The sequence below is a fragment of the Schistocerca gregaria genome, chromosome X (genome assembly GCF_023897955.1).
Source record: "Schistocerca gregaria isolate iqSchGreg1 chromosome X, iqSchGreg1.2, whole genome shotgun sequence".
NCBI lineage: Eukaryota > Metazoa > Arthropoda > Insecta > Orthoptera > Acrididae > Schistocerca > Schistocerca gregaria.
In genome coordinates this window covers 273095962-273240140 of record NC_064931.1, presented here as the reverse complement: position 1 = coordinate 273240140, position 144179 = coordinate 273095962, and the positions used below count along the sequence as shown (strand labels likewise).

Here is a 144179-nt window from a genome sequence, read left to right as displayed (position 1 = left end):
TCGCGAGTCTCCAAGGACGAATAAAGCGCGGCAGGTGCGAAGCAAAAACAAGGTGATGCTGACTCTTTTTTGATGTCTGTGGAACTGTGCATCACGAATACACACCGGAAGGACAAACAGTGACAAAGGAGTACTATCAAGATGTTCTCCGGCGACTGCGTGACGCAGTTCGGCGCAAAACACCAGACATGTGGATAGCGAAAAACTGGCAACTGCATCACGACAATGCGTCCCCCCCCCCCCCCCCCCCCACACACACACACATTCATCCCACTTGATCCAAAATTTCTTGGCCAAACATGGAATCACTGCCGTTCGCCAACCTCCCTACTCTCCAGACATAGCTCCTTGCAATCTCTGGTTGATTCCAAAATTGAAGACGCCACTGAAAGGATCCCATTTTGAGAGTAGAGAAGAGAGAATGCAGAACACGGCGACAGAACTGAATACAATTACAAAAGAAGACTTTCAGAGATGTTTCCAGCAGTGGAAGGATCGGTGGGCTAAGTGTGTGGAAGCACAACGAGCCTACTTTAAAGGGGATTAGGGTTTCAACCCTGCCAGGTATTCGAAATATTTTTTTCTGGCAAAAGGTCGTATACTTTTTAGACAGGCCTCGTACATTCAGTGCTGTACATTAACTGTAATACACAGCAATATGGATAAGTTTCCAAAATTCAATTTGTGTAGCTGCTCCCGCAGCGCCAACAACCAAATGGCAGTACTTTTTTATCAGCATATAGGATCCTATGAGAAGCTAGGTCTAGTACAATTGTGAGTTGCTGTGTTACGTGGGCTTACAACAACACACAGAATTTTGTGCTGTTTCGCAAGCAACAGACCATGAAAATTAAATGGGTCATTGTTATCTGAGATTTCCAGTCACATGATAGTACATTACAACAACAATTTATATCTGTGTTGTTTTGGTGAAACTGAAAGGCATTCCATGGAAGAAATTCAAAGAAGTTCTCGTGAAACTCTGGACTGTGTGATAAGTCTACCTCCAACATCGTATATCTTATTAGAGATCACAGGATTAAGATTAGAGCATGTGTATTCAAAACAAAAAACAGATATTACTAAGCGTCTAATACATGTATATTTGAACTGCAGAGCACACTACATAGCAGTTAACTAACCAACAGGTGCGCAGTCCACTGCAGTCTGTTTAAGCATAGTAAGATCTATAGCAATTGACGCACAAGCTTAGGTGTTGCAGCTAGCGCTCCCTTTGTGCACCTCATCGAATTTCTTCTCAGTATTCTCCTAACTCTGTAACTATCCACCTTGAGCTGCTCTGAAACGTCACCATTCAAAAGATATAGGCTGAAAATTATTGAACTATATGAAAAAAAGTAAATTAGTTACAAACGACGACGTGCACACACTTTTCAACATGTAAATGTCATTGTAGATATTCGAATTTAGGTTATGACATGTTCTATATGCCCGCCACCATTGGCGAAGATGTGGCGCAGGCAAATAGTGAAATTCTGCATGACCCGCTGAAGTGTCAGGACATCGAGGCTGTCGATGACCTCCTGAATGGCTGTTTTCACCTCAGCAATGGTTTTGGGGTTATTGCTGTGCACCTTGTCTTTACTACAGCTCCACAAAAAGTAGACGAGTGTGTTCAGATCTGGAGAATATGGCGGCCAATCTAAGCCCCTGTTAGTGACTCCAGAGCCAGAATGCGGTCGCCCAAAGTGCTCCTCTAGGACATCAAACACTCTCCTGCTTCGATGGGGTCTAGCTTCGTCTTGCATGAACCACATGTTGTCGAAATCAGGGTCACTTTGGATAACGGGGACGAAATCATCTTCCAAAACCTTCATGTACCGTTCAGTAGTCACGTGATATCAAGGAATATCGCACCGATTATTCCGTGACTAGATATGGCACATCACACAATCACCACTGATGGTGAAGAGACTTCTCGATCGCGGAATGCGGATTCTCAGCCCCACAAATGCGCCAATTTTGCTTATTGACAAACTCATCCAAATGAAAGAGGGCTTCCACATGCGCATGTGCATACTAATTCCCAACATGTCCGGCTGCCAACTGTGCATTTTAAACATCCTAACGCAAACCGTTCAAAAGTTATGACGATTTTATTTTATATAGTTCAATACTTGACATGAATCCTTTTCTGATTAATTTGAAGTGGCTTTCTATATTTTATTGACAGCTGAAATAGATCTGGTTCAACAGGTCTTCCTTTCCTCTTGCTACATAGACCCACTGACATGAAGGTTCCTATATCTGGGTAGCAGTGCTTCTCACTTAGCGTGAAGGGATCTTTATACTCAAACTTAAATTGAGTCACTTCACTAAAACGGATGGGATCTCCAGATCTCCAGATTGATGACTTCACATCGCCCAAGCTTCTGAAGTCTAGTCTGTGCATTTTCGCCACAATGAAATTTTTTGGACTAGTAGATTTGACTACTTCTGCCCATTCTTCTGGCATGTATACTATTGGTTGTCTGTTTCTCGCATAACTTTCAATGTAACCAAAATCACGGTCGCAAGGACGTCTAGTATGACCTACCATGGGGAAATGATGCTGCACAGATTAAAATCTTTTAGTAGCTACGATAGTCCTTTCCAAAGCAATAAGAGGCCAATTCTTTGCCTGGCCCTTACAGTTATCTGTGAATATGTGGAAATTTTTGGTTTGAGTGTTAGTTATCTACATGCATTGCAATAAACAGCTCCCAGCTTCATCTGAACCCCTTCCTCCATCCTTCTCACTCCACAGAAACATATATCACTCATTTGACCCACAAACGTCGATACCATAGTTATACGGCCACATTTTTCTCTTGTAGAATTCTGGGCCAACTGTTAATTTTGGCGTGGGAAACGTTTGTTGCATATCCATTGCTATTACGTGGTGCTCTTTCACATTCTCTTTATCCAGAGAAGTTAAGGATACGATCATATTTTGCACGCTATCAGTCTTTCGTAGATGCAACTCATATTGTTTTTTCCTTTCTGTAATTTCTTCTGCACATAATTCTAGATTATTCGTTGCTGGTAGAAAGGCATCACATGTTGAACAGGTGTCGCTTTTTGGCAGTTTGAAGCCTATGTTACATTCGGACACAAAAAATGCCCAGAATTTACTTTGTGATACAGTAGGGACACCCTCTTTCTTGCAGTATTCAGAGTTATTTGTCCCGAAATAAGGACTCAGTTGTGAGATCACATCCAAAATATACTTTGTCGGAGTTCTGCTGCCTGCTATAGTGACTTTTATATTTTGGTATAGCATTGAGGAAGTCTCTGACACCTTGCACAGCTTCGTCTTGAAATTTACGTGGATGATTGCCATGTTTGCCCGAAAGAAAAGAGAACATGAGTTGATACATCACTTCGTGTTATTGTTATAATTAAACATTATTTTATTTGGTTAAAATTGATACCTCTTCCATCTTCTTTTGGAACTGCGCAACCCAACTTCATTTGCTGTTGGAAATTCCTCACTCTTCTTGTGCGGTTCTGTAAACCATGAACCCTGAGGAAAGCTTGCTTGCAAATCATGACTTCCATTCCATTTACTTTCACATTGTATGAAAAACGTCACAGCTCTAGATGAAATTTGCTTTGTAGTCTTTTTTGGATAGCTGCAAAAGTAAGAAATGTGAAGCAGAACAAGGTAAAGTAAATTTGTGACAACTAGTCCATTCATGTTTTTTAAAAAAGTGAAAGAAACCTTCGCTTTTTTTGGTACCATTTTCATACGACACATTAGATGAGTATTCTGGGCATTAATGTTTCCTGTGTACCAAAACGAGTGGAAAATATTTTCTTCTTCTCCAAGTGCTTCGTATATCACTTATTTGAACAACTGCAGGAACTTTCTAAAGATACTGCCGAACAGTCTTGTTGGTTTTAGAAGACACATACTGTTGACCCGCGTTAAGTCGACGTTTGGCATTAATTATTTCCACTGATTCATACTACGCTTTCTTTTTCTTGAAGAGCTTGGTTTCTGGGGTGATACTTCATTTTCTCTACTTATTTCAAGCTGTAATATGAATAGAAAAATAGTCACACAACTTTCGTGAGATATAGTCACAAGCCACACAAATCATTATATGGCTCTGAAATGGCATTGATAATAAAAATACTCTTACAAGTTTGTAGCCATGAAAACTATATTATTACCGCAGTCAGTGGTCATTAAAATTAGGCTCTAAAGATTTCTCATTGACACAAAAGACGACGATCAGCTGTGAGAGCAATGTTACGAGAAACGAAGTCAGAAGCCACTGAACAATGGTCAACAGTGAAAAATATTTTTGTATACTTACGAAAACATCTTCTGAGCTAATACTCTTACTTGATGGACACCAACACTCATCACCATCACTGTGGAAAGGAACAGAATTCTCATTTACACTACTGTCACTGCCATATTGTGACTACGTATCTTCTGCAAAAGACACCAGGTCTCAGAGTATGGAACTACACTACGTCATCACCTGCTACCTCTTGGAGAAAGACGGAATTTCTTCGATCCAAGATGAGGAGGGCATCGTTAAGAATGTCATAGCGTGAATACCTCAGTGTGACTTACGACTATATCTCATCGACCCCTTCAAATGTTGAACATGTGACGCCACCAGATGACGTACCTCGCCTCACGTGCAGCGGTGGAGACTATCAGTCCGTCGCACCTGATAATCCCAACCCATGTCCAATATTCACGTCTGTGTGGTTCCAGACCTACGTGCGTGACTTACGCGCGTGCGGCTCAAGTTTCTAGTCTTGCGTCTGGCAAGCAATATTTTTTTCATTGCGTCAGACAATTATGTGTTTACTTTGGCCGGCTGCGGTTGTCTCGCGGTTTTAGGCGCGCAGTCCTGAACCGTGCGACTGCTACGGTCGCAGGTTCGAATCCTGCCTCGGGCATGGATGTGTGTAATGTCCTTAGGTTAGTTAGGTTTAAGTAGTTCTAAGTTCTAGGGGACTAATGACCACAGCAGTTGAGTCCCATAGTGCTCAGAGCCATTTGAACCATTTTTTTTGTTTACTTTGAGGTAATATTCATTATTTTGAAACGTCCTCTTAGAAAAATTGTACAAGACTGTGCTTAAACTGACACACAATATTTTTGGCGCAACGCAATCTGACTTTCAGTAACCCCTACAAAAGAATGGCCCTGACTAACATTAACCTATACGTTTCACAAATCACTTACCTCACAAAAATCGTCGTTACTCGAACTACTGAAATACAGCGAGCGCCACTAGTGCCAGCTAAATAAAAGATTCAAACTACTGAAGGCACTAACTACTGATAGGCATAGTTAGTAAATGAAAGATTTTGATAGAGAACAAACAATGTATTTACCTTAATAATGTTCAAAAATGATAATATATATATAGCACGTCATTAGATCCATTCTTACAAATGTACTGTTTCTGATGGACACATGTCCAGATCACCCGCTCTCAAAAATGCGCCATCTCACTTCCCCACATCCACCACTGCTGGCGGCTCACCTCCAACTGCGCAACGCTACGCGCTGTTAACAGCCAACAGCCCAGCACTGCAATAGCCAACAACAATGCAAACCAACCACAGACTGCACACAGCACAGCCAGTGATTTTCATACAGAGCGCTACGTGGCGTTACTGTACACAGCAGAGCCAGTGATTTTCATACAGAGCGCTACGTGGCGTTACCAATATAAAAACCTAAACAGCCTACTTACAATTTCATTTACCTGTCTCGCAGTCTCATCTGGTTCACTGTAAAGTACCGGTACATTAAAACGAAAACCTACCATTTTGGGAACAAGTAAATAAGTACAAGCTTCAGAATTGCATCGCTGCCAGTAAATGGCCAACTAAATGAAGTCCATAAACAAGACAAGAGGAGAAGGAAGGAAAGAAACACAAAACAAGAACAGCTTTACCTTGATTGTGAGGATGACAGTTTTGTAACTTCTACGTTTACAACAGATCTAATTTACAAATGCTGTTCGACAGCAGGGTAGCCTAGCGAAGCGACGTGTAGCACTGCCCCGTACCGGTGAGGATAGCATCGACAAGCCCAGTCGCTGCACGTGCGGCGAACTGCGTCATCTGATGACGTCACATGTTCAACATTATTTGTTGTCCACTTCTGGGGTATCTCCCGATATGCGGCCCCGTGTGCCTTATGTTAAATTACTAAATTGCTTCCTTTCCAAGGCGATGGACACAGAAAAAAATTTGGGGCCGTGCACCAATAGTTCGTCTTGTACTTAGAGCGGATAATTGTGGAGTGCTTACAGAAAAATACCCAACACTTCGTTGCTAATTGCGCTAATTATGATACGAAACTTATATGCGACCGTTTTTGCAGGCATGAGAGTGCGGCAAGTACCTGTGATCTACGTGGCTGGTTGTTTCGGTACTGCAAAATGCCACTTCCAAAAAATGAACGTGCAGAAATCGATTGCGCGAATGCTGATGCGTGCACATTCGCAACTGTCTGTGTCACTTCGGAAATAATGCGCTTAGGGTCCCACTTTGTGAACGGTGCACTTGCAGCTGCGTTGTCTCAAGAACTTGCCGTTATTATATAAAAAAACTTTAAAAAAACTGGAGCAGTGTGACTGCTTAACATCAAACTATGACTTCTGTGTGTGAGAAGTAGACTACCAGGCTAAAGTTCATGGTATTAGCATACTACAAGCTAAGACTTCTGACTACATTTTCTTTTTCTGTCTCTCAGTCTAGAACGGTGTATACCACAGTACCATCAAATACGATGATAATACTCATTTACAGAATGGATATGTGTGACTACCTAGCACTGAACCATGGAACCTTTGTGTAGGCAGATGGTTATATTATTGTATATAATGGAAGACTGTGTAACATGGACAAGCTTCCAATGTAGAAAGACCTACAAATTACTTTAAACATCGTGTATGGTAAAATTTGGATACAGTAGGGGGAATAGAATTGGAGTTTCCTCCCTAAGTAGGTGTTTTAGTGTGTAGAGTAACACTAAGCCGGAATATTGCAATTGCCATTTATATGGGACGTGTGAGGTAAAGTTATCAGGATGGGAAAATATCGCATTCTACTCCGTTTTTGAGGATTTTAAATTAATAGCACACAGTCGAAAACGAGAAAATACTAGGCTTGGTGCTTTAGAATATATATACAATCTTTGACATCTGTAGTTGGTGTATGCTCTGTGTTATTAACATGAGACGAAAGTTCAAATGAATTCCACCGTTGTCCAACGTAATGGGGTTGGATACTTGCTACTTTAACAATTTAACAAAGACTGTATAACATGAGATTTTCACTCTGCAGCGGAGTGTGTTCTGGTATGAAACTTCCTGGCCGATTAAAACTGTGTGCCCCACCGAGACTCGAACTCGGGACCTTTGGAAGGTAGGAGACAAGATACTGGCAGAAGTAAAGCTGTGAGTACCGGGCGTCAGTCATGCTTCGGTAGCTCGGGTTGTAGAGCACTTGCCCGCGAAAGGCAAAGGTCCCGAGTAACGAGTCTCGGTCGGGCACACAGTTTTAATCTGCCAGGAAGTTTCACTGTATAAGATGTTCACATGAGGTGATAATCTAGCAACACCCGTACGTCAGAATTATTTTCTTCTTTGGTAACATGGTACTGCAGCTCGTAGTTCATTATACATTTTAGTTGAGAACGCGCTTAACATTCCAATCCTGGAATGCTTTACGCTTTTGAAAGACATACTGAAAAGTTATCTATGGTTCTTTGCTTTCATGTGGGAGTCATAGGGAACTACCATAAAACTCTCTGGTCAGTCGTCGAGACACAGTTAAAGACAACAAAGATAATATTCGTATGATTGTTATACCACCATTCGATAGTCGTTTAACAGGGCGGACGGTACTTGGTATACATTTTTACTGTGATAATATTACGAAACACTTATTTCAAGTAATATATAGAATAGACTTAGCCAGCTCCCCGTGCTTCAAATAGTAACCAATTGTACTCGTCTTAAATGCCACATCGTCAGATCACTTACTGCTTTAAAGAAGCCTGGGAAGCAGGAAAGGAGGATTCCTGGTAATTCTTGAGGTCATATCACGTGGATCGTATTTACACTATGTCATCAAAAATATCCGGACACCCCCAAAAACATAGATTTATCGTATTAGGTTCATTGTGCGGCCACCTACTGCCAGGTACTCCATATGAGCAACCTCAGTATTCATTAGACATAGCAAGAGAGCACAATGGGGCGCTCCGCGGAACTCACGGACTTCGAACGAGGTCAGGGGATTAGGAGTGAGCCTGCCCTTGTGGCTGAGCAGTTCTAGGCGCTTCAGTCTGGAACCGCGCGACCGCTACTGTCGCAGGTTCGAATCCTGCCTCGGGCATGGATGTGTGTGATGTCCTTAGGTTAATGAGGTTTAAGTAGTTCTAAGTTCTAGGGGACTGATGACCTCAGATGTTAAGTCCCATAGAGCTCAGACCCATTTGAACCATTTGATTGGGTGTCACTTGTGTCATACGTCTGTACGCGAGATTTCCATACTCCCAAACATCCATAGGTCCATTGTTTCCGATGTGATAGTGAAGTGGAGACGTGAAGGGACACGTACAGCACAAAAGCGTCTGTTGACTGACAGAGACCACCGACAATTGAAGAGGGTCGTAATATGTAACAGGTAGACATCTATCCAGACCATTACACATGAATTCCAAACTGCATCTGGATCCAATGCAAGTACTATGCCAGTTAGGCGGGAGGTGAGAAAACTTGGATTTCATGGTCGAGCGGCTGCTTGTAAGCCACAAATCACGCCGGTAAATGCCAAACGACGCCTCGCTTGGTGTAAGGAGAGTAAACATTGGACGATTGAACAGTGGAAAAACATTGTGTGGAGTGACGAATCACGGTACACAATGTGGCGATCCGATGGTAGGGTATGGGTATGGCGAATGCGCAGTGAAAGTGGTCTGCCAGCGTGTGTATTGTCAACAGTAAAATACGGAGGGAATGGTGTTATGGTGTGGTCGTGTTTTTCATGGAGGAGGTTTGCACCCCTTGTTGTTTTGCGTGGCACTATCACAGCACAGGCCTACAATGATGTTTTAAGCACCTTCTTGCTTCCCACTGTTGAAGAGCAATTCGGGGATGCCGATTGCCTGTTTCAATACGATCGAGCACCTGTTCATAATGCACGGCCTGTGGCAGAATGGCAACACGACACCATCCCTGTAAGGACTAGCCTGCACAGAGACCTGGCCTGAATCCTAGAGAACACCTTTGGGATGTTTTGGAACGCTGACTTCGTGCCAGTCCTCACTGCCCGAAATCGATACCTCTCCTCAGTGCAGCACTCCGTGAAGAATGGGCTGCCATTCTCCAAGAAACCTTCCAGCACTGATTAAACGTATGCCTGTGAAAGTGGAAGCTGTCATCTAGGCTAAGGGTGGGCCAATACCATATTGAATTCCAGCATTTCCGATGGAGTACGCCACGAACTTATAAGTCATTTTCAGACAGGTGTCTAGATACTTTCGATTACATAGTGTATATGGCGTATTCGAGGGGAGCTTTCAGATAGTTAGACACTTAATGTTAGCAAGGACGCTCGTCGTAATGTATACCGTAATCTTCGAGTGCCAGGACTTTAAGACCGTAAGCAATGTCTTTGTGGTCAGAGATATTGCTTATAGTGTGTTAAGTGATAGAAGTGTAGTCGCCTCTAAGTAATATACGATTACCTGCACAACACCATATCGTCTACTGGACATGGCATCAGCTGCATGGTTGACAAGGAACCACCATCAGCACGACGTTTTCTCCGGTGGCATGCCGTTAGAGAGTGCTCTTCAGGCAGTTAGATGCGTCATACCAGTGCAGTCAATGGCACCCGTTAAAAGTGCCGAAAACATACTATGGGTGAGAAATCTGTTGCCGACGTGTGATATTCTCAATATAGAAGGGACAGGTTACCCAACGCTTCACGCTCTCTGTATGATAATGGGCGTCAGCAAGAATCAACCGACGTCGGCACAACTTAATGTAGACTTACTGCGGGTATGGTAGGCTGACCGATTTGCTACGGGAAGGGTGGGCTGACCGCTACGTGTATGGGGTCTGTGAAAGAAGATTGTCTGAGGACATTACCATGTCTTCATCGACGTCTGCTGCTCTTCAGTGATTTTGCTGCCAACCTCATCTATCGATTTCTGCCGCTGTACGCATTCACTAGTGAGTCAAAGTGGTGTTTATGAGTGCAGAGGTCTTACAGTTCCTAAACAGTGCATGTGTGAAAATATTTTTAGCGGTATTGCTTATTTCTAATATATACACTCCTGGAAATTGAAATAAGAACACCGTGAATTCATTGTCCCAGGAAGGGGAAACTTTATTGACACATTCCTGGGGTCAGATACATCACATGATCACACTGACAGAACCACAGGCACATAGACACAGGCAACAGATCATGCACAATGTCGGCACTAGAACAGTGTATATCCACCTTTCGCAGCAATGCAGGCTGCTATTCTCCCATGGAGACGATCGTAGAGATGCTGGATGTAGTCCTGTGGAACGGCTTGCCATGCCATTTCCACCTGGCGCCTCAGTTGGACCAGCGTTCGTGCTGGACGTGCAGACCGCGTGAGACGACGCTTCATCCAGTCCCAAACATGCTCAATGGGGGACAGATCCGGAGATCTTGCTGGCCAGGGTAGTTGACTTACACCTTCTAGAGCACGTTGGGTGGCACGGGATACATGCGGACGTGCATTGTCCTGTTCGAACAGCAAGTTCCCTTGCCGGTCTAGGAATGGTAGAACGATGGGTTCGATGACGGTTTGGATGTACCGTGCACTATTCAGAGTCCCCTCGACGATCACCAGAGGTGTACGGTCAGTGTAGGAGATCGCTCCCCACACCATGATGCCGGGTGTTGGGCCTGTGTGCCTCGGTCGTATGCAGTCCTGATTGTGGCGCTCACCTGCACGGCGCCAAACACGCATACGACCATCATTGGCACCAAGGCAGAAGCGACTCTCATCGCTGAAGACGACACGTCTCCATTCGTCCCTCCATTCACGCCTGTCGCGACACCACTGGGCCGGCCGCGGTGGTCTCGCGGTTCTAGGCGCTCAGTCCGGAACCGCGTTACTACTACGGTCGCAGGTTCGAGTCCTGCCTCGGGCATGGATGTGTGTGATGTCCTTAGGTTAGTTAGGTTTAATTAGTTCTAAGTTCTAGGCGACTGATGACCACAGATGTTAAGTCGCATAGTGCTCAGAGCCATTTGAACCATTTTGACACCACTGGAGGCAGGCTGCACGATGTTGGGGCGTGAGCGGAAGACGGCCTAACGGTGTGCGGGACCGTAGCCCAGCTTCATGGAGATGGTTGCGAATGGTCCTCGCCGATACCCCAGGAGCAACAGTGTCCCTAATTTGCTGGGAAGTGCAGTGCGTAGGATCCTACGGTCTTGGCGTGCATCTGTGCGTCACTGCGGTCCGGTCCCAGGTCGACGGGCACGTGCACCTTCCGCCGACCACTGGCAACAACATCGATGTACTATGGAGACCTCACGCCCCACGTCTAGAGCAATTCGACGGTACGTCCACCCGGCCTCCTGCATGCCCACTATACGCCCTCGCTCAAAGTCCGTCAACTGCACATGCGGTTCACGTCCACGCTGTCGCGGCATGCTACCAGTGTTAAAGACTGCGATGGAGCTCCGTATGCCACGGCAAACTGGCTGACACTGACGGCGGCGGTGCACAAATGCTGCGCAGCTAGCGCCATTCGACGGCCAACACCGCGGTTCCTGGTGTGTCCGCTGTGCCGTGCGTGTGATCATTGCTTGTACAGCCCTCTCGCAGTGTCCGGAGCAAGTATGGTGGGTCTGACACACCGGTGTCAATGTGTTCTTTTTCCATTTCCAGGAGTGTACATACAAAATTGTCTGCTGACTCCATCAACGTCTGCAATACACCACAAACAGAGCTCTCCGAGTTAGTCTACTCGCCACTTCTAGCAAGTTCATGGTACCAATCTCTGATACAGGTTTCCGCTTACTGATCACGTGCACACAAGACTTGCCTGAGTAACGATAAAATGACGGCATTCCCCCCCCCCCCTCCCCCCCAGCTGTCAATATTGGGAGGCTAACTTCAGAACTCACTAGGAATCAGTTCATAAATATATGACAAATATGAATTCTTCTCCACAGGGTCCATAACCTATGTGCTACGTCTAGCTCGTTTCTCGATCCAATTTATTCGGGTCTGCTTTTAGCCTCAGGATCAGACATCAGGCGTTCCCCTTGCAGATTACCGAAATGTGGTGCTGATGGTACTTGCCCGTAAGTTCTGATCGTGACATGACTGCTGCGACACATGCCACGTTCCCGACACGGTGTTTAAAATATTGGTGGTAAGAGAGGCTTTTCATACCTATGGGGTCCCTAGGAGTTTGACGCACCAGTAATGCATTCTTGTCAGGAAATTTTCGTTTTGAGTTCCTAACAACCGCTTTTCGTGCAAGACAAATTTCCATCCCTAACTGGCAGTATGATTTCATAACAAATAATTGAGCCCAACTTAGCAAAGTGGGCGCCAGTTTTAAATGTCCATAGCCAAGATTCATGAGGCAAATCAAAGCTTTAGTTGGTTTATTTCGTTGTTAGTAACGGTTACTAAACCACTTCAGAAACATTTGAGTCTCAAACTAAGGCCATGTAAGAAGGGTGAAGCTTGTATGTGGTTAGAATGGCTATAACAGTATCAAAATGATCGTGAAGAAACTGATGACAATACTTTTACTACACAGTCGACCATTAAAATTGCAGCACCACGAAGGATAACAAAAAGCGAAATTTTTAGTTGTTGTGTATATACAACTGCATCACCTAACACTTTTACCCCAAATATTTCGGACATGGAAGGCACTGTCGATAAGCGGTTTTCGTAGAATTGAATTATAGGCAAGGGCGTGTATTTACAGCCAATAGACAGATAATGAGACGATGACGGAAGTGAATTTCTTTAGAACAGTTACAGATCTTTAAATGGGAAAATGCCAATTAACAGCACAAACCTAAGAGTAGCGTAAATGAGAATGTCAATGGGGTTTGTTGAAGGAAGCTAGTGCAAGAGGTTTACGAGTTATTCTATTGTGAACATAGTAAACACCGACAGCTGTTTGTTCCATCCTATTGCTTAGATGCAAGGTGACAATGTTATGCTCGTTTACAAAAAAATGGTTCAAGTGGCTCGGAGCACTATGGGACTTAACATCTGAGATCATCAGTCCCCTAGAACTTAGAACTACTTAAACCTAACTAACCTAACGACATCACACACATCCATGCCCGAGGCAGGATTCGAACATGCGATCGTAGCAGTCGCGCGGTTCCAGACTGAAGCGCCTAGAACCGCTCGGCCACAGCGGCCGGCTGCTCGTTTACATTATGTTGTATTCAACGCAGTAGCGTGTGCTTGGAAGATCGTGTTCCTCACTGCGAAAAAAGCGGACATGTTCATGGTTTATGGTGAATGTAGCAAATATGCTGTTTGTTTATGGTGAATGTAGCAAGTATGCTGCTTTTTCGTGTACCGTATTCGCCGATATATATCCTAATCGATGTCAACCTATTCAAACAATTACAGATGATGAAAAACGGTTTATTAATGTTGCCTACGCTGCAGTTTCCGCTGAAACGCTGAAACATGTGCAAAAATCGTTGCATGGCAAACTGCAAGCTTGTGCTGACGCTGACGGTGGTCATTTTGACCACAGACTTTGAGGCTACATTCGTTCTTTACGTATCAGACCCCACAAAATTACTGCATTCACCTTATCTGTCTTTGGTTTGTCCTAGGTATCGTCCAGTTTAACAACACGACACCCCCGGAGACGTATTAACATCAGTGTAGGACTGTACATACGTACGCAAGTTGTGCTACAACATGGAACAAACAACTGCCGTTGTTTACAGTATTCAAACTACGCAGTCTTGTAAACTAGTGATCCCTGCAAAAAATACCACTGACTTTATAATTTAGTATACTTTAATTGTGGTACTGTCAATAGGCATTGCTCCATTGAAATATTTGTACCCTTTTTTAAATAAATTCGCGTACGAAACTCGTAACACTCTGTGTACGCGCTGCAAGGCCCATGTTACCATTTCCACCTGCGAAATCCGCATATCAATGGTGCCTTCCATTATCGAAATATTTGTTGGTGAAGCAGTATAGTAGAGTAGGAAAAGTACGTGATTACATTTGTAGGTGTTTTAGGGCTATACAGCGCGCGAAACTTACTACACATCGCTATGATCTCTGACAACAACAATGGCTCTAATTCTTCTGGGTATTAAGTCGAACTGAGCTGGGATGAGAGATACATGCAGGCCATTCCACGTTGCTTCAACTCTATGCCTTATTTGATCAATCGTAGCGGCTGCCACAGACATCAGCCTTAACACGTCAGAAATGAAACGTATACCGTCCAGGCTACCAGCTATGGGAAGCAGTGGTGAGCCTTTATTTTTCCCAGTGGGACTCTACACTGCCACTTCATGTGATGGACCCGTATGACGATGACGATTGCGATCTGACAATGTTCGTTCTCCTCGGAGACTTCACACAAGGATATGCCCATCGTGACACCGTGTGCAGAACCAAAACTCGTCTGGAAGGACAACGTGGTGTCTGTCACTGCTGTGACCAGTGTTGCCGCCTCTCTCTGCTGCCGCCGCAAATGAAGCTGCAGCAATGGTCACCGTGCCGACAGTCGGAGAAGCTCCAGACGTCATTGCACTGCCGATGTCGATACTTGCCATGGTATAAACGAGACCATTTCCTTACTAAAAGTACTTGACATGGCTATACTATCCTCCACGTTCTCTTGGCCGCCAGCCGTGACGACGAAAGGCTGTGGTGGGAGGGAGAGGCGTTGATGTCCTGTTTGACATTAAGAAAGGCCTTTCCGAAGCCATTAATTCCATATTCCATGACAGTTGTGAGATCTCGATCAACACGAGGAGCAATATCGCGATACGATAAACCGCGGTTTCTACACGTTACGATTTTGCAGTTGTCGGATTACGGCGTGTAGGCATATACAGGGTGTTTCAAAAATGACCGGTATATTTGAAACGGCAATAAAAACTAAACGAGCAGCGATAGAAATACACCGTTTGTTACAATATGCTTGGGACAACAGTACATTTTCAGGCGGACAAACTTTCGAAATTACAGTAGTTACAATTTTCAACAACAGATGGCGCTGCAAGTGATGTGAAAGATATAGAAGACAACGCAGTCTGTGGGTGCGCCATTCTGTACGTCGTCTTTCTGCTGTAAGCGTGTGCTGTTCACAACGTGCAAGTGTGCTGTGGACAACATGGTTTATTCCTTAGAACAGAGGATTTTTCTGGTGTTGGAATTCCACCGCCTAGAACACAGTGTTGTTGCAACAAGACGAAGTTTTCAACGGAGGTTTAATGTAACCAAAGGACCGAAAAGCGATACAATAAAGGATCTGTTTGAAAAATTTCAACTGACTGGGAACGTGACGGATGAACGTGCTGGAAAGGTAGGGCGACCGCGTACAGCAACCGCAGAGGGCAACGCGCAGCTAGTGCAGCAGGTGATCCAACAGCGGCCTCAGGTTTCCGTTCGCCGTGTTGCAGCTGCGGTCCAAATGACGCCAACTTCCACGTATCGTCCCATGCGCCAGAGTTTACACCTCTATCCATACAAAATTCAAACGCGGCAACCCCTTAGCGCCGCTACCATTGCTCCACGAGAGACATTCGCTAACAATATAGTGCACAGGATTGATGACGGCGATATGCATGTGGGCAGCATTTGGTTTACTGACGAAGCTTATTTTTACCTGGACGACTTCGTGAATAAACAGAACTGGCGCATATGGGGAACCGAAAAGCCCCATGTTGCAGTCCCATCGTCCCTGCATCCTCAAAAAGTACTGGTCTGGGCCGTCATTTCTTCCAAAGGAATCATTGGCCCATTTTTCAGATCCGAAACGATTACTGCATCACGCTATCTGGCCATTCATCGTGAAATTGTGGCGGTACAAACAGCCTTAGACGACACTGCAGACACCTCGTGGTTTATGCAAGATGGTGCCCGGCCACATCGCACGGCCGACGTCTTTAATTTCCTGAATGAATATTTCGATGATCGTGTGATTGCTTTGGGCTATCCGAAACATACAGGAGGGGGGTGAATTGGCCTCCCTATTCGCCAGACATGAACCCCTGTGACTTCTTTCTGTGGGGACACTTGAAAGACCAGGTGTATCGCCAGAATCCAGAAACAATTGAACAGCTGAAGCAGTACATCTCATCTGCATGTGAAGCCATTCCGCCAGACACGTTGTCAAAGGTTTCGGGTAATTTCATTCAGAGACTACGCCATATTATTGCTACGCATGGTGGATATGTGGAAAATATCGTACTATAGAGTTTGCCAGACCGCAGCGCCATGTGTTGTTGAGAATTGTAACTACTGTAATTTCGAAAGTTTGTCTGCCTGAAAATGTACTGTTGTCCCAAGCATATTGCAACAAACGGTGTATTTCTATCGCTGCTCTTTTAGTTTGTATTGCCGTTTCAAATATACCGGTCATTTTTGAAGCACCCTGTATATACCCTTTTTACAAGAGGCATTTATTTTCTCAAGAACTGCTAAGGTTCCAATGCGAGTTATGAGTGGGAAAGCCCCTGTTTTGTCTTCACTTGTTCACAGAAATCAGATGACGTTAATCCGCGCGGGGTAGCCGCGCGGTCAAGGACGTCCTGTCACTGTTCGCACGTCGCGTAGTTCCCCCCGTCGGACGTTCGAAGTGTGTGTGTTGTCCTTTGCGTTAAGTTAGATTAATTAGTGTATAAGCTTAGGGATCGATGACCTCAGCAGTTTGGTCCCATAAGATCTTTCCACAAATTTCCAACTTTCAGATAACGTTACTCCTACGTAACTTGTGCAGTTGCGCTGAAACTCTGATCATTTGCATATCCAGAATCCCAATCTCACATTAGTTGCGCGACACCTTCATGGTGTACCAGTTTTAATGGCAAGCAATAAGGTTTACACGGATGTCAACCAAAAAAATGGTTCAAATGGCTCTGAGCACTATGGGACTCAACTGCTGTGGTCATCAGTCCCCTAGAACTTAGAACTACTTAAACCTAACTAACCTAAGGACATCACACACATCCATGCCCGAGGCAGGATTCGAACCTGCGACCGTAGCAGTCTCACGGTTCCGGACTGCGCGCCTAGAACCGCGAGACCACCGCGGCCGGCGGATGTCAACCAACTTTTACTTTTTCTATGGATGACAGTGAGAAACTAATTGGGGGAAGGGGGGGAATGTATTGAGTCATGGCGATCTACAGCAATTACTTGTAAAACACAATAAATAAGGAACGCAACTATCACACCACGACATGGGATTTTTTGACATTTGCTGGTTTATTAAGTGCATTTTAACCTACATATTTAGAAGGTGAAACTTCCTGGCAGATTAAAACTGTGTGCCCGACCGAGACTCGAACTCGGGACCTTTGCCTTTCGCGGGCAAGTGCTCTACCATCTGAGCTACCCAAGCACGACTCACGCCCGGTACTCACAGCTTTACTTCTGCCAGTATATCAGCGCACACTCCGCTGCAGAGTGAAAATCTCATTCTGGATATTTAGAAGGTGTTACACTATGTGCACTGACACCATGCCCTTCCAACTGCTCAGAGGTGTCAGAGATTGTACAGCCAGGTTTACGAAAATGTGACATAAGAGCTCGAACATGAAATCGTTTACTGAAGTGGAAGGAATTGTCAAGTCGCGAATTTCTGATCAGGTATTTGGGAGGTCCAACAAGCTGACACCGGTGAAAACTCTACTAGACTGACATTTTCAGAGTTCAGCTGTACTTGGTCGCTACCGACGAACTGTCCACTCAACAATGACCAGAAGGTAGAACCTTTTATATATGGTAGATTTTATCTTTCCAATGACACTAGTACTGTTATTCATTAGTCATATTCTTTTTTTGATGTTGTTCTAATCTGCAACACAAATGTTCTTGAAACTTCCTGGCAGATTAAAACTGTGTGCTACATAGGGATTCGAACCTGGTACCCTTGCTTTCTGCAAAGCAAATGCTCGACCCGCAAACCGCTCCCACAGCTCCACTTCCACAAATACCGTATATTCTGCTTTCCGAGCTTCACAGAACTTCTCCTGCCCGTCTTGCAACGACTAGGACTCCTGGAAGAAAGGATATTGTGCAGACATGTCTTACCCTACCCACAGCCTCAGGGATAGTTTACAGACCAAGTTTTCACTCTGCAGCGCAAAATCAGAAGTCTCAGTTTCGAGTTTCGGCCTGGTACTCAGTTTCAATTTGCCAAAAAGCTTTAAATCAGCACACATTCCACTACAGAGTGAAAATCGACTCTGTAAACGACTATTCCTCTCTCTATTTAAAGCTGGTGATGGGCTCACCACTCCCAGTATTCGACGCAACTGAGACTCGTGACTGAAGTTTTTTTTTCTCACAGAGAATACTACACATAATCTACTGCCCGAGTATGAGAATGCTCCGAGTGGTACATGCCTCACCTGTTGGGTCTGCCAAGGGAGTGTCTACATGTGGTAGTCTACATAGGTTCCCTAGAGGAACAACTGTGACCAACCTGAGGGAGGTGAGACCAAAGAGATGTGGCTCACGGTGTGGTTCACAAGCAGATAGAATGCATGTTGCTGTCTTCTTTCTGAAAGTAGTGGAATTACATGAGCTGGATATTATTCACTGGAACAGGGGTGACTGTATCTGACAGGAGAAGACGAGTGTCCGTGAAGTGCCTGTGATTTTGGAAGGCAAAATGAATTACACAAAACCTTATGACAGTCGCTATCCAGCTGAGGAATTGCGTTGTATCGACCAAACAGATGTGGATCAGGGTGTGATCCACAATCCGATAGGCTGCATGTTGCTTTCTTCTTTCTGAAAGTAGTGGAATCACATGAGATCGATATTATTAATTGAAACAGGGGTGACTGCATCTAATAGGAGACAACGAGTGTCCCTGAAGCGCCTGCGATTTCGGAAGGCAAAATGAATTACACAAAACACTATGATGGTCAATACTAAAATCTACACATGTCCCTGGTGCAGAAGCCTAGTCTCAGCAATGTCTGGTGACTGTACTGGCGGCTCCACACTGCGGTGGTTGGTGGCTGGAATATGGTGTCGAAGATCCGGATGGTTCCCTAGCTAGTCTCTGATTGATGAACCACAACTGCGGTCAGCAACTGACCCAGAGAGCTCGCTTGGTTTACACGGGGAGTTGTCAGCAGAAGCCACATCTGGAGCCTGCACAGGGATGTCCGTAGAAGGGCTAGCTACCCAGATGTCATTTTGGAGACATAATATCCTTGGGCCCCTCTGGTGGGTGGCAAGTGACAGGGCAAGAGAAAGTAAATTACCCTGCACTTGTGTGCCCCAGTGGGAGGGCTGGGTGCCACACTCAAAGAATCTGCCATCCTAGTGGCAGACTTACAGAGTGCAGGTACTAGTACTAGAACTGGAGAATCACTATGTGAGTGTGTAGCAGCGACACTACATAACACAGAAATTAACGTGCTGTCAGGGGCGTCGACAGTGGAGAAATACCACCATTGACTGGAGTGGATGCAGACACAGTATATGTGCGTTCGCCAAGAACAGGAAACAGGACAGGAAAGGACTCAATTTAGATGAAAGCATCTGGCCAGTAAAGGACTGAGTGCCGTAAGTGGTGTAACAAAGGAGTTCCATTATTTGAAAGAAGTATTGCGAGAACACCTTTAACAAGAAGTTTGAAAATTTTTTGTTCCCAGAGGATGTCTGATACTGCGAAAGCACCTTGAAATGAATGGTGCCTGACATGTGGCACACAGAGGGTGTATGTTGACCCTGTGAAGGCTTAAGCGCTGTGGGTCTCCTGTAGGTTTATAATGGATAAGGAGCAACACGACTGACGTCATAGAAAATGGAGCATCTGGCTGAGCACTAAGAATTTGGGAAGAAGTCAGGAACTGCAAGTAATCCTGTTGTGTCGTGGAAGACGTCGTGGAATGTTTATTGTGGGTATGAGGATCGAGGTTGACAGGGAGTCCTTCTGGATCGTGGAAGGTGACGTATGAGCATTGAGAACTGGGAGGGAATCCTGTTGCATCATAGAAGACGACTTTGAATGTTAAGTGCTCGTATAAGCACTGAGGACTATCAATGAGTCCAACTGCGTCTTGGAAGAAGCCTCATAAAGTGTAATGTCAGAATGGGCACAAAATTTGCAGCGTGAAGCGTAATAGGCGTTAAATTGGGATCTTAACCGAACATGAGGTATGGTATGAGGATCTACAACAGGATTGAGACGTTGAGGAACTTGATAGCCGTGAGTAACAGAGTGAGCTTGGAGGAAAGCTCTCTGTCTTGTGTCACCTTCAACTGTGGAGGCCACGAAGTGATGAAGGCATGCCATGGCTCCATCCTCTCATTCAGGTCATGGAACGGTAGATGCAGAGTCTCCATTGCCTGGGCCAACGTCTGTGCTGAAGTTGCAAGAAATCCTGGGGTAGGGCAGCATCCAGGCAGCAGGCCATGATTTTCAGGAGAATCTTACGTTCCTTCCGAAGCCGCTGTAAGTTATGAAGTAGCTGCGTCAATTCGTTTTGTTTCTACGTTGCCATACTTGAACGAGAAAAGTCGTTTATTACACAGAAACTTGAGCGGCGGTTCGCCTGTGAAGTTGGAAGAAATGACGATGGATGCACTGACGACGCTAGCAGGGTAAACGATAGGTCGACGAATGTCGTCGTTACTGAGAAAAGTGACGAAATGAGGAAACCAGTTATACTCGTCATCGACAGTCGGAACGAAACTTGAGAGCTTGTACTTTCATCTTCCACGTTGATGAGATGAAAGACTTGAAACCGTCAACATTTGACATGTACTGCACCGCAGGAGGCACAAGAAAAACACAGTCCTCATAAAACAATGTAGAACACGTTTATGACAAAACACCCAAAATAAAATCTCCTCCTCAGAGAAAGGTTTTGTCCGTGGACCAACGGCACACAATCTTCAACGAAAATTAAAAGTCAGTAAACTCAAAATTTGAAAGATACATGGAAAGAAAACACCACCAACCTGGGACGTAACACCGCCACGACAAAATGAGTTCAACAAAAACAAACGCCTCATCGCCAGAACTGATGTGTCTTACGGGGTAGAACACTCCCAGGTCGCAGTCATTTAACTTTTATTTTGTGATTCTTGAGTTTCTCCCGGCGTATTTGATAATCAAAATATCCACGGGTGTACTGCCGGTCTACAGTGTCCAACGGGCACAATATTTAGGCGATCATACATGTCGCCATCATCAGGTGAACTGACGGACTGAGCTCCTGTGAACGTGCCGGCACGGAGATCGTACGCTATGGCTGCTCAGAGGGAACTGGGTTCGGTCGCGGCGGCGGACGATTTAAATACCCTCCGCCCGCGGCGCGTTCCTTCCGCCGTCCGCGCCCCGCGCCACGATAGCGCGGTGGAACAGATTGCGACGGCGTCTGAGATGACGTCGGTGTGATGGCTGTGTCCGCCGTGGTCGTCACAACTATACGTTTGCTCGATTTGCTCTTGATTAATCCAATCGCTGGTTCCCAAGCCTTGCTAAGATTTTAGCCACAGTCACGGTTTATGAGGTCGTCATTGGTGTGAATTTCGATGGCCTCTCTGTCCCAGTATCTCGACGTCTGTACCGGAATCCTCGTGCGTTCATACTCCATAGCGTGATTTTCCGACAAACAATGTTCAGCGACCGCCGACTTGCTCGGATACATCAGTCGAGTGTGCCCCTGGTGTTCACGGCATCGATCCTCGACGGTATGCATCGTCTGACCAATATACGACTTGCCACATTGACACGTAATCTGGTACACGACGGCCCTCCTCAAACCGAGGTCATCTTTGGCGCTCCCCACCAGTGCACGAGTTTTATTCGGAGGACAAAACACAGTTCCGACCCGGTGTTTCTTTAAAATGCGGGCGATTTTCCCCGAGAATGCGCCTGTATATGGAATAAACGCAGTGCCTACCTCCTCCCTCGTGATTTCATCCATCTCCACAGGTTGTGCTGTAGTGGTTGGGCGGAGAGCACGTTGAATGTGCCACTATGAGTACCCATTTTTTCGAAATACATTTCTCAGATGTTCCAATTCCTGTGGTAGACTCTCTGCGTCAGAGATAGTGCGCGCCCTATGTACTAGAGTTTTAAGTACCCCATTCCTCTGCGAAGAGTGGTGGCAGCTGTCTGCGTGCAAATACAGATCAGTGTGCGTTGTCTTCCGATACACCCCATGACCTAGGGTGCCGTCAGCCCTTCTCTTGACCAAGACGTCAAGAAAGGTAATTTACCCTCCGTTTCAGTCTCCATAGTGAATTTGATGTTGGGGTGTATGGAGTTTAGATGTGTAAGGATGTCAAGGAGTTTATTCATACCATGTGGCCAGATGATGAACGTGTCGTCCACGTAACGGAAAAAAAAAACAAGTAGGTTTCCATTCCGATGACGACAGGGCTTCCTCCTCGAAGTTCTCCATGTACAAATTCGCTACCACTTTTGAGAGTGGGCTACCCATGTCGACTCCCTCCGACTTTTATTTTCATTCCATGTTATGTGCAGACTGGAATTAACCAAAAATTAATAACTGATAAAAAATAAAGATCATTTAGTCTCTCCCCATGAAAGTGCTTGAAATGTTATAAGTTCCACAAAAGGAATCACTGTGATAGGAGTCAGTGAATTAGTTTATGACACGAAAAATAAGTCATGCATTCAATTAGCACTGGCTTCTATTCAGGTAGCATAGTGACTGCACTGAGCACAACTGACAGTGTAAATTCCCCACAAGACTACCAATGTTGGAGCACCGAGTCCATGGGAGCTAAGTGAGAGGAGGCAAGTTATCTGGGCAATGGCTGGGTGCTCGTAGTGGCTGCAGCGCGCTATCCTCCAAATTGGGCTGCTACTGGAGTCGTATGGTGTAGATCTTGGTGGTCTCTCTGCTTCAGAATTGCTTGCAGTGGCTCAGCGGACTCAGTTAGTGGAGAGTGGTCTGGCACCGTACAAAATACACGTCTAGCGCAATGATATCGATGTTTGGATGGCACTTGATTTGCGGAGGCAAAGAAGTGCTTCCAATTGTGGCGCTGTTGTCTGGAATTCGTACGCCACTTTTCTTGAGGATGGCGTCTCTTGTGGCGATGCTAGCGCGACATGTTTCCATGACGCCTTGTGGAGTACTACTTCGAAACAGGCCGGCGTGTTTTGGACACAATCCTGCTTGTTATGGTTGATACATCATGCCTGCCGTACTGTTGCTGTCTGACTATGCCAAGAGTGTTTCTCCTGTAGAGTTGGAGCACCTACAACTGGCAGATCACGCCTGTAGTGGATGGCCGTGGTCACAGGCGAAGGCCTTGGATACTTCAATAACAGCAGTCATCATACAGGTAGTGGCCCAAAAAAGGTTATATAATGTTAAGTGATTAGGAAGCTGATTGTGAACTATATATTACAAGGCCTTCGTAATGTTGGTAGAATGCCAAAGGGCTGTGGTGGAGGGTACTTTGGCAGACTCCTTTTTGGGTAATGGTTTTATGAGTTCCTGTTTCCAGACTATTGGGGAGATGATGGCAGTCAGAAATTTTTTGAAAATATCCTTTGTTTTGGGCAGTAGTGGATCGACGAGGAAAGTGATCATTCCCACTAAAATATTATTGTTCCTGCAATTGCCGAACGAATTCATGAAATTCACTTCTTGACCGTATTAAAGCTTACTGACAGCAGAAGAAATTTTCGTTTGTGCCACGTACGATTCGTTAAGTAAATAGATGGTTTACGCAGTAGTACGTTGGTCAAGTAAAGATCCACTTGGCCTCAAAAATTTTATTTTGGCATCATCAGTTGGACTTGTCCTTGATTATTCTATATACACTGACAAAGGAAGAATTCCTCAAAGCGATCAAAAAAGAACATGGCCTGGGAGTGGGTATACTCAAACTACTGGCTAGAACTATACCCAGTGATTACAATCATGTAATTTACAGCTACAGATTTCTCACCAGTTCGAAGTCTGTTCAGATTTTACTAGACAGGAATATATTTCAGATAGGAACTGTGATGGCCAATAGAATAAAATAAGTAGCTTCTAAGTTCAAGGGAGATCAGGAGCTACAGCGGGGTCAATGGGAAGAGTACGTACGGGAAGACCAGGAAGTTTGTGCCCTCAAACGGATGGACAATAAATCCGTCACTTTGTTATCCTCGTGCATCGGGAGCGAACCAGAGGGTACCTGCAAACGACGGTGTAATGCAGAAAAAGCAAAGTTTAGTGTGAAACAACCAGCCATCATCAAAAGTTATAATCCCAATATGGGTGGCATTGATCTTTGTGATAGATACATGGCACACTATAGGTTAAACATCAGGACAAAAAAGTGGACTGTCAGAGTATTCAGCCACTTCACTGATTTAGCCATAATTAATTTACGGATTATGTACAAAAGATGTTACCGAAAAGAAGGAATACCAAAACAAAAGTGGATGTCTCCCATTAACTTCAGGATTAACTTTGCCCACGACTTGGTGAAGACTTCAAAAATTGTAGACTCACTGGAACTATCGAAAGAAATTTCTCCGAATGTGACACAGGAGTATATCAGCAGTTATGATGAAGATGAGCAGCAACAGCCCACAAAACGAGGACGAATTGTACCAAAGCCAACTAGAGAAAGCAAATGAGACAGGGTTGACCACCTTCCTGAATATATTAAGAGTATTTTTGCCTCAAGGATCGGTTGCCAGGGTGCAAGTCAGGTTCTCACATAACGTGTAAAAAGAGCAAAGTTTGTTTGTGCGTATTAAAAAACAATTGTTTCCGTAAATTCCATAAACATAAGAAGTAATGTGTTCATGGTATATATAATTTACTAGTAATGACGAATGTATAAGATACCTGTTGTTCGTTAGTTAGTTAATTTTTTTTATCGAAATGATGTAGGACGAATCAGTGTACTGGATATGTATACATGGTTAGTGTTAACTATAGTAAACACATTACTTTTTAGTTATACTCATCCGACTACAGTTAAAAACAATTGTTAAACACACGCTATCAGTTTTTAAATAGAAATTCATCCATATAGAAGAAAAGTCGTCCAGAAGAAATTATTTTAATTTAGATTTAAAATTTGTTCTACTGCCTGTCAGACATTTTATATTATTGGCAAAAATGAAAGATTTTTATTGCTGCTTATTGAACTCCTTTCTGAGTCGTTGACAGCTTTGATAATAAGTAATAAAGGTAATTTTTCCCTCTAGTGTTGTAGGTATGGACCTCACTGTTCGTCTTAAATTATGATGGCTTTTTATGTTGAGTTTCGTTAGCGAATATATGTATTGTGACGGTGCATTTAAAATATGTAGCTCCTTCATGAGGCACCTACATCATATTCCTAGGTGAACACCACGTATTATTCTTACTCCTCGCTTTTGTGTTATCAGTACTTCCTTTCCAAGTAGTTAGTCTACCAAGAAAATTATTCCATAAATCGTTATTCAGTGTATATACACGAAATATATCAGGAGGTTAATTCATGTCTTTCTAAGCTCAGCAGTTATTCGAAGAGAAAACGTAGCTGAACTTAGCTATTTGAGAAGCTCAGTAACATGCTTCTTCCAGTTCAAGTTTTCATCAGTGTGTCCACCCAAAAATTTAAAACATTGTACCCTATTTACCCACCCCATGAACCATGGACCTTGCCGTTGGTGGGGAGGCTTGCGTGCCTCAACGATACAGATGGCCGTACCGTAGTTGCAACCACAACGGAGGGGTATCTGTTGAGAGGCCAGACAAACGTGTGGTTCCTGAAGAGGGGCAGCTGCCTTTTCAGTAGTTGCAGGGGCAACAGTCTAGATGATTGACGGATCTGGCCTTGCAACACTAACCAAAACGGCCTTGCTGTGCTGGTTTTGCGAACGGCTGAAAGCAACGGGAAACTACAGCCGTAATTTTTCCCGAGGGCATGCAGCTTTACTGTATGGTTAAATGACGGTGGCGTCCTCTTCTGCAAAATATTCCGAAGGTAAAATAGTCCCCCATTCGGATCTACGGGCGGGGGCTACTCAAGAGGACGTCGTTACCAGGAGAAGGAAAACTGGCGTTCTACCGATCGGAGCGTGGAATGTCAGATCCCATAATCGCGCAGGTAGGTTAGAAAATTTAAAAAGGGAAATGGATAGGTTGAAGTTAGATAAAGTGGGAATTAGTGAAGTTCGGTGGCAGGAGGAACAAGACTTCTGGTCAGGTGACTACAGGGTCATAAATACAAAATCAAATAGGGGTAATGCAGGAGTAGGTTTAATAATGAATAAAAACATAGGAGTGCGGGTAAGTTACTACCAACAGCATAGTGAACGCATTATTGTGGCCAAGATAGATACGAAGCCCACACCTACTACAGTAGTACAAGTTTATATGCCAACTAGCTCTGCAGATGATGAAGAAATTGATGAAATGTATGTTGAGATAAAAGAAATTATTCAGGTAGTGAAGGGAGACGAAAATTTAATAGTCATGGGTGACTGAAATTCGAGAGTAGGAAAAGGGAGAGAAGGAAACATTGTGGGTGAATATCAATTGGGTCTAAGAAATGAAAGAGGAAGCCGCCTGGTAGAATTTTGCACAGAGCATAACTTAATCATAGCTAACACTTGGTTCAAAAATCATAAAAGAAGGTTGTATACATGGAAGAATCATGGAGATACTAGAAGGTATCAGATAGATTATATAATGGTAAGACAGAGATTTAGGAACCAGATTTTAAATTGTAAGACATTTCCAGGGGCAGATGTGGACTCTGACCACAATCTATTGGTTATGACCTGTAGATTAAAACTGAAGAAACTGCAAAACGGAGGGAATTTAAGGAGATGGGACCTGGATAAACTGACTAAACCAGAGGTTGTACAGAGTTTCAGGGAGAGCATAAGCGAACAATTGACAGGAATGAGGGAAAGAAATACAGTAGAAGAAGAATGGGTAGCTCTGAGGGATGAAGTAGTGAAGGCAGCAGAGGATAAAGTAGGTAAAAAGACGAGGGCTAGTAGAAATCCTTGGGTAACAGAAGAAATATTGAACTTAACTGATGAAAGGAGAAAATATAAAAATGCAGTAAATGAAGCAGGCAAAAAGGAGTAAAACGTCTCAAAAATGAGATCGACAGGAAGTGCAAAATGGCTAAGCAGAGATAGCTAGAGGACAAATGTAAGGATGTAGAGGCTTATCTCACTAGGGGTAAGATAAATACTGCCTACAGGAAAATTAAAGAGACCTTTGGAGAAAAGAGAACCACTCGTATGAATATCAAGAGCTCAGATGGAAACCCAGTTCTAAGCAAAGAAGGGAAAGCAGAAAGGTGGGAGGAGTATGTAGAGGGTCTATACAAGGGCGATGTACTTGAGGACAATATTATGGAAATGGAAGAGGACGTAGATGAAGACGAAATGGGAGATACGATACTGCGTGAAGAGTTTGACAGAGCACTGAAAGACTTGAGTCGAAACAACACCCCGGGAGTAGACAACATTCCATTGGATCTACTGACGGCCTTGGGAGAGCCAGTCCTGGCAAAACTCTACCGTCTGGTGGGCAAGGTGTATGAGACAGGCGAAATACCCTCAGACTTCCAGAAGAATATAATAATTCCAATCCCGAAGAAAGCAGGTGTTGACAGATGTGAAAATTACCGAACTATCAGTTTGATAAGTCACAGCTGCAAAATACTAAAGCGAATTCTTTACAGACGAATGGAATAACTGGTAGAAGCCGACCTCGGCGAAGATCAGTTTGGATTCCGCAGAAATATTGGAACACGTGAGGCAATACTGACCCTACGGCTTACCTTAGAAGCTAGATTAAGGAAAGGCAAACATACGTTTCTAGCATTTGTAGACTTAGAGAAAGCTTTTGACAATGTTGACTGGAATACTCTCCTTCAAATTCTAAAGGGGGCAGGGGTAAAATACAGGGAGCGAAAGGCTATTTACAATTTGTACAGAAACCAGATGGCAGTTATAGGAGTCGAGGGGCATGAAAGGGAAGCAGCGGTTGGGAAGGGAGTGAGACAGGGTTGTAGCCTGTCCCCGATGTTATTCACTCTGTGTATTGACGCAAGCAGTAAAGGAAACAAAAGAGAAATTCGGAGTAGGTATTAAAGTCCATGGAGAAGAAATAAAAACTTTGAGGTTCGCCGATGACATTGTTATTCTGTCAGAGACAGCAAACGACTTGGAAGAGCAGTTGAACGGAATTGATAGTGTCTTGAAAGGAGGATATAAGATGAACATCAACAAAAGCAAAACGAGAATAATGGAATGTAGTTTAATTAAGTCGGGTGATGCTCAGGGAATTAGATTAGGAAATGAGACACTTAAAGTAGTAAAGGAATTTTGCTATTTGGGGAGCAAAATAAATGATGATGGTCGAAGTAGAGAGGATATAAAATGTAGACTGGCAATGGCAAGGAAAGCGTTTCTGAAGAAGAGAAATTTGTTAACATCGAGTATAGATTTAAGTGTCAGGAAGTCGTTTCTGAAAGTATTTGTATGGAGTGTAGCCACGTATGGAAGTGAAACATGGACGATAAATAGTTTGGACAAGAAGAGAATAGAAGCTTTCGAAATGTAGTGCTACAAAAGAATGCTGAAGATTAGATGGGTAGATCACATAACTAATGATGAGGTGTTGTTGTTGTTGTCTTCAGTCCTGGGACTGGTTTGATGCAGCTCTCCATGCTACTCTATCCTGTGCAAGCTGCTTCATCTCCCAGTACCTACTGCAACCTACATCCTTCTGAATCTGCTTAGTGTACTCATCTCTCGGTCTCCCTCTACGATTTTTACCCTCCACGCTGCCCTCCAATGCTAAATTTGTGATCCCTTGATGCCTCAAAACATGTCCTACCAACCGATCCCTTCTTCTAGTCAAGTTGTGCCACAAACTTCTCTTCTCCCCAATCCTATTCAATACCTCCTCATTAGTTACGTGATCTATCCACCTTATCTTCAGTATTCTTCTGCAGCACCACATTTCGAAAGCTTCTATTCTCTTCTTGTCCAAACTAGTTATCGTCCATGTTTCACTTCCATACATGGCTACACTCCAAACAAATACTTTCAGAAACGACTTCCTGATACATAAATCTATGTTCGATGTTAACAAATTTCTCTTCTTCAGAAACGCTTTCCTTGCCATTGCCAGTCTACATTTTATATCCTCTCTACTTCGACCATCATCAGTTATTTTACATCCTAAATAGCAAAACTCCTTTACTACTTTAAGTGTCTCATTTCCTAATCTAATTCCCTCAGCATCACCTGATTTAATTTGACTACATTCCATTATCCTCGTTTTGCTTTTTTTAATGTTCATCTTATATCCTACTTTCAAGACACTGTCCATTCCGTTCAACTGCTCTTCCAAGTCCTTTGCCGTCTCTGACAGAATTACAATGTCATCGGCGAACCTCAAAGTTTTTACTTCGTCTCCATGAATTTTAATACCTACTCCAAATTTTTCTTTTGTTTCCTTTACTGCTTGCTCAACATACAGATTGAATAACATCGGGGAGAGGCTACAACCCTGTCTCACTCCTTTCCCAACCACTGCTTCCCTTTCATGCCCCTCGACTTTTATGACGGCCATCTGGTTTCTGTACAAATTGTAAATAGCCTTTCGCTCCCTGTATTTTACCCCTGCCACCTTTAGAATTTGAAGGAGAGTATTCCAGTCAACATTGTCAAAAGCTTTCTCTAAGTCTACAAATGCTAGAAACGTATGTTTGCCTTTCCTTAATCTAGCTTCTAAGGTAAGCCGTAGGGTCAGTATTGCCTCACGTGTTCCAATATTTCTGCGGAATCCAAACTGATCTTCGCCGAGGTCGGCTTCTACCAGTTATTCCATTCGTCTGTAAAGAATTCGCTTTAGTATTTTGCAGCTGTGACTTATCAAACTGATAGTTCGGTAATTTTCACATCTGTCAACACCTGCTTTCTTCGGGATTGGAATTATTATATTCTTCTGGAAGTCTGAGGGTATTTCGCCTGTCTCATACATCTTGCTCACCAGCTGGTAGAGTTTTGTCATGACTGGCTCTCCCAAGGCCGTCAGTAGTTCTAATGGAATGTTGTCTACTCCGGGGGCCTTGTTTCGACTCATGTCTTTCAGTGCTCTGTCAAACTCTTCACGCAGTATCGTATCTCCCATTTCGTCTTCATCTACATCCCTTCTATTTCCATAATATTGTCCTCAAGTACATCGCCCTTGTATAAACCTTCTATATACTCCTTCCACCTTTCTGCCTTCCCTTCTTTGCTTAGAACTGGGCTGCCATATGAGCTCTTGATATTCATACACGTGGTTCTCTTCTCTCCCAAGGTCTCTTTAATTTTCCTGTAGGCAGTATCTATCTTACCCCTAGTGAGATAAGCTTCTACATCCTTACATTTGTCCTCTAGCCATCCCTGTTTAGCCATTTTGCACTTCCTGTCGATCTTATTTTTGAGACGTTTGTATTCCTTTTTGCCTGCTTCATTTACTGCATTTTTATATTTTCTCCTTTCATCAATTAAATTCAATATTTCTTCTGTTACCCAAGGATTTCTAGCAGCCCTCGTCTTTGTACCTACTTTATCCTCTGCTGCCTTCACTACTACATCCCTCAGAGCTACCCATTCTTCTTCTACTGTATTTCTTTCCCCTATTCCTGTCAATTGTTCCCTTATGCTCTCTCTGAAACTCTGTACAACCTCTGGTTCTTTCAGTTTATCCAGGTCCCATCTCCTTAATTTCCCACATTTTTGCAGTTTCTTCAGTTTTAATCTACAGGTCATAACCAATAGATTGTGGTCAGAGTCCACATCTGCCCCTGGAAATGTCTTACAACTTAAAACCTGGTTCCTAAATCTCTGTCTTACCATTAAATAATCTATCTGATACCTTTTAGTATCTCCAGGGTTCTTCCACGTATACAACCTTCATTCATGAATCTTAAACCAAGTGTTAGCTATGATTAAGTTGTGCTCTGTGCAAAATTCTACTAGGCGGCTTCCTCTTTCATTTCTTAGCCCCAATCCATATTCACCTACTATGTTTCCTTCTCTCCCTTTTCCTACACTCGAATTCCAGTCACCCATGACTATTAAATTTTCGTCTCCCTTCACTACCTGAATAATTTCTTTAATTTCATCGTACATTTCTTCAATTTCTTCATCATCTGCAGAGCTAGTTGGCATATAAACTTGTACTACTGTAGTAGGTGTGGGCTTCGTATCTATCTTGGCCACAATAATGCGTTCACTATGCTGTTTGTAGTAGCTTACCCGCATTCCTATTTTCCTATTCATTATTAAACCTACTCCTGCATTACCCCTATTTGATTTTGTGTTTATAACCCTGTAGTCACCTGACCAGAAGTCTTGTTCCTCCTGCCACCGAACTTCACTAATTCCCACTATATCTAACTTTAACCTATCCATTTCCCTTTTTAAATTTTCTAACCTACCTGCCCGATTAAGGGATCTGACATTCTGAGGTATTGAATAGAATTGGGGAGAAGTTTGTGGCACAGCTTGACAAGAAGAAGGGACCGGTTGGTATGACATGTGCTGAGGGATCAAGGGATCACCAGTTTTGCATTGCAGGGCACCGTGGAGGGTAAAAATCGTAGAGGGAGACCAAGAGATGAATACACTAAGCAGATTCAGAAGGATGTAGGTTGCAGTACGTGCTGGGAGATGAAGAAGCTTGCACAGGATAGATTAGCATGGAGAGCTGCATCAAACCAGTCTCAGGACTGAAGACAACAACAACAACAACCACCCAATTTATTGACTCCTGCTCATGTCCTACATAAGCTGTTGGTATGATTGTTTATTCGTACGGAACTGAGTATAGAGTGTTGTTTTTTTATTTAGGGAGAGTCCATTTTCTGAGAATCACTTGATAATTCTTTGAAAAACATAATTTACAAGCTCATGTTTGCTTTCTCTCTGTTGAGATTTATTATAACACTAGTACTGTCTGCAGAAAGCACCAATTCTGCTTTTTTAATGTTTAGTGGAAGGAATGTCATGTATATAAGAGATAGGATAGTGGAGATTGTGTGTCTGTGAAAAGAGCTATGCGCGAAGCGTACAACTACCAGCGCCAAGATCTAACTGAGAATCCACAAAAGTCTGGTCCTACCTATATAAAATCGCTAAGGGGTCAAAGGCTTCTACCCACTTACTCGTTGGCTAGTCTGGTGTGACAGCAGAAGATAGCAAAAGGAAAGGTTCTAAATTTCGTGTTTAAGAAATCGTTCGCACAGAAGAATCATACAAACATACTATCGTTTACCCACCGCACATACTCTCGCATAGAGAACATAGCAATAGGCATCCCTGGCATGGAGAAACAACTGGAAGAGCTGAAAACAAATAACTCACCAGGTCCGGACTGAGTCGCAGTTCGGTTTTACAAGAGATATTCTACGGTGTTGGCCCCTTATTTAGCTTGCAGTTTTCGCGAATCTCTCGCCCAGCGAAAGGTCCCAAGCGCAGGTGACTCATGTATACAAGAAGGGTAAAAAAACGGACCAGCAAAATCACAGACCAATATCTTTGACATCGGTTTGGTGCAGAGTTATTGAACATATCCTCAATTCGAATATAATAAATTTTCTTGAGGCGGAAAAGCTTCTGTCAACAAGTCAGCACTCGTGCTTATCTCAGATTTTTCTTTTCTCACGTGGTATACTGAGAACTATGGATGAAGAACAACAGGCATATTCTATATTCCTGTATTTCCAAAAAGCGCTCGACACGGTGCCCCGCTGCTGACTAGTAACGAAGGTACGAGCATGCGCAATAGTTTCCCAGATATGTGAGTGGTTCGAAGCCTTCTTAAGTTCAAATGGTTCAAATGACTCTAAGCACTTGGCACTTAGCATTTGAGGTCATCGGTCCCCTAGACTTAGAACTACTTAAACCTAACTAACCTAAGGACATCATACACATCCATGCCCGAGGCAGGATTCGAACCTGCGACCGCAGCAGCAGCGCGGTTCCGAATTGAAGCGCCTAGAACAGTTAGGTCACAGCGGCCGGCCCTTCTTAAGTACGTTGTTCTTGACGGACAGTGTCCATCAGAAACAAAAGTAGTGTCAGGAGTGCCCTAGCGAAGTGTTATAAGAGTGCTATTCTTTCTGTGTACACAAATAATCTGACGGACAGGGTGAGCAGCAATTGGCTGTTTGCTGACGATACTGTAATGAACGATACATCGAAGATGAGTGACTGTAGGAGGATACAAGATGATTTGGATAAAGCTTCTAGTTCGTGTTATGAATAGCACCTAGCTCTAAAAGTATAAAAGTATAAGTTAATTCAGATAAGAAGAGAAACAATATTATAATGTTCGAATACAGCATTAATTGTGTGCTGCTTGATACAGGACACAGTAACGTCGATTAAACATCTAGAATTAACGTTGCAATGTTATATGAAATGGAACGAACAGATAAATATTGTAATAGGGAAGGCGAATGGTCAACTTCGGTTAGTTGGGAGAATTTTAGGAAATGGTTGTTAATCTGTAAAGGAGGCCACATGTCGGAGACTAGTGAGAGCCATTCTTGAGTATTGCTCTAGTGTTTGAAATCCGCACCAGGTCGGATTGAAGGAAGATATCGAAGCTATTCAGAGGCGGGCTGCTAGAATTGTTAGCAGTAAGTTCGAACAACATCTAAATATTACGGAGATGCCTCGGAACGTAAATGAGAATCGTTGGAGGGAAGGCGACATTCTTTTTGAGGAGTACTATTGAGAAAGGTTAGAGAACCAGCATTTGAAACTGACTGCAAAATGACTCTGCTGACGCCAAAATACTTCTTCACACAGAGCGCATCGTCCAGGACTGGTTTTGTGGGCACGAGGATAAATTGTAGAATATTCCCTGGCCACCTCAGTCACTAGATCTCAATATTGGCGAATTTTTCAGATCTACTTCGGAGAGAAGTTGCGATATCGCTATCGACCTTCATTAACGTAATCTGAACTTGCCACTATTTTGCAGGAAGAATGGTTCAAGGTTCTCTTGAAAACCATATAGGATCTGTATGTATACATTCCGAAACGACTGAAAGTTGTTTTGAATATCAACGGTTTTCCTACACCGTATTAGGCGTGATAATGTGTTGTGTTTGCGGTGTTCCCTTATTTTTGCGCCGGCCGGTATGGCCGAGCGGTTCTAGGCGCTTCCGTCTGGAACCGCGCGACCGCTACGGTCGTAGGTTCGAATCCTGCCTCGGGCATGGATGTGTGTAATGTCCTTAGGTTAGTTAGGTTTAAGTAGTTCTAAGTTCTAGGGGACGGATGACCTCTGATGTTAAGTCCCATAGTGCTCAGAGCCATTTGAACCTTATTTTTGCGCCGCGCGGGATTAGCCGAGCAGTCATGGACTCTGCGGCTGGTCAGGGCGGAGGTTCGACTCCTGCCTCGGGTATGGGTGTGTGTGTTTGTCCGTAGGATAATTTAGGTTAAGTAGTGTGTAAGCTTAGGGACTGATGACCTTAGCAGTTAAGTCCCATAAGATTTCACACACTTGAACTTGAACATATTTTAACCCACCCCTTGCATAAGAAAACGAACACATACACTCATGAACAAATTAATTAGTGTGTGTTCCAGTAGCCCCCTCGTGGAACAGTTTGACGTGTCACGTGATTAGAGCGTCACACTACCTTGCACTTTTAGTTGGAGCATAAGCTCAGTGCAGGATGGGCAACACGTGCGAATCAATGGATTTCATCGTGGGTATCCAGTGCATGGGAAAACCCCTCTCCGTAGTCATGCTGCCATTGGGTAATATGATTCAAATGGCTCTGAGCACTATGGGACTTAACAACTGAGGTCATCAGTCCCCTAGAACTTGGAACTACTTAAACCTAACTAACCTAAGGACATCACACACATCCATGCCCGATGCAGGATTCGAATCTCTGGCCGTAGCAGTCGCGTGATTCCGGACTGAAGCGCTCGGCCACAGCGGATGACATTGGGTGATATGTCTGAATTCGTTTCTCACTGGCGGAACACACGTTGGGAGATGATTTTTCTTTCCTCGTGCCTCGTGCGAAACTGTTTGTCACTGCTAACATTCACACACAGCTACTATTTCGGTGCAAATGCCCGGGGATAATTGGACGTAAAGAACACTCGCGACGAAGTGTATGTGCAAAATGTTCCCTGAAATCTAAATATTCCAGGACTTATTAGCAGAACTTATTCTTCGAACACCTTTCAATGTGTCACCCACTGTATCTATCTGTACAATTGCACATAATATTAAATTTAAATTTTATCCACATTTCTCCATCTATGTGTGAATGTTAATCTCAGGAGCTACTGTTGGCGTTTTGACTCAGTTTTCACAAAACGATATATTGATTCTCGAGGAAGATTTGTGTACATAATTTATTACCGCAGGGAAGCCGTCCGGCCGTAGATAGTATGTGCTACCCGTGCGAAGCCGGAGCAGGTCGCTAGTACTACTGTATAAATGAGAACAACTATTACAATATATCGACACGATGCATGCAGGACGGCTGGGCCTTGGTTATTGCGAAATATTTAGAAATTGACGATTACAAATCCTATGGTTCTAGAGGACAACCGTTTAGGGTAGGGGAAAAGTAGACGTGGACTATTTCAAATCACATCTGTCGCATCTGTAAGAGAAACGAAGAGAAGTAACCTACCGTTTATCTCGTTAACTTGTACTTAGAGAAGAAACGAAAGCTCGTATTGGTTCAGGTTGTGGAAGAAAACCACCCATGGTCTTGTTTAACGAACGATCCCGCCATTCGCTTCAGGAAATCCACGGAAAATCTAAAATAGGATAATTGTACAGGGATATGAAACTCGCTATTCTGAGACACAGAGCCACTTTCTTGGAGCAATGACAGAATTTCGTTCCTCAGTTAATTGTAGGTAACAAATACATTTATTTATGTCGGTACGCAAATTTGCGTTCTGAACATACTTTGAAATCTTTCTCTCTTAGCGGCAGAATCACAAGGCGTGATAAACAACCTATTGGTCGACGTTCTGTACGTTTATGATCTGTCGATTCAGAATAACGTTTTGAGCAAATTTATCTAAAAAGATCTAGACAGTCATACATCTGCATTTTGTGTGAAGCGAAAAATAGGAATGTTTGCGCTGTTAGCAAGATCTTAATGCATGCGACTTTCATCAGTCCTCATTTGAAGATGTACTGTAGTGTAACGAAGCATGTGATAATGATCTTCCAGTGGGTGTACTGATGACAACATACAAATACTTGCTTAGCTTCAGCGAGCTGAGTAATGTGAGGCAGCAGCTTATTTAGATTGTGACTGAAAAAAGAGACCGCCAGAGTTGCAACTAAAGTGGATATTTATTTAGTCGATGACCGGTTTCGGTTTATGCCCGTTCTCAGACAAGCCAATGTTTGCCACGTAAAATGTCCGTCCGAAATAGCTGCAAATAAAGTGGGTTCATATGTACATGGTCTCAACCAATGTTCCTTAACGTTAGTTGGGATCATACACATCTGTACCCACTTTATTTACTGCTATTTTTGACGGACATTGTACTTGGCAAACACTAGCTGGTTTGAGAATAGACATAGCGCGAAACCGGTGACAGACTAAATAAAAATCCTTTTTAGTTGCAACTCTGGCTCTCTCATAACATCCAAATAGTAAGTACGGTATCAAACTGAAACCTAAATATTTTACCATCAGACTGAAAATGTGGAATTAATCCCACAACAGCAGAGTACCCCAAGCTATGTGCTATAGTGGTGAAGACACTGGGATTATATTCCGAGAGAACTGGATGAAAATGTCGGTCTGATCGTACTGACATAAGTTTTCGGTAGTTTTCATCACCCACAACAGGCGTATACCGTCGTGGTTCCTTAAATATGCCAAGGACGAATTTCATATCTTCCGCATGAAACTGAGCTAGTACTCCGTCTCTAATGATCTGTATGTCGACGAGACGTTTAACTTCTGAAGAGCGTCGGCGCGCGTGGCAGAAACCACGTGACCACAGGTGAGGCACTGTACTGCCCGCCTGTGCTAGGAAATGCGTGTTGACTTCCCCGTGGTATGGATCGTTAGCTTTGCCTGGTATGTTGTTTGTTGGTGTCTGTGCACTCTAGTGGAAACAGGAATAACTTTAATGGTAAACTCGTTTTGAAGACTTATTATTGTGTACATTCCTAGTTCATTAAGACAGCAAAACTTTCGACGTATTGAAGTAAATCGGTGTATTTTGGTGTATTATGCTATACATTTATCTAAAATGTGTTAATATCACACTCCTCCCTGCACACAGGAATCTGCAGAATCTGAGTCCGTGGTAGTAGAAAAATGTGATTTTTTTACTATTAAGTAATACTTTGCCCCTAACATTTCTCATCAGCAGCAATTGCGTCGAATTATCTGTATTTCTCAAACAGCCTTCAGCGTTAATCCTCATTTCTAACGGAAAAGGCAGAGGTTTCACAAAATCATAAAATTTACGGGAATTGTAGTAGGTCAATAATTAGTATGGCAATATTTCCAGTAAACAGTAGCTTACCATTAACAAGACTCAGAACAGGTTTTCTCCTACTCGTATTATCATAGCATATTGAAGATAGATAGTTGTGCCCCTACTGAAACGGTTTAACCATCGACATCGTACTTGGAGAATAAAATTGGCTTTTATGTTTATGACGCCACTATCGCTTTTATGCTGACGCAAATCCTTGTTTTTATAGCGGAGGCTGCAAGATCTAGTCCCTCCTCCAGCTGGATGTGAATTAGAGATACACTTTCACTATGTAACAGTGTTTGTACACAGAGAGACAAATTGATACCAGAAAATATTTTACGTAATTGTTCAATGACTGAGACTCAAACTTTGACTTCTTGGGAACTTAACACAGACCATCGCCTTAGTGTCATTGTATTTAGCGTTAACCAGAAAAATTTGGAGCTGGGAGAAAGTTCGTTGCATCAGAACTGGGTGTAATGCAATACTCTTACACAATAGTTGATCTAGAGTAAGGGCAACTATTTAGAAAGTGGTGGCATAATGTGCAGTTGACGCCACACAGTACGTAACTACTTTGAGTGGAAGTGGGAAAAAATTCTAAGTGCCAAATCTCACATTTGTCAGTAGGATAAAAAACTGTCTCTCTCTTTGTACATAGATTACCTGTAACCAAAAAGCTCAGTAAGTATTCCGATAGCACAGAATTATGCAGCGCACCTCATCACTGCAAAAACAGGCTAATTAGGAACAAATTACTAAGAAGTGTGTTGTTAAAGTTTTGTTCCAAATGCCATTGATCAGGGAGCACTAAGTTTTATTAGTGGTAATACAAGTATAGAAATATAGCAGCATCATTTTACCATTTGCTTTACATTTTTACAAGAGAGTAAAAAAATTAAATTCATGGAAAATCCCTCAGTATTGACTTTGGTTTTTCTTTTGACTTCTGGCAAAACGTCAAGAGATCTTTGTTTTTCATCTGATAAACATAGCTAGTATTCTAGATGAAACAAAGCATAGTATACATCTGCTACGCTCTTTTCTCTTTTGAATACATCGACATTTTTCGATTCTTCTGTTTGTTTAAGAAATTTTATTACTTGCTAGAGATGCAGGAGTATGAGACACTTTGACCAAAACTGCATTTGGATACCTTACATACCTGTATTGAAAACAATGTTCCAGCAGCGTCTTTAAAATAAAAAATCCAGCTGCGTGCATTGAAATTATATGGAATGCGTTCATTGCTTTAGCTGACTAAATAGTAGGGCGTAAATCTTGCGGAAGAAAGACTTCGGCGCATGGCACTTGGAACTTGAGTGTGAAACACTGCTTGGCACACAGTTCATGCAGATTCTCCTAATGAATGTTTGAAAAATTTTCGTCATAGATTGACGCTTTTAACAAATCTAGGGACAGGCAACGAAGTACTGCGAACGTAGTAGCCCTTGGAACAGTCATTTAAAAAATGGCATTTCCTCCTTTCCCATTTCCACTCTGTTAGCAAAATTTAGTTTTTATGTAGCATTAGGAACTGCTTACAAAACAAAGCAATTGTTTGCTACTATTTCCAACAGCAATAATAATCAGCAAACAAAAAACTTTCACAGCAGTGACGTCACGTGGACCTCTGTAACAATATTGTTGTTTCCCGATAATATGACGGTGATGATTATTTGGATCGAAACTGGTAGCAAACAAAGATGTTTTACGTGTGGCTGATGGTACCCCATAAGCTATGACCTTGTTTAGAATAGTCAGTTACAAGGCTATAGCAAAGTTCATTGTCTGTGATAAAAATACCTTGGAGAGAATACATTTGAAATTTCACTACAAACTGCAATCTTTCGATGATTTTCCGGACTCTATTCTCAAATCACGTATTGATTTCGCAAAACACAGAATGGTCATCAGCATAAAACGTATTGTTGCAGAGTGGCGGTGGGTGGCTTTCTTACCTCCTCAAACGAGGTAAACGGAACGACGTTCAACGAGAAGACGAAAAAGGTGCGGCAGCCCTTCTGAATGTTCCGCAGACGCCCAAGGTCAGTCGTCACACAAAAATGCGTATTACTTCAGTTTACTAAGCTGTACAGTCAAACTATTTTCATGATGGCCTTACACGTAGAGAGATTTAAACTTCAACATGCGTTAAGAATGTATTTTAAAGAATTAGTCAGTAAACCAAAGAGCATAAACCTCCAAATTTTGGGACTAAATATTGGTTAAAATTTACACTGTAAACGCATTAGCGGGATTCCTTGCTAGTTCAGGAAACAAGAGATGTTGGATGTTAACATAAATTGTTATAGTAGAATATTCTGAGTTAATTTATAACAAAAAAAAATTGCACAAAGTTAGCAGTATAATTTACGTAGAGTTCATTCATCTTATATCTGCCGCTTTATGTATATACGTAAACGTGTCCTAAATAATTGTGCGTGCGGCCGTGTGTGCACATAACTAATACAGTGGAGGAAAAACTTTGATTTGAAACGGCCGGATCTAAGAAGTGCGCCATGTGCACCCGCAAAAATATTTGACCACTCACCCTGGGAGGGAGGGCCCACAAATTAGTATCGTTTCTGCTGAAAAACTTTATTATATGCATGTAATTTTTAATTTTAATTTTCAATTTAAATATTTGTACACTGGTTACGTGTGTAGTGAAAAGACCAGTACGTTTTTTGTTAAACCATTTTGGTATTTTTCAATCTTCATATCCCCAGCACGTACTTGGATGTGCAAGCGATGCGTGTACACTCGGGCCGTAAACTTAACCATTCCAAATTGTTCTGATATAAATCGTGCAAGTGCTCAATGTTTAGAGGAATTAGACAATTAACCGATCAATGTTAACTACTCTCAAACCGATGAGTCTTTTCATTTGCCTTCGTAAAAGATTGCTTAGGTCCAGTAAACATGAAGAGGGAAAGATACGTTCTTTGAAGAGTGACGAGACATGTTCCATTCATGAAGTCTTCAGTATTTTTATTTCTTTGCTTCAATTTTAGATATTATTAACTTTTTACAATGTCTCTTAGTTCTTGTGGGTGGCTGCTTAGATTGTGTTGTCTAGTATACTATGGGAATAAGCTCCGGGGAATTAAACCTCTCCCAGCGGTTTGGCCTACCCCCTCTCGGCCCTCTCATCGCGAGGCCATCGGTTGCCTATTGGGCAACTGTCGTTTTAGCCATCGCCATTTGTTAAGTGGTGATCCCCCACCACTTTGTGCTTATTGTCATCAACCTTTGACAGTTCACCATTTCCTGACAGAATTCCAATCTTTTTAACCACTTACGTTCTCATGTATGTTTGCAGCTTGATTTATCGTCTGGCGGACAGTCGACCGCGTTTTACATTTTATCTGTCGTAGCAATATGGTGAAGGACATTTAATCTTTACTTCAGGATCTCCGTTGTATTTATGTTGTATTTTATGGAACTCTCTTCAAGAGAAGGTTCCTGTTTTTAGCTATCTTTCCTTCGGTCGATTGGGCTAAACATGTCCGTGCTTTTAATTTCTTTTTCATCTTCGTGTTCTCCGGTTCTGACATGGGCGCGTATTATCTTAGTTGTTTTTGCATCACAAAACAAAACAAATAAACGCCGTTGTAGATGTTTAAGAGAGAGACCGAAGTGTACTCGTGGCCACAACATAAAATTTTATAATGTAGTTAGAAAATATTACGTTACGAGAACGTTGTCGTCAGACTTTTATTTTAATCCTGCAGGTGTTTGTCTTATACCTACGAGAGTGTGCAGAAAAGCAGTTCCTCCGAATTCTTGTGAAAACTTTTAAAGCTTCTTATATAAAACAAACGTTATAAACGTTCTACATCTATATTCTTCATGTGCACATATTTGTAGCCCTCTGTCACTAGAGGACTACGTATTGCAGCGTGTAACATGTCAGTGCGTAGCGTAACTGTATCAATGCTTGAGAAGCAGTATTCTGTAATAGAGTTCAGACACACTCTTTCAGCATGACAATGCCAGACCACAGTCGAGCGCTATGACATCTGCAACAGACACCCTACGCTCAGTGTCCTCGAACATCTTCCATACTGTCCTGACTTGGCCCTATCCGACTTTCATATGTTTCCAAAACTTAAAGAACACCTTCGAGGACTTCACTTTAATAGTGATCCAGGGGTGCAGGCAGAGGTGAGGTTGTGGTTCCGTCAACAAAGTGAAACATTCTATATTGACGGTATCAGCCAACTGGGCTCTCGTTTGGGAGAAATATGTTCGTTTACAGGGTGACTATACTGAGAAATCAATAGACATGAGGAATAAAGATGTAGAATGTCAACGTTTCTTTACGTAAAAAGCTTTGAGTTTTCACATAAATTCGGAGGCACTAATTTTTAGCATGCCTCCATGCAGCTATATTCCCCAAGACAACGTGCGGTGTGGAGCCGAGGCACTTACGGTACCATTCGCGAATGGCGCATGTAAAGAACTACTGTCTATATAGCATTATCTGAGCTCTAATTCCAAATTTTTCTCGTTGTGGGCAATTTGTGAAGTGTGTGTGGGAGGAAGTATCATGTTGCCTTCATCTTCTTGGAACGCACGCGCTTGAAATATCAACAGTAAACATCTCCATAATGCGTAACGTCTCTCTTGTATCGTCCGCCAATGGAGATTGGTGAACACCCTGTCCTGAGACGAAAGGGGCTCCCCGCGTGCGTGTGCGTTGAATTTATGGTTCTTTCCAAGGTGTTCGCTTCGTAGGCGTCATAATCAGTTCTCTGTCCTCGCCAGTGGACTCTGTGTTTATATTTAAGGGCTTCATTCTTTTTGTAATCGGGAGTTTAAACTAGTATACCCGACCCTCCAAAATGAAAAGTTGCCAGCAAGCAACAAATAAGAAAATGAGAAATTCCGCCAATCACGTGCTAAAGCAGCCCCCCCCCCCCCATTTTTTTGCGAGCTTGTTTCCCTGTCCTCAGGGGCTCAGCATTCGTTTGCTTGGTACAGGCTTGGCGCGCTCAGGGTTCTTGAGAGCGGGACTGGCAAACGCCGCCAGTCATCTGACATCGTAAGCTCTGAGGATGTTTCAGCGACCACTCTGCGGCGCGGTGGTGGAACATTGTGTGTCGCAGGAATCGGGGATCTTTGCCTGAACGTCCAGATCATGAAGACTGCAGAAAAGTCTATAAAAACCCGCCAGTCTCAAGGTGTGCTACGTACTGATGAGATGCGTGGCTGTTGAGGGGGAACAGTCGTTAACAGGCAACCCCTGGGGAAGTTGTCGCACCTCGGTTTTGTAAGGCTTACTGGGGCGAGTAAGGCTCTGTCTGAGTCGACTCTTCTTTCCATAGCTGGTCGTGGGACCGAGATGGAACCGTCGAAATTTTTTCTTCCACTTCACAGCGGAATGGGTGGGCCGCTGGTAGGTATCAACACTCCATCGCTCAAGAGACCTTGTGTGATGAGTCCTTCAGATTCTGGATTTGTTCAGGGTAGCTCCGATTTCACTAACAATGTTTTTTTTGTTAGTTAAAAGGAAAGAATGAAGCTTTGAGAATTTCGTCTTTCTGCATTCAACAGCATTTAGAGGACATAGCAGGCACACTAAAATCTGTGAACAAGTTGGGCAGTTGGAGACTTGGTCGAAACCTCTAGTGCCCAACAAGCGACAGGCCTACAGAAAGAGGAAAGCCTTGGGAATATGCCACTGAAACTAAGCTACGCACTACCTTGAAATATAGCAGAGATGTTGCCTCATGCAGGGATCTGGACGTAATTCCGAAATAACAGGAAGTTGAGTAGATCAAAGAAGACATTGATGACGTGCAGAATATCATGAAATGGGTGGAAGGTGATGTGGTCAAATTAGACTTGGTCATCCTCGCTTCCAACTGCACAAAGCTCCTAGATATGTGAAGGCAGATCTTCCTCCTTTAAATGTACGGCTTTATGTCAGCAAACCAATGTACTGTTTTAAATGTAAGCGCTTTGAGCACGCTACTCTGGAGTGTAAGGGAGGAGTCACTTGTAGCAAAGGTGGCGAGGCCACCCACGAACGAATCGTTTGCTCTTTGACATGTGTGAATTGCTCTGGGGATCACACCATCTGGAGTAGGGACTGCATTGTATATCTTGAAGAACAGAAGTTGCAACAGCTTAAAACTAAGAAGCTCAACCTATATGGTGAAGCCAAAAAAAGGCTGCTGCCTACATTCACTGTCTCCCCCGTTCCCCCCTGCGGGTCCAGGCTTAGAATAGGCTTGAGGTATTCCTGCCTCTCGTAAGAGGTGACTGAAAGGAGTATCTCACGTTTTGGCCTTTGTGATGGTCCCCTGTGGGGTCTGACCTCCTTTTTTCCAAATTTTACAGAAGAGAAAACGAATTGGGGAAGGGCGCCTTACAAGGTACATCATGTCCATCGTGCACTGATACCTATCACAACGTTCGTTGATGTGGATCTACACTTCTGCTGATTCTCCAACTGTTGGCCAAGGTCACCCTCCTGGGTGCGTATTTTTCCATCAGCTGTATAGTATCGCTTTCTACGCTGACGATGACAATGGACTTGTTTGCTTGGTTGCACCTGATACCCAGTACAGTAGCCAGTCCATTGTGGTGGGGCTACCATGAACCCTGATGGTTGTAGCCCCCTGATCACACAGGGATCACTCTGCTGATGCCTGCGCCGTTAACTCCCCACGTATGCCAAGGGGAAATGCCCATCCCCCTGGGGCATTGGGACCTCTGGTAATGGCTCTACTGCCCGGTGGCCTTTTCTGCGGCTGGGTGGAGCTCATGGGGAGGGCGCCTGGTCAGAGCGGGTGGCATAAAGGTGGATGGCATGCGATGAAGTGTAGTGCATCCCCTCTTGCTGGTGGTCAAACACCAGCAGTCTCTAAGCATTCACGGGCTCAATTCAATGCACAGAAGTATGACGCCAAATTGTTCCCTTACCTGGCCACACCTTGGGAGGAACGTCAGGCTAAGGCTGGCAGCAGCTCTTAATCGCCCCAGTACCTTGTATTTGTATGTTGGAGAGCTGATGGGGAATCTTTCATGACGAAGTAGCCTCAGTTTTTTGTTGAGCATTTAGAGGACAAATTTGGGGAGGTGTAGAGCTTGTCCAAAATGAGATCTGGGTCAGTCCTGATCAAAACAGCATCCTCCACACAGTTACGGGCTTTACTCGCTTGTGACAAGCTGGGGAATATTACTATAACCATCACCCCCATAAGAGCGTAAATGTGATCCAGGCTACATTTCACAGGGGCCGCCTTTTGCAGTATAACGATTAGCTGCGCGCCAATTAAGAATTGGGAGGTATACATTTCGTCCGGCGTGTTCACCGGGATCTGAAGAATAATCAGGTTGCCACCGGTACCTTCATTTTGGCCTTCGAGGGTGATACATTACCTGATAAAGTCAAGGTGATGGTCTACCAATGAGATGTGAAACCCTATATTCCTCCCCCAATGTGGTGCTTTAAATGTTGGAAGTTCGGTCATATGTCTTCCTGCTGTACTTCCAGTGTCACATGTCAAGATTGCAGACCCCCATCACATCACAATACTCCATTTGCCCCGCCTCCCATCTATGTCAACTGTAGAGAGCACCATTCGCCCTGCTCACCAGACTGCAGGATTCTCCAGAAAGGAAGGCCGGCCCTCTTCTTCTACCCCTCCTTGGTCCCTCCTTCGCTTGCGGCTTTGCTTGGATTTGTCCTGCGACTCCAAGTCCTCTGTTCCACCTGCCAGTCTTCAACAATTCATGGCTCTTCTTGCCTCGTTTCGTGATGCACATGTAGTGTACACTGATGGTTCTGTGGTCGGTGGACGCAATGGGTTTGCTTTTATCCACGGCGTCTACGTTGAGCGGCATTCCCTGCATTGTGGGAGCAGTGTTTTCACTGCAGAGCTGGTTGCTCTTTATCGTGCACTCGCTCATCTTTCCTCCTGCCCTGGGGAATCATTTGTTATATGCAGTGACTCCCTGAGTGGATTGCAAGCACTCGACCAGTGTTTTTCTCTGGACCCTTTGGTGCGCGGTATTCAAGATGCTGTTTTTGCTACCGCCGAGTGTGGTCGTTCAGCGACGTTTGTGTGGACCCCGAGCCACACTGGCATTCCAGGAAAAGAACGTGTCGATCGGTTGGCCAAGCAGGCCACCACTTCGCCACCCCTGGAGCTTGGTCTCGTGGAAAGAGACCTCCGGTCAGCCCTACATCGCAAGGTCCGCGATGTCTGGAGGTTTGAATGGTCTGTCTTGAACACGCCAAATAAGCTCCGCATGGTAAAGTCGTCCACGGCTGTATAGAACTCATCCTTGAGGAGCATGCATAGGACTCAGTTGTTCTCTGCTGTCTCTAAATTGGACATACGCGGTTGACCCACAGCTATCTCCTTCGCGGTGAGAATCCGCCCAAGTGTCGCTGTGATGCAGGCCTGACAGTGGTCCGTCTTCTGTTGGACTGCCCCCTTTTAGCCCCCTTGCAGCAGTCCTTTAATTTACCAGCTGCACTTCCTTTAATTCTAGATGACGATGCCTCTGTAGCTGACTCAGTTTTACGTTTTATCTGTGCAGCTTGGTTTTATCACTCGCTCTAGTGTGGGCGCCCTCGCATGATTTCTCAGGCTACACCCACTCCAGCGACTTTTAATTGTGACGTGGATACCAAAATAGTGTCTTTTTATGGTAACAAGTGGTGTTGGTACCTCTGTCAACGCTTTCCAGCTGGCGGTTCTTCGTTTGTAGTTGAGTGGTTGACCTTTTACCTGATCCATCAACCACTGTAGTCTGTTTTACTCTAGTCAACTATTTGCTCTGCTCTTTTTAAGTTTCCTCTATTTTGTGTCATTGCGGTTTTCATTTTAGCTCTGTACCCCTTGGTGTTCCCTCCCTCTTGGTGCAGAGGTTACGCTTTTACTGTATAGGCCTTTTACAAGTATGTCTGTTTGGAACAGGGGACTGATGACCTCCATGTTCAGCCCCCATCAAATCCCAAAACCAACCAACCATCCAGGAGTCCATCTATGCCCTATAACGGTCCAGTCGTTTAGTGATGTTTGTCTGACCTCAGGTCACGTCGGAATCCTAGGCAACGAACTTGCCGACAGGCTGGCCAAACGGGCTACACGGAAACCGCTTATGGAGATCGGCTTCTCTGCAACTGACCTGCGTTCAGCAATACGCCACTAGGTTTTGCGGCTTTTGGAGACGAACTGGCATAATCTCAGCACGCACAACAAACTGCGTGCCATTAAGTAGACTACGAATGTGTGGCAGTCCTCCATGTGGGCCTCTCACAAGGTATCTGTGGTTCTCTGCTGGCTCTGCATTGGCCACACTTGGTTGATACATGGCTCCCTCCTGCGCCGTTTTGACCCACCTCAGTGTCTGTGCGGTGCCCGGCTGGCAGCGGCCCATATCTTGGTGAGCTGTCCTCCTTCGGCTCCCCTGCAACGGACTCTTCAGTTACTGGACTCGTTGCCATTAATTTTAGCTGACAACACTTCATTGGCTAATACAGTTTTACGTTTTATACGTGACTTTGTCCTTTTATGTTCTCCACTCTAATGCTTTTAGGGTGGAAGTTTTAATGTGTTGCAGAGTGGCTGGCTTTTCCTTTTTATTCTCGTGATCCGCTAGCCAAGGTCATCTGCTCTCTTGCTTTTACCCCTTCTACCTGTTTCTTGCTTCTCTCTGTGGATTTCTTTTCCAGTTTTGTCCATGGTAGTGTTGGTTGACCTTCTGTCGTTCTTCTGGTTCTTCCTTTCACCTGTTATTGTGCTCGACACCTTTCTTTTCTTCTTTCCCTTGTGTAATTATTTTACTGGGAACAAGGGACCGATGACCTCGCCTTTGGTCCCTTCCTGTCCCTCTTTTAAACCAACCTACCTACCAACCAACCATCGTGGTATCCGTTTAGCCACTAGTGTCTTTCACACTACTCCTGTGGAAAGTCTTCAGGTCGATGTTTGGATCCCTCTCCTTTCATGTGGGTGGTCCAGTTCCCGGTTTCCTATGCCATCACTATCTACCTTTCGCTTGCTCACCCCTCCTATTATTTCTGCAGCTTTGCGCAGTTGTCCACGTGCCACCTACCGTTGGGTGGGTTTACTGGTTGGCCTCTGCCTTGCTTCTCTCCACCATGACTACCGTCTCTCCTGTCCGCCCCCGGTAGCTGAGTGGTCAGCGTGACAGACTGTCAATCCTAAGGGCCCGGGTTCGATTCCCAGCTGGGTCGGAGATTTTCTCCGCTCAGGGACTGGGTGTTGTGTTGTCCTAATCACCATTTCATCCCCATCGACGCGCAGGTTGCCGAAGTGGCGTCAAATCGAAAGACCTGCACCAGGCGAACGGTCTACCCGACGGGAGGCCCTAGCCACACATTTCACGACACCGTCTCTCCTCCCCCACATTATCTCCCAACAAACCTTCTCCCACCAGTGGTTAGTTCCTAGGCTATAACTTTGGGAGGATCATCTTCCAGGATCCGGAAACCTCCATCGCTCCAATGGTGTCAGTGTTTGTTTCGAATGCTGTTATGCTACTTTCAAGATGCCATTGTTGTTTACACTGATGACTCTAAATGTGATGATCGTGTAGGGGTATGCTTTCACATCTTCCTATGGCATGAAACACTTTCTCTTGCCTGCCATGTGTGGGGCGTTTACTGCAGAATTGATAGCCATCTATTTGGCCCTCTGTTTTATTAATTAGTCCTACGTTACCAGAGTTTTGTTGTGTATTGACTCAATGAGTGGCTTTCATGCTACCACTTGGTGTTTTTCCTACCACCTTTTGGTCTCTGCTGTCTCTGACTTTCTCAATGACCTTGGTGATGCTGCTTGTTTGGTTGACTTCCTTTGGGTACCTAGTGATTTTATCCTGGGTACTGAACATGCTGATCATTTGCATGGTGGGTGCTGGCCACTACCACCTATTCTCCATGACCCCTCCAGGGGTGAATTTGCGGCTTTACATCAAATCCCCTTTTTACTCAGTCGTAGCCTGACGCTTGGGAGGCTACATTCTTGTCTAATAAACTTTGCACCATCAAGTAGACTCCCACTATGTGCCTTTCTTCCATCTGCCTCTCCTTCTGGGAATCTACCAGCCTTTGTCGCCATTTTCATATTGGCAACACTAGGTTGACCCATGGGTTTTTACTCCACAATGAGCCACCTTCCCGCCTCCCGCTTTGTGGCTCCACTCATTGTGATCTACATTTTGCTGGACTGCCCCTGCCTTTTGGCCCTTCACACTAAATACGCCCTCACCTTACTTGTCTTGCGTGTTAGGGGATGACACCCGCATGGCTATGTCTCTCCTCCATTTTCTTCGTGATAGTGTCCTGCACTCTTAGGTATAAGTCCTTGAGTTTTGCTCTCGAATTGGAGTCCATCAGTTAGCGTAGGTATTCGGTATGGAGGCCTTGACCTGCCTCCAATCTGGCCCAGTTCTCCACGCCTTTCCTCTATATTTTGTCTGGTGTGCTGTGCTGTTTTGTTTCCCCTTTTCTTGTGTCTTCTACCCCTGGTGTTGTCCCTGTTGTCGTATGGTATGGTATGGTATGGTACGGGTGTTGGGCCAGGTCAGTGGCACTGCTGGTGCCCCATCATGCATAGTGTTTCTATGGCATCCCTCCTCTCCCCATTTAACCCACCCCTCTCCTATTCTTTCCTCCTCCTGCTTCACTGCCATTCCTTCTCTCTCTCTGTTTGCACGTTATTCCTTCTCCTTGAATGGACCGTGATGTTTGTGTTGTTGCTCCTTCGATTTCTGCCATCCTAGATCTTGGGATGATGACCTTGCTCTTTGGTACCCTCCCCCAAATCAAACAACTAACCATTCCTCCACCCGCTCAGTTGACAATTCTTGGATGATCGTTGGTGTACATTACGAGAGTTGTGAACACGTAATACTCCCAGGAACATTGCCGAAGATGATCTTTTTGATGCTCTAGGCGTACGAGGCAGGGAGGCGTAATGTTGCATGGGCGTACTGACCTCCAAATCTACTGACGTAGTACTCTCACCAGTCAACGTTCTGGTTACACTGCACTTCTTCCCCATCTGCACATTTTCAGGGATTCCTTCAGCCCTGACTTTATTTTTATGGATTACAATGCGGGACCTCATCGAAAAACAAACGTAGAGGAGCTCCAGGAACGAGAGGATATTCTGAGAATGGACCAGCTTGCCAGTTCCTCAGACTTAAAATCTATCGGGCTTGTGTGCGATGTGTTGGGGAGACATATTGCAGCGCGTTAGATGAACCAACCACCATCCAGCAGTTGCCATCCTCTCTGGAAGAGGATTGGATCACTATACCACAAGAACCCCTTACCAACCTTGTGGCCAGCATGGGAGCACGCTGCAGAACATGCACTTCCTTCTGTGGTGATCACACACGCTGTGAGGAACTATGTACGGCCGTTTGCAGTGTCCACAGACTACAAACAATCACGATGACTTCAGTGTAATTATTGTCTTTCAATTAAGACGTAATTTCTGTTCGTATCATTATGTATTTCTTTCAGTTACTTTCAATACAATACTGTAGCAGGTCTTCCTATGTATAGTAAAAGTTTCATCGAGCTGTGTTGCTTCACAGCGAAAGTCGTGCGAAAGTACACTATTGGCCATTAAAATTGCTACACCAAGAAGAAATGCAGATTATAAACGGTTATTTGTTGGACAAATACGTTATATTAGAACTGACATGTGATTACATTTTTACGCAGTTTGGGTGCATAGATCCTGAGAAATCACTATCCAGAACAACCACCCCTGGCCGTAATAACGGCCTTGATACGCCTGGGCATTCATTCAAACAGAGCTTGGATGGAGTGTACAGAGACAGCTGCCCATGCAGCTTCAGCACGATACCACAGTTCGTCAAGAGCAGTGACTGGCGTATTGTGACGAGCCAATTGCTCGGCCACCTTTGAACAGACGTTTTCAATTGGTGAGGGATCTGGAGAATGTGCCGGCTAGTGCAGCAGTCGAACATTTTCTGTATCCAGAAAGGGGTCGAATGAAGGGTATAGCCACGGGTCGTAACACATCTGAAATGTAACGTCCACTGTTCAAAGTGCCGTCAATGCGAACAAGAGGTGACCGAAACGTGTAACCAATGACACTCCATACCATCACGCAGGGTGATACGCCAGTATGGCGATGACGAACACACGCTTCCAATGTGGGTTCACCGCGATGTCACCAAACACGGATGCGACCATCATGATGCTGTAAACAGAACCTGGATTCATCCGAAGAAATGTTTTGCCATTCGTTCACCCAGGTTCGTCGTTGAGTACACCATTACAGGCGCTTCTGTCTGTGATGCAGCGTCAAGGGTAACCGCAGCCATGGTCTCCGAGCTGATAGTCCATGCTGCTGCAAACGTCGTCGAACTGTCAGTGCAAATGGTTGTTGTCTTGCAAACGTTCCCATCTGTTGACTTAGGGATGGAGATGTTGCTGCACGATCCGTTACAGCCATGCGGATAAGATGCTTGTCATCTCGACTGCTAGGGATACGAGGGCGTTGGGATGCAACACGGCGTTCCGTATTACCCTCCTGAACCCACCGATTCCGTATTCTGCTAACAGTCATTGGATCTCGACCAACACGAGCAGCAATGTCGCGATACGATAAACCGCAATCGCGATAGGCTACAATCCGACCTTAATCAAAGTCGCAAACGTGATGGTACGCATTTCTCCTCCTTACACGAAGCATCACAACAACGTTTCACCAGGCAACGCCGGTCAACTGCTGTTTGTGTATGAGAAATTGGTTGGAAACTTTCCTCATGTCAGCACGTTGTAGGTGTCGCCACCGGTGCCAGCCTCGTGTGAATGCTCTGAAAAGCATATCACAGCATCTTCTTCCTGACGGTCAAATTTCGCGTCTGTAGCACGCTACTTTCGTGGTGTAGCAATTTTAATGGCCAGTATTGTAACTTTCATCCTTAAGTTTTGCACACCATTGTATGTGGCCTACCCTGAACATGTGTACTGCCAATAAATGTACCAGTGTAAATAATTACAGTTATGTGAAAGTAGAATACCACAAGGTACAAGTCTACTGTGAAAGCTAGTACGTAAATACCGTTCTACCTATTACATTTAGTGTAGTCTCAAAAACTGAAGCAGATGTATTTCTCTGTCAGCAGGGCGTCCTACAGGATGACACTTGGGCCATTAAAATAAAGAAAACGTTACTGAAACTGGTGGGCAGTGTTCGTCTGGCGGGAGAGAGTGGACAGATTGCGATGGCAGCCCCACGTGATTGGCCCCAGCATCTGCCGCCAGCTGAGGCCACAGAACGTAAGGTAAGTGCTGCGAGATGCCTGGAGAACTGACCACAAAGCTTCTGTTGGAACAGAAGGCAACACTCGGTATGTTTTCCCCGTCTTTAATTAGTGACTTAGTTCAAATCCATTCACTTATATTTCAAGTGTGAATCAAATATACCTACAAATAGCTACCACCAGTCCCACAAATACTTACTTCATTTAATAGTTTGGAGCCATTCCTGATATATGTTTTTCGGATGTGTGCAGGGATGTTTTCATTGCGATATAATGGTTTCAATGAACATATTCCGCATATTATATCTAAGTTTTAGGTAAACGCATTTCTTATGCTAGTAAAAGTAAATTCAAAGCAAATCAGCAACTTACGCAGAATCAAAGCATGATAAATGATTCGGAACTGCCCATCAAGGACATATTGTTGAAGATTTTTCTGTGGTAGAATGTTCCTAGGCTTTACCTGTGGTAACATTGTACATTATGAAGCTTGAGACATAGAAAATGAATCTCTACTGGTATATCGTGGATATGGGATAGCGGCTGGTCAGATATTTACCAAAGAAAAATCACCATACAGCCTTATGTTTCCAGGAGTTTTTTTTAACACAACCAGTTTTGGTATCTCATCATCTTCAGATCCCTATGCACGACGAGTGCAGTGGATCAGATACGTCGATACATACAACACTGGAGCCACCAATACGTGGATCCCTTGAATTTCTTGTGGAGTGTGTACTTCGAATACTTAACAAAAGCACAGAGTTGGGGGAAGGAGGAGGAAAAGGGCTAATAGAAAAATGGAGTAAATACATACCAAGGCAATGACAGTTACTCAGCTGGTCATCTATAAAATCGACTAGTTAATAAAGCGTATATTGCAGGCTTGGTCGAAATGCTCTTAAGTTATGGTGACAATCACAAAAATGATTGAAGAGCAGCAGAACAGTTCCCTAGCAGACGCTGTCCAGCTTGACCCACCTCAGTTAAGACGCGAAGTGCATCACGTATTCTTGTGCGTCAGCAGCCCTGTGAGTTAACGTGTCACAACGCTGTACCCTGCTCGCAGGTTCTAATCCTGTCACGGGCACGGATGTTAGTACTAGTCTGACCTTGTTTATAACGTAGTTTCGACATACCACGAGTGACTATTTTATTCAGAACTTATTTTGCAGAAAATCGGGAGAGGTGGTTAAAAATATCGGTATAAGGCCCTAAAAATCAGGACCTCAAGAAAACCTAATTTTTCAGATATTAAATTAATATATTTGCTTAATTTTTATTTGAAAAATTAGTATAGTAGTACAACAACCGAATAAATAATTTGCTATTCATCTATACTGGATCACAAATGTAGCTTGATGACGTTGTAGTCAAAACTTCTAAGACCTTTAAAAATTAATCAATAAGGCTTTTAATACATTTTAAATAATCTTTTGAAATGTGTAATCTACAGCCAGTACTATAAACATGAACCAAATTAATGGTATCTTTATCATTTAGGAATATGATGTCTGTCGTCTACAGTTGTTCTAGTCTTCTACTAGCTACTTCATACTTTCATATATCCCATTCTTTTACACAGCCCTTACAAGGTTTTCATTTCTTAAGGTTTATTTCTAAAATTCTGAACAACTAATTTCAAAGTTTATTATTATGTCAGTTAGTTCTCCATTGTCAAACAGTTACGAACTGTGAACCATGTTAATGAATCCCGAGAAAAATCTGTCGCTACACGGAAACCATAAATGAAAATAATTTGAGCAGATTACTGAAGCTCTGATTTTTGAAATTACTCTATTATTTCTCAATAGGTCTCATGCCTTTACTCATCGTCCTCAGCAAGTGCCTCAATGTAACACATTTCGGCATAAAACTCGTCTATTTCAAAGTATTGGGAGATATCTAAAGTATAAATGTTTGAAACAGCTGCCTAATTTACTGCAGCACTTTCTAGAGGAAAGGACCTAAACAGAACAATTTTTCTGCTACGGAACTCACATTGCGTTTCGTTTTATTAGTATGTGCTTTTATACCAAAGCAAGAAACAAATTTTACCACTGTAACTGTTTTCGAAAAGTACAATTTGGTCATGCACTGAGGCATCTCTTTAGTTGATGGGCTGATCGTGAACTCTTGGCGCACCATATTCAAAGGTTACCGCCAAAATCTAATTTTGGAGGTTTTACGTACTTGAACATACACTATGTGATCAAAAGTATCCGGACACCCCAAAAAACATAGGTTTTCATATTAGGTGCAAATGTGCTGCCACCTACTGCCAGGTACTCCATATCAGCGATTTCGGTAGTCATTAGACATCGTGAGAGAGCACAATGGGGCGTTCCGCGGAACTCAACTGATTTCCAACGTGGTCAGTTGATGGGGTGTCGTCATACGCATGTACGCGAGGTTTCCACGCTCCTAAACATCGCTGGGTACAATGTTTCCGATGTGATAGTGAAGTGGAAACGTGAAGGGCCGACATCGTCTATTGACTGACAGACCGCCGACAGTTGAAGAGGGTCGTAATGTGTCATAGGCAGACATCTATCCAGACCATCACCTAGTAATTCCAAACTGCATCAGGATCCACTGCAAGTACTATGCCATTTAGGCAGGAGGTGAGAAAACTTGGATTTAATGGTCGAGCGGCTGCTCATAAGTCACACATCACGCCGATAAATGCCAAGCGACGCCTCGCTTGGTGTAGGAGCCTAAACATTAGATGATTGAACAGTGCAAAAACGTTGTATGGAGTGACGAATCACTGTACACAACTTGGCGATCCGAAGGCAGGATGTGGGTATGGTGAATGCCCGGTGAACTAATCTGCCAGCGTGTGTAGTGCCAATAGTAAAATTCGTAGGCGGTGGTGTTCCGTTGTGGTCGTGTTTCCCATGGAGGTGGCTTGCACCCCATGTTGATTTTCACAGCGCAGGCCTGCACTGATGTTTCAAGTACCTTCTTGCTTCCTGCTGTTAAAGAGCAATTCTGGGATGTTGATAGCATCTTTCAATACGATCGAACACCTGTTCAAAGGCACGGCCTGTGGCGGAGTGGTTACACGACAGTAAGATCCCTTATAACACCTTTGGGATGTTTTGGAACGCCGAATTCGTGCCATTCCTCACTGACCGACATGGATACCTCTCCTTCGTGCAGCACTCCGTGAAGAATGGGCTTCCATTGCCCAAGATACCTTCCAGCACCTGATTGAACGTATGCCTGCGAGAGTGGAAGCTGTCATCAAGGCTATGGGTTGCCAACATCACACTGAATTCCAGAATTACCGATGGAGGGCGCCACGAGCTTGTAAGTCATTTTCAGCCAGGTGTCCGGATACTTTTGATCGCATATTGTAAGTATATTTGGAATTGGTAGCAATACCCAAAATCGGGATACTGGTAGAACTATGTACAGGTTACATGTGACCTCTAGTGACAACCCTAAAGTCGGGACATTCCGCGAAAATTGGAATCTTTGACAACGTTATTCCCTGGACACTTTTTTCTAGGCTATAATAAATGACAAATATCTTTAACGGGTCAGAAATAGCTTGATTAAAATCCTGGTCAACTGACACTACAAACTGATTTTAAGATGCTTCTATTGCTCCCAGGTGTCCAGCCGATTGCAATCATTACGAAACACGATTTTCGACAGTCTGCCTTACCTTCCTCTTCAGGTGATACGTTTAGAATGAGGGCCTTAGCTAAATTGCACCTCCTTTATACTCTCACCACTCCCTGTCTTTCCACAATTACTCTGCTGAAAGCTGCGTAGGGTGGAGTGTTAGAGGGACGCAAACGCCGAATGCTGGACGCGAACTCAGGTACCTCAGTGCTTCTGCCGCCCCCGTCGTTTGCGGAAGTCTGCCTTGGCCGGCGTTGTGACTTCAGGTGGCTGAGCGCTGGGTCCCACGCTTTACTGACAAGGGGATCATTATACCTGTTAATGACTGATTTTGGTGAGTCTTAGGTGTGTTGTACTGGGGCTTGTCTTAATTGACCACCCTCGCTTACGAGAAAATCCATGTTGAAGTCTTATGCTTACCTCCTATACCCGCTGTGTTTGTCTTGTTCCGATAAGAGGGTGTGTAACACAGCGGCTAGGTTCACTATTACCTCGCTGGCGGTACCAGTTCAGATTGTTCCGGTGTACTTTTCTTTACAATACTGATTCTTCGTGAGGATAAACTGATCAGATAGTTCACAATCAAATGTTTGAAGATAAAAGAAAAGCATACACCTGCAAAGTAAAAATCATCCCACCAAATGTACTCCATCAACCCTGTGAAACTGATTTTTACATTCAAAACAATGACGACTCGCTGAGGACTAATAGAGAAATTGCTTCCAGGAAAGATTCCATAAAAATACGTTCTTTAATTCTGCATCTGTGTAGTGCATATGCTTTCAGAATAATGATAAAATAAACGTGGATCATATCGAAGTTGATGAAAGAAAGAACACTCTTTTTGAATTGAAACAAACTGTTTTCTCCGGTATCGCTTGCGAAAAATCCATGTGTCTGAAAGATAGCAACTGTTAGTAAATGTGCGTGGTGGTCGACACTTTCGTTTTGTTTGCTTACCATTTGATTCAAAATGGCTCAGAGCACTATGGGACTTAACATCTATGGTCATTAGTCCCCTATAACTTAGAACTACTTAAACCTAACTAACCGAAGGACATCACACAACACCCAGCCATCACGAGGCAGAGAAAATCCCTGACCCCGCCGGGAATCGAACCCGGCTTTCCATTTGAAATTCTGTCCTAGCACAGAACGCTATGCAAGCGACACCCTGGAATACAATTCTGTAATCTATTCTGTAACAAGCGGAATATTTATTTGAAGAAAGTTTGCTGGAATGAATAATTTATTAATGAAAATGCTACGACGAAAATACTATTTTCCAATAATTTTGCAGTATATATACTATTAAATATTCTGTACGATGAAACTGAGAAAGTACACGGCCAGAGCTGCTGCGCTATACTCGCTTGGTCGAAACATGACCAACGCTACACGTATAGCAGGTACTCATAAAACGACATGGATTTCTTCGGGAACTAGGCGCCGTCGTATAAAAATGCGTTAGCTCGGTAATCAGGATAAGCCCATTAACAGCATACTTAATTCATCAAAATCTGGGACTAATCGATCTGATGGTCCCATTGTGAGAATGGAGTCAGTCTATCTATGGAACAGACGATCGCCCACTAGTATATCAACAGCCTTCTTCAGAACACAGCCGCAAAACGAAAATGTCTCTGTTAGCGCCTTAATTTATTAATATTCCATTGCGTTTCCTGTAGTCATGCAGTGTTCCTGTAGTCATGCAATGTTGCGCAAGCGCAGATTTTGTTGGTTGGTTGAGTTCGACGTCTCTGCAGTGCTAGCGCATTTCTCAACTGTCCGTGCAGTTGTCCGATGTATGCCTTACTGAATTTGCATAGAATACGATACATGGTCGATTTACGTAGCCCTAAATCATCCTTCACCGTGTCTAATAATGCGTGCGCTTTCCGTGGTGGACTAAAAACCCAGTTAATGTTTCGTCGAACCAATATATGGCCAATTTTTTCGTTACCTTGCAGGCATGAGACAGATACACCGTTGTCCCAGCCTCCCTGTCGTGTTCTATTTGCCGGTACATTTTGCCTGAAAGCACTTCAAATTTATGCGTCTGTGCAGTGTTGTGACGTTGGAAAAATTCCTGAAGCTTTTCACTCCCCCGTGGCCAAATCAAAAATGCGCCCTGAACATACACTATTGGCCATTAAAATTGCTACACAACGAAGATGACGTGCTACAGACGCGAAATTTAACCGACAGGAAGAAGATGCTGTGATACGCTTTTCAGAGCATTCACACAAGGCTGACGCCGGTGGCGACACCTGCAACGTGCTGACATGAGGAAAGTTTCCAACCAATTTCTCATACACAAACAGCAGTTGACCGGCGTTGCCTGGTGAAACGTTGTTGTGACGCCTCGTGTAAGGGGGAGAAATGCGTACCATCACGTTTCCGACTTCGATAAAGGTCAGATTGTAGCCTATCACGATTGGGGTTTATCGTATCGCGTCATTGCTGCTCGCGTTAGTCGAGATCCAATGAATGTTAGCAGGATATGGACTCTGTGGGTTCGGGAGGGTAATACGGAACGCCGTGCTGGATCCCAACGCCCTCGTATCCCTAGCAGTCGAGATGACAGGCATCTTATCCGCATGGCTGTAACGGATCGTGCAGCAACATCTCGATCCCTGAGTCAACAGATGGGAACGTTTGCAAGACGACAACCATTTGCACGAACAGTTCGACGACGTTTGCAGCACCATGGAGTATCAGCTGGGAGACCATGGCCTCGAACACCCTTGACGCTGCATCACAGACAGGAGCGCATGCGATGGTGTACTCAACGAGGAACCTGGGTACACGAATGGCAAAACGTCATTTTTTTGGATGAATCCAGGTTCGGTTTACAGCATCAAAATGGTCGATCCGTGTTTGGTGACATCGCGGTGAACCCACATTGGAAGCGTGTATTCGTCATCGCCATACTGGCGTATCACCCTGCGTGATGGTATGGAGTGCCATTGGTTACACGTTTCGGTCACTTTGAACTGTGGACGTTACATTTCAGATGTGTTGCGCCCCGTGGCTCTACCCTTCACTCGATCCCTGCGAAACCCTACATTTAAGCAGGATAATGCACGACCGCATGTTGCAGGTCCTGTACAGGCCTTTCTGGATACAGAAAATGTTCGACTGCTGCCCTAGCCAGCACATTCTCCAGATCTCTCACGAATTGAAAACGTCTGGTATTATCTACTGTTGATGAACTGTGGTATCGTGTTGAAGCTGCATGGGCAACTGTACCTGTACACGCCATCCAAGCTCTGTTTGACTCAATGCCCAGGCGTATCAAGGCCGTTATTACGGCCAGAGGTGGTTGTTCTGGGTACTGATTTCTTGGGATCTATGCACCCAAATTGCGTGAAAATGTAATCACATGTCAGTTCTCGTATAATATATTTGTCCAATGAATACCCGTTTATCATCTGCATTTTTTCTTGGTGTAGCAATTGTAATGGCCAGTAGTGTATTTGGAAAAGCATGTTGGCTTCAGTACAACTTTTTACAGAGCTTTCTCTTAGAAATCTGCCATGACTAAATTTTCCACAACCAGTAACAAAGTGCACACCATGGCGACGTCATATATTTTTTCATAAGTCATAATCGAAGGGAGGGAATGTATATGTGAGGACGAATTCTAGGAGGTTGATCATTGTGGGTTTAATTTTCTCCCTGACCTGCTTGAAGGAATCAACAAGTGGCACTAGACAGAAGAGGGAGACCACATCAAAACTTATCATAAGGTTCTAGTGACCAAGGCGCAGTTCATGTGTCCACTGAATGAAATGTATATATGCAGATTGAAGCAATGAATGAAAATTTGTACTAAGGCCGGGATTTTCACTCATTGCTTCAGTCTACATATATAAAACATAGATGATTGGGACTTGAAAAGGCCTCTGGAACCATATAGTTTAATTGAGAAATATACAAAGTTCGTGGGTTGCTGGCATTTACCAACGTAGGGCGTCAATACTGCCGTTAGATTTTTGGCCAGCTAGTATGTAGGTGCATCTATGTTGCTTACAATAGGCCGTAGAGGAATGCATTGTTCATGAATTTCTAGTAAGCCATAGATCCTTGGCAGTGAGGCAGCTTGTGGTCGAAGTTTTTGATGATTTTCTTCGGCAGGGACTGGCGTAGAGGCACGCTGTCCTCCTCTTTACTCTGTCAATCGAATCTCCTTTCAATTTCCTTTATGATAAATCATCGAGTAAGCTGCACATTTTGTGACTACTCTGATAAGGGAAGTAGTGCAGTGGCATTTCCTTTGTCTGCAGGTAAACTGACTGTTCTAGGATCGTTCCGTAGTTCTTGAATGAGAACTTTACCACCTGCAGGCTGTTTGTCTTGAGTGGAACAGCTCTGGTGAGCACGCGGCACGTTTCCCGACGTACCTTCTCCACGTCGTCGCTTGACAGGATGGAAGTTATTTGTGATTAAACCTGCAACAGGTGTAGGAGTCGATGTTGGTGCAAAATAAACCCTTTCCTAGAACTAATTTCGCCACGTCATCGATATTTCCCCTTGAGATTAAGACTCGTCGTTTGTCTTCTTGTTACCAGATGTTCGAAATTGGAGAATAATTTTGTTGTAGAACTACATCGAAACAGATCTGCCTGAGCCCAAGAGACGATCCACTCCCAAGCAATAGATGAGAGTAAACAAACCACTTTTAAGTGGACAACGAGTAGGTCCTTAGGTGTTGTCCAGACGTCGAGGTGTGCACCGAATCCTTTCCCTTCAAAGGGCCGGACATGCTCTTCTTGCTATCGCTTGTGGGGCCATAGTATTTGTGTGATGGGCAATGCTCGTGAATGCTAGTATTGTGCCATGGTCACCGCACCTCATCAAAAAAGCGCGAGAGCTGAGACTGCACTCTCCCCAGTGGCGGAGCTTACCCAGCTTATTAAGTCCATGATACATCTACTTCCAGTTGAGTGCATTGATGTGTGGTCCTAAGATTTCCCGGCGAATCTACTGTTTGTAATGCTTTCGGGTAGCCATCCGGGTGTAGTCTTCTATGTAGCACGATATTTCGACAGTGTAACTTTCCATTATTTTAAGGGGAAGCCTGTGGAAATAGCGCCTTCTCTACACAGTCTCTCTCTTATATTCACAAGGACTCCACACACGAGTGACGGATCGCAGGGTTCCCACGTATCATAGATCGCATGTGTGTGGGCAAATCACAGCGATCGCTGATCGCATGGAACACTCAGACAATCTGATAGATTGCACATGCGATTAGTACATGTAAATGGCTACCTGGCTGGCTGACAGCAATGTGTGACAATATGGGTGCCTGACTACAAATTGTTTGTCTAGCTGTTTACGCGTGGTTGCGTAGTTTCGCTTCGATTTCTTCACGCTGAGTAGGAACTCTAAAATTTATTGTTGTTCAGAGATCACAAACCACTTTGAGAAAAGACTTTAACGCCAGGGTGGTCATTTATATTAAGATGTAGTAAAATAAACCTCTGATTTTGCTGTGATTGGCATTTTGAAACTTATACTGTAGCAAATTGAAGTTTATAGTGATAGTCAAGATACACTGAGCTCCATCTCACGATTTTGAGCTATGAAACAATTACAAGCATCATTGAAGTTTTCAACTGCATAAACATTATGACATACAGTTATGTTAAGTAGACATTTCAATTTAAATGTTCTAGGAAAATCTAATATACAGCTATACTCAAGACCCTGTCATGTAATATAACCAAACTCCCCCTCACAAAATTTATAACATCAGTCTCGGTAACCAGCAGTGCTGCTCTTGACAACATTTCTATAGACACTCCACTATGGTAAAAAAAATTATAAATATTTGCAGTTGAACTGAAACACCAATGAATGATAAAGGCACTGAGGACTAATAAACGAACTGTATAAGCTCACTGGAAAGACGTAAACAACCCACCTAGCGTCAGTGAAATGGAATACATTCTGTAAAGCTAGCGACAGTTCCCAAGAAAAAGTTTCGAAAAAATAAGTTAAAATTTAATAATTTACTTTTTGCAAACATTCCTGGGGATACGGAGGTGAACTGCAACTACATCTAAACAAAAGTTCTTTTCCATAGCAGAACTTCACATCGGCAGTCGTAGTACTGGTTGAAATTGCTTCGCATATCACCTGTGTATGGCGAGCGACAGACTGCAGGAGCATCAAATATCACACGTCACGGATCGCTGGGATCCGTCGCTCGAGTGTGTGTGTGTCCGCAGCTCGTGGTCTAGTGGCTAGCGTTGCTGCCTCTGGATCACGGGGTCCCAGCTTCGATTCCCGGCCGGATTGGGGATTTATTCTGCCCAGGGACTGGGTGTTTATGTTGGCATCCTCATCATTCGTGATAGTGGCTAGATTGGACTGCGTATAACATTGGAGTGTGAAAAGATTGGGACTTTGTTCGGGCGCTGATGATGACCGCGCTGTTGAGTGCCCCACAAACCAAACAGAATCATAGTGTGTGGCCCGTTATCGCTCGCCACCTCTTCCCTCACTGTGCGGCCAGACGTCGCATCAACTGGAGTGGTGGCGGGACGTGATCGCCGAATGTTGGTTGCGAACTCGTTCCTCAGAGCATCTACCGCCACAGTGCGGAAGTCGCTCTTGGCCGATGTTATGACTTCAGTTGGCTGAGTTCTGGGTCACAAGCTTTACTGGGAGTGAAGCCATTGTGTCTGTTGATCAAGCCGTCGGCCACTCGTATTTAAAGATACTATTCCGGACTCCATTCGTACAATTAGATTTCATTTTTGAAAAAAAATTTAACCAAATCAGCAGAAATGTATTGTTGCAGGATCATGGTATGTGGCAGCTTTACAATTTCCTCATAAGACGTACACAGAAAGAAAAGATGCAAGAAGACGCACAAGACGTGGCAGACGCTCCGGACGTTCCGCAGTCATCAAAGGTCAGTCAACACATATGCAGCAAATGTGGTAAATTGTGCATGCCATTACTACATCTTGTTAATCCGAAATACCATGCATTTTCCATTGCGTCTGATATTAATTTTTCATGAGAAATTCTAATAGCATCAACAGATGCTTTAAACAACATAAATGAGTTTCTACAAATCGAGACACATTTAATTTCACAAAAAGTTAATTTACGTACAACAAACTAAATAATGCAAATGACTAAAGTAATACATGGACAGCTTCTAGCGAATAAGACAGTGATCCAAATTGTTGGGTGTACATTTTAATGAAACTTGTTCAGAAAAAAACAAGCACATTATGAAGCTTCATTCCTCCTCTTTGCACCATAACACACTGAGAATTGTAATTTTTTAAAGTTTTACTCCAGATACAGCCAAGTAGTAGATGCCAGATCAGCCAGTCAAGTAAGCCATTGGGCAGTTATGTTAATATTACGTCAAAACACTCTGACCAGATGGAGTTTGCGACACCGGTCACTGCTGAAGTGTAGGAAACAACTTACGCCACAACACAGCGTGACTGAGTGAAGTAACGTATGGTAACCCAGAGAGCACCTTCATGATACCGAGAAACCCACACATTGCAAAATTAATCTGGTGGCCTGTTCTGCTGACTGTCTCGTAGAGTTCCAGCACGAGGCGCGCCATACTTGTGGTGTGGCGGTTGCGGGACTTGAGAAACTTCACGTATAAAGGGAGCTGGTGTGCGGCCAGCCTCCGCCCTCTGAGGGACTTCGGCCGACTGACGGCAAGTTGCCTAAGTCCCGACGGGGGTAGGCACGCCCTCGCGCCCATCTAGACATCACCAGCCACCATCATAGTGTACCACAGGGGGAGGGGGGACTGGCCGATTTATTGCTGCTCAGCAACAGGACATCCAGTGTCGGCCAATGCACCCAAGCGCACGACACGGGAGGAGCAAGTACGCGCGTGGTGCATAGCCAGGGAAACTCCGGAGAGCCTGAGTGAGCAGAACTCTGGGGCCCACATGACGAGGGGACAGCTGCCACTGGCGACCCAGAGCAACGGACGTCACAGTCACAATCTGGGCATCAGCGCATTCCGCAATCGGCTACGTTTGCACGCACGCAATATGGCCCTGAGGCTGGCTGGAGAGGCTGCTTGACACTGTCAACAAAAAAATGGTTCAAATGGCTCTGAACACTATGGGATTAACATCTGAGATCATCTGTCCCCTAGAACTTAGAATGACTTAAACCTAACTAACCTAAGGGCATCACACACATCCATGCCCGAGGCAGGATTCGAACCTTCGACCGTAGCGGTGGCGCCACTGTCAACACTACCACTGATTCACAGCACGCACCAGTGTAAATCTTTCCTCTTACTCGACATTTCTCTCACCCATCCTGACTTGTAGTGGCTCGAAATAGGCCAGGTCACAACTGGCCAGTAAGTGGTTGTTACACTTCCCGACATGACGTGATGTCGAGAAATGTTCATCCAACATTCATACGCAGTGGTTTGGTGAAGGAAGTGATTGTGGGTAGACACTCAAACGATGTGTAGGATTGAGTACTTTCGTAATTATGTACGAGAGGTGATACTAGTCATATCTCCACTTCAGCAGTATCGGCTCAGCACAGTGGGGTGCCATGCGTCTCACTTTGTTTGATTCTGTACGTGTTATCAGGCTTTAGACTTAATTTGTGAGTACCGAGTAGATTTTTTTTAAGGATATGAATGTTATGAAGCCACCTGAACCCGCGGGCTTACCATTGTTTAAGGGTAATGGTAGACCCGATAATCTAGTACCGGTAAGGTGTCAGTTTTGAAATTTTACAGGACACGAATTGCCGTGCACTAAGGTTGTATCAGCCACATATTTTACTTGAAGATAAGTTGGTCGCGAGGCCTGCGATTGCTCAGACTGTACATGGGCGATGATACGTCGGCAAAGTAATTTATAAAGTGTCGAAAGTATTGAGGCATAAGTTAATAAGAAGGGTAACAGGTAAAGTACGTAAAACTATAGACATGCTGCTGCTGCTGCTGCTGCTGCTGCTGCTGCTACTGCTGCTGCTGCTACTACTACTACTACTACTACTACTACTACTACTACTACTACTGAGTGTTGCTGCTCTAACAGAGGAAGTTCGTGTGTTAACAAATGAAAATTCTCACCAGAATGAGGAGCATGATGAACTCCTTCATAGATAAGTGGCTTTGGGAGCTGCTCAGATTCAATCACATTCTGAGTCGGGGGACCATACGGCAGAGATAGAGGTAGCTCAGTCATCTGATCCACCTGCAGACCCTCTTACCAGTCCCTTTTCGGGTAAAGCAACACAAGATGTGTCGTTATTCATTACTGATGTTACAGTTACTGCTGCAACGAGCGGTTGGTCTTACAAGTAACCCTTCGTTTGCTAATTTGCGTTTAACAGGGGAAGCCAAGATATATGTGATATGCCAGAAGGGCGTCTGTAAACCACAGTTGTTTCAGCAGTTGGCCATTAGACTACGCCAGCGTTTCTAAAAACGAAATAGCACGTGATTTTTCCGCGTGAAGCTCAGTACTTTGCCTCTGAAACGTAATGACTCAGTGGAAGTATTTTCAAACAGGATTCGCAAAGTCAATGCGCAGACGTATGGACGTACCCAGAATGCGGAGACCAATAAGGTGTTACTGCAGGAAGCAGAACACAGAGCGACAGATGTCTTGTTGCGTGGAATACCCGCGGAAATTTCACGAAAAGTTCGCATCGACAATCCTAATGGTTTAACAGCAGCTATTAGAATAACAGGGCAATTGGAGGAGATAATTTTGACACGAAGCAACGGACAGATCACTGTGTGCTCGTTTCGGAGGTCAAACGTTACATATGTGGACGCAAAGTGCAAATGCAGGAACAGTGTATGCAACCAGTGTTACTCGTGTGTGGAGGTAGGCCACCGAGCATCGAGTTGTTGGAATAGCAAGAATGGGAAGCACAGTCAGGATAAGCGGCCGTTAAACTCGAACGGAAATGCTTCGGCCATCGGAAAGCGGCATCGATAGATCGTAACACCGCGGAAAGTAGTGCACAGACGGAATGCAGCTTAGTGAGTGGCGTTGAACAGAGGTTTCTTTTGAACACGGGGCGGCACGTGTCCGTTATGTGTGGAACTGATGAGCAGGAGAAGACTTCGGCCACCACAATGGAAGCTAGGGCGGGATGGCGATAATAGTGTTCAGTCGTTTGGTATGACTAGTTGTTTACTATGGGGAAAACTAAGTTTACGGAGCGTATGGAAGTTTTGCCATATGTTGTGAAGTATAATCAGTGATCCTCTGACTAGATATGTTTCGACAAACGTCGTACTAGGTTTGATATTTGGCAACTCACGGTTGAGTTCAGTAGTGCTTTGTTTCGCTTGGGTGACACAGTTACGTCGGAAAGCATTTCTGCCTCCCAGATGCACTCACTGGTACGACTGTTATTACATTGACGCGAAATAGGTTTTATTGGCCAGATGGGTCACTGCGGGTCTTATCCACCAACAGCTAAAATTATATTAATACTATCCACAAACCTGAATTTATGCGTTCATAAGACAAATTTATCGCATCACAGCCAGGGAAAATTCCAGTGGAGCAGATAGTGCATGATTTTCATAATTATCAAGAAAATCGTCAACACAAGATTATAGTGACAAGCATTTGAAGTACCATTTGCGGCGTGATTCTCTTATGTATACATATTTTATTTCTGTAATAAATGCAGATGTGCAGAGTCTATGAATCCGCCGGCGCTTCAGTTGCCGGTCGTGTCATTAGCCGACTTGAGCCAATGGAACAAAAAATGGCTCTGAGCACTATGGGACTAAACTTCTGAGGTCATCAGTCCCCTAGAACTTGGAACTACTTAAACCTAACTAACCTAAGGATATCACACACATCCATGGCCGAGGAAGGATTCGAACCTGCGACCGTAGCGGTCTCTCGGTTCCGGATTGTAGCGTCTAGAACCGCTCGGCCACCCCGGCCGGCTCCGATGGAACAGTTGATGGAGGTAAACCCATTGTATTTTAGTAGTATAAGCCCTAGATTAATGACTGTATTGTAATACGTTTATGGAAACCGTACTTCAAGCGCATGTAGTAGTGAATAAGTCAAAAATCCATGTAGGACGCGTTATGGTTATGTCTTGGGGAGCTAAAGGGGAGACTACTTTTGGAACATTCGGGGCGAATCTTTCAAAGAGGGTTGACATTCTGCGCCCTGGAAAAGTTCGGTGCGCAAACTGTAAATTTTTGAAGTGTCATTCTATCCACGGCCAGCCAGTAGAGGTCAGTTCGACTGATGTGCTAAGCAAGTAAGCCACAGGGCAGTATTGTTGACATGACGTCAAACAATCCAGCCAGACAGGGTTTGCGACACCAGTCACGACCGAAGCATGTGAACAGTTAACGCTGCAACACGGTGTGACTGAAAGTAAAGTAACATTTTGTAATCCGGATTACCAAGAAACTCATGTTACAACTTTAACCACGCCTAGCAATCTGTGCTCAGAGCAGAGCGAACTAGGAAAAGCTGTCAGACTGAGTAATATGACGAGCCCCCCCCCCCCCCTCCCCCGTGCTGGTAGAGCTGTAATGGCTTAGGGACTCAAGGCATTGTCGCGCTGCCATTCTGTCTATACTTCGTATCAGAGAGAACGACTGGCTTTAGAGTTTCGCAGAAACTACGCTTAACATTTCGTGACGAATATCGTCTGTCTGTCTCTGTCTGTCTGTCTGTCTGTCTCTGTCTGTCTGTCTGCTGACTGACTCGTCGAGACCCGGCACGAGACGCGCCGTGCCTGTTCATCAAATTGCTCTAAGAACTATGGGGCTTAACATCTGAGGTCATCAGTCCCCTAGACTTAGAACTAGTTAAACCTAACTAACGTAAGGACATCACGCACATCCATGCCAGAGACAGCATTCGTACCTGCGACCCTAGCAGCCGCGTGGTTCCGGACTGAAGCGCCTAGAACCGGCCGTGTCTGTGGTCTGGCGGCTGTTGCAGGACTTGAACTTCACAGATACAGGCAGCTGGGTTCTGGCCAGCCTCCGCCCTCTGAAGGAATTTCGGCCGACGGACTGCAGCTCGGCAGCAGGACATCTAGCGTCGGCTAACGCTCCCAAGCACATGACCTAGAGACCGCAAGTACACGCGGGAAGTGCATAACCAGGAAAACTCTGGAGAGCCCACTGGCGATACACACGACGCCGCGACAGCTGCCACCCGCCACCCAGAACAACGAACGTCACAGGCACCATGGGGGCATTAGCGCATTCCTACGGTCGACTTCGCTTTTACGCACGCTATTTGGAGTTCAGGCTTACGGGGATGTTGAACAAAGCTGCTTGAATGAACACTTATCGTTATTGCCTCTGTTTCACTGCACGCACAGTCGTAAATCTGGCCTCTCCCTCGACATTTCTCTCACCCATCCTGATGCGTAGCGATCTGGAACAGGCCTGCTCGTTATTACTCTAACGCATATTTGCACTTGATTATGTCTTATGATGTACTGTGGAGCAATTTATCAGCAATGAAAAGCATGCATTCTGTACAGAAACAAATACTAAAAATGCGATGCTCGGTCTGTCGTCTGAATAAAATTACTGTCTTTCAGTACCGCATATTATCACTGCTTGACACACAGATACAACACTAAAAGCAAAGAAAAACGGCTACTTCCATTAACACTAAATCAGTCGCAACATACAGCCATCAATCTAACCAATAACATAAAATTTCTAAAAGATGACTAAATACAATTTGAATGTAAACTGTAGTATTTCCTTCTGCAGCAGTAATTCAAATCTGAAGACACATTTATATTTAAAAACTGTTAGCATTTATGGCACAGAAAAATGTTACTTGGGCGGTTAAATTCGTATATTTTTCGTTATTACTATAGATAGTTAAAAATTCTTTATTTTTTACTAAATTGTTCTTTGGCGTTTCTATTTCATTTTTACGTAGGGTATTTGAATTGATAAGTGTACCTTACAGATTGTTTCCATTGACACTGTAATCTAGCGTGTTAAATGACGGCTATCGCAGGTTAGGTTAGGTAAGGTTAGCGTTGTTTAACGTCCCGTCGACAACGAGGTCATTAGAGACGGAGCCCAAGCTCGGGTTAGGGAAGGATGGGGAAGGAAATCGGCTGTGCCCTTTCAAAGGAACCATCCCGGCATTTGCCTGAAACGATTTAGGGAAATCACGGAAAACCTAAATCAGGATGGCTGGAGACGGGATTGAACCGTCGTCCTCCCGAATGCGAGTCCAGTGTGCTAACCACTGCGCCACCTCGCTCGGTACAGCCATCGTAGTGTAGGTGAAGAGTACATCCTTGTTTTCAAAGTTATGAAATGATAAGCTAGACTTTAGAATATCACGTGAAGTGTTTTTCTGTTGAGGAAAAGTCTGTAGGCCTGAGATGATATTCTCGAGTGAGGTGGCGCAGTGCTGGATCAGCTCCTTCTTCTACAGATGAGTTACTGCCCAGTCGATAATTACATTTATGCCAATGGAAATTTAGTTCCCTGCTTTCTTTTCAAAACGTATAAGGGGCTCAATCATCTCTGGGAAAGCTTCAGCTCGTCTTTCCGTAAGAGGTATACATAAGCCTTTGTTTTTCGCAACTACAAACAAGATATGTTATCTCTCAACATCTTGCTCTGTCAAGGTTAATATTTGTTACCATTTTCAACTCTGATAGGATCGAAAATAGGAATAATTCTTCCAAAACCTATTTATCTAATAACGCTAGACGTCTTTCGTCACCCTGAAATATTGAAATATGGGTATATCTGGAACAAAAACATACGAACAGTGGGAGAAAAGCATTAAATCTCTGAGAATCAACCGCTAAACAAACTGTATTGCTGAAAATTAGTGTCTGACTACTTCCCCAAGGTGCTCTAGTGCTGTTTTGTTGATTGATTTCCTACGCAAACAAATGAATGTATGACATATATTCCTGCCAAAAGCAATCTGTTAATACTAACGACGCCAATAACTAACACGCAGGTCCCTCTTCGTACCTGTCAATGTAGGACACAGCTCTTGCATTAAATAACACTAAAACTAGACAACCATTGAGATATGGATGTTGCTCATGAAGTTATGATTATCACTTTGCACAAATCAAGTCGCGACCATGCAGTTCCGCACTTTATTTCCAGATATTCGTTTTCTTCATACCCCATAGAGTGTTAAACAAAGCAAATGATATCTTTCACTGGGACTTGATGTTACAGTCAGATGAAGTATCTGCTAACCTAGAACGGCGGGGAAAGGCTGGAGGGGTTGCAGCATGTCCCCTATACAGATAATAGAATTTACACAGAAGCATTTGTTCTTGCGTCCAAAGGAGCCACACTCCCCCAAAGAAATTGGCGATAAGGTTTACTATTGTGATGTCAGTCCTCAAATACTACAGGCTATGCACTGCTTAAAGTGCCTCTGTCTTCACTCGTCTTGATATGGCAATGACTCCACTTCACTTACGGCAGTTGAGGATGCACACAGCATCACAATACCCCCCCCCCCCCCCCCCCCCCCCGCCGCCCCCCGCCCAAGGAGGCTCGCCACTCTTCGGTGGGTTCGTGCTTGGCTACCACGGGCCCCAACTTTTGCAGCATTTTTTTTTCCCCTTCGGTGCTGCATGTCTTTCCTCTGGCTATTCCTTATCCCCTCCCTTGAGGAACATGTTCGGGATGTTACTGCGAATGATCTGCATTGTCTGTCGCGGACGTAAGAACAGTCTCACCTTTGTTTTTCGCTCCCTTTTCCTTTCTTTGTTTCTCTTCTCTTCTCGTTCCTCCGCTTCGGCGGTTGAGGTTCCTCTTTTTCCTCCCTGTGGACTCCTGAAGGTCGGTCCACTCGTCTGACGTGTAACAGATGACTGGGTAACGCGTAATTCCCAGCCCCGGGTGACAGGTAGGGTTCGCACGTAAACCCCTGATGCACGCCAGGCCAAGGGAGTGGTGATTGCCGGAGCTGGAACCTTCCCAAATTGCCGATTGGTCCCTCTGTCAGGTGTTCGGAAGGTGTGACCTGAGGTGTGAACAATCACCGAATGGGGCTGCGCCCCCTTGTGATGGGCACCTATCTGGAAGGAGCGCGCCATCGGAGACACTGGCAATCATGAGGGATTTTCTCGCAATGAGTCAGTCATCTGCCCAATCAACGACTACGAAAGGTAAACGTAATGAGGCTAATGATTCAAAGACCCTTCCCATTGCACCACGGTTCGTCGTGGTCTCACATACTGGAGATGGTCAGTCCTTCACCATGGTAAATCCGTTTATTATTCAGAAAGATGTTGATGCAGTTGCTGGCTCTGTGAAATCCTGCTCTTGTTAGAGAATGACACTTTGCTTTTGGTGAGCACTTCCGATCCTCAAACACAGCAACTACTTGCTGCCTCGCTTCTCCATGGCTATTCTGTTTGTGTTGAGGCACATAGAACTTTGAATTCTTCCCATGGTGTAATTTACACCAGGCGGCTAGATGGTCTAATAGAGGCCGAAATCCAATCTTACCACTCTGATCAGGGTGTCTTTGCTGTTCATTGTGTAATGAGAAAGGCAGATTCCTTCTTAGTGCTCACTAACACCCTCTTTCTCGCGTTTGGTACAGTGGTACTTCTATCCAAGATCAAAGCAGGGTATGAAATGATTACAGTCTGGCCATACATACCGAAACTGATGAGCTGCTACCAGTGTCGTCGTTTCAACGGCACTAGAACGTCTTGTCGACACCCAGCCAAATGTGTAACCTGTGGTAGAGATGTGCACGAGGGCAATGGTCCGCCTCCTCTTCCCAGCTGTATCAACGGCAATGACGGCCATGCTGCCTCCTATTGTGTTTGTCTTGCGTATTTTGATGAGTGGGCTGTCCAAGGGATCCTGGTGAAGGAAAAAGTGCCTTACCCAGTCGCTCGCAAGTTACTGGCTAGTCGCAAACCCTGCATTCTCCTGTCTAGCACCTGTAATTCTCTTCTTGTTACCCCTCGCTCCATGACGGACATGGCCATGCAGACACACGACCTCCAATTCATATCTGTGGTTGTGAAATCACCCAGTGACAAAGTAGCATGACCATCCCCCAATCCAGCTGTGCAACAAGCTGTCAAACACTCTCCTCAAGGGGCGAAGCGACCAGCTACACAACTGGTAGGCCAGAAAGGACAGGAGTAGTACTCCCATGAAGACTTCCTCCATCCCTCCACCAAACACCACCCAGGTCTTCCTCTAACTTGAAAAGCTTGTAGTAGTCCACCAAAGGCAAATGATGTTCTCCTCCGCCAAGTCGAAGATCTTCTTTGATGGTGTCGCCATGTAATACCTTAGCCTGGCGAGCCTTCGTGTCATGGGTGCGCACCACAAACCGTTTTCCAGTGTTGGACTATACAGACTGACCACACGAGCAAGCTGATGCTTCTGTGAACCCCATGGAGCACGATCCTCCTCCTTCTGTGTCCTGTAGTAGCGACTCTTCACCACCAGTCACGCAGCAGCCGCCGAGGTGTCACCCCCCCCCCCCCCCCCCCTACAGTTCTTCCTCATCATGACTCTCCTCCAATGGAAAGTTGGTGGCTTTTGGTCCCGCAAAGAGGATTTATGTCTGCTTTTAGTATCGTAGCGTCCTCTTGTACTCAGCTTTCAGGAAACGAATTTGCGCTGTCACGACCACTTTGAGCTTACACATTTTTTACCAATTCGTTTTGACCTTCCCCCTGAGGTCGGCATTCCATGTTACGGGGACGTCATGCTGCTCATATGGGGTGACATTCATAGTCAACTCGTCTCCCAGACTACCCATCCTCAAGCTGTTGGAGTTCGCCTTTTCCTTCCCCACCTGACTTTTTCCTCTGTAATATTTGTGTCCCTCTGTCATTCGATGTCACTAGGGCAGACTTCCTTCAGCTTATTGGGCAGCTACCTCCCCGAATTTTGATTTTGCTACTCGGTGTCTTCAGGGTGCATCATCCCCTTCGAGGTTCTTCCAGGACCTGTCGGAGAGGTGCCCTGTTGGCTGACCTCCTTCACCAACTTAACCGCTTCTGCCTTAACACTGGAGCGCTCAATTTCTTTTTGACTCCCCAAACACCTATTCCCACTGGGACCTATCCTTCTGCACTGTCTAGTTTGCCTATCATCTTGAGTGGTCCGTTTTTTCTGACACCTACCCCAGCGACCATTTCCTGTGTGCTATCCGTTTGCTGACACCTATCCCATCCATGTGCACGCGCAAATGGCAGCTTACTAAGGCTGACAGGCAGCTTTACTCCTCCCTGACGACCTTAGACGAACAAGATTTCCCCAGTTCTGATGAGTAGATGGAATATCTCACAAACGTTATCCTTACTGATGCAGAACATTCCATTACTCGCACTTCCTCTTTACCATGTCGTGTCCCAGTCCCTTGGTGGACTGAGGTATGCCACGACGCAATTCGCGCAAGGAGACGTGCTCTCCACGTTTTAACCGTCATCCTACGATGGAAATCTGCATTCATTATAAACATATGCATGCAAAGTATCGTCGCGTTCCTCGGGATAACAGAAGAGCTACCTGGATTTCATTCACTAGTTCTTTTGACAGTTCCGCCACTTCCTCTGTTGTGTGGGTCATCCTCCGATGGCTCTCTGGGACCCAGATCCATTCCCCAGTTTCCGGCCTGACAGTAGCAGACAATGTCATCGGGGACCCTATTGCTATCTCCAACACCTTGGGCCGCCATTTTGCGTAAATTTCGAGCTCTTCCCACTGTCACCCTTCCTTCCTCCATCGGAAACGAGCGGCAGAGACTCGGGCGATACCCTTCTCTTCTCTGAATCGTGAGTGCTACAATGCCGCATTTACTGTGAGGGAGCTAGGTCATGCTCTGTTCTTCCCGATCCTCCACCCCAGGGCCAGACGCCATCCACATGTTGCAGCACCTTTCTCTTTTGGGCAAGCACTTCCAGCCTATCACGTACAACTGCATCTGGGCAGAGGGCACGTTTCCCGGACGCTGGCGTGAAGCCACTGTCATACCCAGACCTAAGGCCGGTAAGAACAAGAACCTTCCTTCTAGGTACCACCCCATCTCTCTTACCAGACGCGTTTGCAAGGTGATGGAACGTATGATTCATGCCCAGCTGGTATGGTGCCTTTGAGTCTCGGGATTGACTGACGAATGGCAGCGTTCTGCAGTTGACCATCTGGTTACCTTGTCCACCCATGTGACGGTTTTCTGCGGAAATCCCAGATTGGCGTGTTTTTCGATCTGGAAAAGGCCTACGACACCTGCTGGAGGACTGGTATCCTTCATACTCCTTACATGTGGGTCTTCCATGGCTGCTTGCCCCGTGTCCTTCAGGCAGAGTTCTCAAGATGCGTGTGGGTTCTGCCATGTCGGACACCTTTATCCAGCCCCCAGGGGGTCCTCAACTCTTTTGTGGATACGTGCGTGGCGAGCACAGGGCTCCGAGCCTTTGCAGCCTTCTTTCTCTCCAGGGCTGCATTTCCTTTCCTTTCCCCTCCCCTCCTTTCCCCTCCTTGCTCCTCTCCCCTCGCCCTCTCCTCTCCCTGTTGGTGTCCTTGCTTATGTTGGCCCCCGCTATCCTCTTGGTTCTGTTGGTTTTACAATTCGGCTTTGTTGCATAATCATCTCCTTTTGGCATTCCTTGGTCCCCCTCTGGGGTTTGACCTCCATTACAAAATTTATCCGCCGTAATGTGAGCGATTTGGGGAAGAGCACCTTACCTAGTGTCTCCGACGTGTGCCCTCCTAGTACATTCCACTTTTCTTTCACGTCATTGTCTGATACTAGGGTGCATAGCCAGCATGGTAGCCAGCCCGTGTGGTGGGGTCGCTACGTACCCTTTTGGTTGAGCCCCCTGAACACACAGGGATCACACTTCTGATACCTGAGGTGTGACCACCTCATGCATGCCTTGGAGTGGTTGCTCGTCATCCTGGAGCATCGGAACTTCCAGAAATGGCCGCCGTGCCAGATGGCCCTTGCTGTGGCTGGGTGGCACCCGTGAGGAGAGCCCCTGATTGGAGTGGGTGGTATCGGGGTGGACGCTATGCAAATAAAACGCATAAAGGTCCAGAACTCTGGCCGTTCTGCGGCTGTGTCTCTGCGTGGAACTGATTCCTCAAGTGCTGCTTCTCTTGCCCTTCGGCCTTCCCTTCCATGGCTACCCCTTGGGGAGAAGGTCAGGCCCGTTGGCTAGGGGCGAAACCATTCCCCCATTATCTAGTTTGCACCAGGACTGATGGAGATACTTTCACCAATACCAAACCTTTATTCTTTGTTCAACACATTGAGAAGTTTGGCGAAGTGGACTCCCTGAGCAAGATGCGGTAGGGTTCGCTGCTGATCAAAACTGCTTCAGCTGCCCAATCTGCGGCCCTTCGTGCCTGTAACCATCTTGGCACAATTCCTGTGTCCATTACCCCCCACTAGTCTCTAAATATGGTTCAAGGTGAGATTTTTCACAGGGACCTCATCCTTCAAACTGATGAGGAACTTCTGGACAATCTCAGATGGCGGGGTGTCCACTTTGTTTGGTGTGTTCAGAAGGGTCCTAAAGACAATCGCATTGATACTGGTGCCTTTATCCTGGCCTTTGAAGGGGATACCCTCCCTGGGAAAGTAAATATTATGGTTTATTCATGTGATGTGAAGCCGTACATCCCACCTCCTATGGGGTGTTTTAAGTGCTTGTGTTTTGGACACATCTTCCCGCTGTCCGCAGGCCCATCCCTGTGGTGACTGCGAACGTCCACTCCATGAGGGAGTCCCTGTGTTCCCCCTCCTGCGTGTGTAAATTGTCATGGTACTCATTCTCCACGTTCACCAGATTGCCCAGTATATAAGAAGGAAAAAAAGATACAGGAATATAAGTCCCTCGATCGTTTAACATACACAGGGGCCCATAAGAAATATAAACGACTTCACCCTGTGTCCGTGATATCTAGTTACACCTTGGTTACATCTTCACCCCTTCCTGCCCCTTCCTGCCCGCTTCCTTAACCCCATCCCAGACCCCTCTGCTCCCCCCCCTCCCCTGCGGCTCCCAAGCCTTCTCCTCGGGGAGCTGCTCCCCCTCCCCAGCCGGAGAAGTGTCCCACTCCTTCGGCGTCTGCCGGTCAAGGACGCCTCTCCCAGGATGCCCCTTCCCGGCACCTTCCAGGCCAACGGTCTGCTGCCGCGCGACGACCGCGAGAGCCGCGGTATGTTGGCCCCCAAGTCGCCCGGTCTCTTTCTGTTCCTAATCTTGCTGCAGCTGGCTCCTTTATGCCACACGGCCCTCATCGATCTCAGCCTGAAAAAAAGAAGAAACATAAGTCCCTAGACAAAGAGCCTCTGGTGCCACCGGAGGTCCCTTTCCCGACTTCACAACCGGATTCTGACCCGTCGTTCATGGATGTCGCCCCCTCCTTGTCGGTGACAGGTGGGGAACCGGCATTATGACTGGATTTAGCGTGTTCAGCCCCCATTTAAACTATCGTTCTGTGGTTCTCCAATGGAAATTTAATGGATACTATCGTCATTTTCCGGAATTGAAATACCTTCTTTCGTCCTACTCTGCACCTTGTGTGGTTCTCCAGGAATCTCATTTTACTGATGCTCACTCACCAACCCTCCGTGGGTTCCGTGTTTTCTGTCCAAATCGGGTCGGACCCTGCCGGCTTCTGGTGGCGTTTGTACGTTGGTCCATACAGACATTGCTAGCACGTGGATTCCTCTTCAAACTACATTGGAAGCGGTTGCTGTTAGGGTCCACTTAGACTCTGCGGTCACAGTTTGCAATCTTTACCTCCCTCCTGACAGGACTCATACACCTGCTGCCTTAACTGCCCTTCTTCAGCAACTTCCTCCTCCTTGGGGATTTTAATGCTCATCATCACTTGTGGGCCAGTGCCTTTCCATCTAGACGAGGTCTTCTTATAGACCAATTTATTGCAGACCACGACCTGTGCCTTCTTAATGACGGCTCCCCTACTCATTTCAGTGCCGGTCATGGCACCTTTTCTGCCATTGATTGCAACAGCACACCAAACTCTCTTCGCACTGCGACGAAAACCTCTTGATCGGAGGTGTACTGCTTGCCATTTTTAGAGGTGGGGCGGACCATTTTATTACCTCTCCCTTACCAACATTGGGCACTTCGATCCCTCATCCTCGGCTGGAGAAGCATTGCTCTTTTCTGGTGTCTTTTGGTAGAGGGACTTCCACTGAGGAACGTTTCTCCTGGAACCTTGTAGACTTTCAGCCAGACATCTGCAAATGTCTGAAGGAACCACAGTCTGTGGTCCATACAGATACTCACGCTTCTCCTGTGCTCAATTTTAAATCAAGCAAATCTTTTGAGACCTTGAAGAACAAAAAACGGGAAAAGTTCAAAACAAAAGTCGACGAAGAAATCTGGGGAAAGTCTAGCTGCCCCAGGTCTTCCTGCTCTCGTTAACTGGATACTATGGTCCTTGTCGTTTCAGCAGCTTAGGTAGTAGCATGACTAGTGAAGGCTCGGCAGTGAGATGCACTGCCCCAGCCTTTCCTACCCGTCCGCCCCTCAAATTGCTACTCCACGTTATGCCCCCCCTCCTCCCCCCCCCACCCCCGCTTCGGGCCTCCGGGCGATATGTACAGAGGAACTGGAGTGGGTATTAAATCCACATACCTGAATTACACAAGAACTATCATTCTATTGGGCAATATGTATCTCCCTACAAAAAACACAATGAAAGACCAACAGCGGACTGTTCATGAATCCGTACACCACTCTGACATTGTCTCATAACCTTTAGTTTTTATTTAACAATAGAAAGGGTACTGGGAACGGTACATGTCCTGCTAATGAATACGTACCTCTTTCTCGTTGGTGTGTAGCAAGCTCTGTCGTCTAATTGTCATTCAATGGTCGGCGACTATTCCACCCTTTGATTTCATTTAGGTTTTTTAAGTTATTCATCTGACCTTGGACCACATTTCTCAGTTAACTTTGGAGTGTCATCAGCGACCACATATTATCCTTCCGTTTTCCAGGAGCACAAACGAAGGACAGAGGTTCAAATGTCTTTCAGCATTATGGGAGTCATCAGTCCCCTAGAACATAGAACTACTTAAACCTAACTAACCTAATGACATCACACACATCCACGCCCGAGGTAGGGTTCGAACCTGCGACCGTAGCAGCAGCGCGGCTTCGAACTGAAGCGCCTAGACCCGCTCGGCCACAGCGTCCGGCAAGGACAGAGGACACCTCGCTCTTTACTGTGCGGTATTCAATCGTATAATGAACCATTTACACAATGGGAACTGTTTCGTACCTTCGACTCGGTACACGACACTTCATCAGGCCTTGGCTTGATCCACAAATCAGGTGATTCGAACCCTGAATGGGGATCAGAAAAATTGCCTTCCCATTGCTTTTAATCGTATCTTTCTCAGATAAGAATTTCCCCCACAATGGGTGAATAGTATAATTATCCTATTCCTTAAGCCAGGAAATAACTTGATTTTCATTTATAGCTACCAATCACTCAGCCTTCCTTGCTGTTTAAATTAATCGAGAGGTCGGTGGCTCATTATTTGTATTGGGTTCTCTGGTCATAGGGACTATTATCGACCTACTAGTGTAGGTGTTTGGATTGGTTGGTTCACAACCAACAACCTGGGAAGATTATAGTGGCGCCTTACTGACATTTATCTAAAACTTCACGTCCCACCAATCATTCAGGGTTAGTCGGAACATGCCTCAGCTGTACACAGCTGTAGGAGACTGGCATAGCACGGGGCTCAATCTTCAGTGCCACCTGTTTCGTTATAGCTGTCAACGGCCCCGTGGGCTCCATGGCACAGACATTTACCCTCACCCTCTACAGAGATGACTTTTGCTTTTGCTCAGCTCTCAGTCCGTCACTCTTACTGAGGGTCAACTCTAAGAAGGCATACGAAGAGACTCATGACTATGAGTCTAGTTTCTCAACCACTAAATCACGACTCGTACACTTCATTGTGGCACCACTATCCACCTAGACCCCGAACTATTTCTAGGATCCAGGGTACTAGTTTTACAATCACGCTTGGCCGTCTCTTTGATAATGGACTGACGTGGCTGGTTTGATTGACACTACATGCACTCAGATTGGTGAAGTCTTCTTGACGATTGATTCCGCAGAACTATGAGACGTACGTATGGTTCCAGTGTTATCACGTTTTTACTTTCTATCTCAGGTACAAGATTCAGCAGCACATCCGCTTTGTGACAGACTTAGTTCATTATTGTGAGGTAAGGCTTGTGAACGAGTCCTGTAGACAATGTTTTGACGGAGACTGGAATTCAGCAAATGTGGTTTCAGCGTTAACTACTACTACTCACTTATGCTTCCACACTCTGACAATTCCTTAAAAAACTTCCTGGCAGATTAAAACTGTGTGCCGGACCGAGACTCGAACTCGGGACCTTTGCCTTTCGCGTGCAAGTGCTCTACCAACTGAGCTACCCAAGCACGACTCACGCCCCATCCTCACAGCTTTACTTCTACCAGTACCTCGCCTCCTACCTTCCAAACTTTACAGAAGCTCTCCTGCGAACCTGTTTTAAACTGCCAGGCAGTTTCATATCAGCGCACACTCCGCTGCAGAGTGAAATTCCTTAACAGTTTGACCTATCAAAAGTTTTTCACTTTCCAGGAATTTTGACGTAACTATCGATCTAGGGCAGTACTCCATATGGGGACCTGACTGAAAATTCTGCATGGAGCTCTTTGTTTCAGACCCTTTCCTCCTAACCCCTCCATCTAATCAATCGATTGTATATGTGGATCACTTCGCACACCCCTTTATGTGTACGTGGATTGTAGGTTCTGGTAGAGCTACACAGCAGCTCCAAAATTACTATTTCTTCTACCGACCGCCAACAAATCTGTTATGTCAATATCAAGGCACCGAAATAATGTATGCTGATGACTCTAAAGGCGTCAGAGGAAAGGATTTGCTTTCACGGTGCTAATAGCCTGGAACTAAATTTTCTGCCAGAGACCTACATTGTCTTCAGGGTAGAACTAGAGGCTGGTAGGCTGTGACATAATGAGAAAATCAAAGCTTACTAGTAGATACAGCGCCGCCACGCAATATTGTTTACTGTGGATAATCGTACACATGATCTTATCTACACTGGCCTCTCTGTTGCCACCCTATGAACCCCTCAGTCATATGGACATCCCCGGTAATCGTAGCTATTTTTATCGGTGAAACAAGTTTAAAAAAAAAAAACAAAAAAAAATTTAAGTACACTTCATTTAGTGCTCAATATGAAGTTCTTTTCAAGGACCTGTAGAAAGAGATCCACTGCTCAGAATGACATAAAAGTTCAACAGAATATTATTGAGGCAGGGCGGAACGTCGTGGAACAAAACTGATTCAACGGACATTTGTCCAATAGATGGCACTGTAAGCGTCAGAATATGTACACCATCAGACGCACGACACACGTCTGTTCCTCAGTTTGTGTCCGAGCCGCCTAAAATTAGTTTCTCCATCAAGGATCGCGCGCTGCTGGTAAAGCTCGTTTATAAGAACGGCGACTCTGTGCCAGTAGCCCTGCAAAAGTTCACGACACTCAAGGGTGTGATAAAAGGCATTCATCCGATGTCTAAGTGTCTGGAGAAAATGCTTACAAAATTCTAAAAGACAGGTTCTTTTAAAGTGGGCTGTGGCAGAGGGAGGAAGGCAGTTCATCTGATGTTTGTCGAAGATGTGGCCGGAGCCATTCCAGGAGTGGTCGAACAGTGACCTGCAAACACGTAGTACGTGGGAAAGTATCCTAACGTTGGACATGTTTGCGAGCACGATGGATAAAATTCTACGTAACAGCCTGCATGGCTGTCCATACAAAATTACCGATTTTCCGGTGTTGCTTCCTGCTGACCTGCTAGCAAGACGAACGTTCGCTCTCAAACTTCTTGCGCGTGTGGAAGTGGACAATGAATGGCCATAGAACATTCTGCGGACAGACGAAGTCCACTTGCATTTCCATGGGACATGGTCAATACGCAGACTTGCAGAATATGGGCAACGGAAAATTTGCACCTACATCAGCCAGTACCACTTCATTATGTAAAGGTGGCTATGTGGTGCGGGTTGATGCCATCTTTTACCGTAGGGCAGTATGTTTTCGAGATAAATTCTGCGGATCCTGTTACCGGTATCGTCACTGGAAACGCTGCGAGAGTCTTTCACCCATGTTTCCTCACTGGGGACGTATGTCTCTTCATCGCGGATTTGGTCCAAGCTCCGTAGCCTTCTGAGGCACCAGTGACAGTCAAATGTCCAGGGTGTTGACCTTCAAGGTGCTCTGTGAACTGACCCATTGGTCCTTCCAGAGCACCCCGTGACACACTGAAGAGTGGCATTGGCGTCCTCTTGCTATATCGTTACCTTTCTCCGGCAGAAACGCAGAGGTGCACAGACAGATTTCTGCTTCAGCCCGCACCACGCTGAACACTATAATGAATCCTTCGATGAATGGGAATTCATGTAGGCTCTTACCTCTTCACGTGACAGTCCCAGGTCTGGATTCCATCAGCAACCATACGATCCAACACTTGGACGTTGCCCACAGGCAACATCTCCTCAGGGTCTTCAACCACATTTGGCTCATGGGTGCTTTCCGTCGCAATGACGAGGCAGTGTAGTTATCCCAGTCCTTAAGCCCAGGAAGAACCCAACGTCTCTCGACAGCTGCCTTCCAATTAGCCTGACGAATATACTTTCTAAATTACTCTAGAGGATGGTTAGCTTCATATTATGTTGAATACTCGAATCTTGGGGCCTTCTGTCCCAATATCAGTGTGGCTTCCTGGAAGGACTATCTACAACTGAACATTTACTCAGATTGGAAACAGCATTTGACAGGCTTTTACTAACCGCCGTTACCTTGTTGCGGTCTTCTTTGACCTACACAAAACATGCAACACGACTTGGCGCCATCAGATTTTAGTTACTCTCCATGACTGGTGCTTCCGTGGCCCCCTTCCAATATTTATCTGAGAGTTTTTATTTCACCGGCTCTTCTGGGTTCGAGTTGACACTTCACTCAGCGCCCCTCAGATGTAGGAGAATGGTATCCCACAGTGTTCAGTGTCACGCTCTTCCTCATAGCCATCAATGGGCTTGTAGCTTCTGTTGAGCTCGTGGCTACCCCGCATAGCATGTCGGCGAGTTTTGTATGTGGTGCAGATCCCACTCTGTCACATCTGCTGAGCGCCAGTTCCAAGGCGCCATCTGATGAGTCTCTGAGCGCCATCACCAGTGGCTTCCAGTTTTCTCCCTCCAAAACGCATGCGACACACTTTTGTCATTGACCCAGAGTACACCCCGGTCCAGAGCTTTAGTAGGCAACCAGCTCCTCGATGTTGTAGCAAGATCCCATTTCTTGGGTCTTATTTTTGATAAAATTCCGAAGTGGCTGCCCCATATTCGCCAGCTAAAGACTACATGCATGTGGAAGCTTAATGCTGTCTGTCTCCTGGCCCACACATCTTGGGGTGCAGACAATGCCACTCTTCTCCATCTTTACTGTGCCCTAGTCTTGCTCAGACTAATTATGGTAGTCAGGTTTATGGCTCAGCGGCTCCTTCCGCTGTTCACCTTCGTGGGGTGGACCTGGCTACTGTTGCCTTTCACACTAGTCCTGTTGACAGTCTCCTCGCAGAAGCGGGGAGTCCCGCTCTTCAAATGTGACATAACCAACTCCTGGTTTCTTATGCAACCGCCATTGAAAATTCCCTGACCATCCCATGTACCCTGTCCTCTATGCAAACGAGGAATGTCTCCCTGCTGATAACCGCCCATGGTTGGTATTGCCTTTTGGAATGACTCACTTCGCCCCGTCGGGATTTTAATCTCCACTCACTCGAATGCACCCCATATATTTCCTACCATCCCACCCCGTCCCCTTGGATGGTGCCTGGACGATGGATTAGGACCAACCTATGCCAGGGTCCGAAGGTCTCTGTCACCCATATGGTTTTTTGGCTTCTAGTGCGCGCCATCCTTGCAGAGTTCTAGGATGCTACCATCTTCTACACTGATAGTTCTAATACGATAGATAAGACGGGATACACTTTTACGTCTCCTACTTGCTTAGTACACCATTTCCTGCTGGTATCATGTAGTGTTCACAGCAGAACTCATAGCCATTCACAGAGTCTTCCATTTTGTTTCTCTGGCCTCCCCCCACACTGATTCAATTTGTATCGACTTAAAGAGCAGCCTGCAGCCTATCGATCGATACTACTCTCGCCCCTCTTTGGTCTCTGCTGTCCAAGACCTCTCTGCCCTTGGCTGTGCCGCCTGCTGTTGTCTTTCTGTGGGTCCCAAGTCATTTGGGCATCCGAGGAAATGAACTGGCTGACAGTTTGGTTTACCCTCCATTCCCTTTGATGATTCCAGCTGCGGATATGCGGATCTACGTCAAATCTTTCTTTTCCCAAAAGTGGAATGACATCTGGTCGCTTCTGCTCACAGTAATAAATTCCGCACAATCAAGGGGGTCTGCTGCAGTTAGGCACTTTTCCTTCTGTTCCACTAGGAAGGAGTTCACTGTCTCATGCCGTCTATGCATTGGTCATACCAGGCTCACTCATTGTTTCTTATCAGAAACCACCATCACAATGTGGTTGTGGAGCCAGACTGACGGTATCCCATGTATTGGTGGAATGTCCCCTTCCTTTGACCCTTCATCCTAAGTATCGTCTTCCAGATTCCTTAAATTCAATATTGGCAGATGATTCACAGATGGTTGGCCTGGTCCTCAGTTTCCTCTGTGAAAGTGGTTTTTATTTTCAGATGTAAGGTTTTGCTTTGCTCCTGGATCAGGGGATTGTGGTGGTGGTTGGGGGCCTCTCTTCATGTTTTTTCGATCTGGGACCCATGACCACTCCCCCTTGCAAAGACTGCTGTTTTATCCCTCTGTTTCCCAGTTTTCAGTTTTGAGCTATCCTTTTATACCTTCTGTGTATGTTTTAACTTCCTCGTTTAATAGTTTGGCTCCCCTCCGCTTTTAGCGGACCTCCTATCTTCTGTGCGTAACTTTGGAATCCCGGGACTGCTGACCACGCCGTTTAGTTAAATACCCCCCCGTCCTCTTCAATCAGTCAATCGGAGTCTTTCGCACACCAAGGTCATTCCAACCCTTCAACACAGCGGATATGTGGATGGGATCATTTTTATGGAAGATGGTGCTCCTTCGCACATTGCACAGCCAGTGAAACGGTTGCTGCAAAGGCATTTAGGAAATGCTAGAATTAACTGTCGTTATTTCCTCACAGCCTGGTCATCCAGATTACTTGATCTCACTCAGTGTGATTTCTGGCTGTGAGGTTATCTGAATGATGCTGCGTCCAGTACTCCAATTATGAAAGTAGCTAAATTGAAGGCAAGCATTGCGCAACGCATTCTGAACTTAGTCACAGACACACTCCCCCCTGTTGTTCCCTCTGTTCCTCGATTTCAACTTGGGGAGGAAGACGATGGACAGTATATTCAACATGTCTTGCGCCAGTCTCTCAACAACTAGAAACCTGTTTTCATTTTGCTTTTAATTCGTTTTTGACTTCAGGAAAATTAAAAACCAATTTTTCCCAATCCGATTGGTACGGCCTTGACGTAGTGGATGGGACTGCCCAACAGTGCCACAACTGTTGACTGCCGACCTTTCGCAGTCATGAACAGTAATCAGTACAGATGGTATAAAGCGATTCGTCTGTCATATGTAGCAGACCCCATCTGCGTCAAGCACAATATACAGCACAATATATGACTAAAATTTTTGTTAAATTCTGTTTCTCTACGTTTCCCAACAAAGACAGTAACATGCTTTTCAGATCTGACGTCATTGTGAGCACTTTCTACAACGTGTTGCAACTGGAACTTTAATTATGAACACTCTGAGTTGGTAAAATTGAGAAAGCATTATTTTGGTCTGCCTTGAAAATATGTGCAGCTAAAAAACAATTCATGTTAAATGGTCGCCACAGCAATGTAGAATTAGGACCTCATGCGTTCATGTGGATTTGTGGAAGTTAGCGTCTAAGTACATGGCAGGCGTTGATATTTATATGTAGCCTCATCATTGAAAACTAACGTGCTTATTTGCGAACAGGACGTCGTTCAGGACGAATCTTTGGTCAAGAATTTCACTATCAGAATACAACCGGTGGACACGGATAGTCCACCGAAGCTGAGTAAGCCGCTGCCAGTGCCAGTGACCCCACGTGACACGCCCCCGCAATTGTCTCCTATCGAGGGCGTAGGACTTCAGGTAAGTTGAATGAGATACATGAATTTATAGCTTCATCCAAATTTCTGTGTAGAAATTGTGACGACAAACCGCAGCAACTAGTAATTTTATGAAGTATTTTACCTCTATGCCTTATTTAGAGCGATTTCTAGTGAATTTGATACAAATGTGAGCAGAATTTTTAAATGAACAATACTAAAGTATTGCACAGATTACAGGCTATTGATTGATTTACATATTGTTAAACAGAAATTGATCTAATGAATGTGTACATCAGAATTTATTACGTCAAGATAGTACGAAAACTACAAATTCATATTACCTTGTTTCGGCAATTTGTCATCTTCAAGTATGGTTTATCTACAAAGAGCATGTCGTTCATAGTAAATGGGAGACACAGTAAAAGGGACATCTTTTACTACGTGACATCATTGAGTAAAATATTTTACAGCACTTCATACTCTTCATAGAGCCTCACTTTAATTTTTATGTAGTATGGCAAAGCTGTTACCGTATTGCACTTATGAAAATGGCAATAAATTCCCGAAATCGGTATTAGGAAATTGTAGTTATTACGTGATCTTGACATAATAAATTATTATATAAATTGAAGTTATATCACTGAGGTGAGGACGCTTACGTGTGTTTAATAATTCTCTGGAACATAGGTCCACAACCTATAGTGTGTTAATTGATGGTGACCTTGAGGCCACACAAGCGTTCTCATGTTAATGAAGTATTCGTCAAATTATTCTGACCCAATGCATTAATGAAACAACACTCACCTGTAGGGAGCTGCAGACGAACAAGGCGCTGCACATGATTTGTCTCTGTCACCGGCGGGAGACTCTAGCTACCGTATCAGTGGACTAATTTCATCCGAAGTAACAATCGTCCACTTGAGAGTATCTTCTTTCCCTTCCTGAAAGGTTCTTCCAGTGCTTAATTTCTAAAATTGTAGGTGCTGGAACGCACCTCTTTAAACTTACAACGCCCTTCCCTCCCCCATCCCCCAACATGCCAGTCATAAAAATCAAAAGTTCCGATTTTTGAAAACTTGCGACAAACTTACAACGATAAACCTTTTTTTACAAAAAACTGAGCTAAAATCAGGTTTTTAGAACAGCACTGCTTCTAATCAAGCCATAAAACCACAGCATTTAGTACGAACAACAGCTGCTACCGTCTCTCCTCATAGCAGTGTCACTTTGCTCGCAAGTTTTGCCGAGGTTGCTGTTGGTCACAAACACAAATAACCAGTGATGAAGAGCCTTTGGTTAATCTTCTCCTAAAGTGAAAACGAGGAGAACATATTTTTAAAATTCTTATATATTGTTATCTGTAACTCTGCTTGCAAATAATCGATCTACAAGGGTTGCCCAGAAAGTAATGCACTGCATTTTTTCCTTCAACAGTTCTTTATTGAACGTAACGAGACTTAGATAGACGAAAGAATGGTGTTTTATCTACACACCCTATTTTTCCACGTAATCTCCGTCCTGCTCTATGGCCTTCCTCCAGCTAGAAACAAGGGCGTGTATGCCCTGTTGGTACCAATCCTTGTCCTGGTGGCTGAAGCAGTGCATCACTGTGTGAATCACTTCATACTCATTCTCAAAGCGTCTTCCACGAATGACATCTGTCAATGGCCCAAACAAGTGGAAGTCCGAGGGGACTATGCCAGGCCTTGTAGGGTGGATGGTACAACACGGCCCAACATTGTTTTACGATGTGTCCAGCAGTTCTCAGACTTGTGTGGGGCCTAGCATTATCGTGTTACAGCAAAACATCTGTTGGGTTGCTGTGGCGCCGAAGTCGCCGGAAGGGCGTCCTGAGCTTTGTTAATGTGTTGACATATGCTTCTGAATTAATGGTACAGCCACTTTTCATTACATCAATAAGAATCACACCTTCACAGTGCCAGAACGTGGTGATCATGACCTTATCTGCGGAAGCAGTCGATTTGAATTTTTTCTTCTGTGGGGAGTGGGAATGGCGCGATTCCATCGACTGTCGTTTTGTTTCGGGCTGAAAATGATGAACGCAGGGTTCATCACCTTCCACAATCCGGCACAAGAAACCCCTCCCACTTCCCCGTCAGCTTCAAAACGTTACAACAATCAAGACATACGTTATTTCTGTGCGATTTGTAATCCACCGTTAGACGCTGTGGGAACCATCTTGCACACACTTCTGAATATCCAAGAGTAAGGATAATTGCATCCACACTTCTTTGCTGATTGACAGATGCACCGCCAACTGCAGAGTCGTAATGTGTCTGTCCTCGCGAATGACATCAGCTCGCAGCAACATGTCAGGTATGACAGCCTTGGGTGGTCTCACCGACTGCTGCAAATCTGGAGCTCGGCCGAACCGTCTTCTGGAGACCTCACCCTCTGTGCCTAGCGACTAACTGTACATCTGTCGACAGTAGATGCTCCATAGACTTTGCACAAGCGTTTGTGAATATTTCCCAGTTTCTTTCTCTGCAGTGAGAGACTCGATCACGGCATGTTGCTTGCAACGTACATCACCTACAGACGCCTATTTGAAACTGTCCTGCAGCCACGCTATCTGTCGGAAGTGACGGAAACTTGGCGTGCTCACTCAGGAGACTTCAAATACAGGATGTCCGAAAAGTCTTTCCCTGATTACATCAATTGTTAACTCGGGCTAGAAGTAAGATACAAATATGAATCTGGTGTCTAACTGTTTACAAACTATCAAAGTTTTTTTTTCTTCAGACATCAATAAACTTCCACATGAGCACCCTTGGTAGCACGCAGCACATCTAGGCGATATTCAATTTCCGTCCACACATTAGCCAACATCACTGGAGGGATCGATTCAACGACTGTGGTTATCCGTTGCCACAGGATTTCAAGAAGCGGTACACGTGTTCGGTAGACCTCGTCCTTGACATAATCCCATAAAAAGAAGTGTAATGGGCTTATGTCAGGAGAGCGTCAGGGCCAAACCGTTGGCCCATCACGAGCAATCCATCGCCCTGGAAATGTCATATCGAGATAGGCACGGACGTCCAAATCCCAATGAGGCGGTGCACCGTCTTGCTGAAACAAGACATCGGGGTGATGCTGGAGCAGCTGAGGAACAGCATACAGTTGCAACATGACCAGATACACTGCAGATGTGATGGTAGCCTCAGAGAAGAAGAATGGCCCGATAATTCGATCGCGCAAAAGCGCGCACCAAACATTCACCTTTGGACTGCATTCGTTGCACTCCATGACCTCGCCAGGGGGTTGTGAATCCCAAATGCGCACATTATGGCGATTCACTAGTCCACTGACAAAAAAGGTTGCTTTGTCGGAAAAGGCAATTCGTCTGAGATAACGATCATCGTCCTCTATACGTGATAGCATTTCGACCGCAAAGTCATATCGACGTGTAGTGTCATTGGGCAACAAGGCCTAAACGATTTGCACTTCGTGTAAAATGTCATGGAGAGAGCTTTTTGGCATCTGTAATTCACATGAGGCCCTGCGCACCGATTTCTTCGAACTTCGCAGAAAAGACTGCCTTACAGCTTCCACCCTGTCTGCTGAGGTTCTTGGTCGAGCAGACCTCGGAAGGTCAGCAACCGATCCTTTGTTCTTGAACTTCTCATACCAGGCTTTATTGCTCTTCACATCAGGTGGATTACTTCCAAATGTTGTCTGGAAGTGTGTCTGCACTGTGGTTGGTGATCGTCTCTCATGGTACCACAGGACACACAGTGCCTTCTCCTGATTGGTTAACATGGCTTCTTGGGCACTGCACCTCATCCACTGCTTACCCTGCTTACCTACTGCGAACCTAAAACAGAAAAAAACTTTGATAGTTGTAAACAATTCGACAGAAGTTTCATATTTGTATCTTATTTTTAGCCTAAGTTATCAATTTATGTAATCAGGGAAAGTCTTTTCGGACACCCTGTAATACGTACGTAACGTTTCGCATTCGTAGCATTCTTTTCAGCTGAGAAAAAGAAAATATGGTGCGTTACTTCCTGGTCAACCCTCGTATTAACATTCACAAAAACGCACGCAGTCACAGTCGTACCAAATGAAAGCTTACAAGTTATATTACGAATAATAGAATAATAGTTTTCCTAATAAGGGCTAAAGAAGAGCAGACTAACCACGAAGAAAATCATTTAACATAAAACTACACAAAATTTAATGTTACTCGTGTTCTTGTTTGAAGGAGAGGCTGTTGCCCAAATTTGTTAGTTACTAAGTTAGAAAAATTAGTCTTCTCAATCACTTCTTTCCTGTGAACACTTACCATGTACAAATCACGTTTTCACTCATTTTAGAACAGAGTAATAGTTGTACTCTACGAAGACCACTGAAGAAATGTCCAGTGATCCATAGATTTATAGGTATCTGTGCTCTCATTGACTAAAATTCGTACCACAGTGTTGCTTCAGATAAGCGTTTATCAGTATTATACTACCGAGCGAGGTGGCGTAGTGGTTACACACTGGACTCGCATTCGGGAGGACGACGGTTCAATCCCGCGTTCAGCCATCCTGATTTAGGTTTTCCGTGATTTCCCTAAATCGCACCATGCAAATGCCGGGATGGATCCTTTGAAAGGGCACGGCCGACTTCCTTCCCCATCCTTCCCTAATCCGATGAGACCGATGACCTCGCTGTCTGGTCTCCTTCCCCAAACATCCAACCAGTATTATACTACTTTTCAGCTCAGGAATCGCTTAGATTCGCCTAGCAGTAAATTATTAAGTACCCATATCACAGCATGCTGAATTTATTGTAATTTCGACAGAAATCCGATAACATTTCAGTGCACGTCCTGCTGTCTGAAGGTTTTTTAAATTTGCGGAGTAAATCTGATCAGTATTGTGATTTGAGAAAACCTGTGAAATATACTATACCTGAAACGGAAGATGTAGGACTACTGGAGAGCTCACCACAGTGCGTATAGCTGACTGCTCTGCCACCTTCCGGTACTAGAGGTATGCATCCTTCTTCTCAAAGTCCGAATTACTTAGAAACTGGGTCAGATGACGAGTTGGGATGAACTGTTTACTATTTAAAACATCAGCTGCTGACTCCCGCCAGATCATGCCAGCCCTGAAAATTTCCAATTATCGTTACTTCCAGCGTTAGGCTACTGAAATCCACACAATTAGTCTCATTTAGAGTCTGAATGTCTCGACCTGGCAAAAGCGTTCTGTTGTTGTTAAATAAACATAATACACCGAACTAATTCACCAAGCTTCCTTCCTCAGCTACACTTCGTTCCAGCACTATGCAGCGGCGTAGCATACTTTTAGATGTCTTCTTGTGATGAAGACAACAAAGATACTGTGAAATCGATCGTAAAGGCATAGTGCACTGCACACGGTACCGAACTTGGCGTTCTATGAAATCAAACAACGCTCCAGAAAGCTCTGCGTTTAGCTATTGTTGATTGGTTGATTGCGTTATGAAGGCTACGCCGGGAATTTGATTCCGCTACAGTTACAGTACGCCTTAAAAGCAGCTTGAAAACAATATTTCTAATAAACCAATAAAGGAAGGAAAGGCACGATAGTGTGTGTGTGTGTGTGTGTGTGTGTGTGTGTGTGTGTGTGTGTGTGTGTGTGTGTGTGTGTATGTGTGTGTGTGTGTGTCAGAGGGTAGGTTGTGAGAAAAAGGGGGGGGGGGGGGTAGACTTGGGGTATAGAGTATGTTTAATATTATGTAAGATTGGTGACTTGTAAATAGCCATAAAGACATTTGTTGTGACCCTGTTAAAAACCTTCGTAATACAGACTTATAAATTTTCTTGAAAGTGAAACAATTGACTACCCTTTTACTTTCTTTTCCCTGAGAGCTATGGGGGGAGGGAGAGGCGGTTCCGTTCTAAGTTTGCCGCTGCTCGATGTCTTTACACCGTTGACTTGGCGAATGGATCACTGTCGTCTGTCTACCACAAAGTCCCTAATGCGGCCGTGATGAATGGCAAAATCTAGTATTTTTCGTGCCTGTCTGAATGCAACCAGTCGCAACGTGATGACCACGTATGGTATGGTAGTCTGGAAACGTGACGTGTTGAGCAACATAGCACACAAAACTAAAAGGTGGCACTGGAGATAACTACGATGACAAGACGTGTGTTTAGTGAATCTGCTGCAGCAAAATGATTTAAAGCCATAAATTATCACCTCCTTCGAGGTACGTTAAATGGCATATTTCAACAGGACGTCGCACCGCCACATATTTAGAAGAATATACAAGCCCACTGCGTTGAACAACGGTTACCATTGTTTTCCTAACTTGAACGTTCTCCTTACACGCCCAATCAGACGTGTCTGGGATATGGTTAGTTGGCAACTTGACTGCCCGAATCTTCCAGTAACTCAAGATAATGCTTCATACGCGCACATACAGCTTTTAGAGGTGTTTCCAGACTCATATTCAGTGCATATGTGATTCCATATTACGATGCTTAGAGGCTCTGATCACGTCGCATACCAATTCAGGCTCCTTATCGAGTACAGAAAGCATGACATTAATTGACCATCTCGCAATGACACAGACGTTATCGATACAATACAATTAAAATAAACAGCTCAAATATACAGACATGTAGAATGCATAAGGATGTTTTTCTAGTATAGGAAAATTGGTCGGCTGTGACCTTTCTGAAGGAACTATCCCGGCATTTACTTCAAATGGTTTAGCAAAACCAGGGAAACCTAAGACAGGATGGGCAGACAGAGCCACCTTCATCCATCCGAATAAGCTAGCAGTGTCTTACTACTGGGTTATAATTAAAGTACAACTATTCACAGAGGTCTTTCGTGGGTTGTAATTGCCGTGTGGCAGCGGACTTTGGAAGATATTCTGATGCGTTAATGTGGAACCGATTTTCGATGGAAAAAAATTAGTTCCAAATTTAAGCACCTTACCGACGTCTCTGGTGTTCATATTGAACGAATTGTGTGCCAGTTAAGAATGTCAATATTATACCTTTCTCATTTGTCGTACCTTTTCTGACCACATCCCATTCCTAATCCATTACCTCTGGAAACATTTCTATGCCATTCTTGGGGTAACAGCGGAAGATTTGCACCTGGTAGCTAAAATTGAACTATTTTCTTCCAGCGTAAATCGGTTCCATATCACTTCATTAGAATAGCTACCAAATTTCGCTGTCATATCATAATTACTGCCCACACTGGACCTCTATGAATAGCTGCAGTTTGATTATAAACACGAGGTAGCTGCGCTGCCTCATTCGGTTGATTCCTATTGTGTATTGGATTATATACAATTTACTAAATATAATTTACAACAACAAAAAGCTTTTGGTGTTTTTTGGCATCTCTCCGTACTATCAGTGCACAAATCATGAACACGCAATAGTGACTCAAAGATCAGGAACATACCGCTATGCCCCTTGCACTCCTTTCAGTGTGTTCGGAAAGAAATAATTCACTTAAGTAGTTTTAGTACCTACTCGATTGTTATATATCTCATCTATGGTGTATAACATTAATTTTTTGCTGAATGTCGGTTATTATGCAGACGTCATGCCCTGTTTATTTTGTGGCAGGCTGTGCATTACAACGATGCTCGCTGCAGTACTGAATCTGAAGCGAGCAACTCCGACAGCCCGCAACTCCCCTCGTCGAAGCGCTGGAAGTATGAACTGCTACCAACCTCGGACAGTTCGCCCACCGCCATCAGGGCAAAGCTGACACGGAACGCACAAGCCTATGACGACTCCAACGACGATGAGAGGTCTCTGCAGGAAGAAAACGATTTCAGTGAAGATGCAGAGGATGCGTTATGTCAGCAAGATGGCCCATAATTTGCAAATAATTTGCAAACAATCTTTAACATTAAGATAGTCTTAAGATGTTAATGTATTTGTGTATGCTGATGTCTAGCAGAACTTCGACATAGCAACAGCGTTCGTCAGATATTCGAGTATTTTAATAGTACTTGTCATTTAATAGTATTAATTTTTTTCATTTATTAAGATTTAATTTTATAGTTCAGTATAATAAGTGAAACGTTTGTTCTGTAGTTGATGGCCAGACACGGTATGATTGTTGACATGGGTCAAATACATAACAAATTTGCAGTTGAAATTTTAGAATGGTTATTAAGATAATACTAAGATATTAAATATGTTAATACAGAAACCAGGAACTCCAGAAATAAAACCTTATTGTCCGTTTCCTAGGTATAATAAAAGATAATTCTCTGAACCTTTCATATAGCTTTCAGCTCTCTCTCTCTCTCTCTCTCTCTCTCTCTCTCTCTCTCTCTCTCTCTCTCTCTCTCTCTCTCTCTCTCTCTCTTTCTCAAAAGCCCCTCCCCTTCAACCCCCTTCCCCTCTCCCTCTGTTCCACACTCACTCAAATCTCACTTCCGTCCCAAAGCAGTTTGTGAACACAGACTATCGTTTTTGATGGATACATAAATTAGTGTAATGTCAAAGTTAGTGTCTCTTCTATGATCTATTTCTCGTCTGTCATCATTACTTTGAATGTAATAACCGTAAATGTTTAAAAATAAAGCAAATACACCAGAAATAAAGTATGCAGCGTTTCAATGGTGTCTTTTGTGGCAGTACAAAGAATGTTTTGAAGATATGGCATATCACTGCACTTAAGTGATACTAGAATAGTAACAGAGCATCAAGAAAGACATTTTCACTCTACAATGGAATGTGCTATGTTTCCAAAACTACTCCAGATTAAAATTGTGCGCCTGACCGGATCCTTGCCTATGTCATTGCCTGCACTAAGAAAGGATCCGGCATTGGGTCCTATCTGGTGCACAGCTTTAATATGTTTGGAAGTTACGGTTGCAGGCCTAATTGTACGCCTCGTTAACAGAACTGAACAGTGGGAAAACTAAAGCTGCAACAGAAAACACTGAAATGAGTGGCCAACATTAAATTTTTTATTTTGAGATTAATTATAGTCGAGGATCAAGGAGAGAACGAGCCAGGAATTAGCTGATGCTGGTATCAGTATTCCTGGAATTGATATCAGCATCAGCTTTTCCCGGAATCTCTAATAAAAGCACTTGGCACTTCTGCAGTGACATCATCACTCCCCCTCACCCCTGTACCAATGGCGCCACGTTGACGGGGTGCCAGCAGCAACAATGGTGTGAAAGCTCGATCTCCCACACTTCAAGAAATTTTAATTTCTTAAAGTTAGATTGCAGACAGTCACTGGCCGTCTGTACGTCCATTATGAAGTGCAACCAGCAGCAGTGGTGATCAGCTGGAAAGAAAATGATTATCAGTAAGTATTTAGCTATCTTGCATAATAATAAATTATTTCTTTCTTATCTCAGACGTTATGTCTGGTCTAAAGTAGAAAGTGACGCGGACCTTGATCAAGTGTGACTTCCTTTTAACTGTACGGTATGTGTTATATTGCATTTAGGAACTTTTGGGTAATTGAACATCTATCAATAATTACGGATTTCTGTAGTTGTATATATAAGTTTTGATGTAGCTGTATTGCATTGATGTACTGGTGGATATTGTGTGGTATGACTCCTGTAGTTGATAGTATAATTGGTATAATGTCAATTTTTTCCTGATGCCACATATCCTTGACTTCCTCAACCAGTTGGATGTATTTTTCAATTTTTTTCTCCTGTTTTCTTTTGTATATTTGTTGTTTGGGTATGGATATTTCGATTAGTTGTGTTAATTTCTTCTTTTTATTGGTGAGTATGCTGTCAGGTTTGTTATGTGGTGTTGTTTTATCTGTTATAATGGTTCTGTTCCAGTATAATTTGTATTCATCATTCTCCAGTACATTTTGTGGTGCATACTTGTATGAGGGAACGTGTTTTATAAGTTTATGTTGTAAGGCAAGCTGTTGATGTATTACTTTTGCTACATTGTCATGTCTTCTGGATTATTCTGTATTTGCTAGTATTGTACATCCGCTTGTAATGTGATCTACTGTTTCTATTTGTTGTTTGCAAAGTCTGTATTTATCTGTTGTGGCATTTGGATCTTTAATAATACGCTTGCTGTAATATCTTCCGTCTCACTGTATATATTGCCTTTTCTTAGCCATGTGTTGGATGCGTCTTGATCGATGTGTGGCTGTATTAGATGATACGGGTGCTTGCCATGTAGTGTTTTCATTTTCCAATTTACTTCCTTCGTATCTGTTGATGATATGTGATCTAAAGGGTTGTAGAAGTCGTTATGAATTTGCAGTGGTGTAGCCGATGTATTTATATGAGTGATTGCTTTGTGTATTTTGCTAGATTCTGCTCGTTCTATAAAGACTTTTCTTAAATTGTCTACCTGTCCATAATGTAGTTTTTTTTATGTCGATAAATCCCCTTCCTCCTACCTTCCTGCTTAATGTGAATCTTTCTGATGCTGAATGTATGTGATGTATTCTATATTTGTGGCATTGTGATTGTGTAAGTGTATTGAGTGCTTTTAGGTCTGTGTTACTCCATTTCACTACTCCAAATGAGTAGGTCAATATTGGTATATCATAACTATCTATAGCTTTTGTCTTGTTTCTTGCTGTCAATTCTGTTTTCAGTATTTTTGTTAGTCTTTGTCTATATTTTTCTTTTAGTTCTTCTTTAATATTTGTATTATCTGTTCCTATTTTTTGTCTGTATCCTAGATATTTATAGGCATCTTTTTTTCCATCGCTTCTATGCAGTCGCTGTGGTTATCAAATATGTAATCTTCTTGTTTAGTGTGTTTTCCCTTGACTATGCTATTTTTCTTACATTTCCTGTTCCAAAAGCCATATTTATATCATTGCTGAACACTTCTGCTATCTTTAGTAATTAGTTGAGTTGTTGATTTGTCGCTGCCAGTAGTCTTAGATCATCCATGTATAGCAAATGTGTGATTTTGTGTTGGTATGTTCCAGTAATATTGTATCCATAATTTGTATTATTTAGCATGTTGGACAGTGGGTTCAGAGCAAGGCAGAACCAGAAAGGACTTAATGAGTCTCTTTGGTATATTGCACGCTTAATCTGTATTAGCTGTGATGTGATATTATTTGAATTTGTTTGGATATTAAGTGTGGTTTTCCAATTTTTCATTTATATGTTTAGGAATTATTATTATTATTATTACCATCACCATCACCATTTGTTTCTTACTATACTTAGAGCTCTGTTATTTTTATTGTTAAAAGTGGACATTCAGAAACTCTTGCCTGAACCACAGCAGCAATCACTGTACGCATGATATCTCCTGACCTTTCTGACCTGATGTCGTTAGACTATGTCATAGCACAGCCACAGACGGAAAGCGAGTCTCGGCAAAGTGCAAGCATATGATGCTATTCACCAGTACATACAATTTGACTGCAAGTGAATCTAAGTGTAATGATGTAGACCTAGCACACCACATAACTTCCATACGATGATAGAATATGTTCGTCTTTGTACTAGAGTTAATTATTTGCGGTGCAAATAGGACTAGCGGTGTAGCACGAAAGAGTTTATAGAGACAGATGACGTCTGAATATAACCAATCGCATACTCCTTTTAATATTAGAACGTTAAAGGGTGAGGTGCTGATTGTCAAAATATATGCAGGTGCATAGTTAGACTTGAAATCTGAACGTGCAGTGTGGTCAATTTAAACAACCTGTACCATGCTTTACTGATTGCAGCAGACAGACAGAGCTGCTGGCGTCCTTATGTTACAGATGTATATTGTGACTTCGTTGACTATGTGCGTGCCCGCATCTCGTGGTCGTGCGGTAGCGTTCTCGCTTCCCGCGCCCGGGTTCCCGGGTTCGATTCCCGGCTGGGTCAGGGATTTTCTCTGCCTCGTGATGGCTGGGTGTTGTGTGTTGTCCTTAGGTTAGTTAGGTTTAAGTAGTTCTAAGTTCTAGGAGACTGATGACCATAGATGTTAAGTCCCATAGTGCTCAGAGCCATTTGAACCATTTTGACTATGTGCGTGTGCATAGTGTAAATATAAACCAGTTGGAACAGGTTATAAACGTCCCTGTTCATCAAACACCAAAATATGCATCTGAAAACCATATATGCGTAAACTCAGTTGTGGCTGAATTCACTGAAAGAATGTCAATGTCTGAATTCAATTCGGGCTAAATTCAGGGAATATATAAAATAATTATTTGGACAATACTGTAAAGCTGAATGATCATATGCACTACTAAAAAATGCGTGCGCGTGTGCGAGTAAGGCGGTATCTGAGACAGGGAAAGTGTCGCCGCAACACCTGGCGAAGTGCGCTCAGTTCGTGCGGGAGCCAGTGCACCTAATTGTATTAAAGGCAGCCAACAATTACTATAAGAGATTTGTTATCTTTACAGGCAGCTAATTCTACTAACTTTTTACACACTTCGTATGGCTGGTCTACGCTCGACAAAGATTGCATGTGGACCTGTTAATGTCGTTTTCTTCACTGCACCTGGAGTGCAGTAATACTATATCTCCTTCCTCATAAGTGTAGGGTAAAATTGTAGTTATGAATCGAAGCTTACAGACTAAATAGATCAAATATATGCCGCAAGACGTGATACAGTCTAGATTTTCCCGTTGAATGAATAAAACTATAGACAGGTAAAAGTTTCCGTTTGATATACAGGTTCATTTTGCTAACACTACTATTCGATTCGACTAGAATATTAGGCGGAATGTCTTGACAAGCTGGAGCTTGTAAAAGTACAGGGTGCGGCAAATAAAAATTGGCTTTGGGAACAGAGCTCCAGGCTATAAAGAGACACAGCAGAGGAAATGAAATACTGTATTAACCTGATGATACTAGATGTTGAAAGCGACCAGCATTCATCTCTTGGCACGTCTGGTCCCTGGTCAGCAAGTTGCTGTAGATGTATCGAAGCTGGACTGCTTGAATTGCTGCAGTGTCATCCGAAATGTTCTGCTGAAGTTCTTGAAGACCATGAGGGCTGTTGCTATACACCTTACATTTGAGGGTTCGCCACACAATTTAATCGCACACTAACAGATCATATGATCTGGGTGGCCTGCTAGGGCCACGACAAGACTGCGGGTCCAAGTGGTTTGTTATGGTACGACTCTGAAGCATTTTGTGGTGAATTGCAGCCATATTGTGGGCACGTTTCGGAATTTCTTTGACTTTTTCAAAGCAGATCCTGTCTGACGCTATTTTCGAACTAAACGTTGCATGGCCCTCTTTGATGGCACTTTGACAACATTAAACTTCCGAGCAGACAATGAGCACACCGTTTCCACGACTTCGTTGCCACATAACGTTCCATAATAAACACCCGCAGTTCCGCTGTGAGTACCATCGTCCACTTTGCACTGCTCCACTCACAAAACCACCGTCCCGAACCAGTGTGGATCACGTGATAGATGCACATGTGGTGTCTGTGTCACAGGGTGTGGTTATATGCATACATTCATGTCCAAAGGTATCCAATCGTCTGGGTCAGTTTAATTTGCTCCACGTCGTAATGAGTTAATAATTCCAGCGATCACCGACTCAGTAGACCCTGATAAGCAGAAACACTGCCCACTGCCACGTTGGATGCCGCCTGGTGGTGTTGCGGGCACGAGACGTAGTAACAAAAGTATGTAAGGGGAGCAGGCACGGACGAGGATCACCCTAGCGAAGATATGGGATGGAAAAGGAGAATTCCAATGAGGTAAGGGACTTTGAAGAAAAAGGAATTATTATGCAGAACCTGTGAATGAGTATCTCGAAAACGGCGAAGCTGGTCGAATGTTCGTTTTCTACTGTCGTGAGCATCCACAAAACGAGGTAGAAAGACAGTGAAACTCCCATTAGGCGCTAAATGGTTGGATGTCCACTACTCTTCACAGAATGTGGGGTTCGAAGGTCGGTCTGCTCTGAAAAGTAGGATACATGTTGGTCTGTGGCATCTCTGCCGAAAGAGCACAGTGCTGGTGCATACACAAGTTTTTCGGAGCACGCCGTTCGTGCTACAGTGTTAAACAAGGAGCTCTACAGCAGACCACCCGCACGTGCTCACATGTTGTCCCAAAGACATCGTCAGTTAAGATGGCAGTTGGCACGGGGCCATTGGTATTCGACCGTCGATCAATGGAAACATGTCGGCTGTTAGGGTGAATCCTAGTTTTGCCACGCTAGGTCAATGTTCGTCTCACCAGTCAGTCATCGACTTGAACGGTGGCTCGAAACGTGCAGCACGCCACGGAAGCAGGTTGACGGGAATAATTATACGCTATTGGAGACATTCTGCTGCGCTTGCTTGGGACCTGTGGTATACCCTGCGTCACATGGAGGCGGAGCGATAGGGAGCATGGAGGGGATGAGGTGTGCGCGTGCATGGCGGCAGTGTGTGGGCAAACGAAGTCCGTGCTGCCGAACTGCAAACAAGTCATATTCATTCGCTTTTGGAACATCCGTTCAAATCTATGAGGAAAATAATACATTTTAAGACTGTTTTCGATCAGTCATACACCTGAGAGAAACCTTACTTCACGTTTTGACATTTTCCAATTCTCCACAGCAATTGTCTGTCTCACATGGGAAGGTGCGAACAGCTGACAAAGATTTGTGAAGGCGTCAAGCAAATTTTTTCCAAAATGACTTTCATCGAAGGACAATATCATCGAAAATTGCGGCAACAATTACCATTTATTGCGATTTTCACTGTATTATGAGTAAAAATGTCATACACAACGAATTTAACTACAACTCAAACCGAAATTATTGTTTGCTTGACAACTGCTTCTACTCCACGTAACATTTTTCATGTATATAATGCACGTGTGTGGTTGTGTTTGACTGTAACTCAATGAAATTCATTGTGCCTAAAAATTTATTACTGGTAACAAAGACTAGTACAAAATACTATCATAAAAATTATCATTATATTTTCGGGTGGATCTAAAAGAAACTCTTTCGACATTAAATTGAGATATCCATTCATGATCCATTGAACAAGCAAACAATTAACCATCTTCTGTTAATAACTCATCAGAATGCTGACCGGTGACGTCGAAATCCACCAATATCTCGACAGGTAACCCTCCCATTCATTTTAAGACAATTTCCATTTCGTGCTTTCAAAGTGATAGGGGTCTACTTGTCCAAATGTTGGAGTTTTGATGGATTTATCCAACCACATAACAGGAGAATTTAAGACGCTGGGGAAAGTATAACTTCTCTTTTGGCAATGTGTCGAACGTTATAGTCTGAATACTTCATAGGCTACAAATTCCTAATCAATAATACCTAGGACGTTCTCATGTATTATGCATGTAATCGATATGTAGACTTGGAGAAAGCTTTTGACAATGTCGACTGGAATACTCTCTTTCAAATTCTGAAGGTGGCAGGGGTAAAATACAGGGAGCGAAAGGCTATTTACAATTTGTACAGAAACCAGATGGCAGTTACAATAGTCGAGGGACATGAAATGGAAGCAGTGGTTGGGAAGTGAGAGACAGGGTTGAAGCCTCTCCCCGATGCTATTCAATCTGTATATTGAGCAAGCAGTAAAGGAAACAAAAGAAAAATTCGGAGTAGGCATTAAAGTCCATGGAGAAGAAATAAAAACGTTGACGTTCGCCGATGACATTGTAATTCTGTCACAGACAGCAAGGACTTGGAAGAGTAGTTAAACGGAATGGACACTGTCTTGAAAGGAGGGTATAAGATGAACATCACCAAAAGCAAAACAAGGATAATAATATATAGTCGAATTAAGTCTGGTGATGCTGAGGAATGAGATTATGAAATGAGACACTTAAGGTAGTAGATGACTCTCTTTATTTGAGGAGCAAAATAACTGATGATGGTCGGAGTAGAGAGGATATAAACTGTAGACTGGCAATGACAAGGAAAGCGTTTCTGAAGAAGAGAAATTTGTTAATATCGAGTATTGATTTAAGCGTCAGGAAGTCGTTTCTGAAAGTATTTGTATGGAGTGAGGCCATGTATGGAAGTGAAACATGGACGATAAATAGTTTAGACAAGAAGTGAATAGAAGCTTTCGAAATGTGGTGCTACAGAAGAATGCTAAAGATTAGATGGGTAAATCGCAAAACTAATGAGGTATTGAATAGAATTGGGGAGAAGAGTAGTTTGGGGCACAACTTAACTAGAAGAAGAGATCGGTTGGTAGGACATGTTCTGAGGCATCAAGGGATCACCAATTTAGTATTGGAGGGCAGCGTGGAGGGTAAAAATCGTAGAGGGAGACCAAGAAATGAATAACCAGTCTCAGGACTGAAGACAACAACAACAATTGCTATGTTAACAAGAACATTTTTTAAGCCGTGAGTCTTTAAGAGATATTATTACTTAACTTTGTTCCATAATTAATATTGTAATATTATCGTCAGTGCTATCAGAGTCAGTCCGAAACATCATTTCCCTATAAAAGTCTTCTTCCTGAAGCTTTTCAGCGTTCCGCACACACAGTGTGTCCACGCTGAAGAGCGATGTTGTCTGTTGCTTCATGCACAAGCGTTTCAGTGTCTGTTATCTTGCACCTTTTGTTGTTTTCATCCAAATTCTATCCGTTTATACTGACAATGATGTGTGGATAAATGCAGAAGTGTATGACCGCATTCACGTGCTGTTAAAAACCACGAGCTGCAGGAGTTCGCCACTAGTCTGCCTTATACTGTGCTGGAAATTTTTGCTTTTCAGCCAGAGCCCAATACACGCTTTCCTGGTTTTTGTGCTTCAAGTTTAATTTGTAACAGGTGAATGATAATGGGCATAGCATGTTACAAAGACCGACTTCAAACCAGAACAAATTCAAAAGAAGAGCCAGCAGGCGGAATAATTACCGAAGAACCTTCGTCTATGGGAACTTTCCCAGCAGATATTCGTGGAATGATACTGATTCACCCATGTTTGATCAAGGCAACACACTGTAGAGCTACCTCCTCTTTACAAGGGCTGTGGTTTGTGCTGCAACTGTGTCACTTCATTCAATCAAAAACCCTCTTCTTAACATATATGAAATCAGTGTCTCTTAATTCTTTGCACTGACGATGCACTACCCTTGAAGCCAATTTACTCATGAATAATTGTAACAAGTTTGGTGATATCTGCTATTCGCTACTTGCATACATATCAAACACTCAGCGCTTTAAAGTACCGTTGTTTAAACCACTTGCGTTACAGGTTTCTCGCGACATCGATTGTTTCCAAGCGACACGAAAACAAAATTTCCTGGGGTTTCTACAGCTGGAGACTAGTTTAGTATTCTTTGTATAGTCCTCCTACCGACACATGCTTCTGCATTTCCTTCTTGAGTCTTCAAGTTGTCGAAAAAATAGGAGTTTCGCTTTCAGATTCGCATTTGAAAAAAGTTATAAATGCAGAAAATCAATCACCTCGCCTGCTTGTGAAGCATCTATATCTACATGATTACTCTGCAAGTCTCAATTAAGTGCCTGGCAGACGGTTCATCAACTACCTTTAAGCAATTCCTCTACCGTTCCACACTCCAACAGTATGCGGGAAAAACGAACACTTAAATCTTCCCCTGCGAACTCTGTTTTCAGTTATTTTATTACGATGTTTATTCCTCCATATGTAGGTGGCCGACAAAAAAACATGATTGAAATTTCATGAGATGAGCCTCCCGCAACGAAATACGCCCTTGTTTTGATGATTGCCACCCCATTTCGCGTATCATATCCGTTGCACTGTCCCCTATTTTGTGATGGTCCAAAACGAGCTGCCCTTCTTTGAATTTTTTCGATGGCCTCCGTCAATCTTATCTGATAGGGAGCGCAAAATGGACAGTAATACTCGAGAAGGGGGCGGACAGGAGTTGTGTAGGCAGTCTCTTTAGCTGAACTGTTGCCTTGTCTACGTGTTCTGCAGATAAATCGCTATCTCTGGTTTGCTTTCCACAACATTATCTATGTGATCGCTCCAATTATGATACTCGTAATTGTAATCCGTAAGTATTCAGTTAAATTTACAGTCTTCAGGTTTGTTTTATCCTGTAATCGAAATTTAGTGGGTTACTTTTAGCACCCATGCAGATGACTTCACAATTTTCGCACCACACAGATATCTTGAGTAAATCGCTTTGCAATTTCTTCTGATCATCATATGACTTTATAAGACGGAAAATCACAGCAGTATCTGCAAACAATCTAAGAGGGCTGCTCAGATTGTCTCCTAAATCGTTTATGTACATCAGGAGCACCAAAGACCCCAGAACGCTTCCTTGGGGAACGCCAGATATTCTGTTTAACTAGATGATGTTCCATCGATTACCATGAGCTGTGAGCTTTCTGACAGGAAATAAGAATCCAATCACATAACTAAGACGACACTCCACAGGCACGCAATTTGGTTAGAAAGTCGTTTGTTACCTCGCACGACATATTGAGTTGGAAATCGCAGTAAAACGTTTACAGATACACATTGACGTGCGAGTGCGGCCTGGTGACGCTCGAATGCGGGCCGGTAACACTCTGAAACGGCAAAATGGTTCAAATGGCTATGGGACTTATCTGTGGTCATCAGTCGCCTAGAACTTTGAACTACTTCAACCCAACTAACCTAAGGACGTCACACATCCATGCCCGAAGCAGGATTCGAACCTGCTACCGTAGTAGTCAAGCGGTTCCGCACTGAGCGCCTAGAACCGCTCGTACACAGCGGCCGGCCAAAACTTCTTGCTTCGTAAATGGGTGATACTGCATGTTACGTGGTTCTTTATGCCAGGACTCACCTGGATAATCTCCGTGTGACAGGTCGGGCTCTTTTTCGTCGTCGATTTCGACACAGTCATCGTGATCTGTCACGAAACAGATTCTAAAGCTGTGCTTCCACGCTATCATTACTCTGCAATTCTTCTGCAGCCTCTAAATGACAATCTCTGTGGTATGCCTCGTCCTCACTACACAGAGAACCACTGTCATCTAGTACACTAAGTAACTGTTCCTCTGTCAGTTTAACACTTTCGATGCTTCTTTTCACATTGAAACGTCCAGGTGTCGGTTCATTAGCCGCCATTACGAACAATATACGTTTGATAACTGACCACACAAAACAGAAGTTTACACGCTTTGATGCTAGCTTACACGCTGCAACTAGACTGATTAATCCGACAGTGAGCGCGGACGCTTAAGCGTCAGCCGCAGCGAAAGTGTTGAGCACGTGTATCCCCATCGCAGTGGTTTCGATCTCTTGATACGTACACCCTAATTCTCTTACTACAGAGAGCAGTCCTAGGAAGGAAAGCCAATATCCTGAAAGCATATAATGTGATTGTAGACAGGTAGATGATAGTTTACGTTTTGTACAATGGTTACCTCTTTTATTTTTAAGAGCTACAAAATAACATTGCTTAATGGTATTTTGGTGGTACTTTGCCAATACTAGTAGCACTGGCGTCATTGTGGCGTACATGGCAGTGTAATATGTTAGGTTGGCGTAAATACAAAGTGTAACGTAAAGTGTGTGCACGGTGCACGTGTGCCCAAGCGAGCGATCGAGGGGGAGGGGGATGGGGTGTGGGCCACGTGCGCGTGCGCGCGCGCGTGTGTGTGTGTGTGTGTGTGTGTGTGTGTGTGTGTGTGTGTGTGTGTGTGTGTGTGTGCGAGAGCGCGCGCGCGCGCGCTGTTGTTGGTGGGGTTGAAAAAAATCTTTTCAATAGCCATTTTTATTGTAGGGTTTTGGTTTATTTATTGGTTTACATTCATGTAGATCCATTGTATTGTGGCACAGTGTTTTGCGAAAAATTGTCTTCTATAAGCCTTAAATTCAGGATGTACTGAACTGAGTCCAACAGGAGCGGCTACATACATTGGAATGCCATTCGTGAACTCCTTCTCTACTAACTTGACTGGTTAGACACACAATGGTAAGAGGGGAATACGGGCATTTATGCATTGCTCCACTAGGTCCATATTTACCCTGTTGTGCAAATGCTCAACATACTCAAAGTACACTCTTCTTGCATATCGATACCAATGACACAATCTGTGACATTTAAGGATGCACAATACAGGTGTTAGGTGTAAAAATACTTGAATATATATATATATATATATTCGTATCCCATGAAGTTAATTCTAGTGCTGCCTCACTGTACGTTTATATGAGAGACACCTTACGAGCACGCATGTGTGTGTCAGAGTACGAGATCAGTCATACTTATACGTCATCTTCGCTATATATTACACCATACCATTAATATTGTCCCAATTGTACCATAAATATTGACTTTAAGCACTAACATGTTATGAGCTTTTTTCTTCTATTACCACATCAAAGTCACACTCTGGTGGTAGACCCACATCAGCCTGTTTAAATCTACTTGCTGTTACGTTATAAGTGTTGGTGAAAAGCATTAGCTTTGTGGGCCTTGCCTTAGGCTCGGTGAGCTGTGGTAGTTCCAACTGTGCCTGTGCCGTTGATTAGTTGGACGGCATCAGGCCAGGAGGACGTCCAGTGGACAGTAAGTGGTTCTGCGGTTCGTGTGGGAACTTCTGCTTGTCCTCATCTGTAACAACAACAACAACAACAACAACAACAAAGTATTAAGTACAGTGAAACACATACACAGTAATACTACAGTAATAGTAGTAATAATTGTAATAGTAATAATAGAGATAGATCAATACTTACAAATAGTCTTCTTTTTTTTCTTCTTCCTAGCTGATCGCTGCTGGTTTTGGCAGTACTTTGCACTGTATGGATGCATAAATTAGAAAGGACGGCACATATGAGTACTACAAAAATTACTAGTCCTCGAAGGGTGGGGGCCAAGCTTGCACGCCATTGGTACTACTGGGGGGAGCGAGAGCGAGAGCGAGAGCGAGAGCGAGAGCGAGAGCGAGAGCGAGAGCGAGAGCGAGAGCGAGAGCGAGCATCTGTGTAACGCCATTGGCTGTGTAGGGGAGAGGGGAAGGGATGCTGTGGAAGCATGAGTGCTGGGTACTGGCGTCAGCAGTTCTGGGAAAAGCTGATGCTGACCACATCAATTCCAGGAATGCTGCAGCTGATGCCAGCGAATTTCTGGCTTGTTCTCTCCTTAATTCAGTATTGACGGTTTCTAAAGTTTTGGAACGGGTTTCCTTCAACCCTACAGTGCATCGTGTTCCCAACTGGGTGCTTTTATTCCTCCAATCACAGCAACCACTTAATTGTGCCAAGTGACAGCATTATGCAGTTCAGTTTTTTCTGTGGCTATCTGCTGTTAGATGGCATTTTTATGAATTTCTCTACCATAGGCAGTCAAATGGAGATGCTCCACTGGCGAGGCCCTGCCTCACCCCTCCCCCTCCCCCTCCCCCTCCCCCTCCCCCTCCCCACGACACCCCCTCCCCCTCCCCCTCCCCACGACACCCCCTCCCCCCTCCACGATGTTCTGTACTGCTTTTATTAGTTAATACGTGTATTACCAAATAGAAATAATTGAAATAAATGTAAGCGAGTAACCTTTTCGTTAAAAAAATTCATTGATAGTCTTGTGATGGTTTTGAACTTTACATTACAGCATCCATTTGGCTATAATACGCAAACAGGGCCCCACACGTCTTCGAATTCATGCAGGTATATGTAAAGATGCTGAAAAGATGTAGTTGGTGTGAGTGAAAGTCACCATAGAGCGCTACATGCATCAGGCACCTGGGATGCCTTTTGAAGGGAAAATTTTTGTGAAGGGAAAATTTTTGTGAAGGGAAAATTTTTGTGAAGGGAAAACTTTTGTGAAGGGAAAACTTTTGTGAAGGGAAAACTTTTGTGAAGGGAAAACTTTTGTGAAGGGAAAACTTTTGTGAAGGGAAAACTTTTGTGAAGGGAAAACTTTTGTGAAGGGAAAACTTTTGTGAAGGGAAAACTTTTGTGAAGGGAAAACTTTTGTGAAGGGAAAACTTTTGTGAAGGGAAAACTTTTGTGAAGGGAAAACTTTTGTGAAGGGAAAACTTTTGTGAAGGGAAAACTTTTGTGAAGGGAAAACTTTTGTGAAGGGAAAACTTTTGTGAAGGGAAAACTTTTGTGAAGGGAAAACTTTTGTGAAGGGAAAACTTTTGTGAAGGGAAAACTTTTGTGAAGGGAAAACTTTTGTGAAGGGAAAACTTTTGTGAAGGGAAAACTTTTGTGAAGGGAAAACTTTTGTGAAGGGAAAACTTTTGTGAAGGGAAAACTTTTGTGAAGGGAAAACTTTTGTGAAGGGAAAACTTTTGTGAAGGGAAAACTTTTGTGAAGGGAAAACTTTTGTGAAGGGAAAACTTTTGTGAAGGGAAAACTTTTGTGAAGGGAAAACTTTTGTGAAGGGAAAACTTTTGTGAAGGGAAAACTTTTGTGAAGGGAAAACTTTTGTGAAGGGAAAACTTTTGTGAAGGGAAAACTTTTGTGAAGGGAAAACTTTTGTGAAGGGAAAACTTTTGTGAAGGGAAAACTTTTGTGAAGGGAAAACTTTTGTGAAGGGAAAACTTTTGTGAAGGGAAAATTTGTGTGAAGGAGGAATAAGTTGAATCAATATGTCACATCTCAGTAAAGGTGAAGATTTCCCAGGCATCTCTGTGTATCGTTTTACTCAAGAACAGATAAGTCATCCCAGAACGTAGATCTCTGTGTAACGTGTAACTGAATAAATGTTTGGTGAATACATAATAGTAAATGTTGCTGGTATGAGAAACGTGAGATGCTACTGAAATTCAGTGCCAAGCATCACACTTACCCTGGAAACAATGCCCTTCAGTTATTTCGAAACAATCAGGAGATTCCTGCCCTTTAATGATATGAGCTGCATTTCTGTAGAAGTACGACATAATAAGCTACATAAAGTGAGTTTCCTTTTAAAGCATCTGAGACTTTGCCTTAAGCCTGCATCGACTGAGGAATTCCTTTCTGTAGATGAGCAAAGGAGCTAACACAAAACACCATTATTTGAAGTTTTATTTAAAGTTGTATCTGGAGATCCCTACAGCTTTGAAAGAAGGGACATCGAACAAATGTGCAGAACTATAGACCTATAACTCTAACGTCGATCAGTTGTAGAATTTTGGAACACGTATTATGTTCGAGTATAATAACTCTCCTGGAAACTAGAAATCTACTCTGTAGGAATCAGCATGGGTTTCGAAAAAGACGATCGTGTGAAACCCAGCTCGCGCTATTCGTCCACGAGACTCAGAGCGCAATAGACACGGGTTCCCAGGTAGATGCCGTGTTTCTTGACTTCCGCAAGGCGTTCGATACAGTTCCCTACAGTCGTTTAATGAACAAAGTAAGAGCATATGGACTATCAGACCAATTGTGTGATTGGATTGAAGAGTTCCTAGATAACAGAACGCAGCACGTCATTCTCAATGGAGAGAAGTCTTCCGAAGTAAACGTGATTTCAGGTGTGCCGCACGGGAGTATCGTAGGACCGTTACTATTCACAATATACATAAATGACCTTGTGGATGACATCGGAAGTTCACTGAGGCTTTTTGCGGATGTAGCTGTGGTATATCGAGAGGTTGTAACAATTGAAAATTCTACTGAAATGCAGGAGGATCTGCAGCGAATTGACGCATGGTACAGGCAATGGTAATTGAATCTCAATGTAGACAAGTGTAATGTGCTGCGAATACATAGAAAGAAAGATCCCTTATCATTTAGCTACAAAATAGCAGGTCAGCAACTGGAAGCAGTTAATTCCATAAATTATCTGGGAGTACGCATTAGGAGTGATTTAAAATGGAATGATCATATAAAGTTGATCGTCCGTAAAGTAGATGCCAGACTGAGATTCATTGGAAGAATCCTAAGGAAATGCAATGCGAAAACGAAGGAAGTAGGTTACAGTAGGCTTGTTCGCCCACTGCTTGAATGCTGCTCAGTGGTGTGGGTTCCGTGCCAGATAGGGTTGATAGAAGAGATAGAGAACAACCAACGGAGAGCAGCGCGCTTCGTTACAGGATCATTTAGCAATCGCGAAAGCGTTACGGAGATGATAGATAAACTACAGTGGAAGACTGTGCATGAGAGACGTTCAGTAGCTCGGAACGGGCTTTTGTTGAAGTTTCGGGAACATACCTTCACCGAGGAGTAAAACAGTATATTGCTCCCTCCTACGTATATCTCGCAAAGAGACCATGAGGATAAAATCAGAGAGATTAGAGCCCACACAGAATCATACCGACAATCCTTCTTTCCATGAACAATACGGGACTGGAATATAAGGGAAAACCGATAGAGGTACTCAAGGTAACCTGCGCCACACACCGTCAGGTGGCTTGCGGAATATGGTTGTAGATGTAGATATAAGAGTGAAGAAAAATATAAATGTTGACTTGTCAATGCTCGCTAGAGATATTCAACGCTAACTGTATCACGAAATGAACTGCAGCTTACAGCCAAATTGTAAGGATTCTTTTCCCTCGGAACAGTACGTGGGAAAAGAATTCCTAACTGTTAGCTCAGTGTCGTCGTCGTCGTCGTCGTCGTCGTCGTCGTCGTCGTCCCGCACCCGGCGTGATGTTACAAGGTGCCACTGGATACACAACGCAATCACCTCTGATTCGTACAGCCGACAATTTGGATAGCAGGCGTCACATTTCTGGCGTTTTTAGGCTGGTAGCTGTGCCCTATCTTCGACGTCTCCGTGACGCTATCTTTCATCGAATTAACGCTAGACTGCATGTTGCCATTGCTCTCCTAAGCTACTTCGGTAAGTATCATGATCGAATATTCCCCTGGACAGCAAGTTCTGTAGGTATCTCCCCAGCTGAAAACATGTGGCCTGTCTCCAATCCCCAGCCACTAGGATTTATGAAGTCTGGCAGAGAGTTGAAGCAATATGGAACGACGTACCCGTATGTGCCGTCCAAGATCAAACTAGTCACGTTAGAGGCATTGTTCCTGTCACAGATGGCAACTCTGTACACAATATTTCGCATCCTACTGAGCGGAAGTCACCCAAAAATTACCATACTATATACACAATAAGACAATTTTGTTACTTTCTACCTTTCTTGGTATTACTCCTTTAATGGTCAGTCATGTATGTCATGGTGGACGCAACAACACATTATGCAGTATCAAAGCACAGTAGTCATATAAGGGAAGTTCTGATAGCATCGAAGTAATGGTACCTACCCATTTGAGTAGTACTCAAGTCGTCTTGCAATACGACTCGTATGAATAGTTCCAAAAGTATTGATACCTACTCATCTCAATTCTTAATAATTTTTTGTGCAACTGAAGTAATTCTGAGCACATCCGATCTTTTGATGGCTTGGATTGGATTCTGGCTTGGCTTGGAGTTTGGATTTTGGCTTGGAGTTTGGATTTTGGCTTGGAGTTTGGATTTTGGCTTGGAGTTTGGATTTTGGCTTGGAGTTTGGATTTTGGCTTGGAGTTTGGATTTTGGCTTGGAGTTTGGATTTTGGCTTGGAGTTTGGATTTTGGCTTGGAGTTTGGATTTTGGCTTGGAGTTTGGATTTTGGCTTGGAGTTTGGATTTTGGCTTGGAGTTTGGATTTTGGCTTGGAGTTTGGATTTTGGCTTGGAGTTTGGATTTTGGCTTGGAGTTTGGATTTTGGCTTGGAGTTTGGATTTTGGCTTGGAGTTTGGATTTTGGCTTGGAGTTTGGATTTTGGCTTGGAGTTTGGATTTTGGCTTGGAGTTTGGATTTTGGCTTGGAGTTTGGATTTTGGCTTGGAGTTTGGATTTTGGCTTGGAGTTTGGATTTTGGCTTGGAGTTTGGATTTTGGCTTGGAGTTTGGATTTTGGCTTGGAGTTTGGATTTTGGCTTGGAGTTTGGATTTTGGCTTGGAGTTTGGATTTTGGCTTGGAGTTTGGATTTTGGCTTGGAGTTTGGATTTTGGCTTGGAGTTTGGATTTTGGCTTGGAGTTTGGATTTTGGCTTGGAGTTTGGATTTTGGCTTGGAGTTTGGATTTTGGCTTGGAGTTTGGATTTTGGCTTGGAGTTTGGATTTTGGCTTGGAGTTTGGATTTTGGCTTGGAGTTTGGATTTTGGCTTGGAGTTTGGATTTTGGCTTGGAGTTTGGATTTTGGCTTGGAGTTTGGATTTTGGCTTGGAGTTTGGATTTTGGCTTGGAGTTTGGATTTTGGCTTGGAGTTTGGATTTTGGCTTGGAGTTTGGATTTTGGCCCTTGGCTTCCGGTGTGACGATCGCTGTTGGCTAGCGGGGTGAACTTACGCTTGGGAGGCAAACTGAGGAGCAACGTGACTCCGAAGTAGCGGCTCCGGTCTCGTAAAGTGAAATACAGCCGGGAGAGCGGTGTGTTGACGACATGCCACTCTATATCCGCATCCAGTGACGCCTGTGGGTTGAGGACGGCATGATGGCCGGTCGATACCGTTAGGCCTTCATGGCTTGTTCGAGTGGAGTTTATTTTATTATATTTCATTATTAATGATAATACTTAAACAGGTAAGTCATCCTTTCAAAGTATTCACAAAAAGAGCAGTTGCTGTAAATATTTAGGACACAAATTATTTCTGTTCTGTACCATAGTTGTATCATGCGCTAGGCACAGATGTTGCAATGTCGATGGACTTTGCTGAACATATTTGTACAAACTGGGAAAAATGACTTTCGTGTATTCCCATTTAGCAAACAGGTTCCTTTTTGGAAACAATACAGGGTTTTGAAACGTCCCCTTAGAACAATTGTACACGACTGTGCTTAAGCTGACACACAATATTTTTAGCGCAACGCAATCTGACTTCCAAAAATCCCTACGAAAGAATGGCCCTGACTAACATCAAACTATACGTTTCACAAATCACTTACCTCACAAAAATCTTCGTTACTCAAGCTACTGCAATACAGCGAGCGCCACTACTGCCAGCTAAATAAAAGATTCAAACTACTGAAGGCACTAACTACTGATAGACATAGTTAGCAAATAAAAGATTTTAATACATAACAAACAATGTATTTACCTTAATAGTCATAATATATATATCAGTTCGTGACACCAATTCTTACAAATTTCAAAACTCCGCCATCTCTCTCCCCACGTCCACCACTGCTGGCGGCTCACCTCCAACTGCGCAACGCTACGCGCTTTTAGCATCCAGCTGCCGCTGCCCAACACTACAATGGCAGACAACAATGCAAACCAGCCACAGACTGCACACGGCACAGCCAGTGATTTTTCATACAGAGCGCTACGTGGCGTTACCAATAAGAAAACGTAAACAGCCTACTTACAGTTTGACAAAAAGATACCTCGTCACTTCTGTGTTTATTTTTGTTTTTGCAGCTGTGTTCTAGCTGTTTGTTTCCAAAAGTCGTTCTCCTGTGTTAAATCAGACGAAGCAATATTTTCCTCCGATTCTCTTGTGCTACTTTTTTGCTCATAAGCCATACTTTCGAGTTTTGTGTGTCTCCTCTCATACTTCTGGATCTTGAAATTAAAGTTTTTTAATCCTTGGCACCAATAGAGTAGTAATGGCTGCATGGTCATTTAATTAAATTAACCCATACTTTTGCTTCAGTTTTCTCGATGAAATGTCCCTGCATTCTTTGACACTTTGTGAGACCAGTGTTATACTACTAAGCTCTGTTGACAAGCAATCATTGGTAAAATTTTGTATACTGTACAATACTCTCGTCCAGACACAACTCTTGTGATATATTCAAAAGGCTTTAATAAAGCTATAAGTTGGTTGAGAGTTAATATCTCTACAGCAGCTGGTATGTCAGGGCGTGACCCATTATAAGCTTCGATTTCGGATATCACTTTTCTCGAAGGTAATAAGCACTCCAAGAAGGAAAAGGCCAAATTCCATGTTCTTTTAATATCAGCAACAAATTTCACATATGAGCCTAATAGAGTATTGTTTCGCATTTCAAGTTTTCTTAATTTGCCTGACGGAACAATACTGTTTTTGATCCAATTAAGTATTTGTCGTACTTTAGATACATCTGTTTAACGTCAGGTAATTTTATAACCTCCTCCATCAATGAGATTTATCCCAAGCGCAAAACATGCCAAATGTTTCTCTAGATCTGTCGGTGTTGTTATGCCCGCTAACATAGAACTGGCGTTATCTATGACTACGGCACGAGTTTTACTTTGCGATATATTCTAATTGTCAAGAGCATCCAGAAGTGCATCGCATATGTATTCAGCTGCATATCTTTTTTTTTTTTTTTTTTTAGTGCACATGTGGTTTGGTGTACCACACAAATTTCGTCGTTTTGTTTAAAATGTGCTGTCACCCGTAAAAAAACCTCGTTTGTCCATTGTTTCAGTCCAGATATCCAATGTGAGACAAATATAGTCTGTTTTTGACAATCCAATCTAGATGTACCCACACGAACCTCATATTTTTCTTGAGTCATCTTTTTAAAATGTTTTACGCCAGGAATTTTAAAATCAGTTTGCAGTTGTTTCATAAGACATAACAATCCTTCTCATTCGACACTGTTAAAAAGTCAGATTATACTCCCAGATTAAAATACCAATGGCTGCACAGTTGTGACATTTTGTAACTCACCCTGAAATACAGAACTCATTAAAAACTTACCATTTAAATATAATCATTGAGTGCTGAAAATAAATTTATTACCTTTATTGGACGAAACCTGCAAAAAGCCCCCTACAAAGTATGTTACAGTACTCTTTGTCCTCTTTGCACCATATTCGACGTCGTAATCAATGTAAGATCTTTTTCTCCAACTCTGTACTTTATTTCTGGTCACTCACGATTAATTTAATTACAAATCAGTGTCTATACTATCCTCCTCCCATGAACCATGGACCTTACCATTGGTGGGGAGGCTTGCGTGCCTCATCGATACGGATAGCCGTACCGTAAGTGCAACCACAACGGGAGGGGGGAGGGGGGGGGGGGGGAGGGAGGGATCTGTTGAGAGGCCAGACAAACGTGTGAAGAGGGGCAGCAGCCTTTTCAGTAGTTGCAGGGGAAACAGTCTGGATAATTTACTTATCTGGCCTCGTAACACTAACCACAACGGCCTCAGCCGTAATTTTTCCCGAGGGCATGCAGCTTTACTCTATGGATAAATGATAATGGCGCCCTCTTGGGTGAAATATTTCGGAGGTAAAATAGTCCTCCATTCGGATCTCCGGGCTAGTAGAAATCCTTGGATAACAGAAGAAATATTGAACTTAATTGATGAAAGGAGAAAATATAAAAATGCAGGAAATGAAGCATGCAAAAAGGAGTAAAAACGTCTCAAAAATGAGATCGACAGGAAGTGCAAAATGGCTAAGCAGGGTTGGCTAGAGGAAAAATGTAAGGATGTAGAGGCTTGTCTCACTAATGGTAAGATAGATACTGCCTACAGGAAAATTAAAGAGACCTTTGGAGAAAAGAGAACCACTTGTATGAAAATCAAGAGCTCAGATGGAAACCCAGTTCTAAGCAAAGAAGGGAAAGCAGAAAGGTGGGAGGAGTGTATAGAGGATCTATACAAGGGAGATGTACTTGAGGAGAATATTATGGAAATGGAAGAGGATGTAGATGAAGATGAAGATGAAATGGGAGATACGATACCTCATGAAGAGAGTGACAGAGCACTGGAAGACCTGAGTCGAAACAAGACCCTGGGAGTAGACAACATTCCATTGGAACTACTCTACCATCTGGTGAGCAAGACGTATGAGACAGGCGAAATACCCTCAGACTTCAAGAAGAATATAATAATTCCACTCCCAAAGAATGCAGGTGTTGACAGATGTCAAAATCACAGAACAATCAGTTTAATAAGTCACAGCTGCAAAATATTAACACGAATTTTTTACAGACGAATGGAAAAACTAGTAGAAGCCGACCTCGGGGAAGATCAGTTTGGATTCCGTAGAAATATTGGAACACGTGAGGCAATACTGACCCTACGGCTTACCTTAGAAGCTAGATTAAGGAAAGGCAAACATACGTTTCTAGCATTTGTAGACTTAGAGAAAGCTTTTGACAATGTTGACTGGAATACTCTCTTTCAAATTCTAAAGCTGGCAAGGATAAAATACAGGGAGTGAAAGGCTATTTACAATTTGTACAGAAACCAGATGGCAGTTATAAGACTCGAGGGCATGAAAGGGAAGCAGTGGTTGGGGCCAGCCGGGGTGGCCGAGCGGTTCTAGGCGCTACAGTCTGGATCCGCGCGACCGCTACGGTCGCAGGTTCGAATCCTGCCTCGGGCATGGATGTGTGTGATGTCCTTAGGTTAGTTAGGTTTAAGTAGTTCTAAGTTCAAGGCGACTGATGACCTCAGAAGTTAAGTCCCATAGTGCTCAGAGCTATTTTAACCAGTGGTTGGGAAGGGAGTGAGACAGGGTTGTAGCCTGTCCCCGATGTTATTCAATCTGTATATTGAGCAAGCAGTAAAGAAAACAAAAGAAAAATTCGGAGTAGGCATTAAAATCCACGGAGAATTAATAAAAACTTTGAGGTTCGCTGATGACATTGTAATTCTGGCGCAGACAGCAAGGATTTGGAAGAGCAGTTGAAAGGAATGGACAGTGTCTTGAAATGAGGATATAAGATGAACACCAACAAAAGCAAAACGAGGATAATGGAATGTAGTCGAATTAAGTCGCGTGATGCTGAGGGAATTAGATTAGGAAATGAGACACTTAAAGTTGTAAATGAGTTTTGTTGTTTGGGGAGCAAAATAACTGTTGATGGTGGAAGCAGAGAGGATATAAAATGTAGACTGGCAATGGCAAGGAAAGCGTTTCTGAAGAAGATAAATTTATTAACTTCGAGTATAAATTTAAACTTCAGGAAGTCGTTTCTGAAAGTAATTGTATGGAGTGTAGCCATGTATGGAAGTGAAACATGAACGATAAATAGTTTGGACAAGAAGAGGACAGAAGCTTTTGAAATGTGGTGCTACAGAATAATGCTGAAGATAGGATGGGTAGATCACATAACTAATGAGCAGGCATTGAATAGAATTGGGGAGGAGTTGGTGGCACAACTTGACAAGAAGAAGGGACCAGTTGGTAGGACATGTCCTGAGGCATCAAGGGATCATAAATTTAGCATTGGAGGGCAGCGTGAAGGGTAAAAATTGTAGAAGGAGACCAAGAGATGAATACACTAAGCAAATACAGAAGAATGTAGGTTGCAGTTAAGTACTGGGAGATGAAGAAGCTTGCACAGAATAGAGTAGCATGAAGAGCTGCATCAAACCAGTCTCAGGACTGAAGACCACAACAACATCTGTGCTATGTAATTGAGGTACACTCAGATCATATCAGATAATGCACGCTCGTCTGTATTATTTCATCGACAAGCTTCACTTCTGCAGAGTAACGCTTTATGAAGATAACCTTGAAATTCTAATTATTTTAAAAGATGTCACATGTTTCGTAATTAATATGGAAACTGCCATGACAATGTATTTACTAGACCTAGAAATTTATACAGAAGTAAGTTTCATAATAGTATTACAAAGCTGGTTACCGTGATTTTATGAGACAGCCACTGATGGATGTACTATAACCGTATACTGTCTTCCACTTACACAAGTGAAGTCGAATGGACCACAAAAGGATATTAGATTCCTTCAGCAAATCGCATGAAAAACGCGACATGAGAAATTCGATTTAGCATAGCTTGAACCATACGTGAATCCACGAAACAAGTAGTTATTTCACGAAATCCTTTGAAACACCATGTTGAATGCAACCATCTCGAAACACACAAGAAAAGCGGTTATTTTAAGTCATTCAACGAAGAAGCTGCAGCCGGTGTCCGAAGCAGAAAGCTTCATGACTGTCCAACACATGCTATGCGGTGCCGTGCAACGACACACCTCAGTGGCCAATGGAATTGTCAGCGAGCCACATTCTCTGAGGAAACAAGTGATTCGTGTTTGGCGTGCAGGTGTACATAATATGAAACAAAGCCACACAGGAAGCAGCCATATTTCATTAATCTCCCGTGATCATAAATACTCTAGTCTCCAAAATTAAAGCAACAAATCACCGTCTTCCCTTCTCGTGTCTAATTCCCACAGACTGTAAACAGATGTCTGTACGACTGTGTCCTGCACGGAAGATGGCAATCTGGTCAACGGACGAGCACGCCAACGATGACGTCAGGGCATCTATCAAACGGGATAGTGTTTTCCGGGTAGCCCCACATCGACAGTCGCTGTGTACAGTGTCACGGACGGTGCAGTATGGTACAGAGAAGACTCCACCATGGTCTCTGCGGTGAAAGGGCATGGGGAAAAATGTAACCACGACAGTCGCAAACAGATGGGGCCGATGGCTTAATGTTAACCGTTCTGTTGTTACTCGGATGTGGCGACAGTTCATAGAGATGGAAACTGTATCCAGAAGACCAGGGCGGGGCCGATCACGTATAACATCAGAAAGAGAGGACCTTTATTTGACTGTATGGGCACGACGGTACCTCCATAGTACTGCAAGGCAACTGTCATCTGACGTCGTAGCATCCACAGGACGTGTTGTATTGAGGCAAACGGTGTACAGAAGGCTTCGGCAGAGTGACCTTTATTGTTAGAGACCTGCTGTATATGTACCTCTGACACATCTTCACAGGAGGGAACGTCTAGAGGGAGCCGTCAACATGCCTTCTGGATCGGTCGAACAGTGGACCAATGTTCTTTTCACAGATGAGTCATTTGATCCGAACAATGATTCTCGATGGATTCGCATCTCGAGGTAACGTGAAACACGATTACAGGACCCAAACATTGTGGAAAAAGACCGATATCGTGGAGGATTCCGAACGGTGTGGGCAGGGATTTTGCTGACCACTTGAACACCTCTTCATGAAACTGTACGGTAAAATTGGCAAGATTTAACTGCTGTCTGGTATCGTGACGAGATCTTGGGACCTCATGTACGATTGTTGGGAGGTGATGTGGGCCCAGACTTCGTATTGCTGGACGGTAATGTTCGACCTCATAGTGCACGTATGGTTGATTTTGTCTTGAAAACGGAAGGTATTGCACGCATGACGTGGCCTGCTCACTCTCGCGAATTGAATCCCATAGAGCTCGTCTGGGATGCACTAGAGACACGGGTTGCATCAAGTCAACATCTACCAAACACTCTCAAAGACTTGCAGCAGCTCTGCAGGAAGAATGAGCGTTATTGTCTCAACACGAGATTAATGGCATCATTCACAGCATGCCCAGTCGTTTTACAGGCCTGTATTGTAGTCAGATGTGGTCACACAGTTACTCAATTGTCATAATGTGTGTGTAAACCAGTTGCAAAAAACTAAGAACTTTTTTGTCTACCGTTAAGTATGTTACAGTTGTTTAAGTTCTCTATTTTTTGTACTATTTCTAGTTTACTATCACCTGTATATACTGTTTTGTGGCAAAATAAACACAACCTGCGAAAATTTGAGTTTGATGCTTTAATTCTGGGCAACGGCCTTGCACAATGGATACACTGGTCCCCGTGAGATCACCGAAATTAAGCGCCATATACTTGTTGAAAGAATGGTGGAAAACTGTGCCGTTCAGTGAAGTCTTCCACTTTAAGTGTGTCCAGTAACTGTGAAAACTCGAAGGCTGCAGCGTGACTGTTCTACACGAAACGTGTAGCGGTTATGTGATTGAGAACCACAGTCTCTCAGTTAAATACTGATTAGACATCATGGCAATCAGATCACATAGGTCACAACCCTCCTATGGCGGTCGGCTTGGACAGCCGCAAGACTCTCAATATGCAACGTAACGATGAAACTAGTGTCGACTTGACGAGGGACGTCACACATCCATGCTAAAGGATGCTGTTACTCAGGCTAGCCAGTATGTAACTACGGCAAACCAGCTGACTTTTCTGCAGATCACAGCTCAGGGCTTAATTTCGGCCGAACGCGTTCCCGCATCTCCCAGAGACACTTTTTTTCTTTTTCTTTTACAGTTCTGCACCGGAGATTTGAAATAGTTCACGTGTATTAAATCACAACGTAACTATAATATGCCGCTACACCATCACAAGTGAACGTCACAATGGTTCGCCAACGTTAGGTGACGGGCATGAAGTAGTGCGTGTGTGTGTGTTTTTTTGCGTTTGTGTACGCACGTACAGTATACCCAAGATAAGTTGTGAAACTAATACTAAAAGGTATCAGATAGATTATATAATGGTAAGACGGAGATTCAGGAACCAGGTTTTAAATTGTGGAAATTTAGGGAGATGGGACCTGGATAAACTGAATAAACCAGAGGTTGTACAGAGTTTCAGGGAGAGCATAAGGGAACAATTGACAGGAATGGGGAAAGAAATACAATGGAAGAAGAATGGGTAGCTTTAAGGCATGTAGTAGTGAAGGCAGCAGAGGATCAAGTGGGTAAAAGATGAGGGCTAGTAGAAATCCTTGGGTGACAGAAGAAATACTGAATTTAATTGATGAAAGGAGAAAATATAAAAATGCAGTAAATGAAGCACACAAAAAGGAATACAAATGTCTCAAAAATTAAATCGAAAGGAAGTGCAAAATGGTTAAGCAGCCATGGCTAGAGGATAAATGTAAGGATGTACAGGATTATCTCACTAGGGGTAAGATAGATACAGCAAAGAAGGGAAAGCAGAAAGCAGAAAGGAGGAAGGAGTATATTGAGGGTCTATATAAGGGCGATGTACTTGAGAACAATATTATGGAAATGGAAGAGGATGTAGATGAAGATGAAATGGGAGATACGATATTGCATGAAGAGAGTGACAAAGCACTGAAAGCCCTGAGTTTAAACAAAGCCCCGGGGGTAGACAACATTCCATTAGAACTACTGACAGCCTTGGGAGAGCCAGTCCGGACGAAACTCTACCATCTGGTGAGCAAGATGTATGAAAGAAGCGAAATACCCTCAGACTTCAAGAAGAATATATTAATTCCAATCCCAAGGAAAGCAGATGTTGACAAATGTGAAAATTACCGAACTATCAGTTTAATAAGTCACGGGTGCAAAATACTAACGCTGATTCTTTACATACGAATGGAAAAACTAATAGAAGCCGCCCTCGGGGAAGATCATTTTTTGGATTCCGTAGAAATGTTGGAACACGTGAGGCAATACTGACCCTACGAATTATCTTAGAAGCTAGATTAAGGAAAGGCAAATAGATTAGGCAAACCTACGTTTCTAGCATTTGTAGACGTAGAGAAAGCTTTTGACAATGTTGAGTGGAATACGCTCTTTCAAATTCTAAAGCTGACAGGGGTAAAATACAGGGAGCGATAGGCTCTTTACAATTTGTACAGAAACCATATGGCAGTTATAAGAATCGAGGGACATGAAAGGGAAGCAGTGGTTGGGAAGGTAGTAAGATAGGGTTGTAGCCTCTCCCCGATGCTATTCAATCTGTATATTGAGCAAGCAGTGAAGGAAACAAAAGAAAAATTCGGAGTAGGTATTAAAATCCATGGAGAAGAAATAAAAACTTCTCGGTTCGCCGATGATATTGTAATTCTGTCAGAGACAGCAAAGGTCTTGGAAGAGCAGTTGGATGGAATGGACAGTGTCTTGAAAGGAGGATATAAGATGAACATCAACAAAAGCAAAACGAGACAAGGATAGTGGAATGTAGTTGAATTAAGTCGGGTGATGCTGAGGGAATTAGTTTAGGAAATGAGACACTTAAAGTAGTAAAGAAAATTTGCTATTTGGGGAGCAAAATAACTGATGATGGTCGAAGTAGAGAGGGTATAAAATGTAGACTGGCAATGGCAATGGCAAGTCATTTCTAAAAGTATTTGTATGGAGTGTAGCCATGTATGGAAGTGAATCATGGACGATAAATAGTTTGGACAAGAAGAGAATAGAAGCTTTTGAAATGTGGTGCTACAGAAGAATGCTAAAGATTAGATGGGTAGCTCACCTAACTAATGAGGAAGTATTGAATAGGATTGGGGAGAAGAGAAGACTGTGGCACAACTTCACTAGAAGAAGGGATCGGTTGGTAGGACATGTGTTGAGGCATCAAGGGATCACCAATTTGGTATTGGACGGCAGCGTGGAGGGTAAAAATTGTAGAGGGAGACCAAGAGATGAATACATTAAGCAGATTATGAAGGATGTAGGTTGTATTAGGTACTGGGAGATGAAGAAGCTTGCACAGGATAGAGTAGCATGGAGAGCTGCATCAAACCTGTCTCAGGACTGAAGACAACAACAACAACAACAACAATATAAGATGCTATGGAGATATTTTCACAAACACAACTACTAAACAATCCCTCGATTTGGCCTTATTTTAATACAGCTCGCAAAATTACAAAAAATCAACTTACATATCGAAGAAACCTCCAATAAGATAAATAAAAGTAAGTTAAAGTACACTATTAAGATAAATTTAGTCGATGCTGAAGAATATCGATTTTTAGTTACCGATTAAATTGGTTTACAACAACAAGCTACGTCAACAAATACTAAAACATGGTTTCATTGCACGATTATGCTCTCATGCAATAAGAGTTGCATACAATTTTAAGACAGACTTTTTCCTAATGAAAACAAACAATTCAGCACGTCGGGTTCAATTGACTGCGCTTTACCACAGAAATAATAAGCAGTTGTTATAAAATTACCCTCAAAATAGTGTCATAAGTGCAATTATACACTACAAATTAAATGAACTCGATTTACATAAATAAACGGTATCTCAATAGCATTTCAAACAGAATGCATCTAATACTTGGCATGTCCATATATAGGCTGGGATAGTCATTCAGTTAACAGAATAAACAAAAGATCAGCAAACATTACAAATGAACGAATCCAAACTCATAAGATACACACGGAATTGAAAATACAGCAAATTTCAAATATCGTCCATAAAAATAACATTAATAGTAGCAAAACGTCTAGCGTCTGTAGTCATTACCAGAGAATCTCTCTTCTTGAAAACACCATAAATACAAAGCGGTTTTGAATTTGAGGTGCAAACCATGGATCTCATGATAACTGACCTAAACTTAAGGGATTTTAGTTATACACATTCTAAATCTGAGTTCATCATGTGGTGCAGAGATGTTTCACACAGATTACTTACAGTTAACTCTGCACCGAATGTTTTAAGACCGTGGCGCGGCGCGCGGACAGCGGACGGAGCGCGCCGCGGGTGGATGGTATTTAAATCGGCCGCCGCCCCAACCGAACCCAGTTCCCTCTGAGCAGCCATAGCGTACGGATCTCCGTGCCGGCACGTTCACAGGAGCTCAGTCCGACAGTTCACCTGATGATGGCGACACGTATGGTCGCCGAAATATTGTGTCCGTTGGACACTGTAACAGGCAGTATACCCGTGGATATTTTGATTATAAAATATAGAAACTTACAACCTCATTGCTATCGCATGAGTTTTTGTTACTATGTACAACAACAATCAAAATGTAAAGAACGATAAATTCAAGTTCAATGTAGATACCGCCTGGCAGATTAAAACTGTGTGCCCGACCGAGACTCGAACTCACGACCTTTGCCTTTCGCGGGCAAGTGCTCTACCATCTGAGCCACCGAAGCACGACTCACGCCCGGTCATCACAGCTTCACTTCTGTCAGTATCTCGTCTCCTAGAGCACTTGCCCGCCAAAGGCAAAGGTCCCGAGTTCGAGTCTCGATCGGGCACACAGTTTTAATCTGCCAAAAAGTTTCGTATCAGCGCACACTCCGCTGCAGAGTGAAAATCTCATTCAGTGTAGATAGTTATAATTTTGAATGCCAAAGATTGGTTTGAATGAATTTAGATTGCAGAATAAGATGGCCGCCAGTTCCAAATGAGCAAAAGTTAACTTTTTGTTAATTACTTTGAGGTCATACAAATATTTTGTGGGAAAGACAAAACAGAAACTTTACAAAATGCACACACACCAACTTACATGTAAAAGACATGTGTGACATGAACCCAAAAAACTTTAATTTGGAATGAAATGAAGTTAATTACCATTATGAACTCCAATAATAATGGATGACTAATAATACTTAATGGAAACTGTACTGTGTTACGTACTTCATGACAGTTCTGTCTGTTTGACATCATGCTTAAATATGACAAAAGTTGACTTTTTTTTTTACTTAGTACCCTGCAGATGATTGCTTTTCTGGTTAATATAGTACAAAGTTTCATTTGGGGCAACGACTGACTTCAGTACTAATGTTACATAGACATATCCACATACGATGATTTACGTGATAAAACACAATTTGTAAAACCACATTGACTGCAAGAAAGCTGGGATGCTTTTTTCACAGAATATGAATTTTACTTTAAATCAGATTTAATTGGAAATAATTGTCTGTAGCAGTAGTAGTACAGTATTGTATGAGCAAATGTAGTTACTACTGCCTTCTATTAAAATAATCGCTCTATTGAAAATAAACTGTAAATTTAACTACATTTGACTTCTTTTGACTATTTCTTTCACTTCATCCTTTCTCGTAATATACGGCGAAAGGATGGGACCCTGCTGATGTTAACAACTCAGGTTAATGAAGTTTCTCTCAGTAAGATTGTTCTTTGACTGACATCGTCAGTTATGACTACAGTGTGCACAAGCATCTCTATCGTGGATCAATAGAAACGTATCTGTACTTACTGGAACACTCACTGGGAACCAGCCGGATGCCCGTAAATCACCATCCCGTAATTTGCGGGACTTGCTTGATCTGTGCGCAGACATCTGGTGCCACATACACTATGTGATCAAAAGTACCCAGACACTTCCAAAACATATGTTTTTCATATTAGGTGCATTGTGCTGCCACCTACTGCCAAGTACTCCATATCAGCGACCTCAGTAGTCATTAGATATCGTTAGAGAGCAGAGTGGGGCGGTCCTCAGAACTCACGGACTTCGAACGTGGTCAGGTGATTGGGAGTAACTTGTGTCATACGTCTGTACGCGAAATTTCCACACTCCTAAATATCCCTAGGCCCACTGTTTCCGATGTGATAGTGAAGTGGAAACGTGAAGAGACACGTACAACACAAAAGCATACAGACCGACTTTGTATGTTGACTCACAGAGACCGCCGGCAGTCGAACAGGGTCGTAATGTGTAATAGGCAGACGTCTATCCAAACCATCACACAGGAATTCCAATCTGCATCAGGATCCACTGCAAGTACTATGACAGTTAGGCGGGAGGTGAGAAGACTTGGATTTCATGGTCGAGCGGCTGCTCCTAAGCCATACATCATGCTGGTAAATGCCAAACGGTGCGTCGCTTGGTGTAAGGAGCGTAAACATTAGGCGATTGAACAGTGGGAAAACGTTGTGATGAGTGATGAATCACGGTACACAATGTGGCGATACGATGTTATGATGAGGGTATGGTGAATGCTCGGTGAACGTCATCTGCCAGCGTGTCTAGTGCCAACAGTAAAATTCGGAGGCGATGGTGTTATGGTGTCGTCGTGTTTTTCATGGAGGGGCTTGCACTCCTTATTGTTTTGCGTGGCACCATCACAGCACAAGCCTGCATTGATATTTTAAGCACCTTCTTGCTTCGCACTGTCGAAGAGCAATTCGGGGATGGCGATTGCATCTTTAAACACGATCGAGCACCTGTTCAGAATGCACGGCTTTTGGCGGATTGATTACACGACAGTGACATCCCTGTAATGGACTGTCCTGCAAAGAGTCCTGCCTGAGTCCTGTGGAAACCTTTGGGATGTTTTGGAAAGCCGACTTCGTGCCACGAGTCAGCGACCAACATCAATACCTCTCCTCACTACAGCACTAAGTAAAGAATGAGCTGCCATTCTTCAAGAAACCTTCCAGCACCTGATTGAACGTATGCCTGTGAAAGTGGAAGCTGTCAGGAAGGTTAAGGGTGAGCCAACACCACATTGAATCCCAGCATTACCGATGGAGGGCGCCACGAAGTTGTAAGACATTTTCAGCTGGGTGTCCGGATAATCACATAGTGTACCTCTGGAATCCTGTAAAGAACTTGCAGATTCTCTGTTTTACTGTGTTTGCAAAGTGGATCAACACATTATTAATCAATTGGTCATACTGTTTTCGCCAATTGATGTATACTATGCCCACATAAATTGCTGACCAACTTATTATTTGCCTAGCTACATATTACAACATTTTCGATCCAAAGACTCTGGCATTTGCGCACCAACACATTTATTTGTTCCACACCCAAATGCTTCACAACTCCTTGTCTTTGTTCACCTCTGTCACTGGGCACATGAACTCGAAGATGTAATTGTCACTCGATAGATATTCTTTGTGCTCTATACAACAAAAACTTCCCTGACATTGCCAGTGTGTTTACCACAATGATTTGACACAAATAACTCTTACTTATCCTATCAACATATATTACTTTTCATAACCACTAATTAATACGTTTATTTACAAAAAAAATGGTTATACACCCAAGAAATCAAGAAGTTCAAAAATAGGTAGTGTTAGTGGTGGTTTCATAAGTCTGGTAAATTTCTGTGAAAGAATGTAACATTTTTGTCGCGCCTTCATGGTTGATAAATATGATTATTCATGTAAATAATTTCAACAATGTACAGCATACATTTCATTGTTGATTGCCACCTGAATTGGTCAGTGTGTGGACTGCCATCTAAAATGGAGAAAATCGAATTTTATGCTGTTATTAAACATTTTAATTTGAAGGTTTGGACTCCCACATAAAACAGAATTGGATGAAGTTCATGCAGACTCTACACCATCACTGAAGAACATTTATTTTTGGATTAATAATTTAAACATAGTTGGACAAGAACTGAAGAAGAAGGACGCTCTGGCCATCTAATTGAGGTCACCACAAACGAAGCTGTTGACAAAATCCGTGATATGGTAACGCAAGACCACCGAATAAAAATTCGTGAGATTGCTGAAACTATAGGCACCTCAACTGAGAGAGTGCATAATATCCCACACAGAGAATTGGCTATGAAGCTGCCGTGTGTGAGGTGGGGGGTATCATTGCTCACAGACGACCAAAAGCTCATCTGGCACAACATTTCAAGCCAATGTCTGGTGATGTTTAATCGCAATTCACAAGACTTTTTGCGCCATTTTGTGACTGTTGAAATTTGGATCGATTGTTACGCACCAGAGGCAAAAAGGCAGTCAACACAATGGATGAATCCTGGTAAAAGTACAACGAAGAAGGCAAAAAATATTTTGTCATCTGGTATGGTGATGGCCATTTTTTTGGGAATCAGCAAGGAATAATACGGATAGATCACTTGTAAAATGGCTGAACTATAACTCGACACTATCATGTATCATTGTTGGATTCTTTGAAACTTGTGTTGGTCAGAAAAAGGCTAAAGTTGCCACACAAAAATGTGCTCCTTCACCATAATGAACCATTCCACACATCAGTGATGCCACTGGCGAAGGTGCATGAATTGGGGTTTGAAGTGGTTCCTCATCTCCCTGTTCGCCAGATTTATCTCCAAGTGACTTCTTCCTGATCCGTAGCTTGAAACTTTGGCTTGCTGGGATGACTTTTAATCAAATGAGAATGAGTATTATGCGGAGTCTCATCTCTACTGTTTTTCCAATGAGAGGAAAAAGCTGAAGGATCACTGGACCAAGTGTATATCCCTCAAAGGAGACTATGTCAAGAAGTAACAACAGCAAGAATGATTATTCACAACAAACTATAATGACATTGGTACTTTTTATTTCCTATTTGGAGCACGAGCCAGAGTAGTTGGACCATCAATAGTATTATTTATTTGTGTTGATGCTCTTCATGGGTAGGCGGTCGAATTTCATCTTCCAGACATACTATTGTATTTAGACGGTCCAAATGGCCGCCACCTTCAAGTTAGATTGCAGCTGCACAATCAGGCCGGAACTACGGTAACACCAGATACTGCGGCTCCTTTATACCCTGGGAACAGGTTACTACGCTTGCGTGACAAGCGAAAGGGCTGCCCACTGAGAAGCGAAGAATTGCAGTGCACCTGGTATTAGAAACTACATCTACATCTACATGTACAACTACATTTAAGTGTTTGGCAGAGGGTTCATCGAACCACAATCATACTATATCTCTACCATTCCACTCCCGAACAGCACGCGGGATAAACGAACACCTAAACCTTTCTATTCGATCTCTGATTTCTCTTTGATGATCATTCCTACCTATATAGGTTGGGCTCAACAAAATATTTTCGCATTCGGAAGAGAAAGTTGGTGACCGAAATTTCGTAAATACATCTCGCCGCGACGAAAAACGTCTTTGCTTTAATGACTTCCATCCCAACTCGCGTATCATGTCTGCCACACTCTCTCCCCTATTACGTGATAATACAAAACGAGCTGCGCTTTTTTGCATCCTTTCGATGTCCTCCATCAATTCCACCTGCTAAGGATCCCACACCGCGCAGCAAATTTCTAACAGAGGACGAACGAGTGTAGTGTAAGCTGTCTCTTTAGTGGACTTAATGCATCTTCTAAGTGATGAATAGAAAATTAAGATGCAACCAGTCGGAAATCAGACAGTTGTTGTTTTCTATCACATAAAATACTCCAAACACAATCTGTTTATTTTTATATTTATCCAGACATGTTTCGACACCTGTGTGTCATCTTCTGTGGGTCAAGTGTTTATTTCTGTAAAGTACTATATGAAATGTATAATAATTTAACTGTTTTATGCCTAAGAATTACAATATGTGCAATTTGCTTTGTTTTCTTAAGACTCTCACCTTAAAATTACATCGCTAAGTGAACTGCTTATTACACACCGTTTTTGTGCTCTTTTTGGTCGTTTTTCTGACAGCATGTCATCTGTAAACTAGCCATGAAGAAAATTAGTGCGTATTTATCAAGAACTGTTTCGTCGGTAGAGGTTATGTGCTTTTCTGTACATTTTTTCGTCGTGTTGCATCTCTGGTTGGTGTCTCGATCAATGGCTCTTCAGTGTACTGTTTCCGCACAGTTTTTCACAGAATTTGTGCTCATACTTCACTTCACATGCACTTACGCAAAATGTAGCGAAACGTGATCTGAGCAGATTCTTCTGACTCATTCTCAGTGAGAGGTCTTATGTTATTGCCGGTGCTCACTTGTTCATCGTTGGTCTTGCGTTGTGGCGCTAGTTTTGAAAGTTTCGTCAGAACTGGTGTGGTGTGGCAGTTGGGGAGAGAGCTGAGCGTATTATATATAAATATATAGAGTCTGAGTGTTATGTTTTATGTGAGGACGTGCCTTTGCATAGGTCATTGAGTGTTCCAAACAGTGTTATGTTGCATGGTGTTGTACTTCCATTCCGAACTCTCTTTTCTTGTATTATTGCTTTTGGTATTTGGTAGTACTCCTCTATTGTGAGACTGTTGCTTTCTCTGAAGATCTTACTATCAGTCTCCATGTTATTTGGGTGATGGTTTTCTTGTGTTAGATGATTTGCAAAAGTGAAATGTGTACTATCACTTCTTAGGGCTCTGAGATGTTCAGAGTACCTCGTTTTGTAATTTCTGCATGTTTGGGCTATGTAGGCCGACTGGCATGAACTACAGATTAACTGATATGTTCTGGCTTTGGAGAATTTGTCTTCTGAGGTGTTCTTAGTGCTTCGATTTTTCTGTACTGTGTTATTTGTGCGGAATGATATTTGTAGCCCTTGTTTCGTTTCTTTGGTATGTTGCCACCCTGTGTACGTTTTTGTTGCTGTATGTTAGTATTTGCCATGCTGTACGCTTTGTAGGGTGTTCCTAGTACCCTATGTTTGTCTGCAGTTTCTGTTCTTGGTTCTATGTTGTGGCTGGTGATTTGTTCATGGTTTGTTCTCTTTTAGTTTGTCTTTTAATTTTGTTGTTCAGTTTGTTTATCATTTGTATGTTGTATCCATTCTCTTTGGCTGCTTTGTGTGTGGTGTTTAGTTCCTGTTTGTAGTTGACTTTGTGCAGTGGAGTTCTGTTGAGTCTGTGTAGCATGTGTCTGAAACATGAGAGTTTGTGTGCTTGGGGGTGGTTGGAGTTGATGTGAATGGTTGTACATGTGACTGGAGGCTTCCTCAAGATTCCAAAATAACGTTTGTTGTTGGTTCTGTGTATAGAGATGTCTAAGAAATTAAGTTTCATTTCCTCTTCTGTCTCAATGGTGAATTTTGTTTTTTGGTGAACTATATTTATGTCACTGTGTAATTGTTTTATCAATTGAGCAAATGATGTCATCTACATATCGGTACCTGTATATGATCTTGTAGTGTTTTGGTTGTATGATTTATTGAATATTTTGTTTTCAATGTGGTTTGAAATATGTTTGCAAGTAGACAGCTGATGTGTGACCCCATTGGTAGGCCATCTTTTTGTAAATAGAACTCTTTCTTCTTGAAAGTGAATTACTTCTGTTCTGTCATAATCTTTAGGGTGCCTGCTATTTCGTCTATGTGTGCACTTGTTATGTCTCCTTGATACTGCAGCTTTTTTTTAACGACGTGGATTGTTTCTTCTACTGGAATATTCCTGTAGATGGATGTGATGTAAAAAGATACCAGGGCTGCTGTTGACAGCATGTTTATTGATCTTTTATCTTTTCTACCAATTCTCTGGTATTTTTTATGTTTCTGTTATATGTGAAAGTGTATAATTACTGTAGTAATGTATGTAGGTGTGTAGCTAGGTGGTAAGATGGTGCATTTTTGAAATAGATTACCGGCCTGATTGGACAGTTATTTTCATGTATCTTTGGTAAACTATTGAAACTAGGTTCTTTGGGAATTTTTGTGTCATGTATTTGCCTCGAGTTTCCGTGACAGTGACTCTGAAAGTTTTTAACAGTTTTTGTATGTTTCTTTGGCACCTCATGGTGGGATCATTGATTAATTTTATGATGCTGTTCTGTTCTATAAATTCTTCTTGCATTACAAGATCGATTCTTCACAGTATTATTAGGACTATACTTTACTGAATTACAAGCATATCAATATTGAGAAGCATATTTATCATAGCCAAAGCGGTATATGGATCAACATTCCTTGTTGCCACAAGTTTCCATTTGAATTCACGTTACTATTAGAAAAATGTTTCTAACAAAATGCTTACTTCAACTTCAATACATCAATTCTCACCAAGACGGCACTTGGGATTTTATGCTGATGCATAATATTGTCGTTTTGTGTGTGTAGTTTGATTCTTCCTGTATATTTCAGTTTAGTGATGAGGCAGATAATTGTTTTCCTAGTATAAATATTACATTAGACTTGCCGTCAAAATGCTTGATTGTTAATCAGGGAAAACAATTATAGTGTTATCTAAAAGAATTACTATTAGATTTATTGGAGCAATAATTTCTATTATCCTTGCAACAGTCCTTTAACAAAATTAAGTAATGAGTGCAAAAAAGACTAGCATTTTAATGCTGAATTTACCTATAAATGCCATCACATATTCCTCTTTCCTTCGATTTTTCCTAACTGTTATAATCTTTTTGATTCGTGATGTAAAAATTGCATTAATTTTACCTGGTGTAACTATTTTTAAAGCATCAAATTTTGTGATCTGAACAGGATCATCAATATTCATCATTTTAGTCCTTCTATTAGGGCTGCATCATGAATGAAAGCAAGGAGTTCCACAATGAGCAGAATAAAAGCTTGCAGTTAAATTTGATATTTGAATTGCATTGAAAAATCGTTGGTATTAATCCATCAATATTATAATGCATAAGAAGTAAATTATTGCAGTTAGTTTTACATGTAAGTTTGGTTAGTATACCCTTATCGTATATTAACTGAAGCCAAAAAAACCGTATTACTGTTAATAATATAATTGAGGTATCAAGTTCCAATTAAGGAAATGCAAAACCGATATGAAAGCTGCTAACTTTTTAAATTAGCTGTTAAATTCAGTTAACATTACAGATATTATATAGTTTCAATGAAACATTACATTTTCACTGTAATAATAATTTAATTATATTTCAAAATACTATATAAAAATAAAGTATGTCCTTAATAACTTCAATGTCATACCCATTCTGAACTATGTAGGTCTTGTAAAAATTATATAATTTAAATAAATATCCAAAAAATAAAAGCTGAAGATAAATTAGAATCATATCATCCTTCAATATAACCAGTTATATAGATAAACCTAACATATAAGCCCTGATCACTTATTAACTCCCCTCAATTGTAGTAAAAAGACTTTGATGGATAAGGTCCCATGTTTAATGGTAAATATCTAACAAACTCAGTTAAAAGGAAAGGTACAAATGACATAAACCAGCAAATTAGCAAAAGATATCATAATTAAAGAAAATAGATTTTGGGAAAAATCAAACTTAGAAATAAGATAACCTAAATAAGAACTTAAAACTACAATTTTTTTGGCAATTTTTGCTGTTTTCAAGTGATCCTGCAATGATAGTACATTAGGCTAAAAGTTTGTTGCTTACATCTGTGTTAGTAGGTGTTTGTTATACAACATATGCCACGGCATACTATGCTACAGGAATATATAGCTCATGCCTATATTAGGGATTGTTTAGTTTTTGTTTAACATAGTACAATATGAAAGTATGTGGTTTATGTATATGTTAGCAGTTGTTGGCTTTATGTCTCAGTTTTTACAATGTATTTTAGAGTATTGCATACTCGAGCATCCCTCCAATTATCTCTCAATTTGTTGTGCTACTGGTTGTTTTTTTGTGTGATCACATATATAATAGTTTTTATATCCATTTGTGATCATGTTTATAATAGCACATACATATGGTTGTCTTCTCCAGTGATGCTTATATACGTGCAATGAATTTTTTGTCAATAGGTACATTACAGAGACTACACAAATAAAAATTATTTCCTTGTTTTTCATACAATGATATTATTGTTGAGTATTCTACCGTTTTTATGTGTTCTCAATCTTGGCAAATTTATCATTTTTCTTTTAGAACATAAATAAAGTTTTCTCAGTATTTTTTATGCTGCAGTACTGTTTGTTAATTCAGAATTTCTTTTACATATGCATCAGTGAAGGTGTAGATTTCAGCTTCTTCCAGGACATAAACTGTATCTCCTTTTGGAAAGCTGGCGTGAAGAAAAATGCAGAAGCTTCGAATATTGACCACTGGATAAGTAAGTTAGTAAGGTATCATACATGTAAATTGTAGACTGATTACTCTGACAGTCTTGAGTATGTTCCTTGAACCTTGTCCTGAAATTTCTACCTGTTTGACCGATGTAAGTTCCTGGACTTAAGAAATGGCTTTGTTGAATTTTTGTTTTAAAATTAGTGTTAGTACTAAATGCTAATTTCATATTTGTAATTAGAGTGTTTACTTCTTTGGAATTTTGCTGTCATATACACTCCTGGAAATGGAAAAAAGAACACATTAACACCGGTGTGTCAGACCCACTATACTTGCTCCGGACACTGCGAGAAGGCTGTACAAGCAATGATCACACGCACGGCACAGGGGACACACCAGGAACCGCGGTGTTGGCCGTCGAATGGCGCTAGCTACGCAGCATTTGTGCACCGCCGCCGTCACTGTCAGCCAGTTTGCCGTGGCATACGGAGCTCCATCGCAGTCTTTAACACTGGTAGCATGCCGCGACAGCGTGGACGTCAACCATATATGCAATTGACGGACTTTGAGCGAGGGCGTATAGTGGGCATGCGGGAGGCCGGGTGGACGTACCGCCGAATTGCTCAACACGTGGGGCGTGAAGTCTCCACAGTACATCGATGTTGTCGCCAGTGGTCGGCGGAAGGTGCACGTGCCCGTCGACCTGGGACCGGACCGCAGCGACGCACGGATGCACGCCAAGACTGTAGGATCCTACGCAGTGCCGTAGGGGACCGCACCGCCACTTCCCAGCAAATTAGGGACACTGTTGCTCCTGGGGTATCGGCGAGGACCATTCGCAACCGTCTCCATGAAGCTGGGCTACGGTCCCGCACACCGTTAGGCCGTCTTCCGCTCACGCCCCAACATCGTGCAGCCCGCCTCCAGTGGTGTCGCGACAGGCGTGAATGGAGGGACGAATGGAGACGTGTCGTCTTCAGCGATGAGAGTCGCTTCTGCCTTGGTGCCAATGATGGTCGTATGCGTGTTTGGCGCCGTGCAGGTGAGCTCCACAATCAGGACTGCATACGACCGAGGCACACAGCGCCAACACCCGGCATCATGGTGTGGGGAGCGATCTCCTACACTGGCCGTACACCTCTGGTGATCGTCGAGGGGACACTGAATAGTGCACGGTACATACAAACCGTCATCGAACCCATCGTTCTACCACTCCTAGACCGGCAAGGGAACTTGCTGTTCCAACATGACAATGCACGTCCGCATGTATCCCGTGCCACCCAACGTGCTCTAGATGGTGTAAGTCAACTACCCTGGCCAGGAAGATCTCCGGATCTGTCCCCCATTGAGCATGTTTGGGACTGGATGAAGTGTCGTCTCACGCGGTCTGCACGTCCAGCACGAACGCTGGTCCAACTGAGGCGCCAGGTGGAAATGGCATGGCAAGCCGTTCCACAGGACTACATCCAGCATCTCTACAATCGTCTCCATGGGAGAATAGCAGTCTGCATTGCTGCGAAAGGTGGATATACACTGTACTTTTGCCGACATTGTGCATGCTCTGTTGTCTGTGTCTATGTGCCTGTGGTTCTGTCAGTGTGATCATGTGATGTATCTGACCCCAGGAATCTGTCAATAAAGTTTCCCCTTCCTGGGACAATGAATTCACGGTGTTCTTATTTCAATTTCCAGAAGTGTAGGTAGGATTTTTGTGACTAATTCCTCTCTTTTTAGCGTTATTTCACTATGCACATCGTATGTCTCTTGCTGTGTGTACTGTTTGTACAGTGTGAGTACCATTGTGGCGTTGAAATCATTCTGTTGTGCAAAGTACTGCCATTTTTATTATTTCCTTATTATAACATCAGTATACCGAGCGAGGTGGCGCAGTGGTTAGCACACTGGACTCGCATTCGGGAGGACGACGGTTCAATCCCGTCTCCGGCCATCCTGATTTAGGTTTTCCGTGATTTCCCTAAATTGCTTCAGGCAAATGCCGGGATGGTTCCTTTGAAGGGCACGGCCGATTTCCTTCCCCATCCTTCCCTCACCTGAGCTTGTGCTCCGTCTCTAATGACCTCGTTGTCGACAGGATGTTAAACACTAATCTCCTCCCCCCTTATAACATTAGTGTCAAGCGATAACTTTGTGATTTTATTATTCATTGACTTAAATAATGCCTACATTTGCGAATTTTGATGACATTCCTCCTTGTTTACGATGCTATTTGTTGTGGTTAGTTTCCTATATACTTCAAGCTGATTGATAGTTGTTAATGTTACTTATTGTTAAGTCCAGAACATTTATTGACTTGTTTTATTTTATTTCCATTGAGAATTTCTACTACTTTTGCAGTCAGCCAAACATGACAGTGACCAAAAGTTACGATATTTTCTTCATCAGGCAGTAAAAATTTCCTGCTAATAATGTTAACTTATTCCATTGCACAACGTAAGTTTGCATTTAATACACTTAGACAGTCCTCCACCTGGCTAAGACACCATCCATTCTGTAGTTATAAATCGTATGTTGTAGTTATAAATCTGTGGCGACTCTGGTGTAGAGCGCCATATCTTTGGACTCAATCATCTTTGATTTATCTTTGTCTGTGTTCTCTCAGTGTGCTATGTTTATACTGCCATGTTGTATTCGCTTACTTATGTGCTAAATAAATGCATATTCGACGTCTAGTGTGTGTTGTTACCGTCCTACGACTCGTAATAGTCACAGTGGTGGTCCAGACATTGTCGTGGTGTGATCGCCAGTTATTTTGTGCTTATTTTCATCATTAACGGACCTCATGTGCCAGCCTACATTGTCTTCGGAACTATGGATCTACCAGTGTCTTTCTGTACTAATGCCACACACCCTATTAACTACGCTTGCGTTTATACAAGTGTGCCTAATGCGAGTTTGGTTAATAGTGAACAATTATTTACACTTGGCCACGCCGGCGCCCACTTAACCTTAACCGGCTCAATATGGCCACCATCAACTGTGGCAACTCAACAACAACCGCTACATTGAGAGTGCACTCCATCTAATGATATCGTGGACAATCATCCAGTTAAGAAAGTTGTGGTTTACACCTTCACTACACAGTTTCCTTCAGTTTGATTTGATGTGCCGACGAAGTTCCAGAACTGTGATTCGAACATTCCAATGAATGGGGTTGCACATCCTTATATATCTAATGTCGCAACATGCCCCCCCCCCCCCCACCTGCATGCCGTTTCGGCGACGCTGGTCGCCTCGACCGCTCCAATTTCTGTGATTATAACTCCCCATGGTTACACCATGGTCGCCTTCCGCCCACTTTCGTAATGGCATCGGCCATTCCGTCCGTGCCAATTACTGGATCAGTCCCCTGTGGTTGCACCGTTACTGCCTTCTGCCTGTTGTTGCAATGGCACCAGATGTTACACATGTGGTGAGTTCCTCACTGGGCAATCAATTGGGACACATCACACTATGTCTTGCACCTGCTGACTACACATTGTGTGCTACTTGTGGCCGCCCCCCCCCCCCCCACACACACACATAGGCCTCGGGTGACATACCATTCACACCTACTTCACTCTCGGTGTCGGGGACTTCTTGCCTAGCATGCACAGATCTTCGCGTGCCAGTGCTGCATCAACATGTGTTACCTGGCAGGTTTCCAAGCTGCCTGATTTTCAAAAGGACAACCCTAAGACTTGGTTCGCATCAATGGATCTTCTACTGAATATCCACAGGACTTCGGACGACAATGCACGTTTTTTCTGCCTGGTGAGTCACCTCCATTCTCATCCAGACCTTATCAGTGATCTGCTTCACACACCACCCACATTGCTCAAGTATTTATCGGCGAAAATCCTGCACATCAAACGCCTTTCTCGCTCACTGGCGGAGGCTATCCAAAATATCATTCACGATGAGCATCTCAACAACTGCACACCTTCACAGCTTTGGCGGCGCCTTTGTGCATTAATTGATGAACAAGCATTACCTGACATCACGATATGGACTTTGTGGATTGTGAAACTACCTTTGGAACTACAACGTCACCTACTACCTCACGTCGCTGACCTTCTGAAGTTTCGTTTACACGTCACTGACACCACCTGTCACGGACGACATCTCCATCACCCTCAGTTGGCATGCCTGCTCCTTTGGTTCTGTACTCTCCCACCAGAGGCCAGTGCGCTCACCTCAGCACCTCAGCCACCTGTCAGGAGCTGCCACCTAGTGGCCCACAGGAGGTATTGCCTGTGGCCCCCTGACAGCAGCTGACATCACCCGAGCAACAGCCCAAGCAACCACAAGCAATGATGCAGCCAGCTGCAGCCGCCTTGCACTCCACACCACCTCGCCTCCAAGCTTACCCGCTATGCTGGTACCATGTTACATACAGGCTTGCTGCAGGCAACTATCGCATACCTTGCATATACCTAAATGATTCCAGTGGGCACGTTTAGGTGCTGCAATCCTTCACAGTGCCTACCGTCCAGTGCCGCACCACTTGCATCAGCAGTACGACTCCTCACAAACTTGTCATCAGCCACCCGGTTTCTTGTCGACACTGGTGCTGACATCAGCATTATTCCAGCTAAGCACGCGGGCAACATGCTTCCTCCTGATAACGTCTCTGTGATCGATGCAAATCACTTTCCTATTGCAGTCCTTGGCTCCATCAAGATGTCACTTTGTCTGTCACCAGTTACCACCTGCCCTTGGACTTTCCATGTTGCTGATGTGGCTGAACCTATGATAGGGTTGGACTTTATACACCATTACAAACTTTCGCCAGACCTGCAGGCCACCATGCTCCGCCATTTATCTGGTTCTACCATTCCGTGTTCGAACGAGTTCAGCAGGACTCCACTCTCAACCTCCTTGGCTACACTCTCCACATGTGTATCTCTGCTCGAGCTTATTGCTGCATAACTCTCTGATGTATCGGATATGCATACACAAATCGAATAGCTCTGCACACACAATGAGGCATTATGCACTCGCATTGTCAGTGTTGAATTATCACATGTATGGAGTACGAATCACATCCTGTCTACAGAGCCACAATGTATAGAACCATCACTGACATCTACTGCACCTTCGTACTACATCACTCCTGTATAAAGTTTCCTTCTGCCTACTGCTGTATCCACGTCATCACTGGCGAATCTACAGGACGCTCATGTTCTCGCTTTGTGGGATTCCTTGCACTGTGTGGCTGCTGCGCCACGCCCTCCATCGTCGTCTACTGCCAACGCAATGAACTTTCATCACACCAGCCCAACTCTCACCCTCCCCCCCCCCCCCCCAATCTGCCTCCCTTTGCAGGTATCGGCCATCAGCAATGTCACCTGTCATAGCACCACGGATGGCCCACCTGTACGTTATAAAGCTAGGTGTCTTAACACTTCCCAACTTCTGCATGCAAAAGAAATCGTTCAGGATTTATTGGCTTCTGGAGCGCTCTGACAATCAGAAAGCAACTGAAACTTCCTGGCAGATTAAAACTGTGTGCCCGACCGAGACTCGAACTCGGGACCTTTGCCTTTCGAGGGCAAGTGCTCTACCAACTGAGCTACCGAAGCACGACTCACGCCCGGTACTCACAGCTTTACTTTTGCCAGTATCCGTCTCCTACCTTCCAAACTTTACAGAAGCTCTTCTGCGAACCATGCAGAACTAGCACTCCTGAAAGAAAGGATACTGCGGAGACATGGCTTAGCCACAGCCTGGGGGATGTGGCTAAGCCATGTCTCCGCAGTATCCTTTCTTTCAGGAGTGCTAGTTCTGCATGGTTCGCAGAAGAGCTTCTGTAAAGTTTGGAAGGTAGGAGACGGATACTGGCAAAAGTAAAGCTGTGAGTACCGAGCGTGAGTCGTGCTTCGGTAGCTCAGTTGGTAGAGCACTTGCCCTCGAAAGGCAAAGGTCCCGAGTTCGAGTCTCGGTCGGGCACACAGTTTTAATCTGCCAGGAAGTTTCATAACAGCGCACACTCCGCTGCAGAGTGAAAATCTCATTCTGGAGAAAGCAACTGGTTTTCACTTATCCACCTTGTTCCTAAGAAAGACAGCTCCTTATGCGTATGTGGGGAGTACAGGTCCCTTAATCGATAACCATCCAATTCCTCATATCCAGGATTTCACGTAATTACTACATGGCTCGAAGTTCTTCTCTGTCTTAGATTGTTCGAAGGCGTATCACCAAATTCCTATGCATCCGCCGGTTACTCCGATGAAGGCCATCATAACATCCTTTGGCCTATTTGAATACTGTTACATTCCTTAGATCTTAAAAAATGGTGCAGAGATGTGGCAAAGGTTCATTGATTCCATTTTGCTACCTGTGCCTTTCGCTTTTGCTTATTTGGAAGACATTCTGATTTTTTCCTCTGCTGCCAAGGAGCACCAGTTCCACCTTTATGCAGTTCATTCAGCTCTTGCAGCCAACGGTGTAGTAATCAATCACGATAAATCTCAACTCTGTTCTACATCCGTTACATTCCTCAGGATATACTGTCTTGGCTGACAGCCCTTTGACCAACGGATTATCGTGTCTTAACCATTCTTGCACTGCCTCTCCCTGAAGATTATGCTCAACTCCATCGTTTCCTGGCTATGGTAAGGCTGCCTCCATCCAATCATCCCCCTACCGATGCTGTCTCCGGTAAAAATACCACAGGGAAACGAAAGTTGGACTGGACCAAACCCAAGCATGAAGCATCTGATAATCCTAAAACTGCAATTGCGAAAGCTGTTACTCTTACCCGCCCCGATCCTGAGGCCCATGTTTCTATTACAACTGATGTGAGCAAGATAGCTGTAGGCGCTGTTTTACAACAGCACACCGCTGACTCCACCCAGCCACTGTGCTTCTTTTGAAAAAAAACGGACCAGGAGTCAGTGTAAGTGGTCGGCTTTCGACCGTGAGATTCTCATGGTTTATGAGGCAATCAAACACCTCTGGAGCGATCTCGAGGGGTCCCATTTTACTATCTACTTGGATCACAATCCTCTCATGGATGCAATACTCAACCCGGCAAAGGATCTTCCGCCGCGACGTTTCCGGCATATGGACTATATTTCCCAACATTCCTGGGACGCTTGCTACATCCCCAGTGTGGAAAATGTTGTACCTGACTATCTATCACATATCTTGGTACTTACCACACCCCTGAACTTAGATGACCTCGCCCAACTCCAGACCAAAGACATCGATACACAGTGATTAGTTTCGGACAATGAGTCTTCGCTTGGTATCCAACATCCTGGCCGGTCCTTTGTGAAGTTTCTAAAGGCTCTCCCTGCCCCTTGGTACAATCTGCTCTTTGGTGTGGGATCTTTGATTCTTTTCACAACCTGGCCCACCACGGAATGTGGGCAACGAGGAGACTAGTCACTGAATGCTTTGTGTGGCCTGGTGTGCACCATGATGCCGCACTTGCACCCTCGCATATGTCCCATGCCAACGTAGTAAAGTTGACAGACATGCACAGCCTCCTTTAGGCAAGTTCGTTGTCCCAACAGGTCGCCTTCACCATGTCCACATTGACATGATCAGTCTACTCCCCCCTTCCGAGGGGTAGTCGTCGACGTAACAGCAGAGTCCATAGGTCGCACTTTCTTATCCATGTGGGTAGCGACGTTTGGCTGCCCTCTTTCACTTACTACTGATGAGGGTCGACAATTCGGGTCCACACTTTTTGCTCTACTGTGCGGTGTCGTCCACACTAGAGCCTATCACCCGCAGGCAAATGGCCTGGTTGAACAATGACCCCGAATTTTAAAAGCTGCACTCATGTGCCACAGTGGGTTATGGCCCAAGCCCTCCTTTGGGTGTTACTAGGCATCCTTTCCGCACATAAAGAGGACCTGAATACATCGCTGGCACATCTTCTATAGGGAGAACCCCTCCTACTAGCAGCAGAATTCGTGGAGGATCCACCGCTGGCTGATGCCATTGACGTTCCGGCCGTTGTGGATATTTCGCTCTCATAGCACAGTGCAGGTGTTCGTCCACAAGGTCCTGGCATCGTGTGAATTCGTGATGCTGCACAACAACTCCATGCATGCAGCATTGAAACCATCTTATTCTCGCCCACACCATATCTTAAGTTTCGGAATGAATACTTTCGTAATACATCTCAATGGACGATCTCAAACAGTGTCTGTTAACCGTTTTAAACTCGTGGTGGTCTTGCAGTTATAGGCGCTCAGTCAGGAACCGCGCGACTGCTACGGTCGCAGGTTCGAATCCTGCCTCGGGCATGGATGTGTGTGACGTCTTTAGGTTAGTTAGGTTTAAGTAGTTCTAAGTTCTAGGGGACTGATGACCGCTGATGTTAAGTCCCATAGTGCTCAGAGCCATTTTTTTCGTTTTTAACTAGCGTTGTCCCTCTTCAAACCGCATTCCGACGCTTCCGATCTGCCTGCCTTCGCCGCCACGCCTGCTGACGCCACCGACGTGACCTCGAGCGACGTTCTCTCATCCATGCAGCAGTTCGACGTATGTGACTCTTGTCAGGGCAGTGTCCGACGCGCCCACTTCTCGTGCTGGACGCCGCCTCCAGCGCCGCGCTAGTACGAAGGTTTTGTGTTCGTGTCAGAAAGCTTCACGTGGGGGGGGGGGGGGGGGGGGGGACTCTGTGGCGCCTCTGGCGTAGAGAGCCATGTCTTTGGACTCGATCATCTTTGATTTATCTTTGTGTATGTTCTCTCGGCGCGCTACGTTTGTAGTGCCATGCTGTATTCGTTTGCTTCTGTGCTAAATAAATGTATTTTGACGTCTAAAGTGTGTTATTACCGCCCTACGACACGCAACAGCCACAAATCATAGCATGTTCTTTAGCCAACAAATACGTGAATGAGACATGGAGATGTCGGAACGTTTCTGAGAGATAACGGAAGAAAGACGCGAAATTAACAAGATGGGACCAGGATGAGCTAAAACAACCAGGGGTTATTGAGAATTTGAGGGAAAGCTTTAGACAATGACTGACTAAAGACTAGATGAAGTAGAAATTCTTGAACAACACATGAGATACTGAATTTAGTTGACAAAAGAAGGTATTACAAAAATGCAGCAAATGAAGTAGAAACAAGACAACACAGATCCATAAAAACATAGACTGAGAGAAAATGAAAGATGGCAGAGGAGGAATGGCTAGATGAAAAATGCAAAGCTGTGGAAGCATGTACGATTATGGGAAACGTAAATGCCGCCTACTGGAGACTCACAGAGACTTTTGGAGAAAAGATAAGCACATGTACGACTATTAACAGATGAAATAGAAACCCAGTACTAAGCAAAGAAGGGTAGCCTGAATGTTGGAAGGAATATATAGAAGAGTGGTACCCTCCACACTCACTTCCGCAGTCGAGTGTCCCAGGAATCTCAGCTGGCTCCAACAGCCACCAGGAAATTGCATCGGCAGTCACTACTCAGTACATTGTCGTCACTCACCGCTACATGGTCAATTCTATCAGTTGTCAACGTAGAAGAAGCTGACACTGCAGGCTAGATTGTTAGCGTCCGATCATACAAGGTGCAAAGAACTACAGGCTGTGCCCACTTACGTCCCATAAATATGGTTGTCTACATGCCGAGAACAGAAGATGTTTGCGCCTTCGCGATGAGTTAATGTCCTTCGAAGTAGTGAGGCCTTTGGACCTCTTGGTGCCTAGGGTTCGACCAATGTTAGGCTTAATATGTTCATGAACTGTATAGAATCGATTGCGATAATAAATGTTATTTGCTCGAGTCAGTCCTTAGACCTGAGACTCCTCTCAGCTGAGCTGAAACTGCAGATGATATTACTGTAGACACTGCCATCGCCGACGCCGCTCACAGCATTGCAGCGTCCATTTCTGCACAGTAACCACCGATGTTTTTTGGCAAAACAGCCTGACAACACACTGATGTTCTTCTCGAAGTTCGTTACGATATTACGTACAAAGAAAGTCAACTTAAGAGCAATAGTATGAAAAGAAGAGACAGGAAATGGGGGAGAAAATACCATGCCAAAAATTTTCACACTGATGTACAAGACATATGAGAAAGGCAAGATAAGCTTTGACTTGAAACAGAATGTAATAATTTCAGTACCAAAGAAAGTAGCCACTGGCAGGTGGTAATGCTACCGAACCATCAATTCAATAAGTCACGGTTCAAAAACAGTGACGTGAATTATTTACTGTAGAATCGAAAAAAATGTAAGTAGCTGGCCTAGGGGAAGATCAGTTTGGACTCCAGGGAACAGTGACAAAACTCGAAACAATGCTGATCCTGTGGTTTACTTTAGAATATAGACCCAAGAAAGACAATCCAACGTTTTCAGCATACGTAGGTGTGAAGAAAACTGTTGTCATTGTCATTTGGAATTAATTTTTTTTTAAATTCTGAACGTAGCAGAGATAAAATACAGTGGGTGAAATGTTACATGAAACATACGCAGAAGCCAGAACGTAGATATAAAGATCAAAGGACATGGAAGGGAAGCAGTAATTGAGGATCCAGTGAGAGAACATTATAGCATATCACAGTATTATTCAGTATGTATACTGAGCGAGTAGTGAAGGAGACCAAGGAGAAATTTGGAAAGGAAACTGGAGTTCAGGGAGCATAAATTAAAACTTGATGGATTGTCAGAGACCGTGAAGACCTTGGAATAACATTTTTACGGAGTAAATAGTGTCCTGAAAAGGATAGCTATAAGATGAATTCAACAAAACTAAAACCGTGGTAATTAAAATAGTCGAATTAAATCAGGCGATGCAGAGAGACTTTGATTAGAAAATGAGATACTAGAAGTGTCATACAAGTTTTGCTATTTCGGCAGAAAATAACTGATGATGGCCTAGGAAGAACAGAAATAAAAGGGAGACGCAGAAGTGAGAAAAGTTCTTCTGAAAAATAGAAATTTATTTACGTCGAATATAAATTTAAATGTTACAAGGTATTTTTTGAATGTATTTGTCTGTTTATGCCATGTAGAAAAGTGAAACATGGATGACCCCTAACAGTAGCAATGGGCTGGATGCAGCAGCCGCGCAGTCCAATCTCAACAATCTGAACGTTGTCACAGCTCTGCAGAAGTCTGCGGTTCTCGCTTGCAATCGTGAGCATTTTGCTGCTGAAAGCTTGCAACAGTGCTGGAGCGGTAAGGTAACTTTTTATGCCATCTCGACTGTAGTGTGTGTGCGGGTATTTGTGTGTGTGTATGATTGGGGGGGGGGGGGGGGATAAAAATTGTAGAGGCAGACGGAAGCTTAACTAAGGATAGGGAAGCTATCGAAGCTATCATAGGATTGGCTAGTGTGAAGAGCTGCAGCTTTCCAGTCTTGGCGTGGCCGAGCGGTTCTAGGAGTTACAGTCTGGAACCACGCGATCGCTACGGTCGCGCGTTCGAATCCTCACTCGGGCATGGATGTGTGTGATGTCCTTAGGTTAGTTAGGTTTAAGTAGTGCTAAGTTCTATGGGACTGATGACCTCAGAAGTTAAGTCCCATAGTGCTCAGAGCCATTTTTTTACAGTCTTCAGACTGAAGAAAACAACAATGCATACATTAAAAAAGCAAAGTTCCGTTGTCTCGTTAGGTGGGCCAATCGGGCCCGATCTATTGCCGTGTCACCCTCTGCTACTGGCGTTACCGGCTGCAGAATGGAGGGGCATACTACTCTCGTGGTCGCTGTCGGGTTTCTTGGCCTTGGAATCGCTTCTGATCGCTCGACTAGCTCCTCATTTGGCGTCACGAGTCCGTGTGCACCGTTTACCAGTCCTTCCATCAACGAGATACCCTTGTCAGTACTGGAAATGGGATACAGGCGCTCTGCATGGCAGGTCACCGTGCTGGCCACTCAGCTATGGAGGTAGACTTGGAAGACATTAGCAGCATATAATTACTGGAGTAGATTTCCAGTGCATCCACAAATCAATGGACCTAAATTTAAAAAATCAATGAAAACAGAACATGTAATTGACAGCTTACAATTAAAGGATATGTTTGAACTGAATCATGGCACACTACATGGTTTGTCCCATATAAGCTGACCCATATAAGCTGAAATCTGATAGGTAATCTCTTCTAATCATGCTACACTATGTGATCAAAAGTATCCGGACACACAGCTGAAATTGACTTACAAGTTGGTGGCACCCTCCATCGATAATTTTGCAATTTATCTGGCCCACCCTTAGTCTTGATGACGCAGGCTTACGTTCAGTCAGGTGCTGGAAGTTTTCTTGGGGAATGGCAGCCCATTCTTCACGGAGTGCCGGCTGGGGTGACCGA

General features: G+C 43.7%; 1 protein-coding gene and 2 non-coding genes across 3 annotated transcripts; 2 read left to right on the top strand and 1 right to left on the bottom strand.

The window, feature by feature from the left end:
* Positions 1-37274: 37274 nt before the first annotated feature.
* LOC126298813 (uncharacterized) lies at positions 37275-93529 on the top strand. The gene is made up of 6 exons (XM_049990278.1): positions 37275-37406; positions 39698-39808; positions 51924-52082; positions 62512-62625; positions 84831-84989; positions 92538-93529. Exons 1-6 carry the CDS (start codon positions 37308-37310, stop codon positions 92793-92795), a joined length of 900 nt encoding a protein of 299 aa, XP_049846235.1. The 5' UTR covers positions 37275-37307; the 3' UTR covers positions 92796-93529.
* Positions 93530-137403: 43874 nt separating this feature from the next.
* Trnas-cga (transfer RNA serine (anticodon CGA)) lies at positions 137404-137478 on the bottom strand. Its single transcript has one exon. It is a non-coding gene; the product is annotated as a tRNA-Ser (tRNA).
* Positions 137479-137770: 292 nt separating this feature from the next.
* Trnas-cga (transfer RNA serine (anticodon CGA)) lies at positions 137771-137845 on the top strand. Its single transcript has one exon. It is a non-coding gene; the product is annotated as a tRNA-Ser (tRNA).
* The last annotated feature ends 6334 nt before the right edge of the window (positions 137846-144179 follow it).

What these genes read in the sequence shown, in the direction of transcription:
- LOC126298813 (XM_049990278.1), top strand. Translation starts at nt 37,308, where the DNA reads ATGCGTGTTGACTTCCCCGTGGTATGGATCGTTAGCTTTGCCTGGTAT. An exon ending in ACGTTCCGCAGTCATCAAAG is followed by an intron (nt 62,626 to 84,830) that starts GTCAGTCAACAC and finishes ATTTGCGAACAG; the next exon opens with GACGTCGTTCAGGACGAATC. An exon ending in TCGAGGGCGTAGGACTTCAG is followed by an intron (nt 84,990 to 92,537) that starts GTAAGTTGAATG and finishes ATTTTGTGGCAG; the next exon opens with GCTGTGCATTACAACGATGC.